We start from the raw sequence: 144,179 nt of genomic DNA, 5'->3' as shown, positions 1-144,179 counted from the left end.
TCACTGCAACCTCCGCCTCCCGGGTTCAAGCGATTCTCCCGCCTCAGCCTCGTAAGCAGCTGGAATTACAGGCTCGTACCACCACACCCAGCTAATTTTTGTATTTTTAGTAGAGACGGAGTTTCACCATGTTGGCCAGGCAGGCCTGGAACTCCAGACCTTGTGATCCGCCTGCCTCAGCCTCCCGAAGTGCTGGGATTACAGGCATGAGCCACTACACCCGGCCTAATTTTTAAAAGAAAAAAAGCTTATACAATTAATATATAAAGAAAGAAATACTTTTGTAGAGCTATACAATATCTTTGTGTCTTAAACTTTTTACAAAAGTCAAAAAATTTTTTAAAGTAAAAAGTTTATAAAATAAAAATTACAGTAAGCTAAGGTTATCTTATTTAAAAATATATTTATTTAGTATAGCCTAAGTGTACAGTGTTCATAAAGTTTACAGTTGTATATAGTAATGTCTTAGACCTTCATACTCACTCACAACTCCCTCACTGACTCACCCAGAGAAACTTCCAATCTTGCAAGCTCCATTCATGGTAAGTGCCCTATACAGGTGTACCATTTTTTTTAAATCTTTTATAGCATATTTTTACTATGCCTTTTCTATGTTCAGATATGTTTAGATACACGAATACATATCATTGTGTTCCAGTTGCCTACATTATTCAGTACAGTAACATGCTATCCAGGTTTTTAGTCTAGGAGCACTAGGCTATACTGTATAGTCTAGGGGTATAGTAGGGTCTACCATCTGGGTTTGTAAAACTACACTCTATGATGTTTGCACAAGGACAAAATTGCCCAACGCCACATTTCTCAGAACAAATCCGTGTCATGAAATGACACATAACTGTACATTCATCTTCTTAGCTTTACATTCACTTCACTCATGTACTTCTTCATAAAAACTGCTCTATGAAAGCTGACCAATTCTCTTTTATTCCCCTACCACTAATCCATATAAAATTGTAAAATCCTTCAAAGCACATCAAGAATTCTTCTTCTACGGGTCAAAACATTCAAACAATTACACATCAAAAGATTTGGGGGTAAATTTGAGAATATTTACTCTTCCTCCTTTCACTATTACTATCGTTTCTGGAAAAAAGAAATGGAAAGTTGTCCCATCCTTTACTCAAATACAAATGACAGTATCATTGAAAACTACACTAGTGATTTTTTTGTTTAATTTTGCGTTTTTTTACAGAAAGCAAATTGTAATCTATTACTTACACAATTGCTGGTGAGAAGCAAATTTTCTATTCAAAGTAATTATTGCCAATATTGCTAAATTATTGTAAATATTGTAAACTATTGTAAATATTGCTAAAATATTGACATCTGGCATCCCAAATATTATATGTTATAAGCTACTAAAAACGAAGATTAAAAATATTCAATTGTTGAATTAATTCAGGACCATACTATAAAGCATTAACAAAAAATTGGGAGTAATGTCCATTTTTGTAACTTTTCTATGCAGTATTTTTTACTAGAATGGACTAATTTGATTTCAGAGGTCATGTCTTATTTTTTTTCACCTATTTCTACCAAATATCTAGAATAATGTATTCTATTCAAGGATTAGGTAAATATTGAATGAGTGAGTGAATAAAAATCATGAATAAATAAATGAATGGATGTTCAAAACTACGAAGCACTCATTCTCAAATATTCAGAGTTGCCTCTAAGTAAATCTATTACTGAGGAAAAGATAAATGTATCATTGAGGAACTAGGCTGATTTAAAATTACAAGAACTTTAAAAAATTCAATTACGTTACAGAATTATGATCACTTTCATATTTGTTCTTGAAAAAAAAAGAATCACATGTATAACCAGCATTACTTTTAATATTTCTTACTTTACCATGAACATAGATGTTACTATGTTTAATGATGTATCTGCTCAGTGTTCCTTAAGTGGTCTAAATGCTTAATGTGTTTGTGGTTCCAACACCTGTTGTATTTCTTATATTTCCCTTTGATGATGATCCTCAGAGGAAATTACAAGAAGTAGCATAATACTGTTTGAAAGAAGAAATTTTTTGAGATAAAATGAAAAGTGAAGGTATTTTCAAATGGAAGAAGTACTGGATGAGTAATGGTTAATGGAACATGTAGAATGCATTTGAAATTGTGTTAATATATTAACGTCGATTTGACTACCACTTTTCCTTGCTTTAGAAACTTCTACTTGCTAAGCAGTTGATGGGAATTAATTAGCTACATAAAAAAGCATTGACAGTGTGCTGCTTTGTAAGGTAATGAGAAAATTAGAATTTTTTGAATTTAGAAAAATCATTGACACAAATTTTGGCTGAATATGTTTATTACTACACAGAATATCCTGAACAAAATATTTGAATCAGTATCTCATGTAGACACATTCTACAAGTTTAATTATGTAATAATTTTTAATAACTCCAATAAAGATACAAACATTTTACTCCATTTATTTCTGGAAACTACAGTATTTTTTTCTATATTTAAACAATACCTGAAATGCCTTAGGAAGATAAAGAGAAATTATATGAACAATGCATATTCATCTTTTTTTTCACTAAAGGGCGTATACCTTCTGAATTAATTATGAGCACAGTTGTTTTATTTTTATTGTAATTATGTAAATCATCTCAAAATTACAGATCACACATGAATAAATTGGTAAATCCAAAGGTTTTTGTTGCACTATTATCAGCACACATGTAATATTTCTTTAGTCATTTTAGGTGTTATCAATTCTAAAATGCATCCTTTAGAAAGTAAAATAGAATATTGGGAGAAAAAAGTCATTTAGAAATAATGCGTAATGTGATTTTATACTCTGCTTTACTTTTTCAAAAATGATCTTTTTTTTCTGTACTTTAAATGACTCTGTGTGCTATTGAAGAATGCTCCAAATTTTGGTAGATCTTAATGGCTGACTATCTGCCCTGGCTACAGTAATGTTTCTCTTGTGGGTAGAAGTAAACCTTACATCCCTCATATTATACATATGAATGTATTTTGATTCTTGTGTAATAATTTATGAATCTGTTCTACAATTCATTTTTATAATGTTTTAAGTGAATTGTATACAACACCAATACCTGAAATATTCTACAACATTCACCCTATTGTCATTTATATATTGAAGCTTAGAAAATATTCATTGAATGAATGATTGAGTAAATATGAGTGGTTTTGCCATGTTTCCTTGATTGGTCGTTCCATTTTTTTTCATTCATTCACATATGTTTATACATATTTATTTATTTATTTTGCAAATCAAGAGAAGAAATGCTGCAAACCCAAAAACAAAAAACTTTTTCTCTCTTTGGTCACACATTTCATGCCTCAATCATCTTGGAGGATTTATGCTTTGAAACACATAAGATTATTATTTCTCCAGCATACTGTGTGAATTTATGTCCTAAACTCTATTATCTATTCCTCGTAAAGCATGACATTAAATAAATAAGAGTCTGTAATCCCTTCAACACTATTGATGCATACCATCTTCCATGGCAAAAAAAGAGACTACATTGAGAAATGCAAAAACTAGAAATGATAAGGATTAGAAGTCCTGGCAAAGACTCTAAAGTACCTTTAAGTTCAAAGAATGAAAGAGTATAAAATACAGAAATCTTCAAAATAAGGAATAATGATTAGTCTCCATTAAGACAATATTTAGCATCTAATCAAGTGAAAATGAATTTTGTGCAGAAATGTAGACAAGGAAAAAACTGAATTTAACTGAGGTAGCTCTCAAGAGTCAAATAGATATGCAGGTCTCACTTTTCAAGCTTTTCAGCTTTTTTACGAAGGACAATTTATTTAAGCTCCTTGAAACATAAGTTATTTCTCTGTAAAATGGTATAAATGACTGTAGTTGTCTCTTAAGGTTTGTTTTTTGTTACCTGATTTTATGATCTTTATAGGATTATGAAAGTAATGCACTGTTACCTAGTATTGATTATTATAACACAGCATTCATTAAATGAAAGTTTTACTATTATGCAATAGTAGGTCTTACTGGCCAAATTTTAAATCGAGTACAAACATAAACCTGTGAATATTGGTTGAAGATTTGTATCATCAGGCGAAAGTGGCTGAATCTATGCAATGGTGAAGAAAACATGGACAGTGAAATAATAATTGAAATGGGAATCCAGAAACATACATTGTTGTTCTGTGCTTCAGTCTAACTAGATTTGTGATCTTGAATTAGTTATTAAATATTTCTGGACCTCATGTTTCTCAATCAAAAAATTAGATGATTGGCTTAAATGATTTCTGATGACATAAACACTTGCCAGAAACCAGGCTTTATAAAAATTGTTCTTGGAACATTTTCCATGATGTCATTTGATATAGTAGAAGCTGTTCCCATTAATTCTGGAAGTTTGTGCATAAGCCATAAGCCTTTGGCTAGGTTATAGCACAATTAAGGTGGTAGGTCTCTAAGAATTTCTCAGAATGTTAACTTTTTTTTTTTATTGGGCCAGTTAACCCTGATAAGGTTAACTATGATCTTTGCTTTTGGCTTCTCTCACCCAAGAACTATTCTTCCTTGCCATGAAGGAGAAATGGAATTCAATAATATTCCCTGGTAGTAGGAATATTCCTTGATAATTGCAGTGATGTCCATATTGTTTCTTTCTCCAAAGTGGACAGCCCGGGAATTTCAGCAAACATAGCAAGTTCTAGGAGATGTAAAAAAAGAATGGTGGATCTAATGTTCTACATTTTTCCATGACTATGACGACCTGGTGATAAGAAACATAATTATCCAAACTTTTATTTCTAAATTTTTTAAAAACTGGGATCTCTATGGCTCTTCAAAAGAGCCTTTGAATCTCTTTCCAGAAACAGAAGAACTAACGTATGTGCTCTAGAATAATTTTAGAATGTAAATTCCTTAATACACATTTACAGATACATATGCATATATATGTATTAAGTATCTACATTCATATTGTGTTGATTTGACTCAGATATCAAGCAACAGCAATGTGTTTACGTCTACTACTGTAGGCTTTTTATTGTAAAATTATGCGGAAAAGAAGGGAAATGCAAGAAAATGTCCCAACAAATAAAGTGAAAACATTAAGGTCATATAAAGTGTTATTTATAATACTATATCTAGACTAAAGTCACCAAAATAATTCACAACTCAAACTCATACAATTTGGTTTCTATGGTGTCTACTTTTTGTTTGTTTGTTTGTTTGTTTGTTTTTTGTCTTAGCCTTACCTCTACCCTTCCACTTCTGGTTATTCTCGGTTTCTTCTGAAAAATGTTTTTTTTTTTTCCTTCAGAATGCTTGCTCTGCATATCATGTGAGTTTTACTCCATACAACTGCCTGCGAAAATTGCCTTTATGTCTGATGTTAATCAACTAACAAAAAGAGAGATTTGATTGGGTAGGCTTAAAGATTTTAAAGCCAGTCTTCCTCATAAAGCTACTGCCTTCCCTTATATTCAATGAAACTTTTGGTCAGGCAACAATCTGTGGTCTGAAGAAATTCTTCTGGTCATCAGACCCTAAGGCACGAAACTCACATGCAAGGAACCATGTCTGAGTGCTTGGCTTGTAAGGGAGCTGTGGGTGCAACAAGAGCTCAGAGTTGTTCATTATACAGTACTCACACAAAATTTATTTTTAATAAGAAAAGTACTGAAAGTTATGTTCAAAATAAATGTGTGAACATATGTGTGACTGTCTACATTATACAATATGGATATTTATGTATTTAATATGATGACAATTTTCATTGACACGTATTTGCAATTAAGCAATTGATAGCACTATAAATACAAAGAATTAGGAAGAGAGAAAAATGGGATAGTAGTGTTCTCTTTTTTAAAACCTATAATTGTTCTTTAATTTTCAGCACTCAACAATATCTAGTTATTGTCAGAAGTGTTCTTGGGAAGGTTAACTTGTAATATTTTTCCTTAGGATGTGATTTTCATTTAATTTATTTACTAGCATGTCTGAAAGTCATTCTCCACATTTATCAGTCACCACAATGAAATGGTGTTGCTGCTTTATGTGCCCACAGATAATATATTGCTTTTTAAATTAAGATTTACATTTCTATAAGTGCCTGAAAATATGTTCACTAATACGCTATCAAGGGAAAATTAATTCCTAGCAATTCCTTATTAGATAAGTATTATCTGTCTTACTTTTATAAAGTATAGCTCCCCTCTCCTACTAGTCCCCGAACATAATTTTCAAACAAGATTAATCACCAAAATGTATACAATAATGCAAATCAGCAATGATATTGATCCAGCTTTTCAAGAACATTGCCTAAACCACAGAATGAACCAGAATTTATTTAGGTTACCAAGTTAACATGTCCCAGACATTGGTTACTAAATACCATACTAACTCTTTACCAGTCCTAACTTTGGTGTTTCCTCTTTGGTTCCCATAATAGCAGATGTAGGAATGCTATGTATTTTTTTAATATGTGTATTTTATTCTATTTTTGATATTTTATTTATCACATTTTTATTGACTAATAAAAATTGCATATATTTGTCATGTGTAACATGTTTTGAAATATGTGGAATGCTACTTATTCTTTTTGCCTTTTTATTTGCAAATACTTAGAAGCACAATTGATCACTACTTTTGCTATTTTTTTTCAAACCATATGTTAAGGCAGCTGCAATACGCTAACAGCAGTTTCTATTTAGAACGTAACCACAGAAATCAGTGCTATTGTTAATTATGCCGTATACTTTTTTCATTTTATCTTGCTGATTAAGACCTGTGTAAATGATACATTTGATTAAAGTAATTAATACATGAAATTGGTAAGCTTCTAAATTGATATAACTAACTTAATCTGGCTTCCACTGCTCACAAGAACTGAAGGTTTTTGGGGTAATTTGGTCAAATCATTTTAGTGCATCTAATTTCTAGATAATAGCTAGCATTCGTTAAGATCATGCATGCGAGGTTATCTTGTGCAAGCTTGATAGTTGCTTAATTAGTGTAGGCTTTTGCAGTGTCAGAGATAATCAGACAAGAGAACTATCATTTTTGTTTCATGCCCATTCCACAAGCCACATCTCTAGCTGGTTATTCCTCTGTGCCATGGGCTATAGGTGCTCTCCTCTACTCTAAAATATAGATAGAGAAGATATAAAGTTAAAGTTACAGTAATTATATGTTATCTTGAAATAAGAAGAAAATACATTAAAACATGAATTTTTGACAACAATTTTAGTGTTCTGACAAAACTCCCTTCTAGGTCATCCCTATTCTAGAGAAAAAAACTGTGGGACTCAGTTATTTAAGAGAATTCAAAAACTGCCTTTAGCATGGCTTTACACCTTGTTAGTTTTCCAACACAAGCGGCCAACTGAGAGAAGAAAAAAATGTGTATGTTCCATTTGAGGTGACTGTGGGTCACATAATCATTGAATCTAATGATGGGAGCCATTAGTTTGCTCAAGATAGCTTTTAATCGTTTGCAAAAGTCAATTTTTAAATATTCAGAAAATGTGTGAGGCAGTTTTTGGACACAGTTATGTTTAAAAATTAATGTATGTAGTTAAATTAAATGAATAATATTTTGAAGTGCATTAACTACTCACAACTCATTGCTTCCCAATGATTAGACTTCCTTTTCCTCTTATCTTGTGTTTATATTTCTTGCATCTCTGGACACATGTGCTACTGCACATTTCTTGTCAATGTTATATTAGAAATTTAAAATTGGCTTTGGTAGGAATATATATGCCACTAAAATCTGCAAACACTGTAGTTCAGGGCTTCGTATTTTTTTTAATTGTCCAGACTTTATAATGGAGAATCTTAATAATGGGAAATAAACTTTAAAAAATGTTGTGTCTTTAGCCATTACATTATTAATACAGCTCTTTTACAATAACTGACCAATGGATATATTCTGAAATCTTCTTGCCTTTATTTGCATCAAATCTGAAAGGTCATCCTTGCTCCAGGGCTACCTGTGAGGTTGAATAAGTTCTCTGTTACCACAGAATTACAATTCACCTTCTGCTAATACTTGTCTCCCTCGTTTATTAGAGATGTTATTTACAAGAGCACTTCCAAATAATTTTTTTCCATACAAATCTCTATCTAAGAGTCTGTTTTCTGAGAAACTCCAACTATGACAGTTAAAGTCGGGAGTGATTTGGGGAAACATTATAACATGGTATTTTGTTGCTGGCTGGCAATGAGGACCCTGTCTTTGACGGTAGTTGGACTATGGATAACTCCAGGTGTGATGTAATGGTGTAAATGTAAAAATTGTCAATAGGGACGAACTGGGACAACATACCAGTGTAAGTGTACGCATTGTCAGAGGTGGTAGTTTAGGATGTCAAGAGATACAAGAGAAATATTGTTTATAAAGACTATGTAATAATATAGCTGTTGTTTATAGATTCATTAGAGAAAGGCAATAAAGGGCTGAAAGTAAATAATCACTAATAATGGCAAAATGTGAAAATCAGAGGGAGAAACTGGAAGCATCTAAAGAGATAATCCTCTCTTTCAGCAAGAGGGCAGAATGAAAATGAGGATAAGTTTTAGGTTTTACCTAAAAGGGTAACAGAGTTCTGAAGTACTTTAAAGTCTCAAATCCAGCAAATCTGTTATGTCAAGATTAGGTGTTTTACAGGAAAAAAATGAAACTGTAAGAGTTGGTATATGGGGCAAAAGGACTGACATACTGAGATATCGTGAAACCTTAGATATCCCTGAGTACTCTGGGTCTACCAAAGGGGTCAACTCTTCTGCTTTAATGGCTAGTTCTCCCCTTATTTAAGACAATACACAATCTCTGTTTTGCAAACAAACAAACAAAACATAAAAGAAAATATGAACTGTTTTATTTCTCCTGCCCTTCTGGCTTCCAGGGAAATAACTGGTGTCAATACATAACAGAATCTGGATGAGCAAGTACTCAGCTTGATAGAGGAAAAAAGGGGCTATATGCTGAAGAAGTTACGGGGCCAAGCCAAAGTGTTCTGGCAAGAGCTGGGGAGCCATAACTGTGATTGGATCCTGAGAATACTAGGAAGTTATATAAAGTTGGATAAGTTATTTGATATGGTAGCACTCTGCCAGAACACAGGATTTTGCACCCTGACAAAGATTCTGGGAGCCGTGCTAACATGCTGCTAAGATAATTCTTGGAAGCTTGGAGAAAGCAATGTTTCACAGTAAAATTGACATGCTAGAAATGGATGGCAGATGGTAGACAAAAAGATCAAAAGGCTAGGAGAAGTGGGGATATTAGAATGAAAATTCTAATAAAACCAATCTTTGTACTCTTCAGTGGGAGGACTCAGAGGACATTCTGTTCACTAAAGCAATAATGAATGCTGCATTGAGAAGGAACTAGTAACTTTTGTACGTTTGTTACCCTTTTTGAAATTGCCCCATAGTTTTGGGGTTTCTAAGTATTTTTGTCTCTCTCTCGTTGCATTTCAGTTTGGGGAGTTTCTGTTGACCTATCTTCAGGTTCATTGATTCTTATATTGGTAATGTCCATTCCATTAAAAAAACCACAGTTACTTTTGCACCAGCCTAATACTGAGATGCACATTCCAGGCTCTCTTTATTTCTGTTCAGGTGTTTTTTTAAATTATTTTTTCTCATTTCCTTTTGATTTCTTTTCTTAGAATCTCCATCTCTTTGCTTACATTACATGTCTGTTTTTGAATGTGGTCTACTTTTTCTATTAGAGGTCTTAACATATTGATCATTTTAAGATTCCTGTATAATAATTTGAAAATTTGTCATGCCTGAGCCAAGATCTGATGCTTACTTTGGCTCTTCAGACTGTGATTTTTTCCCCCATATTTTAGCATTCCTAATATTTGTTTGTTGTTGAAAGTCAGTTGGGATGTATTAGATGAGAGTAACAGAGGTAAATAGACATGTACTATGAGGTTTTAGGTTAACATGAACAGGAGTTCCACTGTGTTAATTGTTTGCTATGCTGTATGTGCCAGCTTGATTTGCCACTAGGGTTCTCATTTATGTTGACTTTGGCCTTCTCCAAGTACAAGACTTCTGAGAGGTTGAGTCTTGCAATTTACTGTTATTATACTGGTTTTATTTCTATTGCAATTCACTGTTATTATACTGAAGCTCTATGGGTCTTATGTGAAAATGTCAGTATTTTAGTGGGCTTGGATCCCTGAATTGTGACCTTCATAACTGTTTCTTTGCATACATCCAGTCACTGCCACCGCTCAGGTGAAGAAGGAAGTCTAGATGTTGCTGAAGTATTAGGAATGCCCTTCCCTGAGGTGGGATAAGGTGTAATAAAGTCTTTCTCTGGAGGCTAAATCTTTGTGTTGAAAAATGCTCTGGACTTATTTCACAATCATTACCCTTCCTCTCCTTCTGCAAGAGCCAAGAGGGAGCATTTCTGGCTTTTCACTGTGAGAACCTGGTGGGGATCCTGGAGGTAAAAATGCATAAAAGAAATGCCCCCTAAGACTTCAGCCTCAAGAATTTCTCACCCTTATGCCAGTCCACACTCAGCTTCCATCAATTTGTCAAAATTACTGTTTAATAGTTTCTATTAACTTATGGCTTCAGCAGCTTCCCCTCTAGATAAACAGCTCTCATCTTTGACTGTCTAGATTCATTCCCTTCAGATTTGGGGATGGTACTTTGCTGTAGGACCTGTTTTCTGATAGCTTAAAAAAAGTCAGTATTTTTAGTGTTCAGCTTTTAATGTTGTAAGGATGGGAATAATGACTACCAAAGATAAGTACACTTATCATCTTTGTACTTAACAGCATCTCATTATCTAATATTTTAATATACTCTCTAGGCATCTCTTTTTTAGATTTAGTGATCTTCCAAGACCAAATTTTTCTTTTATTTTTATTTAGTTATTTATTTATTTATATTGAGACGGAGTCTCCCTCTGTTGCCCAGGCTGGAGTGCAGTGGCATGATCTTGGCCCACTGCAAGCTCCGTCTCCCGGGTTCATGCCATTCTCCTGCCTCAGCATCCCGAGTAGCTGGGACTACAGGTACCTGCCACCACGCCCGGCTAATTTTTTGAATTTTTAGTAGAAATGGGGTTTCACCATGGTAGCCAGGATGGTCTCGATCTCCTGACCTCGAGATCTGCCCGCCTCGGCCTCCCAAAGTGCTGGGATTACAGGCGTGAGCCACCACCCCCAGCCCAAGACCAAATTTTTCAAATGGAAGATGGTAGGTATTTCTTCTATCTAGTTGGCCTTGTCACAGGCACATGTCCTAGGCTTGACCAATAAGATGCTCCTGTTAGGTACCGTAAATTTGGAGACCATGGTTTGAATACCAAGGAAAATAGAGAAATCACACGACCTTTGTAGAATGATGCAGTTTGTAATGAAATGGAGATGAGCTAATGGTAGCTATGCTATCTGCAGAGCCTTTACCATTTATTTTGACTTGGTTTCCTATTTGTTTTATGTTAGTAAACTTTCCCTCAGTCCCTGAATATTTTTCAAGCCTAGTCCTCTATCTACTCTATGAATTTTTTAACTATTCAGTATTCTTCAATATTCAATATTCATTCTCCTCTTAAACTAACTAGACTTAGATTTCCTTGCATACAACCGTGAAGACTGACTGATAATGGAGATTTATATTTAAAAGTTAACACTGTTTGTGTTTGCCTATTGCAAACATAAAATCCATATTAATAATATCTTCATTGTGATATCATAAGTTATTTTACTGTTTCGTTTATTTTTTCTTGATAGGAATATGTATAGTCTGTTCTCACTCTATAAAGAACTACCAGAGACTGAGTAATTTATGAAGAAAAAAGTTTAATTGACTCACGGTGTCACAGGTTGTACAGGAAACATAGCTTGGAAGCCTCAGAAAACTTACAGTCTTAGCAGAAGGTGAATGGTAAGCAAGCGCATGTTCACATGTTGGAGCAGGAGACAGAATAAAGAAAGAAGTGCTTACAAACTTTTAAAACAACCAGATCTTGTGAGAACTCACTCCTTATCATGAGAACAGCAAGGAGAAAGTCTGCATCCATGATCCAGTCATCTCCCACCAGGCCCCTCTTCCAACACGTGGCAATTACAATTTAACATGAGATTTGGGTGGGGACACAGAGCCAAACCATATCAGAATAATACAAGTAAAAATACTAAAAATCTAATATTTATGGAGTATTTTACAAAGCACTGTGACCTAATAGAAGTTAAGTTACAGTTTAGGTTATTTATGATTCACCCTGTCTCTTCTAAGAAAGTTTATCATGCCAAAAGTAGGTATTATACTGGCAGTTAACAAGAATTACTTATTAAAATGCATGATTAAAATAGTCACTGACAGAATAGGTCTGTTAGTGAGATATGAACTTCGAAAACATAGTAAGTTGATATTCATTTCACACTAAAGCTAGTTCTTGTGAGATTAATTTCATATATACACACAGGCATACATAAACTGACTTGTACTATATATAATATACAAACACAAAATACCTAATTGATAAGTTTGCAGAAAGTAGAAATTAATGAAGAAAGAGAATATTTTGATTAAAAGTCCCTGTATCCAGTTGCAATATATTTATTCAATTGCAATTTTAGATGATTTTTGTTGGTTTTTCAATCTGAGTGAACAGGAGTATGCACTACTTAGTGACTTTTTAACATAAAATAAATAATTCTCACAAAGTAATGTCAATGGGCAACAGTTTAAAAATAAAATATCCGTGAGCACTGTTTTTCACATTACCATTTGTTAATTATTAGGTTTATACATACAGTTTAAAAGTGTCTGGAAGCTGAATTAATTCACAAGAACTGAGATGACTTAAAAATAATACACGGAGATAATGAGGGAGTAACTAGGGCTACAATGAAAAAAAAAGGTATTTCCTTATAGATATTCTGATAAACTGAAACATTCATATGTCTGCCAAGTGATCAGTGCTTTCTTCACTTTCTTCAGGCATTTCTTCCTGTGCCATCCCACTTTGATTTTAAGTGCACCTACACCCACACATACAAGTGATACAGTTGCATGCCTAAATCCATATGTATGTATATTTCATTTGGCATCCACGTATTCATTTTTAAAAGGATAATCCTTATATAGTTTGACTGCAATAAAAATATCAAATTAAATTAGAAATAATGATTAAGAAATAGACATTCACTAGATTGTGGAATATGAAGCCATATATCACAAATGTATGAATTAGAAATGAATAAGATGCAGAGTCACATGGAAATTGGAATATAACACAGAACTCATTCAAGAAGATTAGGTGGCATTTTGAAACTGAAATTTTGGTATAAATTAAAATTTACAAACATTTTGAGCATTTCTGCAAAGTTAGTTTAGCTGGCTTCAGTGTCAAGAAACGCTGTTTAGAATTCATAAATCTTCATGCAGTCTTGATATCCATGTTCTTAGGGGTAGCTCTTAAGTTGTTATTGTTGGTGATGCTGGTGTAGGGAAATGAATAGGGGAACTTGACAGAGAAATAAGCTAGGTTTTATAGAAAAAACAGTTTCTGTCATCAGAGTAAACAGTCAACCTACAGAATGAGAGAAAATTTTTGCAATCTATCTATCTGACAAAGGGTTAATATCCAGAATCTACAAGAAACAAACAAATTTACAAGAAAAAAAAACAACCTCATCAAAAAGTGGGCGAAGCATATGAACAGACACTTCTTAGAAGAAGACATTTATGCGGCCAACAAACACAAGAAAAAAAGCTCATCGTCACTGGTCATTAGAGAAGTGCAAATCAAAACCATAATGAGACACCATCTCACACCAGTTAGAATGGCAATAACTAAAGTCAGAAAACAACAGGTGCTGGAGAGGATGTGGAGAAATAGGAACGGTATTACACTGTTGGTGGAGGTTTAAATTAGTTCAACCTTTGTGGAAGACAGTGTAGCAATTCCTCAAGGATCTAGAACCAGAAATACCATTTGATCCAGCAATCTCATTACTGGGTATATAATCAAAGGATTATGTCATTCTACTATACAGACACATGCACATGCATGTTTTTTGCAGCATTGTTCACAATAGCAAAGACTTGGAACCAACCCAAATGCCCATCAATGATAGACTGGATAAAGAAAATGTGGCATGTATTTACCATGGAATACTATGCAGCCATAAAAAGGATGAGTTCATGTCCATTGCAGGGACATGGATAAAGCTGGAAACCATCATTCTCAGCCAACTAACAGGAACAGAAAACCAAACACCACATGTTCTCACTCATAAGTGGGAGGCGAGCAGTGAGAACACATGGACACAGGGAGGGAAACGTCACACACCGGGGCCTATTGGGCAGTGGGGAGCTAGGGGAGGGACAGCATTAGAAGAAATATCTAATGTAGATGACAGGTTAATGGGTGCAGCAAACCATCAAGGCACGTGTATACCTATGTAACAAAACTGCACGTTCTGCACATGTATCCCAGAACTTAAAGTATAATAAAAAAAAAGAAAAAGAAAAAAACAGTGTCTATTTTTTGCATCTCCAAAGTCATAACTTGTGAAAAATCACATTTGTACAATTTTTAATGTTTTTGCCTTTTAATATATAATATTTGGTCAAGACAATTTATCACAAGAAAAATAAGATGGCTTTGGATTTTCAAATTCAAGGTGATGTCATGCATAATATAATTTAATTTGCATTGTTTTCCAACCCATCAACACATCTTTCCAGTTCATTATTTCTTTACACACTTTCCAATTTTATCCCTTATCCTGAAGTCTCACAGTCAACACCTACAGATCCATTAACTATTGCAGTCAACACCTACATCAGCCATTAAGTAACTCTGAATTTTAGAAAAATTCCTCCCAAGTGCCTTTCCTGTTCCCGTTTTCCAACTCCTATAATATATATAGATACTACAACTCAATTACTTTCCTAAGAATTTTTTTAAAAAAGCGTTCTTGTTAAATCTTCTCAGTGACTTTCATTGCTGAGAGCATAGTCTTTCATAATTATACACTGACCTACCATTTGCAATCAACAGTGAGTCTAAAAGCTGTTACTTAAAATCCTGAAATTCAATTGCTATTTCCCTTTTTCCTTTGTGGCTTTATGCTATTCTCTCAATTCTAGGATAAGCCACCTCCCCCCTACTTCATGTCTGTTCAAAAAGATAAGAAATTTCACTTAGAGTGAGCTAATATAATTTTTCTCTATCTAATTGAGATATTTTGTGTACTTTGTCTTGTCTGGGTATTTTTGATCTTCTCACCTTACATTGGCGGCCTCCTGCACTCTTGTAAGTAACTTTGTATAGATTGACACTTAGCAAAAGTGATAAAACCTTTTCATGTAACTGCCAATTACATATTTAGTGAGTGATTATTGAGTAAATAAAGGGGCAAAGGAGAAGCAACAGAGAAATAGCAATTAGCTTAGGAAGGAAAGCCAATTAAACTGCAAGTTGATTTGTTTTTTCTGGGTTCCATTAACATTATTCTCTCATCCGTTTAAAGAATGCTATCTTTGATTTATCTCAAGAAACAGATTTCCTTTGGTCTTTTTAAATTTAAGTACATCTGGATCAACTTTCCTCCCATTCAGGCTTTGTAGTAAAACAATTATTATAGGATACAAACACTGAACTTCAAATGGCAAACTTCTCTAAAAGCTGGAACTTTGTAGAACTTTGAAAATACAATGCATTATTGACCTGATTGTCTAATACCCAACAGATTTCTTTTTCTAGGGCTTTGTTCCCATATTATCTTTTGATGTTCCCGCGGAAGAGGTGAATACTTGCAACACCAGCAGCTTAATTAGGAATACTCTTTTCACTGGGGGATATCTCAGACTTCCTTCATGCTCAATCATCATGTCCTAAAATATACAGGGTGGGGTAATGCATCTTATAAATGCCAATTTATTTAAGTTCTAATCACAGATACTTCATCAACTGACAAAAGAAAAACCTCAGTAGGTACACCACTTCAAAATCTGGGACAACTTACATGTAATTTCAGGAATCAGCAGGGACACACAGCTGGAGAAAAATAAAAAGCTTGCTGTAATTGAAAATTGCCTTGCAGCTTGTTTGTGATTAAAATGAACTTCAGTTCCTTGAAATCTTGTTTAGCAATTAAATCTGTTTTACTTAGGCATTGAAATATTGTCTATTGTCCTGGAATGATCAAACTGGTACAGACATGTCTTAGCATTGGATGTTACATGAAAATGTGAATTTAAGAAAATTCTAGTTGCATTGATCCCCAAAAGCAGAAGGTTGTCTTTTAGAGCAGTGAGAGAGAGCAGCTCAGTTAAATTATCCATCTAACTTGGAAATTCAAAATTAAATTAGGTCATTATATTAACAGAAGTGTTAATAATGACAAAGCTGAGAGCCATACCTAGAGCTGAACCTTCTCGGGGCTGTCTAGTCTAGCAAATGCTGCTTTTCTTCAATCTTTCCTAGTCCACTAATTTCCCTTATGGGCCTATTATGCTAGTATAGGTAAATAAATTTGTGATTAATACAAATCTGGTATCTTCAAGTAGGCTCGAAGTTTCATTGTTTCCCAACAGTTGCTTCAAATAAATAAAGTGAAGGTAACATTTACAAAAGAAAGGAAATATTTCCTGCTCTTCTAGAAAGGCTTGGCTCACAGCAACTAAATAACAAAATAAAATTTATGTGATTCACTTTGCAGCTCTGGGAACCTGTAATCATCCTCCACCTTCTTGGGAATATGGTTTTTGACAGCTTTGTTTTTTAGTTAATGTTTTTCACTATTGAAAGGCTTATGTACATTTTCCTCTACTTTAATCTGTTTTCGCATAGAGAATGTAATACCCCTGCAAATATTTGCATGTCTGTGTATCTCTCTTGGTTGGCTGTTTACATTAAGGCTCTCATGTAAGTTAGATGAGTTCACCTCAGTAGCCATAACTTTATCGTTAACATAGCCTGCATGGCATAGTTCAAAATCCTTCAAATAGAAATTCTGTATAATTGCTGTTACTCTAAGTGCACACCAACTGAATGAACATTGTTAATGCATTTCAGAAAGAATACAAAAGTTCATTTAGAGTGGCTGCCTTAATAGTTAGATTGGTCTGGTCTTCTTTAACAAAAACTTTTTGAACCACTCTCCCTTTCCCCAAAGGAAGATTTCTGTCAGATGTTTGACTATTCTCCTTGATGCACTTAATTATAAATCACAAGTGGCTGTCTCCGCCTTTTTTTTTTTTTTTTTTTTTTGAGACGGAGTCTCACTCTTTCGCCCAGGCTGGACTGCAGTGGCGCTATCTCTGCTCACTGCAAGCTCCGCCTCCCGGGTTCACACCATTCTCCTGCCTCAGTCTCCCAAATAGCTGGGACTACAGGCGCCCGCCACCGCACCCGGATAATTTTTTGTATTTTTAGTAGAGACAGGATATCCCCATATTAGCCAGGAGGGTCTCGATCTCCTGACTTTGTGATCCTTCCGCCTTGGCCTCCCAAAGTGTCTCTGCCTTCTTAACCATAACTGTTCTTCTTTTGAGCTCTGAGATGTTCACCTTGAAAGCTAGAAAGCTAGTTTTAATCTGCTGTGAAGGAAAAATATAAAGAAAAATATAAAATATAAATATATAAAAATAAAGGTGGCCAGGAGATGGACATTGCACTGTTATTTCTAAACTCATTTGCTTCAAAAGCAGAGTAGTAACAACACATAATATGGTGCTCTCAAAGCCTAAAATATATAGTATTTGACCCTTTGCAGATAAAAGCTTGCTGACTTTTGGAATAAATTATGCTATTCTGTGTGGTTGTGCTCAGATCTATGAAACTCCAAATATATTGGTACAGAAATTCAGTACTGCAGCTCTTAATTCCACAACCAGTATTCTGATGCAATTACTATTTGCCATAATTTACACCCTTAACATTTATTTGTTATTCCTTTGTGGCTTTGTCTGCAGAGTACTCAACAAATATTACCTTGATTTGAAGAACATGCTTCTTCTTGGATTTACTTTTATCTACAGAACAAACTGGACAATGATTTCCATGTCATAAAGCTTTCAATGATTTGGCTCCAAACTTTCTTTTCAATATCATCATCTATAGCTTCTTTCATCTATGTACCCTCTGATTCCATAACAGTGAACATGGCATAAACTTTCAAGAAAATCTCGTGCCTTTGTCTACATAATCTCTTAACATGGAATTTCCATTTTTTTCTGATTATTTTTCATCTTTCAAGACTAAGCTGAAATGCTCTACATCTTGAATGTTTTACATTTTCTTCAGTGTGAGCTATTTACTACTACTTTCACATTTTTGCAACTCTAATATGTCAACAAAATTCATTCTGGTATTTTGCAGTAATATTGTAGATGCTTAAATGATGAATGAATGCATAACAGTCGAAGATTTTCTAAAAGATATGGAAATATATAAGTGTCATATCCTTTGACTTAAAATTTTAATAGAGGATTAAAATTTATTTTTCTCAACACTGAATTTCAGTAATATGTATTATCTCCTGTTTTTCAGCTTTTATTTTGGATACAGAGGGTACACATGCAGGTTTGTTACATGGGCATACTGTGTAACACAGGCTTGGAGTACAGATGATCCTGTCACAGGCGGTTTTTCAGCCAACACCGCCTCCTCCCTCTATCCTATAAGGGTCCCATATTTACATCAGTGTGTACCCAATATTTATTTCCCACTTATAAATGAGGACATGTGGTATTTAGTTTTCTGTTCCTGTGTTAATTCACTTAGGACAATGGCCTCCTGCTGCATTCATGTTGCTGCATTCTTTTATGGCTGTTTAGTATCCCATGATGCATATATGTACCACATACTTTATCCAATATGCCATAAATGGATATTAGGTTGATTCCATGTCTTTGCTATTGTGAATATCACTGCAATGAACATATGAGTTCATGTGACTTTTTGGTAGAATGATTTATTTTCCTTTGGGTATATACCCACTAATTGGATTGCTGGGTCTAATGGTAATTCTGTTTTATTTAGAGTTCTTTGAAAAATCTCCAAACTACTTTCCATGGTTGCTGAACTAATTTACATTCCCACTAACAGTGTATAAATATTCCTTTTTTTTCAAAGCCTTGCTAGCATATGTTATTTATTTTATTTTATTTATTTTATTTTTTGACTTTTTAATGATGTACATTCTGACTGCTGAGTTGGCATCTCATCATGGTTTTGATTTGCATTTCTCTGACGATTAGTGATGATTAACATTTTTTCATTTGCTTGTTGATCCCTTAAATATCTTCTTTTGAGAAGTATCTTTTTATGCTCTTTGCTCATTTTTTACTTGGATTATTTGTTTTCTTCTTTTTGATTTGTGTAAGTTCCTCATAGATTCTGAATGTTAGACCATGAAGTTATCATCATCCTGATACCAAAATCTGGCAGAGACAAAAAAAAAAAAAAAAAAAAAAAAAAAAAAAGAAAGAAAGAAAGAAAAGAAAACTACAGGCCAATAGATAAACCTAGACACAAAACCCTCAACAAAATAATAACAAGTTGAATCCAGTAGCACATCAAAAAGTAAGTTCACCACAATCAAGTAAGCTTATTCCTGGGATGCAAGGTTGGTTCAATATATGCAAATCAATACATGTGATTCACCACATAAACAGAATCAAAACCAAAAACTGTATGATCATCTCAACAGACACAGATTAAGCTTTTGGTAAAACCCAGCTTACTTTCATGATCAAAATCCTCAACAGACTAGGCAGCAAAGGAACAGATCTAAAAATGTTAAGGGGCAACCAGGACAAATGCACAGCAAATATCATATTGGTCAGGCAAAAGCTAGAAGCATTCTCCCTGAGAACTGGCACAAGACAAGGACACCCATTTTCACTGCTCCTATTCAACATAGTCCTAGACAGAGCAATCAGGTAAGAGAAAAATAAAAGACTTGGGAGGCTGAGGCAGGCGGATCACGAGGTCAGGAGATCGAGACCATCCTGGCTAACATGGTGAAACATGGTCTCTACCAAAACTACCAAAAATTAGCTGAGCATGGTGGTGGGCGCCTGTAGTCCCAGCTATTTCGGAGGCTGAGGCAGGAGAATGGCTTGAACCCGGGAGGTAGAGCTTGCAGTGAGTGGAGACCACACCACTGCACTTCAGCCTGGGCGAAAAAGCGAGACTCCATCTCAAAAAAAAAAAAAAAAAAAAAAAGAAAAAGGTATCCTCAACAAACTAACAGGAACAGAAAACCAAACACCACATGTTATCACTCATAAGTGGGAGTTGAACAATGAGAACACATGGACACAGGCAGGGGAACAACACTCACCTGGTCCAGTTGGGGTTAGGGGACAAGGCAAAGGAGAGCATTAGGACAAATAGCTAATGCATGATGGGCTTAAAACTTAGATGACAGGTTAATAGGTGCAGTAAACCACCATGACACACGTATACCTGTGTAACAAACCTGTGCGTTCTGTATTTGTATCCCAGAACATAAAGTAAAATAAATAAATATAATTTTTATGAAAAAATAAGAAATTAAACTATCTCTCTTTGCTGATTATATGATTATTTGCCTAGGAAACCTTAAGGACTCCACCAAAAGGCTTGTATACCCAGGAAACAACTTCAGTAAACTTTCATGATACAAAATCACTGTACAAAAATCAGTAGCATTTCTACACACCAAATAATGACTTAACTGAAAGCCAAATCAAGAGCACAATGGCATTTACAATAGCCACATCAAAAAAAATGAACTATCTGGGAATACATCTAACCAAGGAGGTGGAAGATCTCTAAAAAGAACTACAAAACACTGCTGAAAGAAATAAGAAATATCAAAAATAAATGGAAAAAATATTCCATGCTCATGGATTGGAAGAATCTGTATCATTAAAATGGCCATCCATTCAAAGCAATCTACAGATTCAATGCTATTCCTATCAAAATACCAAAATTATTTTTCACAGAAGTAGAAAAAATTTTTTTACAATTTGTACAGAACCAGAAAAGAACTAATGCAATCCTAAGGAAAAAAAAAAAAGGAAACCAAAGCTGAAGGCATCATGTTATCTGAATTCAAACTATACTATAAGACTACAGTAACAAAAACAGCATGGTACTGATACAAAAGCAGACACATACACCAGTGGAAAATAATAGAGAATCCAGAAATGGAGGTACATACCTGAAACCATGTGTTCTTCAACAAAATTGACAAAAGTAAGCACTGGGAAAAGGACTCCCTATCCAATAAATGGCGCTGGGACAACTAGATAGCCATATAAAGAATATAGCTGAACCCCTATCTTTCACCATGTACAAAAATTAACTCAAGATGGACTAAAGATTTAAATGTAAGACCTCTAATTATAAAAATCCCAGAAGAAAACTTAGGAAATACTCTTCTTGACATCGACTTTGGCAAAGAATTTATGTTTATGTCCTGAAAAGCAATTGCAACAAAAACAAAAATTGACAAGTGAGACATAATTAAACTAAAGAGCTTCCACACAGCAAAAGACATTTCAACACAGTAAACAAAGAGAGCCTACAAAATGGGAGAAAATATTCACAAACTATGCATTCGACGAAGGTCTATTATTTCTCTTCTAATGGGAACGCTTCATGATCACTGTGATCAGGTCTTATTTTTGTGTATGTCACAAGCCTTATTACAATATTGAATATACAGTAGTTGTTTAAAATCATGATGAATAAATGAATAATCATCATGATAACTTAGCATACATGTATCGTGCCCTCTTTTGTTTGTGTTGAAGTTGATGATGTATACTCATGACTATGGGCCTTTATCCTAATGCGTCAACCTTCATTTCCTCTCTATTTACTTAGACCAATTACCAGTTTCACTGTAAAACCCCAGGTGCTATAATTATTATTATTTTTTGCCTGTACTGTAGCATACCTAGCACAGAGATAGAGTTGACTTTTTTATGACTGCCCAACAAGTATTCTTTAAGTTGAAGAAGGCAGTAAAATTGCATGCAGTGAATAGATCTCAAATATTTGGTACTTGTAATAGTAGAGGCTTTAAAAAGTTTGGTATTTTTATTCTTTTATTACTTCCCAGTCCCAATCTCTGATGCACCTGGGATAAATTTTCCAATAGCCTAAAGCAGCCCACCTCTTCTTTCTCACCCCACCATACATATATGCACACACACAGGCTGAGTCACATGTTTGGTGAAAATATTTAGGTCAAAATAAATTAATATCTTCATCTGACTACTATACAAGCTATTAGTCATTAAAAGTCGGGTACATACATGAAGTTAATGTTATAATTTTACAAATTAGAAAACAAATTTTTCTGTAGGGATGTAGACCAAGAGCAATCCACTCAAATACTTGTATCTCTATATTCTGAGAGCTGTCCTGAAAAGAGAAGGCTTACTAAAATTATGTGTGTGTATGCCTATAAAAGAAATATACATACATACACTCACATACACACAAATATAATGTATGCATATGTTAATGTTTATATATGCATGTATATACATTTTAAATTAAATTCTATTAATTTGCACAGGTCTGATAATATTAGGATTCAATGGTAGTAGATGGTAGAGTATATATGCTTAGCCATGCTTCTACAGTTGTGTCAGACACTGTTTTAATATCAGATGGTAACTTACTGTTCACCATAAAATGAAAAAGAAACTGAAGAGATTCATGCAAGCATAGAGTTCCTCCCCCATAAGTGATAAGGTAGGAATTGTCTCAAGAAACAAATCAACATTTTATCAAAAATACATACAGCCAAACAGCTATAATTCTCTACTGTGTTTTTCTTCCATAAAAGTCTGTCATGGGAATGTGATGCACCTATGTTACAAATCAATCCAAGGCCATTTCAAGGTTATACTCACTCTCTGGGGCATTGAGCTAATGAATTTGAGTGACTTTATTCATTATATAAAATTTATTACATACTCATTTAGTATTGCACATACGTTTCTCTTAAAGATAATACAAAACACAATAAATAACATATAAGATATTCATGATAAAGACAAAACTCAATTAGTGTTAATCATAGTTCTTCCACAGAAAGTAGAAATCTACCACAGTAACACATATAGAAAAGGTACTAAATAATATCCATTTGATAAATAAATAGCATACCCTATGCAATGTATAAAAGACTGAATAAACAAATAGAAGAAGAAATGCAGAAGAAGGATAAATTAATTATGTTTTTAGAAGGCAGTGCAAAAGAAACTTCCTAAAAGAGCTGGCTCTTGATTTGAGCCTTAAAAGATGCCTTAAAGTTCTTGATGATGAATATGGTTTTGGAAAGGTAGAAAAATATTCCATTACTTGAGGTATGAAAGTAACCCATGTATGGAATTATAAATGTGACTACCTCTCTAATAGAACATTTGAAGGGTAGTATGAATTGTGGTTAAAGGGTTGACCTGTTAAAATCCTGCCATATTTATATACTTAATACCTAGTGAATTTGAATAAGTTAGCTAACTCCTGACTTTGGGCTTCCGTTTCCTCATTTGTAAAATTTAGATAATCATTTTGAGGATTACATAAGCTGATACAGGAAAATAATGCATAGAATATAGCTCAGTGCTAGTGCTCAATTATATGGAAGCTATTATTAACAAATTTTCTTGCCATGAATTGTCTACATAGCACAATCACATACTGAAAATCTTTAGAATGGGTGCTATCATTCAGGTACTGTTAAAATGGCTCTGTTGTTTTATTATGTTTTTCTAAAAGGAAAACATGGTGTCTCAAAATTTATCCTTGAGAAAAAGAATAAATGCTAATGTAATACCTATTATTGTGCCAGCTGTGTAAGTGTTGTACTGTCTCATGTGTTGTACTCATTTTAGGTAACTTTCTCGTTACCCTTTGAATAACCAAGAAAAGGTACACTTTTTCCATATTCTCTGCTGATTAAAACATGCTAACAACTCCTGTTTTCCCAAAGTAAGAATTTTAAATTCCTGAATTATATCCATGTTCTTGTCCAAGCTTACCTCTCTAGTTTCACCTGTAATTGCTTCTCTAACACACTATGATCTAACAATAGCCACCTAATAACTGTGTTTTCTCTTTTAGCCTGAGCTACTCATTCCACCTGAAAAGCCCCACTCACCCTGCCTACCTGAAAAATTCATTATCTTTTGCAACAGTGCCAAAGTATTGCCATTTTTCAAAGCCTTCTGTCCCCCCTATTTCTACCCTATTTTCAGAGTGGAGTTTACATGTCTCTGCATGTTTATATAGTTTTATTATGGCATGTCAGTTGTCATTTTAAATTTGGGTTGTCTGTTCTGTCTCCCCCACACTGACCTGAACTGCTGTGCTCAGTCAAGTCCAGGTAAACTTAACTGTCTAATAGATAGTCGTTCATCAACGGGGCCAGGGTCTTAAAAAACAAAAAAAAAAAAGAAGAAAAATACCACTAGCTATATTTTATTTTTCTTTAGATAAAATGTGTGTGCTATGCCCATCTTTTAAATATGGCTAAAATATATTTTAGAATTAATACATAGGTAAATTTAACTGAGTTGCCTGGGATTCCTTCAAGACAGGGGTTGCTCTTCAGTTAGCCCTTCAATATAGTTAAATGAAGTGACTTTAGATCCAATGAGGAGTTAGAAACTGAAAATTGCAAATGGTGTATGGATGCATAACCAGGACCAGATAGTTCAAGAGATGACAGCAGTGATCTTCAGAAGTAGGTTTTATACCAGTGGGAGCATCATAGCTTTTCTTTCACCACTGCATAAAAGGCTAACTCTTGCCAGAAGAGTGCAGCTCTTGGCCGGGCGCAGTAGCTCATGCCTGTAATCCCAGAATTTTGGGAGGCTGAGGTGGGTGGATCATGAAGTCAGGAGTTCGAGACCAGCCTGGCCAACATAGTGAAACCCCATCTCTACTAAAAATTCAAAAAATTAGCTGAGTGTAGTGACAGGTGCCTGTAATCCCAGCTACTCGGGAGGCTGAGGCAGGAAAATAGCTTGAACCCGGGAGGCAGAGGTTGCAGTGAGCTGAGATCATGCCATTGCACTCCAGCCTGGGCGATAGAACAAGACCCCGTCTCAAAAAAATAAAAAAAAAACCAGTAGAGCTCTCTTGGCCACATACGTCTCTCAAAGAGAACTTAACAGTGGATCAGAAAATAGTGTATCACTAATCTCATAAAGTTCTTCCTGTCAGTTCAACTTTCCCAACACCAGTCCCTAAGAACTATGACTTTGTAATGATTTAAAAAGTAAGTCCATATCAGAGACTCTCCTTTTATATATTATATACTGGTTTGTGAAAGGCTTGTGAAAATAGAGAAAAGTTCGCAAATGAGAAAGGTAATTTAGAGTAGTATTTTTTCCCCACAGTGTATGGGAAAAACAACAGTGATTGCCCATGTTGATTACCTTCAAATATTCTCAATAAGCAAAAATGTGTAATAGCTCCTTTTTATACATTTATGTCTAATGAATATGTCTAGGAGGTTTTAACAATTTTTAAATAATTGTGGATATATGTGACTTGAAAATTGAAAAGATAAATGTTTTCTGGTAGAAAAACATTATCATTTACAAAGCCTCAAAGATACGTCACACCATTGTCAGAATCCTAAGATTAAAATTTTGTCTCTAAATTAACTTCAGGAGTATATTCAGTTCAATAGGGTGCTATGTGGTCTACGAGAGCTTATCACTGGAAAGGAAGATGGCAAATCTGTCTATCAATGTTGATGATTGATTGAAAAACACTCTGATTGATCCCACAATTGAACTCTGCACGATTCACTAAAAAAAAAAAAAAAGAAAAGTCGATCAGCATTTTCACAATTTTTTTTCAACTTTCGACAACCTAATGAATACTTCAAATAAGGCAGAAAATAAACCCGTTTAAATTTCAGAGGTCATTATTAGTAGTTTCTGTTGAATGTGTAATTAACATATATGCATTTTGTTGCACTTTTCACCTTAATTGTTAACCATGACTGACAATATGACTATGGCACTTTTTGAAAACCTTAAGTCAACAATATCTAACCCTGTATTAAAAGAAAAATAAGGACACTTTTGTCCAAAGTCAATGAAAAATCAGGACACTTTTGTTGAAGGTAAATGAAGTGGTGAAGGAGAAATCATTATTCACTCAGTTAATAATTATTCACATGTTTAAGTTACATTAATAAATAAATATGCCTAGTATATGAAATTATTTTTACTGAAAATCTTTCCAAAGTACTTATCGTATTTTCCATCATATGAACAAGGGGAAGGTTTTGCTGCAATTAAGTATGAAAAATAATACATTGAACCAAATTTGTGAAAAGACTTCTCAGAGCATTAATATTTCAATGATTATTCTCAGTCTTCCAGAGAGAGCTATATCATGCAGGAAGTTGACTTGTATATTTTGTACATCTAATTCTCCTTAACTAATATGCTGAAAAGGATGAGATAAGGAATATACATTTGGAAATTTCAAACTGCCTGAGCCTGCTCTATTTGCTTTTTCTGATAGAAAGAGCCATCCATTGTAGGAAAACATGCCTAGTTTAAAATACAAGTACCCACATGCACACACTGTACATTTTTTAAAAATTATTTTTAACAATTTAATTCAACCAGGTATTTAATGTTAACTGTTAGGAACTGTGCTAACCCTTACTGGGAAATTTTTAAAAATTAAGATGTGGTTTTGTCTATCAAGGAATGCCCTATTAATTTAAGGAGTAAGTTGCATAGATAAATACTTGTTTCTGTATACAATATTAACATAATAAAAACACTTAAGCCTAAGATCACATAGTGAGTGTCCTCCTGTACCCAAAGGGACTAAATCATGTTCATAAGTATAATTGTTATTTATAGAAGGTCAAGTTTCTATAGAAATATCTCTTCCAGTCATGATCTTGCAACATATAATAAACATTTCATTATTTAGATTTCATATGAGATATGTTAATTAGACTATATATTTTAAAAAACTTTAAAATATGTAGCTTTGGCCAGGCACAGTGGCTCACGCCTGTAATCCCAGCACTTTGAGAGACCGAGGCGGGCAGATCACAAGGTCAGGAGATGGAGACCATCTGGGCTAACATGGTAAAACCCCGTCTCTACTAAAAATACAAAAATTAGCTGGACGTGGTGGCAGGCGCCTGTAGTCCCAGCTACTTGGGAGGCTGAGGCAGGAGAATGGCGTGAACCCAGGAGGCGGAGCTTGCAATGAACCGAGATTGCGCTGCTGCCCTCCAGCTTGGGCAACAGAGCGAAACTCCGTCTCAAAAAATAAATAAATAAATAAATTTAAAAATAAAATAAAATATGTAGCTTTGAGAGTTATTGCAGCATGTGTAGAAGTACAGAATTCCTTATACTGAAATGGGATTTGAATTTGTAACTTTGGAAAAATTATCTCTTCACCCACAAGTTGGGATGGTTAATAGCATTTTCCTCATAATAGTGCTGAGGAGATCAGTTACAATAGCGGGTGTATAAAAGCTGCTCAACAACTACTAGTAGTTACCTCATTGACTTAACAGAATAATAATGAACTTATTTTACCTATATTATATATTGGTAATAATACAAGTTATTTATATTGTGATTATTTTATGCCATGCAATATTGCTTTTTCCTCAAATGTTAATATAAATTATTATAAATATCTGAAAATAATATTAATATGTACCATCATTATAATATAAAAACCTATTATATTAGGGCAAGGGGAACTTCCAACTTTCTAATGTTATAGGCATTTGCAAATAAATTTATCAAAGTGCCTTATTTTGTTAAACAGAGTTCTGTTTATGAGATACCTACAAAACATATGGCTATTATTAATATAGATATCATTCAGACTTTATTTATGAAAAGTAATTACAAACTTTGGAGCATTATTTTACACAAGGTTGATTCATCTCGGCCATTATCAAGCCTAATCTTAGGGCACATTGCCATTTCTAATGATTGATTTTTTTTTTTTTTTTTAAGTTACGTAGGACACTTGCAGTGTAAGTTATCCCTAAATGTAAAAAAGTGGGCCTGGACCTCCAATTACAGTTACTGATAATCGATTTTTGCTGCATTTTCATACCATAATGCACTCCTTGAATGCATCCAAGATTCCATGAAGTGCCTGGAAAGGTCCTATTAATCATTTTCATGTGTTGTTTTCCTATTTATTAAAGTGCTAAACAGGCACTTTAATCTCTTCAAAAAATCCATTTACTTATGTTATCAGAAAAATAATGAATTAGACATGACCATAGGCAAATTTTATTTTTTAATCACTGTGCCATATCAATTTGAGTATTTCATCAAGAAAAAATGTAATTATATTAATGTAGAAGATTTTACAATGTTATGTGTAGCTTATTTCTATACTGCCTTTTTGATACTTCTTAGGAAAGTCTTCTGTCACAGCTTCATTAATATTGTCAGCACCCCAGGGCAATAAAAATACTGAGACAATTTATGGAAATGCAATTAAGCTACTGATTTAATAATCCAGTACTCAGGGGCTTGTTCTCTCTCCTTCGTTTTTTTTTTTAATTTAATTCTCTTGTTCCTGGGACAACTCAGTAAAGATATGGCTATATCCAAGCAGACTTTTTTTGTTTGTTTTAAATCGTTTTAACCAATGATTTTCCCGTTAGGAATTGAGTTACAACTTCAAACTTGTTCAAATATCCTTTAATACTACATTTTCAATTAAGTTTTAAAATTAAAAACAATTATCGTGATAAAGTCTTTATTACAGTGTTTGACGTCTATAAATAGTAGTCATTATCGATATGCCTACAAGGAAACAGAAGCAACAAGAAACTTGTCTCATTTTTAGAACTATCTATTGCAATGACCTTAAGTTTTGTCTATTTATGTATCCAGTTATTAATCACAAAAATTGACATTTCACTAATGAGAATAGATTTTTTTCAGATAACATAAGTAAATGCATTTTTTGGAGACTTTTAAAAATATGTGAATAATATCCTGAAGAAAATAGAAGTACCCTAAAACCCCATTTCAACAGTAAAAAACAGTAATTTCCATGGCTGTTTTTCATGTATCTTCTTATGCATACACACACACAGAGCTTTATTCCAATGAAGTCAGATCATACATTGTTTTTCTCACCTCATTCTCATTCATACATCCATCAAACAACCTTAAAAACCCAGTTTTTATTCCTTCAGTTTATCCATAACATTCTTCCTACTCTTAATCATATAAAAACATGTCTGGGCACGCAAATACAGAATTGGAGAACTGTTATTGCTTACTTTAGGAGAAATTGAGTAATATCACATACTCTTTCTAAATCTTGTAATATATAACTGCCCTCAAGTCAATTTATACTTCGTGGTTGCCTGACAGTTAATGCTGTAGTATATCAACAGGTGATTCAACCATTCTTGTACTGATGAACTTTCATTTTCCTTTTCCTTTCTCCCCAAATCATACTGAAATAATCATGTTCTACAAAATATCCTTATACTGTTGTATTCTTGTATCTATGGGGATAATTTGTACAGATGAGATTAAAGAGTAAAAGGCACATATTTTTAATTTTGGTAGATAGTGCCAGATCACCTTCGAAATGCTATAATTGTTCTTTTCACCAAATGTAGAAGTATACCCTATCCTCATCATTCCTGGCCAGCAGTAGGGGTAATCTTTTTTACCGAACTTTTGCCAACTTAAAAGTAGTGTCAATAGTTATTTTTATTTGCATTTATCTGGCTATTAGAAATGTTAAGCTTTTGGCTGGGCATGGTGGCTCACGCCTGTAATCCCAGCACTTTGGGAGGCCCAAGCAGGCAGATCATGAGGTCAGGAGATTGAGACCATCCTGGCTAACAGGGTGAAACCCTGACTCTACTAAAAATACAAAGAAATAGCCAGGCATGGTGGCGGGCGCCTGTAGTCCCAGCTGCTTAGGAGGCTGAAGTGAAAGGATCACTTGAGCCTGGGAGATGGAGGCTGCAGTGAGCTGACATTGCACCACTGCAATCCAGCCTGGACAACAGAGCAAGACCCTGTCCCCTCAATCCCGCAAAAACATTACTACACTCTATTGAATGCCATTTGTCATGGGTAATTGTGTAGCATATACATTTTGCAAATTCATTACCTGGTAATTGTGTCATATACACATTTTGCAAGTTCATTTCCGAGTAAAAACCAGTTCCCCTTCTCTGTAAAATAACTCCATAGCAGTGGTTTCCCAGTAGCTATAATGTTACTCTATGACCCTTCTCACAAGCTATTGCTAATTATATCATAAATATATGTTAATTAATTTCAGTATCTTCTAGAAAAGAAGTTAAGTGAAAGCTGATGTTAGGATTGCTTGTCACACTTGCAATAAAATAACAATATACACATGACATAAAAATTCCAGATTAAAATAAAATAAATGCACCAGGTCAACAAAACACTGGTGCTTCATCAAGTAGCATATGACCCTTCAGAATCTTACTAAAAAGAACAAGAAAATTTGAAGTTACAAAAACAAAGAGACACATACTTCAGACAGACAGGCTTGAGTTAGTACTGCCGAAGAGAAAGGGATTATACTTGGCTGTATGTTGAATTCACATTTATATAACCCAACCTAGGTGGTATAATATCAAGAAGATAAAAAGAGTAAGAAATATAGCCATACTCTGAATTGACTAATGAAACCTTTATAATCACGACCAAGTCAGTCTTCAATAGCAAAGATTATATGGAATCTAACTTTAAAGTCAGAGTTAAAAACAAGTCCACTTGAATTAATGCTTAAAACATAACACGGCAAATACTTATTGACAGTAGTTTCTCTTTTCATTTTTGGATTGAGAAGAATGGACAAAAAGACCTCTGGAAACATAACTTTCTTTTCTTTTCTTTTTCTTTTTTTTTTTTTTTGAGACGGAGTCTCACTTTGTTGCCCAGGCTGGAATGCAGTGGCGCGATCTCAGCTCACTGCAAGCTCCGCCTGCCGGGTCCATGCCATTCTCCTGCCTCAGCCTCCCGAGTAGCTGGGACTACAGGCACCCGCCACTACGCCCAGCTTACAATTTTTTTTTGTATTTTTAGTAGAGACGGGGTTTCACCCTGTTAGCCAGGAAGGTCTCGATCTCCTGACCTCGTGATCCGCCCACCTCGGCCTCCCATAGTGCTGGGATTACAGGTGTGAGCCATGGCGCCCGGCCTGGAAACATAACTTTATTTTCTAGTGTTGTATTTGTATATATACTTTAATAGCCCTGAGTTTTAATAAAGTTGCTTTTAAAATATATATCTTATTTTTCAGAAATATACCCTAAGACATGTGATTAGTTGGGCGGCATGTTCTTTAGTTTTTACAATTGAAGGATTGTCATTCCTTTATACAAAAAAATAAAAGGTGAAGTTTTATCATATACTAGAGGAAAGAAGGCGGATACTAAATAATAAATACTGTATGCCTCCATGTAGATAAAATTTGAAATTATATAAAGACAGAATGCCTTAAACTTTTCTGGGGTTGAAGTGGGGAATTTCACTGGCAAAGGTCATGCAATAAATGTGTAGGTGAAGGGAATATTCTATATTTGATTGTGTAGGTGATTATCTAGCTTTATAAATTTGTAAAACTGAACTGGACTAAAATGTGTGCCCTATATGCAAATTATAATTCTATAAAATTGATTAAAACTAGTTAGATAGGAGAAAATCAGTCAAGGCGAAAAGAAAGAAAAAGCATGTGAAAAAATAATGCCAAAGCACTAGAATTATCTTTGATGACATTAGATATAGCCTGGGCTTCTCTTAATTCTTTTTAAAATTAATGTAGATTTCTCAATCCTTTGATACTTTTTCCTCAACACATTTTATATTCTCATATATGTTAATGTATGGCTACATAAGAGAGGACTCTCTTACAGTTGGACTGGAACAGCTTGATATTTATATCTAGAGATGCATTGGAAGCATAACACTGACCCGTGAGCAAGATGAAAATGGCATGTGCTAGTTAGTGATTCATAATATGTTGCTTTAAGTTTAGTGCCAACTGGTCTATATCATTGAGAATGTTTAGTTTGATGGTTTACACAACTTGGCTTGAGATGTATATTACCAACAATGTATGAGAGAGCCTGCTATAAAGACTTTTCTGCACTTCCCTTAAATTATTATAGTAAGCTCAAATCTTGAAGGTTCGTAATATACAGATAAAATGTGTCTGTGAGACTGAGAAAGGATCTTTAGGGAGAAAGGCTCTGTTCCTGAAAGACAGACTTTCAAGGATTTCCTGCATTTTATTTCTGTTGTACTTTACCTTTACCTTTATTAAACACTAATAAGATTCTTCTTATAGGGCCTCATAGGCCTTTTTAGTTTTCCAACCTATTCATACTTGGTGCAAATCTAGTAATTTTTTGCATGATAGTATTGGGATTTTACTCTGAGGCTAGGCTTCAAACTGTAAAACAGCTTTTTGGAATTGTATCATTTTCAGTCTTTCCATCATGTTCCACTGTCCCAGCCACACACACACCAGATATCAAGACTAAAAGCAATCTCAAAAAGTAACACATCTATAGTAGATGTTTTTACCTCTTGTAAAATCTAAGGAAAATATACTAAAAATGAAGGCATGAGTAAAATAGTATCATTTTAGGTTGACCTCAAGTATTTCAATATCAGTCTAGCTTCAGAACGATACATTTGCAAGGGGAAATGGGGTACTTTTGTGGTTTTTTACACCTGCTATTTCAATTGAAATTGAAAAAAAAAGAACTAATTTGAACTAACCATAAAAAGAAGGTTTTATCAGTATTGAAACAAAATAACAGAAAATGCATTTGTGGGTCTGACCTCAGGACGGATTTTAAATAGTCAATACTACCTCTAACTCTCATTCCCCCTTCTCTGAGCATCAGCTTTATTCTTATTCCATCTTATTTAATTTGGCACTGACATACACACTGATTCTTACAACATATACCATCAGAAGCGAAACCTTCACACTCTCCAACTCTTGAAAAATCTAGATGCACTTTGACTATTCTCAGATCATGGATCTGTTACTTGGATCAAAAAGTACTGCACAGGGAAGTAGATACTGTAATCTCTGACATTACAGTTTCAAGGTTGAAGTGAGAAAGGGATAGCTCCCTTATAGGGGAGTATCATAGAAATGATATTTTATTTTCATGGTCATACTTTTGTGAACTAGGCAGACATCCATTCATGTCAACTACATCTCTACTCTACTTTAAACAGATAAATACCCATGCATATACAAAATTATACAGTAGTATAAGCATGACTTTTCATTAAAATTTTAACCAAAACAGTCTATTTAGGTGAATAAATACTGATACAGGAGATAGTTCTGCTTGAATGATCTTTGCCCTTGGGGAGACATAAATAAAATAATGTCATACTTTATTATGAAATGACTCTCCAGCATATTTATGAGTAAACTTTCATAATAAATTTCTTTATTGTCTAAAGTAAGCACAAAAACCCTTTTAGTTAATTAATATCCCTTTTTAATATACAGAATAAATATAAGAAAATACCACAAATAGTATTATGCCAGCACACAGAAATAGTTCCAGTTAAAAGTCAATCCTGTATTTTGAGAACTTGAGAAAATCATAATTGAAAATAGTATATTATCTTACATGCAGATGTTGTATAATCAGGGACATCCAAATCAACTTACATCCAAATATTTCACAATTAGTCTTTGACATATTCTATGAAGTATTGTAAAACCATGCCCTCAGGAATATAAAAGCACAAAGGGAGCCAGGACTCCAAATAGTCATTTATTCATTTCCTAAGGTTAGGTACAATGAGGACTGAATTTTCAACATTATCAGGCCCACACAGACATTGGAGCTTAAGGATAAGATCCAATTTCACAGCAGTCTGTTAAACTATAAGTCAGTCTAATGACCCAAATGTTCACCATAATAATTACCATCTTGAGTGATGATGCTATGAATACAAAGGAACACTGCATCTCTAAAATAAACTACGTTTATATGACATGAGACCAATTTGATGAAAAGAAGGCAAACTGTGAATGGTAATTTTGTTTTTTTAATTGTTTTCATTGTGTGTGCTCATATCTGAAAATATAATACCATGTAATTAGAAAAGTTATCATAACAGAAAATAAAATAAGACTGGAAGCCTTAACTTTTTATATCAAATATTATGCACACAAATATAGCCTTTTACTGATGATCTATGGCTCCAAAATATTGGTAGCTATAATTATGCTTTGTAAAACAGAAGCTATGACTGCCTTACTACAGAAAGACACAAAGAATCATTTCCTTACTCATTCACTGCTAGTAGACCCTGAGGCACAGCATTTCCTGCCCAGATACTTGATTATTAATCCAGTTTTTGTTAGGGGTATACTAACATTAACTAACGGAGATTGGTGTTTAAACCAGTTAATATAAAGAAATGCTGTAGGAACTGAAATATTCCTTTTAAGTTAACAAAAGTGTTCTTTCTAGATAGACAAAGTTATATGAGGACCCAAATGTATACCAGAAAATCATTTGATAAATATGGAATTAATAAAAGAATGTTTTGTTATATGGTTTTAGTACTTTGTTGGTGCCAGGTTAAAGACATGTGGCCCTAGGTAGGATAACTCTACCGAAGATAATTTAATTTGTTTACCTGCTTCACTAGAAATCCAACAATTAAGTCAGTGACTCTATTTTCCAATATTCATTTCCTCCATTTTCTCATCTCTTTTTGATTGATGGTATCATTTCGTTATTTTATTTTCATTGACATGGAATTCATTTTGGCTAAAATGACTTTTTGACTATTTGTGTGTGTATATATATATGATATATATAATCATATATATCATATATAATCATATATATGATCATATACATATGATTTTAAAATCAATGAACAATGTTGTTTCTCTATTTCCTAGATTATCCCTCTATATTCTCTAAAGTCGATACTGTGAAACAGTCCAGATATGAGTCTAGGAATGGCAGTATGAAATACTGTAAAACTGGAAGCAATTTAACTCCATAGGTAATCAATAGGGAAAATGAAACTCAATATAATTGACTCTATTTAGTTAATGTAATGATGCATTCATTTTATATTTTTCATAGAAGTATTTTTTCATATTTTAAAATTTCAAAGTTAAGTATACATGTGACTACAGTTCCTCCCAACTTCTTTAAGGTACTTTATCTGGCAGTCACTAGCAGATGTGTTTGTCTAATTATTTCTTATGTTTTTTTTTCTGCCTCATAATTTTGTTCACATTTGCTGTGGAGATTTTAGAAATCATCTAGATTGTTTGGTACAGGAAGGAAATCAACCCTGGGCTGCCTAATTACTGACAATCTTCCTGTTTTTCCTTGGATACATTTTCATCCTTACATACATTGATGATTTTGGTTAACCCTTTCCACAAACAACTCAACCGTACGTCCCATGATAGCTTGCTGCATATTAAATCAGACTATTTTTTTATTGAAAGTGGATAAAGTAAGCCAAGGTATTCCAGAATAAAATACATTTGGTTCAATATTTTTAAAAATAAGCTACAGCTTGAAAGTTTCACATGCAGTCGTAACAAGAAAATAATTGGGAGAAATAGTCCAAATACATGAAACACATAAAAAAAATGAATCTATATCAAGTATAATAAATTGTTTACACCTCAGGTTTTTTCTGCTTTGAAATTTGTCTTGACATTTGACCACATTCATTTCTGTTGTATTCACTTCTCAAAATAGAACAGGAAAGATGTGGACAACAAAAATAGGATATGAATTGAGAGAAGACATGAACTTTCAGAAGAGGAGAAGCATGAAATAAGGATAATTAGCATCGAGATATTAAATCTCAACAAAATAAGACATGGTGGTATAGATAATGATGCAAGCATGCTTGATGTGTAGACTGGCAATTTGGTCAAGCGAGAAATTTTGACATTCGAATTGAATACAAATAATTGAATAAAATTAGACCACAAACTGCATAGTGTGCTCACGTAATTGTTTTTATTTTTTCAAATTTTTTCCTTGCTCTGAATTCAGATCTGACAGAGGAACAGATGATACAAATAACAGTTGATCCCCTTACATTATCTAGCTAGACAAAACTATGCATATATACTACTACCAATGGAAGTTTTCTTCTTTTCCTTGTATCACTAATCTTACTTATTTTTAAATTTTATCTATTTCAATTTATACCTTCTATTTTTCTTTTACTACCTAAAAGGTTCTATGTGAATAACTTTCAGGGAAGCTTGGATTAATGCTGCACCTGTTTAATACGTGACATTTTCCAGTTCCTCCATAATATTCCAGTTAAGTGTGTATGGCCCATTAACCTCCTTCTTTGTGTTTCAGTGCACAGTCTTCTCTCATTAATCATCTGTACAACTAAAAATTCAGTTCTTTTTTAAAACTCACATCAGACTAAAGCTTTAGAGATTTGACAGGCACTGGATACTTTTTTATTTTCAAAAGAATAGTCAAAATGTCTCATAACTATCAAAATGAGGCTTAGATGGGGAATATGTTTAAGACAGACTTTGACTAAGGGGAAAAAAAAGAGAAATAACGAATCCTTGGGTCCAAGTACTCCAGCAACAGGCTTCAAGTATAAATGCAAATCCTTTTAGTTGAATGAGTTACTTATTTTAGTTTAAATAGATAATGTTGATATCAGACATTTTGGTATTTTATATATAATTGGTAGGATTAATAATTGATTTTATAGAAAATTGGCTCATTTATATTTGGGATAGCATGAGATACTGAAATTAACTCTAGAAAACAACATACTTTTATTTTACTTGAATATTTACAGTACATCTTTTGGGGCATTTCATTTTTTAAAGTACTTTTTTTTATAAGTACATATAAGCATGTGATAACAATATCAGCACAGTAGCAAACACGCTGTTACATTTTGTGAAAAGGCTCATTGGCTTATGGATTCAAACATTTACAAGGTTACTGTATCACTTACTAAGAAAGCATAATTCATTTATCACTGACTAGAATAGTATGCCTTTTTTTGAAAGCCCAGAGAGTATATTAACTTAGACAGGGAATATAAAATTGCTTTGCATTTTATTGGTATAGGAATAATTTTATTTAAATTGCTTAGTGACTTTTTGCTATTTTGATATTGTTTTGGTGGTGGTGGTTGTTAAATTCCTTCATTCTAGCCATATTTTTTCCTCCCAATTTTTTCATTCATTTATTGATAATACATTTATTAATTCATTTATTCATTATCTAATTCATTTATTATTATGTGAGTAAACATTGAGTTGGACCACCTGATGTAGATATAAAAATGAATTAAATTTTTCTTGCCATCAAGCGTAATTGAGGCAGACATAAAAATATTTGACAAATATTATAATTGTTATAGTTGAAGTCACTGTTAAATAACAAAGTAGCACAATTTGAGCTTAAACGCCACTTAGAGAATAGAGGAAGTCTTCATAGAAGTACAGCATGAACTGGACTTTGAAGGTTGAGAAGGCTCACTTGAGAAGGCTCACTTAAGAAGGCTGGGGGGTTGGCAGTCATATACAAAGCTTCAGAAAAGTATAACTACATGGAGTAATTGCAGAAATTGACATAATTAATTTAATATTGCTTTGAAATTGCATAGAAGTGGTTAAATATAAAACTGGGTATGTCAGACCAGGGTCAGGTCCATATGTTCAGCTAAAGAGGTTTAACACTGTTTCTTGAGAAATGGGGAGTCATTTCAAAAAAGAGGAATTATATAAATAGATTTCTGTATTACTGAAATTATCCAAGAAACGGTGAAGATGACTGAGTTCATAGTCAAAACTGAAGTCAGAGAGATAACAGAATAATTCAGTAATGTATATATGGGAGGAGGAGAGTCGATATAACACAGGCATTGTGTAAATGATGAGCAAAGAATAAATATAAGAAATCATAATAAATTTCAGAGATTATAAACCTGGAGTCAGTATACATAAAGGACAAATAGAAGTGGTGGATAAATGAGAAGAAGTAGTTTTGACAAAGATCAATTTTCTATGAAAGAAGAAGTACAGTGCACATTTTGCCTTAAGGTAGCTGAGGGTCCTTCAGGTAGAGATGTTTAGCGTTCACTAAAGTATACAGCAAAATTCTAGAATAAAGATATAGAATTAACCCGATTCTAAGCTACAGGTATAGCATTAGCAATTTTCAATGCACAGTTAGTAGTCAAACTACCCACTTTACAGTAACTATATTGTATTTAACTAGAAATGATTTTTTTGAGAAATAGATTTTCAATAAAAGTTATCCTTAGCTAAGAAAAAGTGAAGAAAAGAGTGGGTATCTAGAATCTAAAGAAAAAAGTATTACTCCTCTATGGAATAATTTTTCTTTCTGTCAAGCAACAGTTGAGTAATGGGAGTTATATTGTCCCTCAGGGACCAAAACTGGCTATGTAAAATAATAATAATAATAAGATTATACTCTTTTATGTATAAAGTATGGATATAAACGTAGTAAATAAATACACAGTATAATTGTGGTATTAAAATATAATGGAAGGCAATGACTTGGAAAAAGAAATGTTCATGAATGCTCCTAGGAAAAGGTAAATGTATTTTTAAAAATGAAGTTGAGAAACATTAATCTGATAGAGGGATGTGTCTTCCTTTTTTTAGTGAATGTATTTCTGAGTGTCGTATGTAATTTGTGAAATCAGCTCTCATACTAAATGTGACTTAATGGCCACAAAATCACAAAGACTGGTGATCTCCCTCTCTTAACATTCTTACATCAAGTTCACAGTCTGACATTCTGACATATTCTGCCCGCTCAGCTGCTGTGGAGTTGAACTCCTCTGTCGAGTCCATATCCCTAAGGGATCATAAGCTTTTATTTCTGAGTAAGCCAGAAACTTAATGCCAAGATAATTAGTGTTAGTTATTGGAAGATCATTAATGGTATCAGCATCAAAAATCACTCCAAGTGGGAGAGCTTCCTTTCTCTTATGGAGTTTTCATTTAATAAGCCATGTTTCCACTTTACATGACCAAAGAAATCGGTTGTATTTTATAAATTTTTTTTTTCAGAATTTATGTATTCAAAATGAGTATAGATCTTATATACAGGATATTTTTAATCGTATATTAAAAGTTTTCTTCTTAGCACATATAGTCTTCTGCATAAAGAAGCCAAAAAGAAACTATAATGATAAGACTTCTCTGGTACTATCACATAAATAATGAGTTGTAAACAAGCTTTAAAAAATAATATACACTATATAGAATATATAGGCATGCACTACTTAACTAAGGGGATACATTCTAAAAATTGTGCCATTCGACATGGTGAAACCCTGTCTCTACTAAAAATACAAAAATTAGCTGGGTGTGGTGGCGTACGCCTGTAGTCCCAGCTACTCAGGAGGCTGAGGCAGGGAAATCTCTTGAACCCAGGAGGCAGAGGTTGCAGTGAGCGGAGATCGTGCCACTGCACTCCAACCTGGCTACAGAGCGAGACTCCGTCTCAAAAAATAAATAAATAAGGGCCGGGCGTGGTGGCTCACGCCTGTAATCCCAACACTTTGGGAGGCCGAGGCAGGCGGATGAAGAGGTCAGGAGATCGAGACCATCCTGGCTAACATGGTAAAACCCCGTCTCTACTGAAATACAAAAAAAATTAGCCAGGCATGGTGGCATGTGCCTGTAGTCCCAGCTACTGGGGAGGCTGAGGCAGGAGAATGGCGTGAACCCAGGAGGTGGAGCTTGCAGTGAGCCGAGATCGCACCACTGCACTCCAGCCTGGGCGACGGAGCGAGACTCCATCTCAAAAATAAATAAATAAATAAATAATAAATAAAATAAAATAAAATAAAATAAATAAATACATAAATAAATAAAAAAATTGTTCCATTAGGTGATTTTGTCATTGTGCAACCATCATTGGGTATACTTATACAAACCTAAATGGTATAGCCTACTAACATACCTAGGCTGTATGGCATAGCCTATTCCCCTAGACTACAAACCTGTGCAACATGTTACTGAACTGAATACTGTAGGCAATTTTAGCACAGTGGTATTTGTGTATCTAAACATATTTAAACATAGAAAAGGTACCTAAAAATACACTAATATAATCTTATCAGACCACTGTTGTATATGCAGTCTGTCATTTAGACTGAAAAGTCATTATGGGGTGCATGTCTCTTGTTTAATATAAGCAAGTGGCTTCTCTGCCTAACGTATGCATGATGCAAGCACATGAGATGCGTAATCTAATTCCTCTCATGCAGAAAGTCAGTTTGGATAGATAAGAGCAGCCTAAACCCTAGCTGAGGTTAAGTGCAAATGGGTTTGCACCTTTAATTTCTAAATTCTAGCAAGCAAAATTGTTTAAAGTATGTGAAATTAACAATCTGACTTTTATACTTTTTCTGAATTATTTTATTAACATGAATTTAAGGATTTTTAAAAAGTGTCAATTGACTGTGACTCAGTAAAATTCCATCCAAGATGAAATGAAAGAAAGTCAATTTCTTTCTTTCAGTCTTTTCTTATGCTTTCACTAGAGATCTAGACCTGGGGTAGAAAACGTAAGGTTTTCCTTTCTAACATTTTATTTTCTTATATGAAAAAAGTTTTAACTTGGGGTCCATAAATTGCTGCTGCAAGCAAGGGTCTGTTCAGCTGCAAAAATGGTAGAAAAAATGTGAATGTGTATTCTTTTGTTTACTTTTCCCCCTTTAGGAGAGATTTTTCAAAGGAGTTCTTGACTTGAAAGCATTAACATTTGTCTGGTGCTTTTTCGGCTTCACTCTTCCTTTTGTGTTTGGAGGGAGCTAGTATCATTTTTATTTGGCAGGAGACAGAGAAAAGTCACCTCCATCACATAATTGTATGGTTCCCCTTTAGCCAGGCTTATGCTTACTGCAGTGACAGCCAATTTCTCTTGCTTAGCACAGGAAGAGGCAAGCTGACTTGTCTTGGCTTGCTGTCTCTCCAAATCCACTTCTCTCCTCATTGCGCCTGGCCAATACTAAAGTCTCTGACGAGGCCAGGAAATCTCACATAACCTAACAAATGACATATAATTTTTAAGTAAATTTGATATTAATCATAAATGTTTCATGCTGCAGGCATTACAATGAATTTCACTAGACTATTAGTAATGGAAGAGCTGGAATCATATCTATTGTGCCAGTTTGTTTTTTTCTTAAGTGTAAATTAAAAGAATTATTAAATGATGTTATTGGAAGTGATTAAGAAAAAAAAAACACAAGAAATAAACCATGAGACAAGAACATTATTCCTTTGCATATTTTAATATGGACTGAAATGCAGTAATAGGTTAAAAAACTGATAATAAATAAAACCAGAAAACATTTGCAGCAATCTTCTTTGGGGAAGAAGAAAGCATTTACTTTTGCCATAGGGTATAATACATTTACATCATAATAACACAGTACCTGTGTCTTTTATAACCTAGAGAATTGAACTCTTACATGATGTCACTTTTTAATAATAAATGCAGGAAGTTCACCTTGAGAGCAAATAGTAGCTAGAGCTCAGTAAATTAACTGAAGGAAAAGACAAAAACATATGAATAGACAACAGAATGTTTTCCCTTGAGGAGAAGAGCAATAGAATATTCACAGAAAAGCAATTACTGTGAAACATAGTAACGTATGCAGAAAAAAGTGAAAGGAAAGTTAATGAGTTTAATAGATGGCAATAAGAAAAATAGGTTATTAAAATGTTAAACATCAATAAATACATATCTATATGTAATATCTGTAGATCATCTGCTTCTTGAGTGCATTTATATGCACAACTTATCACTTTTGCTAGATTGTAAACTACATGAGAACAGAATCTGTAATATATTCATTTTAAAATAACTGGCATCTCTTATTAGAATGCCTTTCCTGGAGTTCAGATCTCAGAAACACATTCTGTAACTAGGATCTATCCGAACATCCAGATCCAACACCTATAAATTGTCTGAGAATATTTCCTGATCTAGGTCTAGGTTGTCACTTAGAGGTTCTCTTGAACTTAAAAATCCAGCTCAGAAAAGACTTCCGTATGTCTTTTCCCATGTTTCTCTGTGTTCAAACATCTGAGTCCCAAAGGCTAATGATCATTCAAATAGAAACACAAAACAAGAGCCTTAGCAAAAAGTATAATTTCTAAACCATGCTGCAGCAAAGATTCCCTCATAAATGTGATATTAAAGGAAGTAAGTCTAAACCTTTACCTAATCTAAATTTCAATGACATGTCATAAAGGCAAATGCTTTGCTAGTTTGGCTTAATTTCTTAAAGTATTACCACACTTACCCAAAGGTGGCCGTTGGGTCAGGGTTTTTGCATTATAGTCCCTTCTGTGGTCTCCAGAAATATGTTACAGGAATAGGGTCCCAATCCAGACCCTACGAGAGGGTTCTTGGATCTCATGCAAGAAAGAATTCAGGGCAAGTCCAAAGTGAAAAGTGAAAGCAAGTTTATTAAGTAAGTAAAGGAATAAAAGAATGGCTAATCTATAGGCAGAGCAGCCCTGAGGGCTGCTGGTTGCCCATTTTTACTGTTATTTCTTGATGATATGCTAAACAAGGGGTGGATTATTCATGCCTCCCCTTTTTAGACCATATAGGGTAACTTCCTGACATTGCAATGGAATTTGTAAACTGTCATGGTGCTGGTGGGAGTGTAGCAGTGAGGACGACCAGAGGTCGCTCTCATCGCCATTTTGGTTTTGGTGGGTTTTGTCTGGCTCCTTTATTGCAACCTGTATTATCAGCAAGGATTTATGACCTGTACTTTGTGCCAAGCTCTTATGTCATCCTGTGACTTAGAATGCCTTAATTGTCTGGGAATGCAGCCCAGTAGGTTTCAGCCTCATTTTACACAGCTCCTATTCAAGATGGAGTTGTCCTGGTTCATGTGCCTCTGACATTAATGCTGTACCTTAAACTATTATTGCAAGAAATCAAGAGGATGTTAATATTCCCCTCAGCTTGACTAATCTTTAGACAGGATTCTTCTTATTCTAGGCCTCTGACCTCTCTTTTCTTAGAACATTTACATTAGAACACTTATCATTCCATATTATCTCTTCGCCCCTTTGAGATGTAAATCTTGTTAAAAGCATCTTGCCAGTTTAGAATTTAGGAATGTCTTCCTAAAGGATCTGGGAACCATCTCTTTGAAATGTAAATGTTTGAGGAGATATCACCCCACTTTCCAATCTCCTTGGGAGGGCAGACTCCTAACATCAATGGGTACCAATTAGCAAACACAGATGACATAATCTCAAAGAAAAACATTTGAAAACTCAGGAATAACTAAATGTGATCCATACATCCCACAGATCAGACTCCCTTCTAACATCTTGCAAGACGTTTTCACTGGCTTACCCTAGTATATAAAAACTCTCCCACTTCTTGTTTCATCTGAGTTGAGTTCAGAGTGAGTTCTGGCCTCTATCACCTACTGCAGTGGCTTTGAATAAAGTATTCCTTGTCTATTTAACTTTATCCAGTGCAATTTTTGATTTGACAAGTTATCAAAAAAGTAGTCATATCAAATTGATTTTTCATTTACCCTGTAGTTGTTATAAAATCTATTACCTGTGGATTTTGTTTTTGTTGTTTTGAGATACAGTTTCACTCTGTCACCCAGGCTGGAGTGCAGTGGAGTGATCTTGGCTCACTGCAACCTCTACCTCCTGGGCTCAAGCCATGCTCCCACCTCAGCCTTCCAAGTGTCTTGGACTACAGGTGTGTGCCACCATGCTTGCTAGTTTTTATATTTTTTGTAGAGATGGGGTCTCTCCATGTTGCCCAGACTGGTCTCGAACTCCTGAACTCCAGCAGTCCACCAGCACTGGCCTCCCAAAGTGCTGGGATTATAGGCATGAGTCACTGACTTGTCCTATTATCTGTTTTGTGATTAAGGGTCTCTGTGTTACAGGATTCTCTCCTCAGTTCAGTTAAAGATGGGATCCTTGTCATATGGCCATGAAAAATTTGTCTTGCAGACAATTTGAAGGGTGAGGAAAATGGGATTTATTGGGAAAAAAGGGGAAAAGGGACCCTCCACAAATCCAGAGTCCCTGCTGTTCACTTCCTGCCTTGCAGATTGAATACCAGGTTCTGCCCAGGAAGAGGAGGAGCCAGGCTCCTCCCTGCTGCAAATGGCACAAACTTCCTGAGGCTCCACCGCAGTGCACACCAATCCCAGTGTGCAGGCTGGTTGGGGGTTTGCCAATAACCCCTTTATATGGGCTGTTTCACAGGAAATGTCTTTCATAGGATGATCACAATAAATGTTATTTTTTATTGTTTTTTCAATGGGTAAACTTTATGTTGTTGAGTTATTGATGACATATTGAAATGGACTTTTCATTATCATTGAGGAAAAAGTGGCTTCCCTTTACCTTCCTAGATTATTTCATTAGACTACAAATTAAATGATCATAAAACAGATTACCAACAAAAAAACTGTAGTTAACTATGTACATGCACAGGAGTCCAACAGAAATATGAGATTCAGTGAAAAGCCAGATGATTGACGCTTATATAGCATTCTGAGCTATAGAAAAATATTGAGGTTTGGGATTTCTGAAGGGTGGTGAAGACAAGTTATAAGGGTAAGGGGTGGAGATGTATGGTAAATAAATGTTGTCTTGTTCTGCAGATCAAAAATCTCTCAGGTAATAAAATTGTCTCAGAGGAGCTATCTTCCTGTATTGGACATCTGTATTAAGTACTTTTACTAAAGCAGTGAAGAGGCAAGGAGAAAACTTCCCCTTCACCCTTGGAAGCTTCACTGAAAATTCAACTCACAAAAGAAAGATTAATAAGAGAAAAGCCATCTTATTTATTAAGGTGCACATGGAGAGATCCGGAGTGATTACCCAAACCCCTAGTGGAGTATAGAAGCTTATATACCACCTTGAGGTTACAGATAGAATGGGGACTCAGAGCCCAGGCAAAAACAGGTCATGGTGGTAAATCAAGTTATAGTAGCAAGGCAGGTTATGGATGGAAGAGAAGTGGAAGCTTGGCTAGCAAAGGTGACCTTGTAATGTAAATGAAACCTTGCATGTAGCTGCCCTCAGATAAAATAGATGGTATATATTTCTTTCAGGCCTTTAAAGCTGTCAGACTCTCAGTTACTCTTTGCTAGATCCAGGAAAGGGAAGTCTAGGCTACATCAATGCAGATTGTCCACAGATGCAAATCCCTGCCACAAAAGACAGCTTTGTAAGGCTACATCTGTTTGCTGGCTCTCTGAACAGCCATCTCCATGTATGCCAAATAACCATATTTTGGGGTGTGATATCCTTCAGGTCTGTGTCCCAACTCAAATCTCATCTTGAATTGTAATCCCTGTGTGTTGAGGGAGGGACCTGGCTGGAGATGATCGAATCATGGTGAGGTTTCCCCCATGCAGTTCTCGTGATACTGAGGGAGTTCTCATGAGATCTGATGGTTTAAAAATATGTGGCAGTTTCCCCCTTGCTGTCTCTTTTTCTGCCCCCTTGTGAAGAAGAAGGTGCTTGTTTCTCCTTCACCTTCCACCGTGATTGTAAATTTCCTGAGGCCTCCCCAGGCATGTGGAACTGTGAGTCAATTAAAACTCTCTTCTTTATAAATAACCCAATCTCAGGCAGTTGTTTATAGCACTGTAAAAACAAACTAGTACAGCATAAAATATTTTTATTTTCTTCAGTAGATTTTCTTTATAGATTACAAAAGGACAGTTTTCAGAGCTACTCCTTTGTCTGCAGTTTCTCAGGATAACCAGCTGAAAATATACCAAACGAATCTACTTTGCAGTGGCACATTCTGCTCTCCAACAGTCATATGAGAGTTAGGCTCAGATGTACCCTGAGCCCTGAGAGTCCCAAATCACTGGTATAAACCAAAAGTAAAATTCTGAAGCCCCTTAGCCATCTGAATAGACCCCGTCCTCTCAGGCAAGAGCATTCCAAAGTTAACCTGAAAAACTAGTTGAGGCCATGATGGGAATGGGAAGCCAGCCATGTCTCATTATACTCTCCTCTGTTTTGGAATTGCTGATAGAACAGACTCTGAGTCTGATAGGAAACATTTACAATCTTCTCTGAAGCCTGCTACCTGGAGGCTTTGTCTGCATAATAAAACCTTGGTCTCTACAACCCTTTAACTTAACCCAGACAATTCCTTTCTATTGATTCTAAGTCTTTATATAATAACTTAATTCTTCCTACAAATTGCCAATCAGAAAATCTTTGAATGTAACTGTGACTTGGAAGCCAGTTGTCATGCCTTTCTGGAGTGAACCAATGTACATCCTACATGTATTGATTGATGTCTTTTGTCCTCCCTAAAATGTATAAAACCAATTTGTGTCCCAACAACCATAGGCACATTTTCTTAGGATCTCTTGAGGGCTGTGCTATAGGCCATTGCTCACTCATACTTGGCTAACAATCAATCTCTTCAACTATTTTACAGATTTTGGCTCTTTTTGTCAACACTGGTAAGAATATAAATATAAATATAAATCTTGTAGAGAGCAACTTAATATGTTTCAAGAATTTTATCACATTCACACTTTTTGACCAAGTAATTTCAGAACTAAGAATATGCACTAAGAGTAATCAGAGATTTACATAATTATTTACAAAAATGTTCCTAAATGTGAAACAATGAAATAATGTATAAAGTGTATCATATTTAGAAGAAAATTTATTGTAAAATATCAAATATTATTGGTAAAATATTTAATAGGATATATGTATTGTTGTTGTTTTTAGTGCCAATTGGGAATAGAAAGAGTTTTGTTATGGCCATATGCTAACCATATCAAAAGAAACTATCTAAGCAGTGGGTGATTTGAAGGCTCAAGAAGAGTTGTAAGGGTGAAAACTTGTGATACCTTTCCTCACCCATCATAGGTGTCACGGCCAACACTCCTATAACAAAAGACATATTAACAAGAGAAAAGCATAACAAATTTATTTAATCAAATATTTATGTGACATGTGAGATTTCAGAAATGAAGGCCCAAGGACACAGGGAAAAGTGTTGTTTTATGCTTAGGTTAGATGAAAAATGGGTAGCCATGTAAAAAATTTAATTGGACAAAAGGGTATTATCTAGTGGTAATAGAACATTAGATTTATTAATTTAGTAAAAATTGAACTGTACCTACAAGGTTTATTTGTTCGGATACTTCTTGGTCTCTCTGTGTAGCATTCATTATTTCCAAATACGAGGCAAGACACCTCTTGCTCCATACCTGGGGCAACAAACCTGGAGGAAATAAGGGTGGTCAAGGGAGAAGGATGAGTGTGGCTTGTCCAGGTTTTATGGCTTTTTGTGGGGAAAGGTAGTTCTAGCTTATGTAACCTGCTTTGAGGATAGGACAAACCTTGGTTTGTATGAATCACTTCAGGGAGAGAAAGGCAGCAGGAGATAGGAGTACAGGAGACGGTCAGACAGACTTTGCTTCTGAGGCTTCCATTTCCTTTATTTCAAAGTACTCAACATGCCCAAGTACCATACTTTGGGGTATGGTTTTCTGAGCCGTAACAGAGTAAAATCTGTATATGAGGTAACAGTGTGCTAGAGACACAGTGACAAATAGCTTTGTTAATGGGGTAGCTATTTGAATAAGGCATCTTTTCCTAGAATCTGTCAATTCTCAAGGACAGCTTTAGGAAATATGTGCCTCCTCCCAAACTAACATGGAGATTTTGTGATGTTTATGTTTTTTCCGGGCAAGAAGTGTTTCGATTTAAGTCAGTTCTCAATGGATTAAATCTTCAAAATCTTAAGAACAAAACCATTTAAATTAATAGAAGAGCATCTCTTTTGTTGGACCAGAGTAATTTTTCAGCTATTCCAATAATAATATAGAGGTAGTATGTTTAGACATTCCTCTGGGCGTGGACAGCTTCCTGGTAAATTCAGGCTCATCATCTAAATATCATAGTTAAAAACATAAATGGAACAAAATGATTTTATTACACAGGTGTCTTCCATTTACATTAGCCAATGTTGCTTTCCTCAAATTGTACACAATACCCACAATGTTGCCAAGAGTGACAGAGATTAATGGAATCAAAAGTTATCTCTCACTCATGCAGGTGCAAGTTAGATTTCAAATTGTATAGCCATTTGCTTTGTTCTAGGGAAAACTGTTTCTTCAGTAATAGCATTTTACTTTCTATGGTAATTGAGCTTTCCAAAAGCAAACTGCTTCTTCGATTATGTTTCATTGAATGAAATTTTTGCAGAGTATATGAAGAGTTCTGTTTCTTTAAACACTTTAAAACATTAGTTTACCTTTTTATATACTGCACAAGTGCAGTGAACTGAACTCATTAACTAATTATTATTTAATTGTGATGCTGAAAGCTAAAATATTACATTGCAAGAGCTTTTAGTGATCATTATTTAGCATATTAAAGGTACTAAAAGCACTATTCACCCATCAAATTGTTCATTTGTTTAAAACACATGCAACAAAAACTGAGTGTACCTAAAAGCACAAAATAAATCAGCTCCCTTGCACTTTAGTTAGATGAAGCAGAATGTGCACAGGTAAGGTCAGTAGAAACACATACACACACACACGCACACACACACACACAAACACAATATGTTTGATGTACTCCAAGAAGTGCAATAACACTTGAACGTACATTCATAACACATCTTTGGAAAACACATGAAAATAATTTTAAATCCGGAAACAGTAAAAAAGAGAATTGTCTCAAGATTGGTTTGGATTTTAGTATCATTATATTAGAAGTAAACTTCATAATCATTTTAAGAACAGCAATCATCTGTCTTATTTTGCATTTCTTTCCTTTCCTTGTTTCCCTCTCTGCTTCTGGGCTATTAGAGTTTCTCAAATTGTTTGTATCACATAGATACCCATGTAAATGCTGCAGGGTTGACTCCAAGACTATATTAGACACAAGTGTGCTTGTATTTCAATTCTTGTAATTATAAGTGGCCCCACTTCAGACTATTCGGTTTTCTATGAAACACAACGGAAAGCATCAAATTAGGGGAAAAGAGTGGCTCAGGCTGCCCCAAGCAATTAAGTGAATTAAAGAAAATTACTACTGGATGCTTTATGTACAGCAGGGGCTCTGTGCATGAAGAAATATAACTGCTAGTCACACCTGTGCTGATTCTCGCTGTGGAATTGAAATTATCATGAGTAAATATAATTACTTAGCAAATTTAATAAATGTTGTTTGGGATTCTGAAAACAGCACTTGGATCTACAAATTACACAGTGATAAATGTGGCAGCACAAGTTCAGTGGTATCTAATAGCACTAAAATATGTAGAGCATCCTGGAATGTACCAGGAAAGCTTATGAGTAAGTAAAAGTAATAAATTGCTACAAAAAAAAATGGGTACTCAGCGTATGTCATAGTTACCCATGCTTTCATGTTTTTCTTTGATTATGTAATTTTCACAAAATTATTTTTTTCAAAATCCCCAGTAGTTTAGATATCCAAGCTGTCCTACTGAATTACAAATAAGTTTATTCCTAACAAGAAATTAATAAGTATTTGGTAACACTTGAAATGAAGTGCACTAAATAAGTATTTAATTAAGAAATAAAACAGTTATTGCTCTTGGGTTGTGATGATTGGCAATAATTGCTTTACATGATTTAATGGTTATAAAATTAACAGAGATAAGTAATAAAAAGAAGAAATTAAGCTACACTTTCTATCATAACTTTAATTTGTATGCTCTTAAGAATCATAATAATGATTGGTCTTTTATTAAATGAATATTAAGATAAACCTTCATATAACCTATCTTACCTTTGAGGAATATGTTGAATAATTAAGTCATAATTTATAATTAAAATGCAATACAATTTATTTTGTCAAAAGGAAATAAAGTATTTATGTATTTTGTAACATTGCCATATGGTAAAAGCCTATTTAGAGTATAAGGCTTCTGCTATAATACTAATAACCATAAGTCTTCTACTTTAAATCAAGAAAATGTTAGAAAATGTTTAATAGCTTTAATATATTTAAACAATTCATCAACATTATTTAAAATACTGTTCTTTTGCTGGGGCTGTCATAACAACGTGCCACAATTGGGTGACCAAAAGTCACAGAAACATACTCTTTCACAGTTATGGAGGCTACAAGTCCAAAATCAAGCTTTCTGTGGGACCATGATCTCCACAAAGGCTCTGGGAATGAATGCCTCCTTGATCTTCTACCTTCATTCCTCATTTTGTAGACCTGGCACTGAAATCTCTACTTTCTTTATCAAGTAGTCTTCTCCCTTGTGTCTTCATGTCTTCATCTCATCACATCATCTTCCTTCTCTGTATATTCACATCATCTTTCATCTGTGTGTGTGCCTATGTCCAGATTTCTCCCTTATTAGGGAAAGGAAATTATCTAGTATCCAATGTCTTAAGTTCAATAATGGATTTTGTGGCTGCACTAGTTTAATATGACTATGTATGAACTTGATTACATCTATAATAATCCTATTTCCAAATAAGGTTACATTCACAGGTTCCGGGTGGGCATGAGTTTTCAGGGGCCACTAATTAACTCAGTAAAAATATAAAGTGTTAATGTTTTGTAGGTCGTATGGCTGACTTCTCCTTGTTTTGTCAGTGTCCTGCAATAAATAAAATTCCCACCTAGTATTCACCTATACACAAAAAAGAATATTTATTATGCTCTAATGGAGGAATCAGGGTCAGAACACTTATTCTGTGACCAGATAATACGTATTTTAGGCTTTGCAGACCACATGGTCTTTGTTACAACTACTCACTCCTGCTGTAAACAATAGGTAAATGGATTGGCATAGTTGGATTTGGCCCCAAGTCATGATTTTGCCCACCTTTCCTATGGTGGAAAGGAATTGTTTATTTTATTTTGTTTAACAGAGTAAATTTAAATATATATATCAAGGAAAATCTGTTCTTTGAAAGCATTGTCCACAATTTTTCAAAACCCAGATTTTATTTTTCAAGCTATTTCAAGACCTAGGAAACATAATATATTTTAAAAATCAAACCCATATGAAGAAGTAAAGAAACCTAGAGAAAAATATATGTATATATTTGGGGTGAATTGTAAGTTCAGACACAAAGCCCTTCTGAGTGTGGGACCCCATGTGACTGCACAGATCATATGCCCTTGAAATTGCTTCTGTCTGAAAGTATTTTCGAAATCTTGTTCTTTCAACATACTAGGTATTACTAAGTGGGATTTTTATAAAGTCACTAATAATAACTCACAAATGGATCAAATGAATAATATATTACTTAAAGTGCCTCCTATAATGTTTTGGACATTGAGTGATGTCCCAGTACAGAGGTTTTTAGATGAATTTATTTACACCTTTAATAATATAAATATCAAGTGGTGATATTGCCCCAATATAAGGTTATTTTAAATGCGATTTAGTATATAATTAACAATATTATTCTTATAATCATAGTAATATTTTAGTCAAATATCAACAAATAACGTGCTATTGATTTATGATTGTTTTGTAGAAATAGTCAAAGTTCCAGCTATGAATCCTGAAAAGTCAACATTTAGTGAAAACTTTGGATCACTAAAAAAGTATACAACAACCAATTTTGTGGAATTATTGTTGCAAGTCTCATTAAGTGTGATTAACAAAGGAGGTTAAATTTCACATAGCATAACCTTTTTCTGTTTTTTGTTTTGTTTTGTTTTGTTTTTAGTGTGAGAACTTTCTCTAGAAATAAAAAAAAAATAACCTCATGTAATTTTCATTTTAAATATATAAACCTTGGCACAAAACTGAGAAAATGGCTGCTTCAATAGATATGAAACTTGCTTTCTCTTGCAAGGGTTAATTACTAAAGAAGAAATTCAAACTTAAATCAAACAATAAGCACTGCAATCTTAATTAAAAATAAACTATCAACTGGTGACTCCCGGTAGTTTAGAGATGACAAATATCAAATATGTGGTAAAGTGAAATGTAAAAAGTGGAAGAGGGTGATTATAAGGCAGGCCAGCTTTTAGATTTGCCATAGCAGAGATAAAAATACTATGACTGGTTTTAAAATCTGTATGTTTAACTTTACCTAATGAGTTTTATGTGGAGGCAGATGAATAGAGTACAGAAAACAAAAAGTACATTTGTATAATGGAATATGGTTCTGCTTAACTGGCAAGAGAAAATTATTTTTTAACCATGAACGCAAATATATACTGTTTCATTTTCTATTATCTGATTATTTTAAATAATGTGTCTGAATACCAAATAGAAGGCTTTTTTCCTACAAAAGATCATTATATCATTTCATTTTTCCAATTCTGTATAAATGTCCAAGTTAGTTTTTTTTGAGGTCTTGCAAACAAAATAGACATCTAAATATCCAGATTTTTATTTTTCTTAAATTAATTTTGGTATTTAAACAATGTAAAATCTTCTACCACTTGATATATATTGATAATCCAGAATTCTGTTTGATGGCACAATAAAAATCACATTTGTGTTTTAAATTTTAAAAATGCAAGAGTTATTTATAAACTAAAAATTTAGACTCTCTTAGAATAAATTACACAATCTCAAAATACCATTGCACTCTCCTGCAAGTGAAAAGCATAATTTTTTTTTATTAAAGAAGTTAAATCTTAGTGAAATAATTTACAGTAACCTAGTAGGGATGGTGTTTAAGAGATTGAGCAACACAATTCACTTGATTAAGATACATACATACAAAATTTTCTAACAGTTACTTTGAAATATGTAGGCTCTCAAAGTTCATTTTAATTCTTTATTCTGAGTATAATATTTTTATTACAATTTTGAACTTAATTTTATAAAGACTTTTCTGAAGTATAATTATAACCCCTCATATATTTTCTAGACAATTGAAAATAATATTTATAGATTGAAATTTTAGGCTTAAAACAGACCCTCTTAATATTTCATTCTTTTCTGAGTCTAAGCCCACGTTCCCTGATCTAACAGATAACCTTAAGAAAATGATATTAGTTCATGTCAAACAGGATTTCTGTCTCTTAGAGAATCACTTACCTTCCTCAAAGTCATTTTTGACCATGTATTGTGTTTAATACGAGATGGTTATTGAGTTACTTGATAAACTTCTAGTTTCCATACACAAAAGTATAACCATTCTGAATATCAAATACTTTGTGATAATAAAATTATAATTTACATCTATATTTTACTTTGTCTATTCAAAAAATGTTTGAAAAAATACATGGAGACTGTAGTCAGCATATTATTTCAAAATTAATACTAATGTTAATGTATGTTGAATACCTGTGATGATAGTAACTGTACATTCTGAAAAAAATGTTACTATCCTGTGTCTAATTGCTAAGTAAATCACTCACCATTTTTAAGCACTTATTGTATGCCATGCGGTGTGATATGCTGTGAAAGGATGTGTAAGGTGACACAAGGTTCTATCATTAAAGACATGGGGAATAAACTTATCACAACAAATGATATCTAATGGCTTAAAAAAGAAAGAAAATATTCTGACAGTGTTAGAGTTTCAGGCTGGGGAAATAGTCACAATGATGATGACTAATAGATCATTTAGGCCTTAAACATAAATAGAACTTTATTAAGCATATACAGGAAGGGGAAACAAATCTACATAAAGGAAACAGTATGAAGAGAAGCATAGAAGATAAACATTTAAAAATACAAGAAATTTTAGGAAATTTTTAATAAGCAACCTAGAAAACAACTTGAGATTCTTCCTTATTTTTAATTTCCTATATACACCATTAACCTTACTGAGTCTTCCTCCAAAATGCCTCTTAATTTTATTACTTCATCTCTATTTGTGTTACTTTCTGAATAAAGTTCTATGTCATCATGATCAGGGATTCCCGCCTAAGGGTGATTTTCGTGCATGAAGGATATTTGGCAGTGTCTGGAGACATTTTTGATTATCACAAGTGGGGGAAGAGCGCTAGTAGAATGTAGCAGGTAGAGGCCAAGTATATTGGCTAAATTGTGGCCAATACTAATACACTGAAGAATATACTAAATATTCTACAATGCCTAGGTCAGGTTCCCATAACAAAGAATTATCTGTCCAAAATGTCAAAGTACCAAAGTAGAGATAACTTCCTAACTTTATCTCTGCCTTAGAATTCCTTTTCTTGATTAGAAATCATCTAGTCATGTAATGAATTTGATCTACTATAAAATATCCAAGAAGAAATATCTATGAGACAGTTAAAAATCTAATGTTAGGCATCAACAGGGAAATCATTTTTGGAGATACAAATTAGTGAGAAATAAATTATAAAGGTTCAAAATACGGAGATGGTTAACATTTTCTAGAGAAAATCTTTAAAAGGAAAGAATAAATAATAAGATAATAAAATATATATATTTAAAAGGAGGATGGGCCGGGCGCGGTGGCTCACGCCTGTAATCCCAGCACTTTGGGAAGGAGGCCAAGGCAGGCAAATCCCCTGAGGTCAGAAGTTCAAAACCAGCCTGGGCAACATGGTGCAACCCCATCTCTACTAAAAATACAAAAATTAGCTGGGTGTGGTGGCGCGTGCCTATAGTCCCAGCTACTTGGGAGCCTGAGGCAGGAGAATTGCTTTAACCCAGGAGGCAGAGTTTGCAGGGAGCTGAGATACAAACACTGCACTCCAGCCTGGGCAAGAAAGTGAGATTCCATCTCAAAAAGGAAAAAAAAAAAAATAGAGAAGAATGAAGTTGAATCTGCCAACAAAATATTGAATAAACAACTGAAACAGAAACATTAAGAAAGGGGAAAGAAGAGAACATCTCTTAATAAAGCACATGGGTTCAGCTACTGACCACTTCCATGAATTTGGCTGTCTTTAACATGCCCTTCTTATAGTTCCACTTCTTCCAAATATATGTTATCTACACATATATTAGATATTGTTTCTTATATTGTTAACCCTTGTGTTTATTCTCATTTGGTAAAGCAGTAGAACCAAGAGAGAACAAACCAAGTTATTTCGAAATGTGAAAATTTGGGGGGTCACAGGATAGAAGGCAGGAGCACATCAGTGGGCACAAAATCCCAGATGAATACCAACCATTTCTCAGCTTTTGACCCTTTCAATCCACTGCATGATGCACCAAGGATGTTCAGGAAAGTAAAATGGCACTATTTCATCAATCATTTCCAAGGCGTCTATAAAATGCTGCCCTGTTCAGGGAAGAAGGGCATTTTCCCTTACCTAAAATGAAAATCAGCTTAACAGAAATTGAGCTTAAACATTTTACCCAACTCAGTAATTTTGGCATTTGTAAATTACCTGATGGATACATACTTGTTTCTTATCTAGAAATTTAAAAATCTTACAGCAGTTTTGTAGGGTGAAAAATCTATTTCTGTCGTTGACCCAAGTATTCCCAGTAAGGAAAGAAAAGCTTTTATTGTATTAGATCCTGGCTGCATTAAAATTATCTTTAAATATTTTGACTTCATCTATTTGTTAAAACTATCAAATAGTTTACTTAGCAAAATAAATATTTAATTCAGAAAAGAAAATAAAGCAATTACTGTGTGTAGATTCAGCCATATACTTAGAAGGTACCAACTTAATTGCTCAAACAGAGGTGAAGGCTTTCTTTTTCATTCTATGGTCACATTCCCTTTTAGAGTCATATGTGTATGTGTGTGTATGTGTCTGTGTATGTATAATTTATATATAATTAATGTATAAATATATGTTATATATAACATAACAATATGTTATACATATGACATATATAAATATTTATATTCATTTACTTATTTGTTATACATTTAGTGACTATCAACAATATGCAAGGTGCTAAGCATGTCACTATGTTAACAACTATGAAAAAGCCAAAGAAGCTTTGAGCTTGGAATCTAAAAGGAGAGACAGAAATCAAAGTTTATTTCTGTCTACAGAATTAGTTTATTAAAATATTAATAAATGATGTTTGAGAAAATTATAAGTTGTTATGAAAGCATAAACCACAGGATATGACAAGTCTAGAGATTTTGATAAAGCTTTTGTAGGGAGAATTTGAATGAATCAAACTAAGAATTTATGAAAATTGGGCTGGTAAGGAAAAGGGATAAATTTATTCTAGGAAGAAAAGGAATGGCAGAATGTCCTTAGGAAGAAGTGAGCATGAATTATTTGCTAACAGTGGAAAATGCTAGGAAATTACGTGGAGTGCAAATTACACACCCAAGTAGAGATGTGAAAGTGCATAGGAAAACATGCAGCATTTAATATGCATTTAAAGTATATTATTAATAGCTTGAAAATAAATACATGAATGAATGAATGAAGAAAAGATTCAGCAGATTTTTTGCTATCAAGAGGAGCAGAAAATACTTATTAGACAAAAGTGAAAAATGCACAGAAAATTGAGTTACTTGCCAAAGGGCATCTGGAAACATCAAGGAAAGAATTAAAATGAAGTGGAAAAGAAACACAAGCTTAGAGAAATTATGTTGAGACCAGAGGCTATTTATTTTTAAAATTGGAACACTTTTCTCTGAACTTATAATACATTGAAATTCATTGGAAATATTATTCGTACACATATCTAAGTCAAATATATAATCTACCAAATGGTTTCTGGCATATATTTTCCTTTCAGTCTTTTCTTCAGAGCATACCATGAAAATACATGAGATAGATGGGATTTATAAAAGGAGACATAGAGATTGTGGGGCTACATTATTTTGAATAAATAAGAGAAATGAAATCTAATTTAAAAACATATCACAAGATCTAACTTATTGTTATATACACAAAGTACATTTTAGTAGACAATATACAGATAAGAATGTTTCTTTTAAATCAACATTTGTTGACAATGTTCTCCATCATCCTCTATTATTCTTATTAGTTGTGTCTTATTTTTATTCAATTTTTTTCTATTGGATTTTTTATGAGAGATTAGTTTGGTTATAAGATTTTAAATATAACAATATTATATCAGAATACATATTTCAATTCAAATGAAATCTTTTTCCAAGTTTACAATCAACTATGTCCTTCCATAATTTAATTTGTTGAAAATAGGAAGCATACTGGTAGTACATTTTAGTAATTTTAAAATCCTTTAATAAAGGGAAAATTATATTTTGGCTTTGAGAAATATCATCTTCAATAATAAAAACATTCTTTCATATTTGTATTTATATTCATAGAGCATAAGGTATTCACTCTATAGTACGTTTTTAGATTTGCAAATATTTTTGAGTAGAACTTAAAATAAATATCTAACTTCCCAATATCAAGGATGGTGTGAACATCAGAAAGCTACCTTTGTTATCCTAAAGCAACTTAGGTTTTGTTGAGAAAATATAATTAAAAACAGTCTTATTCCAACCCTGAAAACCTCTCTACAGGGGTAAAAGAGAAAAAAAGCAATTTTATTATTGAATAAGCATGAAACCAGGATGTGATGCACATCACAGGCAATCCACTAAAGAGAATGCAGACAGAAAGGAATCTCACCCTTTTATATAGCCAAACAGATACAACCTATTACATACACCTTTTCATTGTTGTGAGATCATCATAGGATGTAATGTACTTACATAAACTTGGATGTTCTTACAGCACATAGGCTATATGGTATAGCCTATTGCTCCTAGGCTACAAAGCTGTACATGTTACCAGATACTGTAGGCAACTATAACACAATGGTATTTGTGTATCTAACAATATCTAAATATAGAAAAAGTACATGAAAAATACATTATAATCTTATGAGACCACCATTGTAATATGATCCATTGTTGAACAAAATGTTGTGATGCAGCACATGACTACATAGGCCTTTTAGTAATTATTCAATCTTCCTAAATAGCTTTTCTCAGTTTTGCAATTCAGTAACATCCATGGTCATCATCTAATATAAAAGTCTTGGCCAGGCGCAGTGGCTCACGCCTGTAATCCCAGCACTTTTGGAGGCCAAGGCGGGTGGATGATGAGGTCAGGAGTTCGAGACCAGCCTGGCCAACACGGTGAAACTCCGTCTCTACTAAAAATACAAAAATTAGCTGAGCATGGTGGCAGGGGCCTGTAATCCCAGCTACCTGGGAGGCTGAGGCAGGAGTATCACTGGAACCTGGGAGGCAGAGGTTGCAGTGAACTGAGATCATGCCATTGCACTCCAACCTGGGCGACAAGAGCAAGACTCTGTCTCAAAAACAAAAACAAACAAACAAAAAGTCTTATTATAAGGTACAAACTGAAAGGCACAGATTAAACTTTGAGGGTTTAATGTATATAACTATTATTATTTTAAGTCTTGAAGACAAACCTAGCCTATGCGTATTTTTTTTTTCCAGAATGGGATCTAAACCAATAGCTCTATGTTATAATAGTCAACAAAATATTCATGAATGATAGAAATTCAGTTTCATGTATCAATTTATACTTAGATGGGAGAGAAGTTACATCACAAAGTTAACTAAGTAACAGTAGACCTGTTTTTTGTAGTCTCTATCTTTCTATTTTTCTATTAGCTGGAATGTTTATGTTTCCGATTAAGCCAAGTAATTGTTTTTGTTTGTTTGTTTTACAAGTAGGGCTTGTCTTAGTCCATTGTGTGTTGAGATAGCAGAATACTAAGATGGGGTAATTTATGAAGAAAACTATTTCTTACATTTCTGGAGACTGGGAAGTCTAAGGTTGAGGAGCTACATCTAGTGAGGTCATCGTGCTGGTGAGGTCATCATAACATGGCAGAAAGCACCATATGGCTCATATTTCTCCTCCCTTTCTTATAAGGCCACTAATCTCATCACGGGGGCCCTACTGTTATGACATCATCTGTCACTACATCCCAAAGGCCCTACCTCCAAATAGCAACAACACATAAATTTGGGAATTAAATTTCTGACACATGGAATTTGGGGACACATTCAAACCACAGCCAGGCTTGAGTACTTGGATGCATATTAGTTTTATTTTGTTATCAACAATTATAATGAAGACGGTCTCACCTTTACTCTTTCAATAATGAAACTGTTGGTTATACAATTCCAGGTCCTGTTTCTGCTGGGAGGACAATTTGAGCTAACTGGAAAGGGGATTGTGAGAACCATTACTGGGAGTACAGAAAGAAAAGGTCATGTAGCAAATAACTTTTGATTCCTAGTAAAATATAATTCTTAAAGTAGTAAAAATAAACCTACTGGAAATAAGACAGCAAGACCATCTAAAATGTAATATGTTCTCTAGATTACCTCTTTATCTGAATTCAATACGAAGATCAGTTACTCTTGAAAACTTAAATTTCAAGGCCTTGTGAGAACCACAGTCAAGTCTTCCCCGGGTGCTGTCTCCACGTGGGAAGCATGACTCCAGCTGAGCTGTTTCTCTTTTGTTTTGGTTTTGGTTTTTGTTTTATTTTGTTTTAATCTCTGATAGCCAAACGAGTGATCAGTAGCACTTGAAGGCCTTCTTCCCAACATGGTGACTGCATTTTTTTTCTGGAATACCTTTTTGTAGATGAAATTTCCTGGTCCACAGAGATAGCCAATTTCCACTGGCGTGTCCTTCCAGATCCTATTGTCTTTAAGTTTCAGGGTTTCTAGGAAAGAGATAAACCCTTTTAGGCATTGGAAATGGTTAGAAGAGGATTTGCTTATATCAGGCACAGGACGTGCTCTTAGACCCAAATTCATGGGCCTGCCAAATGTAGGTTCAAAGAAAAGATTCTGTGCTTGAATGCAGAGGCAGGAGGAAAAAGACTAATGATAAAACTCTGGAGATTTTAACCCAGTACATAGCTGAGTCTTAGCTAATTATTTTTTAAAATTTAATTTATCTACTTCATTTATCTGGAGGACTAAGGAATATAAGGTGTATGATACTTTATGGAAATCAGCACACGTTTGCATAAATCCTAGGTACAAATAAAATAGCTTTCTCTGTCTGATTCAAATATTGTGGTATCCCAAAAGTTAGAACTAAGGTTTTTAAGAGAGTCTTTACCATTGCCTGAAAATCTGTTTTTATGTTTTGTTTCATTTTTTTGAAGAGGTTAAGGTCTCAGGTCATCCAGACATCACACACACAGTAAACAGACAAAGCTCTTACCTTTTACATGTAGTTCTATGAAACTCAACTACCAAAAGGTTCCTGGTAGTTATTCAGAGAGCATTTCCTGTGTTTTATTAGGAGTAGCATGTAAATAATTCTGCTGATGAATATCACATCTCTCTAATATGTTCGTATTAAAAAAATCTTTTTTGGTATGCAGGCTCAGAGTCCAGTGACTTTAAAATTCATCTTTTTTTGAGATGATTTGTTGATGACATAATAACCCTAACCAGGCCGGGCACGGTGGCTCACGCCTGTAATCCCAGCACTTTGGGAAGCCGAGACGGGCAGATCACGAGGTGAGGAGATGGAGACCATCCTGGCTAACACGGTGAAACCCCGTCTCTACTAAAAATACAAAAAATTAGCCAGGCGTGGTGGTGGGCGCCTGTAGTCCCAGCTCCTCGGGAGGCTGAGGCAGGAGAATGGTGTGAACCCGGGAGGCAGAGCTTGCAGTGAGCAGAGATGGCACCACTGCACTCCGGCCTGGGTGACAGAGTGAGACTCCATATCAAAAAAAAAAAAAAAACCCTAACCAAAGCAAATAAAGGTTTTGATATAGGAATTATTATTGTGTTAGGGCATTCCCATAGTCCAGTTAAATTTCCTTTTTCTTTCTTTTGAATTTATTCTTCCTGTCTGACTAAAGTTTTGTATCCTTTGAACAATGTATCCCCAATATCTACTGCACCTCTAGTATCTGGTAGCCAGCATTCTACTGTTTGCTTATAATAGTTCAACTTCTTTAGATTTCACTTACAAGGGAGAGCAATAGCATAATGTTCTCCAGCCTCATACATGTCGCCACAAATAACAAAATTTCCTTAATATTTAAGGCGGAATAGTACTACATTGCACACACACACACACACACACACACACAAACACACACACATGTTTTCTTTTTCCATTCACCTGTTGATGAACATATTGGTTGATTCCATGTCTTGGCTATTGTGAATTATGCTGCAGTGAAAATGTGGGAGTACAGATATCTGCTAGACATGCTGATTTCAATTCTTTGGATGTATACCCAGAAGTGGAAATTTTTGTATCACATGGTAGTTCTATTTTTAATTTTTTTTTGAGAAACCTTTATACTGTTTTCCATAATGGACGTACTAATTTGTATTCTCACTGACAGTGTGCAGAGATTCCATTTTTCTCTTCACAAACTTATATTTTCTTTTGATAATACCCATTCTAACAGGTGTAAGGTGATATCTCCTAGAGCAAAGGAAAAACTTTTCTTTCCCCCTCTGAAAGTTCACTGAAAATCAACTAAACTAAAGGAAGATTAAAGGAGAAAAGGCATGCAAATTTTATTTTGATGTGTATAGGATGAGGAACTCTCACTAGAATAATTACTGAAAAACCCAATGGGGTACAGATGAGTATTTTTTTTAATACGGGAAAAGGAGTTGGCGAAATGTGGATGATTTTAAGGAGGATAATGAATGACTTGTAGGGGACTCAATGGGTTTGGAAAACATACAGTGGCCTAGGACAAAGTCTGTTTGGGCTGCAGAGCAGACAATGGTTTGCCACCAAAGTCTGTCCAAGTGTGTTGACAGACTTCAGGTTTTCTTCCTGAGATACCAGTTCAGTTAATGAAAACTCAGGGAAAGTACCAGAAATAATTGTTTTCTTCTTTGGTGGGTCTGATCTTTAGGCACATAACAGAGTATCAGAGTAGAGCTTCTTCCAGCCTCTGCTGGTCTCCAAGGGTCATTCATTTAAAATAATCAGCAAACTATGGTGCTATATTTGGGGGTAAAATTCCCTGGTCTCCTTGGCTCCTTATGGTTTTAATTTGCATTTCTTTAGTGATATTGAACATTTTAAATAAACCTGTTGACCAATTTGAATGTCTTCTTTTGAGGAATGCTTATTCAGATCTTTTGACCATTATTTAATGAGATCATTTGTTTTCTTATTACTGAGTTGTTTGAATTACAAATATATTTACAAATATACCTTTTCAGACATATAGTTTGTAAAGCTTTGCTCCCATCCATAGATTGTCTCTTCACTCTTTTGATTGTTTCCTTTGCTGTTCAGAAGCTCCTTAATTTGATTCAATCTCATTTGTCTGTTTTTGCTTTTGTTGTCTATAACTTTGAGATAGATCAAGTTTCTTTGAATCTCTTATATAATTTATTTATTTCCTTTTGTGAAACATGTTTTTGAACATTAAAAAATGTTTCTTAATGCAGTATAAGTGGAGCTTCTAAATTTGGAGTCTTCTATGTTTTATCAACAGCTCTTGAAGCTCTGTCAGCAAAATGAATTATTGATATTTTAGCAGGCAATGGTAAAGTTCATAACAAATCAGCCATCAATTTTCCAAGAGTTTTTTAGTTCTCATGGAAGTGAAAAATCCTTTTCTTTTTAATTTATGCTGTTGCATGACAGACTCAAAACATATATATGTTTTGTACTATCAAAAGTACTATGAATACTTTTGAAAATGTACACAAATGCATTTTAATTCCAGAACCAAAGAAAGGCATCTCTAGTATCTGTTATTATCTCCTCTCCTTGTGGAGACTTAATTCCAGGCAAAACAGAAGCTTCTATCGTTTTATGAAAAGTTGCTATAGCATGGGAAGCCTTAACTAGGACACTTGTTTTCCACGTGCATGACCCATAAGTAAACATTATTAAATATGCAATATGAGCATAAACGTCACATAAATCAGGTCAGACTTCTCAAAATTTTGATTCTCCAAAGGTGGGAAAGAAGTTATATTCAATTTCAGCTTTTTGTAAGCTCTTCATTTTATAGGGACCAGACCCAAGGATCTGGAGAATTATGCAAATGAGATGTATTGTTCATGCTGCAAAAAGTGGAATCCATTCTCTACAATACTGTGCTAAACCCTAAAACTATTTTTTTTTTTTAGTAGTAGTGGTAGTCCACTTATATCTGCAAAATGGACTAACACTTAGATGTAACACTTTGCGGCCTACAGCTATAAACCAATGACCTCAATACTTTGCCTCAGTTGAGCAATGCTGCAATTTGTCTACTGAGGCCTTATGCAATTGTACCAAGGCCAAGACATCAATTTTTCATTGCTCTCTAGTTTCTGAGGCTACCAGAAATTCATCTGTATTTGAATAACTATAGATGTTTCTGGTGGGAAAGGTTTGTGTGAGTGTTTTTTCTTTTTTTGAGAGGGGTTGTTATTGCTGTTTATTTGTTCGTTTTATAAACAATTAGCCTGGTGCAGCTGTGAGAAGAGGTCCACCATCCTCCAGACCCCAGAACTGTATATCCACCAACAGCTTGCACCATGCTCCTGGAAGAGCTGCAGGCACTCAACACCAACCTGTGAAAGCAGCTGGGAGAGGGCCCATGCCCTGCAAAGCCACAGGGTTGGTGTTTCCCAAGGCTGTGGGAGCCCACTTCTTGCATCAGCATGACCTGGCTGTGAGACATGGATTCAAAGGAGATAATTTGGAACTTTAAGGTTTAGTGACTGCTCTATTGGATTTTGGACTTCTATGGGGCCTGTAGCCACTTTGTTTTGGCCGATTTCTCCCATTTGGAACGAGTGTATTTACCCAACGCCTGTACCCACATTGTACCTAGGAAGTAACTAACTTGCTTGTGATTTTACAGGCTCATAGGCCGAAGTGACTTGCCTTGTTTCAGATGAGATTTTGGACTTGGACTTTTGAGTTAATACTGGAATGAGTTAAGACTGTGGGGGATTGTTGGAAGGGCATTCTTAGGCTTTTAATTGTGAGAACATGAGAGTTGGGAGGGTCTTGGATGGAATGATATGGTTTGGCTGTGTCCCCACCCAAATCTGATCTTGAATTGTAGTTCTTATAATCCCCATGTGTCATGGGAGGGACCAGGTGAGATAAGTGATTGGTTGCGGTGGTTTTCCCCATTCTGTTCTCACAATAGTAAGTTAGTTCCCACAAAATCTGATCGTTATATAAGGGGATTTCTTATACAACCGCCCTTTGCTGGGCACTCATTCTTCTTCTTGCCACCATGTGAAGAAGGATGTGTTTGCTTCCCCTTCCGCCATGATTGTAAGTTTCTTCATGTCTCCCCAGACATGCTGAACTGTCAGTCCATTAAGCCTCTTTCCTTTATAAATTACCCAGTCTCGGGTATGTCTTTTATTTTTTATTTTTTATTTTTTTTGAGACGGAGTCTTGCTCTCTCACCCAGGCTGGAGTGCAGTGGCACGATCTCGGCTCACAGCAAGCTCTGCCTCCTGGGTTCATGCCATTCTCCTGCCTCATCCTCCCGAGTAGCTGGGACTACAGGCGCTCGCCACCGCACCCAGCTAATTTTTTTGTATTTTTAGTAGAGGCGGGGTTTCCCTGTGTTAACCAGGATGGTGTCCATCTCCTGACCTTGTGATCCACCCGCCTCGGCCTCCCAAAGTGCTGGGATTACAGGCGTGAGCCACTGTGCCTGGCCAGTCTTTGGTATGTCTGTATTAGCAGTGTGAGAATGGACTAATGCAACCATCTCTATCAAATTTGCTTTTCTTCTTTACTGTAAGTATGTGAGTATAACAAAGTAAGTGCCCTCTTAAAATTTATTCCTTGCTTTTCTTATATTTGTAATAACTGATTTTATTCCTTTTTAATGGAGCTCTCAGTAAAAGATACCCTTTTGCATGTGGTCATGGCTTACCTTTTTGATAAACAATTTTTATTGGTTCTATAGCAAGTACAACAAGTATCACTAGAGCCAAAAGTGAAACTTTGTTTTCATTTTCAGTTTGGAGTGTTTTTCTGGCACAGTGTGAGACTGCTGTCTTCTTACATAGCCCTTTTCTTTCAAAAGGCACATAGTAGCTAAATTAGATAACTTTTTTCCCAAGGAGCTCCAGAGACATTCACAGTACAAAATAAGGTAGCCTTTAAGTTGCACAGTTCTCTCCCAAGAAGATGTATAGGAGAATCAGGACAAGGTAAGAACACATGTTCCTCAGATCCTCAGAGGAGTTATCTGTATGGGAACTGGGGGAAAAAAAGAACAAGTAGGAAAAAAAATGGACATAAAATACCAGCAACTTGTATTAATCTATTACCAAAAGAATGTGAGAAATTATTGAGAAAACTACAGAAAAAGTAGCACCACTTGTAGCAATTCTCGCATCTGAGAGTCCCTAAAATTAAATCATTTTCCATTTATTCCATAGCTTTCTGGACTTCCCTGATTCCCTTGTCCCTGTGCCTCCTGTATCCTCCTCAGTCTACTTCTATGCTTCCTTTTCCAACGTCATGGATTCTTCTTTTTCAACCCTTATAGACTGGCCAGAGTAGAGATTATTCCCTTTAGTAAAGAATGCTCATTGATCAGTAAACACAGTAGGCTTTAATATTTTTTTCTTCTTTGTCTTTCTTTTGATGATACCCAAACCTAGTAGCTACTGATAAAACTCAAGTGATATTCTACATTCGCCATCCTATTACATTTTCTGTAATTCTGTTTTGTAGCCTGCAAAAGAGACAAGGCAAAGGTATTCAAGGTCAGAAGGCTATTTCATCTGCCATTGGATCTATGCCAATAAACTTTACAAATGTCTCAGTGAACAATTAATGATCATGAATTGGGGGACTCACCCCCCTTCTGGGCACACCATTATATCTTCCAACTCACATTTCTCAGCAAGCGTTCAACTCGAGCTATTAGCAACTGTTGTCAATGTGTCTCTTAAACTATTAGGTCCTTTCATAGTTGTGTGTGGGTATTGGAGGGGAAGATGTGTGTCAGATAATCAGCTTCCCTTGTCCACCAGAACTCCCCGATGAAGTCTTTGGAATCCTATTGTTCTTGTTCCATCAAAGGAACAAAGCTGACTAGTTAGAAAATCTCATAGAGGAGTCAGTACACATCCCCGTGTGTGAAGCTGTAAAGCAGTTTGCTTTGCACTACTTCAACTTCTGAAGCACGGGAAAAAGAAAAAGTTTATAAATGAATAATATTAGCTTGCAAGGAAGGCATATAGATGAACAAGGAACCCTCAGTAGCTTCTTGATGGCATCAGCTTTTCTTGCAATACAAATAAAAGCAGGTTTTTCTCTCACTGAGACAAGAGAAATGTAAATTATATAGCGTTTTGGTTTCCTTTTCTGTGTCTACATTTATCAATTTAATATCTTTTCTGTTTGCCTTTTTTTTACATGTGACAAGTGCAGCTACTCTCCATCCTGTTGTCTTCATAAAAGACAGCCTTTTTTTCAAGTTCTCATATTTTCCTGATTAGGTCTCCTTATATCTTCTGCTTTTCTAGCTACATGGTACATGGATAATAAGGGACTTTTGGAGGGGGAATCAGGGCTAAGACATAGAGTGAAATCACATGAGGCACTCAAACCTGTGTCCTCAAAATAGAGTAGATAATAATGTTTTTCCCTTATCCCTCTTTTCAGGAAAATCTCCTGACAAAGATATCTTAGTTAATTTATGCTGCTGTAACAAAATTCCTGACACAGGATAATTTATAAGAACAGCATGTTATTTCTCATAGTTCTGGAGGTTAGGAAGTCCAAAATCAAGGCATCAACAGCTTTGTTTGCCTGGCAAGAGCTCTTTCTGTTTCCAATATGGCATCTTGTTACTGCATCCTCCGGAGGGGAGGAACACTGTTCTCACATGACAGAAGGCAGAAGGGCAAGGGAGCCAAAGTTTGAGTGAAATTTCCTTTATAAAAGCCTTAATCCCATTCAGAAAGAAGAAAACCTCATGGCCTAATCACCTGTGAAGGCTTCACCTCTTAATACTATCATATTGGCCATTGAATTTTAACACAAATTTTGGAAGGGAGACTTTCAAACCATAGCAGGAAGAAACCATTCATCCAAGAGATCATTAACTTCCCTTCCCCAGACTCATTCTGAGGTAGTGAGTGATACAGACAAGATGTCTAGGGGAAGCAGGGGGAGTAGCCACTGCAGAAAAAGGGTCAGAAGGGTTCTGTGAAAGAAAAAGTACCTTTAATTCTCACATTTCCTGTTCTATTTTGCTTTTTTTCCTTTTGCCTATCCAAATTAATTTTTTTCTGAGAATAATATTGATTACATAAATACTAGTGATTCATTTGTTTTAGATGGTGTCTGTATTAGTTTGCTAGGGATTGCATAACAAAATTCTATAGACTGAGTGACTTAAAGAGCAGAAATTTATTTTCTTCACAGTTCTGGAGGCTGGACATCCAAAATCAAGTTGCCAGCAGGGTTGGTTCTCAAGATACATCTCTCCTTGACCTGCAGATGATCATCTTCCTACTGCATCCTCACATGACCATGGCCTTTTTTTCTCTGTGGTTTCCATCCCTGGTGTTTCTTCCTCTTATTATAAGAACATGAGTCATATTAGGTAAGGGCTGTGTTCTTAAGACCTCATTTGGCCTTAATTATCTCTTTATGCTGTATCTGTAAGTACAGTCCCATTGGAGGTTAGGTCCTCAACCTATGAATTTGGGGGATAGGAGAACATATTCTTATGTAACAAGGCCTGTCTATGAACCTCAACACATTCATTTAGTTTATTCAAATCAGAAGAACTGTCCTCAGTCTACTGCTAGACTGCATTATCATACACTTATTCAAATATAATAGGAAGTTATTAACTCTTTAAGAGACACGCTTTTCAGGCAACATTTCTGGTGTCATTGATTTTCCAACTATGGTAATCCTGATGAGAATTAGAGCCTGTATTATTGATGTTTATTTAATAGTAAAATCTTGAATTTTAAGATGGTAGTTCATTTGGCTGGTATTCCAAAATTGTTCAGAGTGAAAATAGAGGCATAATAATTCACGGTATCTTACCTGAGTGTTGTGTGCCCACAAGACCTTCAGCTGGACCACTCAATTCAGAAAATGGAAAACTCATGCTATCTCTGCTGCCAAAATTGTTAGTAAAAATAAAAACAAAATCTCCTCCCAACTCTGAAAACCTCTCTGCAAAGGTAAAAAAGAAAGTAAAAATATTACCAACTAGCATTAAACCAGAATGTGATGCACATAGGCAATTTGCTAAAGAGATTGCAAACAAAGAAATTTCACCCTTTTATATATTCAAGCAAGTACAATCCATTACATATATGTTTTCCTAATAAATAATAACTAGTCCTCTAGTAAGAGGACTTGATAGTACCATTTGTCACACATAGTTGATCCTAAATTCACTTGGTAATTGAGATGACCATCTGTGTTAGCTAATTGGATTTATTCAAAGGAAAAAACAAATTACCTTATTTTTACAGCAAGAGGCAGTTTTGCAATTTGGAGTGAGAACCAGCCCCCTACACCCAAGGCTAAACTCCTACCATTTCAGAAATTGAGAGATGGGGGTGCTATCTTCCTCAATGATTGCACTTCAGAGAGATGGTTCCAGGTCATTGAAAAAGATATTCCTTGACCTTAAAGCTGGTGAGAGACTTATTAACTTTTATTTTGGTTTATGTTTTTTATCTCTATTAATGTTTAATGGATTACCTTTAAAATTGTATTTGTGGTATTTTTGATATCTGTGTATACATTGTATAATAATGAAATCAAGTTAATTAACATATCCTGTAATGCACTTATTTATTATTTCTGTGTGTGTATAGGGTAAGAATATTTGAGATATATTCTCTTAGCAATTTTTGTGTATATAGTGTATTATTATTAACTATACTCACTATGCTGTACAACAGAGCCCCAGAACCTATTCTTCCTGTCTGACCAAAAGTTATTTGTAAGCCTGATTTATTTCACTTAGCATAATATCCTCCAGGTTCATCCATGTTGTCATGGATGACAGATTCCTTTTTTACTAACGGGTAAATAGTATTCCATTGTGTATGTATATACACCCCACATTTTAAAAATCCAGTTGTCGTTTCCTAGATACTTAGATCAGTTTCATATCCTAGCTATAGTGAATAAAGCTGCAGTGAACATGGGAGAGCAGATATCTCTTTGACATATTTATTTCAATTCATTTGAAGCAGAATTGGGACTGGTGGATCACATGGGTAGTTCCGTTTTTAATCTTATGAGAAACCTCTACACTATTTTTCATAACAACTGTACTAATTCATGTCTCATCAACAGTGAAAAAGTGTTACCTTCTCAACATCCTTGCCAATATTTGTAATCTTTCATTTGAGTTCCTTAACCCCTTATCAGACATATCGTTTGCAAATATTTTCTCCAATTTCACAGACTGTCTTTTCACTCTGTTGGTTGTTTTCTTTGCTGAGCAGAGGCCTTTTAGGTGTATGAAATATCATTTTTCCTATTTTTATTTTGGTTGCCTATGCTTTTGGGGGTCATATCCTAAAAATCTTTTTAAGACTTATGTCAAAAAGCTTTTATCCTATGTTTTCCTCTATAACTTTTAGTGTCCAGTTTTACATGCAATCTTTAATCCATTTTGATTTGATTTTTGTATATGGTTTGAGGTAAGGATCCAATTTCATTCTTCTGAATGTGGATTTCTTGTGTTTTTATCACCACTTATTGAAGAGACCATCTTTTCCCAATATTTGTTCTTGGCATCTTTGTAGAAGGCTAGTTCACCATAAATGCCCAGATTTACTTCTTGTGTCTCTGTTCTATTCCATTGAGCTATGTGTCTGCTTCATGCCAGTGCCATGCTGTTTTGATTACTAGAACTTTGCCATGTATTTTTGAAATCAGGTAGTATGATCTAGTGTGACTAGCTAGTCACACTAATTATATGAGATAACTAGTGAAAACAACCTTTTCTAATGATTTATTTGACTATTCAGTGTCTTCTCACATTCCCTTCAAATTTTGCAAATTTTTTTCTATTTCTGTGAAAAATGTCATTGGAATTTTAAAAGGGACTGCATTAAATCTGTTGATCACTTTACATAGTATGAACTTTTTAACAGTATTAATACTTTCAATCCATTAAAATGAGGTTTTTAAAAATTTATTTGTGTCTTCTTCAATTTCTTTCATCAGTGTTTTATAAGTTTTAGTATACAGATCTTTCACCTCCTTGGTAAAACTTATTCCTAAGTATTTTTTGTACTATTATAAATGAGGCCATTTCTTAATTTTTTTTTCAGTTTATTGTTAGTGTATAGCAACACTATTGATTGTGTGTATGTTAATTTTGTATCGTGCAACTTTGTTGGATTAGTTTATTATTTCTAACAGCTTTTCTGGTGTAGTCTTGAGGGTTTTCTCTATATAAAGACTATACCATCTACAAATATAGACTATTTAACTTCTTTCATATTTGAATGTCTTTTATTTATTTTTCTTGCCTAATTGCTCTGATTTGACTTCCAGCACTATGTTGAATGAAGTGGTGAAACTGAGTAGCCTTATCTTGTTACTGACTTTATAAGAATCGGATTATCACCACTGAGGAGGATGTTAGCTATGAGCTTGTCATATATGACCTTTATTGTGTTGAACTACATTGCTTCTATACCTAATTTGTTGAGAGTTTTTATCATAAAAGAATGTTGAATTTTGTCAAATGCCTTTTCTTTATCTATTGAGATGATTATATGGTTTTTGTTCTTCATTTGGTTAACATGATATATTATGTTTGTTGATTTACATACAGTGAAACATCCTTGCCTGCCAGAAATAAATCCAACTTGATCATGGTGAATGTCTTTTATTTTATTTTATTTTGCAGTTTTATAACTTCATTTGATGTATTTGACGATCAGCGATTAGTTCTCATCCACATTGACTGTGTGTAGATTTCTGAAAGTGGTAACAGGTACATAGGTAACCAAAGTATATAGCTTACGTTTTCTGGACAGCCACACACGGATTCAGTATGGGACATTCCTTATTCCTTTGGCCCAGACAGCTTTGTTGAGGCTGGTATCAATGCACACATCTGGAGTTCCCATCTCCTTCATGGCAAATTCCCGAATCTCTTTGAGTCCCCAGGGGCACGCTTCTTGAAGCCCACTCCATGGATGTGCTTGTGAATATTGATGGTGTATTCTCGGGTCACCACTTCATTGATGGCAGAACGGCCCTTTTTCTTCTTGCCACCTTTCTTTGTGGGAGCCATTCTGCTGGGTCCAAATTGGAAAGGAAGGTGAATAAGTCTTTTAAAGTACTGTTGAATTCAGTTTGCTAATATTTTTTGTTAAGGATATTTGCACCAGTGCTCATCAGGGATATTGGCCAGTAATTTCTTTTCTTGTAATGTTCTTAGCTGGCTTTGGTATCAGGATAATGCTAGCCTTATACAATGAATTTAAAAGTATTGTCTCCTCTTCAAGTTTTTGGAAGAGTCTGAGAAGAATTGGCATTAGTTCTTTAAATGTTTGGTAGAATTCAGCCATGAAGCTATCAGATGCTGGGCTTTTTGTTGGTGTTATTTATTTTTTGTTTTGTTTGCCTTGATCTACTCTCCTTAGTCATTAATGGTGTGTTCAGATTTTTTTATTTCTTCATAATTCAGTCTTTGTACATTGCATGTGTTTAGAAATGTATCCATTTCTTTTGGTTATACAATTTGTTGGCTTACAATTGTTCATTGCAGTCTGTTATGATCCTTCATATTTCTGGGGTATGAGTTATAATGTCTTTTTATGATTTTATTTATTGATGTATTCTTTCTTTTGATCTTTTTTGTTGTCTTTCAAGTCTTTATTTCGTTTATTTCACTTCTGATTTTTGTAATCTTCTTCCTTCTACTGACTTTAGGCTTTGCTTTTCTTTTACTCCTTCATGTAACATTAGGCTTTCTATTTGAGATTTTTTGTTTGTTTGTTTAATATAGATATTTATTTCTATAAACTTTCCTTTTAGAACATTCTTTTCTGCATATCATATGTGTATTAGTTTGTTTTCATGCTGCTGATAAAGACGTACCCAAAGCTGGGAACAAAAAGAGGTTTAATTGGACTTACAATTCCACATGCTGGGGAGGCCTCAGAATCATGGCGGGAGGTGAAGGGCACTTCTTGTTCATGGTGGCAAGGGAAAAAATGAATGAGAAGAAGCAAAAGCAGAAACCCCTGATAAACCCATCAGATCTCATGGGACTTATTCACTATTATGAGAATAGCATGGGAAAGATCAGACCCCTGATTCAATTAACTCCCCCCAGGGCCCTCCCACAACACTTTGGAATTCTGGGTGATACAATTCAAGTTGAGATTTGGGTGGGGACACAGCCAAACCACATCAATATGTTATGTTACTATTTTCATTAGTCTCAATTATTTCTTGTTTGACCCAGTGGTTGTTCAGGAGTATGACATCATTTTATATTTTTTATAGCAGTGTGTATTTTTGGTGGCTTTGATTTGTGTACAATGCTATGATTATGATAATAGACTATTACTCTTCTTATAAAGATGAAGAAACAGAAACTCTAAATTATTTGCCTGATATCAAAAATGGTTATTGGTAGAGATTATAATTTTTCGAGGTGTAAGATGTACAGAAATCATCAGGATATAAATTGTTTACTCGCAAATATTCATGTGTATATATTTTATGTACATAAATGCAGATATTCATGGATGACCATAAGTATAATTATGAAGATATTTTTAAAAGAATTTTGGCTGGGTGTGGTGGTTCACACCTGTAATCCCAGCACTTTGGGAGGCCAAGGCAGGTGGATCACTTGAGGTTAGCAGTTCGAGACCAGCTTTGTCAAAATGGTGAAACCCTGTCTCTACTAAAAAATCAAAGAACAAAAATTAGCTGAGCATGGTGGTGCGTGCCTATAATCCCAGCTACTCAGGAGGCCGAGACGGGAGAATCGCTTGAACCTGGGAGTTGGAGGTTGCAGTGAGCTGAGATTGTGCCATTGCACTCAAGCCTGGGTAATAGAGTGAGACTGTGTCTCAAAACAATATATTAATAATCCTATTACTCATTTTTCTTTAAACTTTATGACTTTTTCTCTCAAATTGAAATCAAAATAGCAAATAATGTATACTTATTTTTAGTGGTATCGAACTAATTAATACTTTAAAATGTAACTTTCCCATATTTTTTTCTTAACATAACCTTTATTTTTTTACCTTAGCTCCAAGGGTGAGATAAAGATAGATTTTGTCTTACTAAGAGAATTTTGCAAGGAAAAACCAAAACCATCAGAAAATATTTGTAATAAATAGACACTATTCCTTGTGACTGCTCTAAAACCTGAGACAGATGAGCCTCTCCTTGGGTTTGTTCTTTAGAAGTCTTCACCGATTACAATCCCCAAATACTTCACAGTGCATTACGAACTTTTCTTTGGGATTCAGTGTTCAGTGCTGACATAGCATCGCTCCAGTGACTAACATGGTTTATGCTCCAGGGAAGCACTTCACAAGTTTTGCCTTAAGTTCTCAAAACAATTGCATCTCAAGGTCATAAGGGTTGTGGATTTCTTCACTCCTAATATTAATGGAGAGACTGAAGCATTTGGGAAAAATATGCACAGACTTTGAACTTGTCAGGTCCTACTCTCTTTTACCTGGAATGAAATAGTTTCCTGTATAGCAAAATGTAATTTTTCAGTAGCTTCAATTGTCCATTTGCTTGTTTTGTTTATCTTCTAATTTGAGATTTTGGATAAACCCATGATTGGTTGTGAGTTTCACAATAGTTGTACATGGTAATGAATGAATTCTTTTGGTATTAAATAATTCCTGTAACTACTAAATTTATATATCTACATGACCAGCAGACATGAATAATATATATTTTTTTACATTGAACATTAGAACTGTGAGTGGTTTTATTCTTATATATAAAGAAATGTAATTTTAAAAATAATTATGTCAATTCTATCATTTTACTTAATTTTAAATATTTATTGATTATGATATGTATATTTTGGTTTTAACTTAGTTTTAACATTTAAGAAAAAATGTACAAATAATGTATATTTTTACATTTAATTTATTATGTTTTTAAAAATATTTTTAAACTTTGTTCACTTTTGAATAAGATTGTACAAAATTTTAAAATTCTATGGATAATTGGGATGAAATATGAGAGTAATTATGATATATTTAGAAAATAAAAACAGAAGAACAAGAAAGTATAGACATAAAGGTGAAAAAGTAAATAAGAAAATCTTCTAAAAACGTCCTAATTACATCTTTAAAAACTGAAAACAATGAAAGAGTGAATTGTATCATATTTGGTATTTACAAAATTATTGAACAGAGCGTTAAAAATTTCATAATGTGATTAAAAATGAAAGCTATAAAAGTGAGAAAGAAAGTTATTCTCGTCAAATCCCCAACATGAAGTCATTGGATATACTCCATGAAATGTCATATTCTTTTGTTAAGGAGATTTGATTGGTGCCAAAATAATTACAGCGACAAATAATATTTTATTCATACCTCAGAAGTAGTGGATGAATTTGTGGCCTGTGCATTAGAAGATAATATTATATTGATTAACTTGACATGTTTGTTGAGAAAGTCGGAAACTCTGAAGTGTTGCTGTATTCCTTGTTCATAATGACACATGCTTTTACACAAAAACCGATTAAAATCAGAAGACTTTAATGCAAGTCTCCATTGGTATTGTTATATTAGTTGTGGGTTATTCCAATAGAAAGGAAAATGTTTTAAAACATGGAAATCAATATGGTTGATTAAGTCCTACGAGAAAGGCATGGTTATTGGAAAACCTAATTTACATAGAAGAAAAAATAAAACCATAATAATTAGTCATACTGTCATTCTCTGGGACAGTCTTGGATGTCACATCTAAGTTCAAAGTGCTTTTGTTCTTGAGTCACTTTCATTAATAGGCTGTGTGTAATGGCAATTATTTAACCAATTAACCTCACCCATACCCAAGTTCTATTTCAGTGTTAAGATCAAGTAATCTAAGCTGCTCTATAATTACCCTTTATAGTGAATGAAGAAATTTACCATCCCAAGATTTAAAAACAAACAAAAAACAATACTTACTTATTTTGAAGTATACAAGATAATTAACAAACATTTTAAAATCATTGATTTTATGTGCATTCTGATAGTTTTTTAAGATGTTTGAACATTTTAAATACTATTTTTTTTTTCTTCTTGAGATGGAGTTTCACTTTTGTTGCCCAGGCTGCAGTGCAATGGTGCAATCTCAGCTCACTACAACCTCCGCCTCCCGGGTTCCAGCAATTCACCTGCCTCAGCCTCTCAAGTAGCTGGGATTACAGATGTACACCACTATGCCCAGCTAATTTTTTTTGTATTTAGTAGAGAAGAAGTTTCACTACGTTGGTCAGGCTGATCTGGAACTCCTGACATCAGGTGATCCACCTGCCTCAGCCTCCCAAAGTGTTGGGTTTACAGGCATGAGCCACGGTGCCCAGCCTAAATACTAAATTTATGTTTGAGTTAGCATATTTGTTCTCATGGGCTTAGTAAGACCTTAGTTTTTTCAATAACTAACTACTTTCTTAAGTGCTTGCAATGTTTGAGAAAATTAACTCTATTTAATTGTATATGTAGTTCAAAAAGCTTAAAATAATTTCATAAATTGTAAATAGGGTTAGATATAATTTTTAAAAAATTTACATATATTAGATATATTACTTAATTTAATATTTATCCAAATGCATGTTAAAAAATGATTGAATTTGTATATACAAATTACTTAAATGTATGATTCATATACAGAAGTGATATTTGAAATTAGGGAATTAAGAAAGAGTTTCTAAGCTTGGCATGGTGATGTGCTAGTAATTCCAGCTACTACTCGGGAGGCTGGTGCAGGATGATCCTTTGAACCCAGGAGTTTGAATCCAGCCTGGGCAACATAGCAAAACCCTTTCGCTAAAAAAAAAAAAGAAAAAGAAAAAGAAAAAAAAGAAAATAGTTCCCCAATTTATAAACTTCTCATGTGTAGAATTGATAGATAAGAATGTGCCCCCTCAGAATGCAAATTAGTTCAGCCATTGTGGAAGATTGTGTGGCGAAGATCTAGAATCAGAAATACCATTTCACCCAGCAATCCCATTACTGGGAATATACCCAAAGGAAAATAAATCATTCTATTACAAAGATAACGTGAATTTGTACGTTCATTGTGGCACTATTTACAATAGCAAAGACATGGAATCAACCTGAATGCTTATCAATGACAGACTGGATAAAAAAGTATGGCACATATACACCATGGTATACTATGCAGCCATAAAAGGAACAAAAATCATATCTTTGCAAGGACATAGGTGGACCTGGAAGCCATTATCAAACTAATGCAAAACCAGAAAACCAAGCATTATATGTTCTCATTTATAAGTGGGAGCTGAACAATGAGAACACATGGATGAGACTCTGTCTCAAAAAAATTTTTAAAAAAAGGCTCATGCCTGTAATCCCAGCACTTTGGAAGGCCGAGGCAGGCAGATCGCCTGAGGTCAGGAGTTCGAGACTAGCCTGACCATCATGGTGAAACCCAGTCTCTACTAGAAATACAGAAATTAGGCAGGCACCTATAATCCCAGGTACTTGGGAGGCTAAGGCAGGAGAATTGCTTCAACCCAAGAGGAGGAGATTGCAGTGAGCTGAGACTGCACCACTGCACTCCAGCCTGGGTGACAGAGCAAGACTCGGTCTCAGGAAAAAAAAAAAAAAAAAAGAAAAGAAAAGAAGGAAGGAAGAAGAAAAGAAAAGATTAGGACATGCTTATCAGATAACCTTTGATGGGTTTTGAGAGAGTGCTCCACAGAAGCATCTGTGGAATATGATAAAAGTTGATTTTTTTAAGATAAAGAATTTTGAAAGTTTTGGGTATATTTCTTTTAGTACCTTTGGCAAACACATGTATAAGAAGTTATGGACAGGCGCGGTGGCTCACGCCTGTAATCCCAGCCCTTTGGGAGGCTGAGGCGGGTGGATCACAAGGTCAGGGGTTCAAGACCAGCCTGACCAACATGGTAAAACCCCGTCTCCACTAAAAAAATACAAAAATTAGCTGGGTGTGGTGGCGGGCGCCTGTAATCTCAGCTACTCAGGAGGCTGAGGCAGGAGAATTGCTTGAACCCAGGAGGCGGAGGTTGCAGTGAGCCAAGATCGCGCCACTGCACTCCAGCCTGGGTACAGAGCGAGACTGTCTCAAAAAAAAAAAAAAAAAAATTAGTTACATTAAAATTACACTGCTTCCTGGAGTATTTTTTAGCCACATAATTGCTGTGGTCCTAATCCTGTGGATCATATTTTGAATAGATTACTATAAAATCTTTAAGGATGAATCAGAACATCAATCTGGTTTTGTATATCTGGGGATCTGGGAGCAGTAGAAAGATTACACCACAAGGAAAAGTTTACTGCCTCAGGCGCAAGTTGCCTCCCTCATCTCTCAGTTATGCTGGAGACTTGGGGGTTTCTGTATTTTGTCCCAACACTCAGAAACTGATTATTTCAGTTTCTGTCTATATGTAAGAATATTGATCCGCCGTTGATATCCTGGGCTCCACTATTTTCATTGCATTCTATTTTCTTGCCTTTTCTTAATTAGCTTCTATATAAAGAGTAAAATTTAAGTGCATGTTTATTCCATAAATAGGCCTGAAGAAATGTGGCTATTACAGAAGTAAATCCTAAAGCAATTCTTAGGTAGTTTCTGAAGCTGCCAAAAGAAAAAGTAATTAGCTGTTAGTTTATATGACACTATGCAAACTTTTTGCTACATGAGAACTACAACATGATATGAAGAAGATATATAGACATCTATATAGACATCAAAGACAGAAACACATGAAGACACATATTCAAGACCATATCACAAAGACTTTTTGAGAATTTCAACACTGAGATTAGAAAGTATATAAATCTTAAATGATTTAAACATTGCCTGTAACTTGCAATTTGTCTGTTTCCTTGGAAATAAGTTGTCTCCTGTCACTATATTGCTGCTCATTGGAAAAAAAAATATTGTTCTGCAAACACCCACATAATCAGTATAGATAGATAGATAGATAGATAGATAGATAGATAGATAGATAGATAGTTACAATTGAGGGACAGCACTTAGGTCGTTTGTCATTATTTAATATGTTTAGTGTGGACTGTGTGTGTTTGTTCTGTTTTTATTTAATATTATATTATAAAAAAATCCAACAGAAACAGAGTGTAAATTATTTGCTCTAAATCTGAGAGATAAATGTTAACGGAAGCCAGATGCAAAAACAAGCAATTCAAAATGAAAATTTCAAGTAAAAAAAATGCATTTGGAAAATCAGTAGTAATCAGATGAATAAAGAGGTGCCATACTGATACATTACAAAAAGGTGATTGTAAGCAAGCCCATCAGTATACTGCGTGTGTGTGTGTGTGTGTGTGTGTGTGTATGAAACAATATAGGCTAAATCACTACAACAAAAGTTTGAGAAATATAGTGACCAACAGAACACACACATACACAGCACACATATGCTGTGTATCAGTTTGGTTTAGGGCTATTTGCTGCGTTGAAGCTTTTAGGAACCCAAGCTCTTTCTACTCATTGTTACATTATCTATAGGGCTCACCTTTGCTCTATAATCAGTGATGACTCACTGTTACTTTATCATTCCAACTTTCGACTGAGGAAAGAAGAAATGTATGCTTTTTTCTTTTTTCAAAAGCTTGGACCCCAGATTGCAAGTATTACCTGTGCCTGTAACTCATTAGCCAGATTCTTGCCATATGGTCACTCCTGCCTTCAAGAGAAGCTGGGAAATTAACATGTTAGCTGGTCAACAATGTGCCATGTAAATCTTTAATCACTATTGAAGAAGGCAGTGAGGACTTCTGGAGAACAACTAGCAGTTTATCTCTATGAAATGGTTCCTCATGAATGTTGTGACTTAGAGTGTTATTTGGATGCTACTTTCCAGAAAGTATGTTAGAAATCTAAATGCAAGAACCATACAAATTCAGTATAATTTACTTTAATTCTAATTCTATGCATTTATTATACGGAAAATAATAAAAATAGAAAATTTTAGAAAGAGATTGGTAACATCTTTCTTTTCTCTTTTATTTCTTCTTTTGTTATTTTTTCTCTTATACTTTTGTTTTATTTTATTTTTTTCTTCAGCTTTTAAGTTCTGGGGTACATGTTCAGAATATGCAGGTTTGTTACATTCATGGGTAAATGTGTGCTATGGTGGTTTGCTGCACAGATCAATCCATCACTTAGGTATTAAGCCCAACATCCATTAACTATTCTTCCTGATGTTCTCCCTCCCCTTCTTGGGCCCCATCCCCTCAACAGGCCCCAGTGTGTATTGTTCCCCCATGTGTTCTCATCATTCAGCTCCCACTTATAAAGAACATGTGGTGTTTGGTTTTCTATTCCTGCATTAGTTTGCTGAGGATAACAGCTTCCAGCTCCATCCATGTCACTGCAAAGGACTATCTAATTCCTTTTATAGCTGCATAATATTCCATGGTGTGTATGTATCACATTTTCTTTATCCAGTCTATCATTGATGTGCATTTGGGTTGGTTCCATGTTTTTGCTATTGTGAATAGTGTTGCAATGAACATACATGTGCATGTTTATTTATAATATAATGATTTATATTCCTTTCAGTATATACCCAGTAATGGGATTGCTGGGTGAAATCGTATTTCTGCCTCTAGATCTTTGAAGAATTGACTCCCTGTCTTCCACAATGGTTGAATTGGTTTACACTCCCACCAAAAGTATAAAAGCATTCCTTTCTCGCCACAGCCGTGACAGCATCTGTTGTTTTTGGACTGTTTAATATTTGCCATCCTTTCTGGGGTGACACGTTATCTCATTGTGGTTTTGATTTGCATTTCTCTAATGATCAGTAATGTTGAGCTTCTTTTGAGAAGTGTCTCTTCATCTCCTTTGCCAACATTTTAATGGGGTTGTTTTCTTGTAAATTTGTTTAAGTTCCCTGTAGACCAGATATTAGGCCTTTGTCAGATAGATAGATTACAAAAATGTTCTCGTTCTGTAGGTAGTCTGTTCACTCTGATGATAGTTTTCTTTTGCTGTGCAGAAACTCTTTAGTTAATTAGATCCCATTTGTCAAATCTGCTTTTGTTGCAGTTGCTTTCATAACATCTTTAGTGAAGGATTGGAAGCAATCAGATATCTAACAATAGAGCATTCATGTATCACCTAGTATATATGATAAGAAGTCAGTATACTGACTCATTGGAAGTATACTGGAAGATTTTAAGCATTTTAGATTATAAGGACCATAATGGAAGTATTGGTCATTATATCCTGTGACTTCAGCCAATTAAGTATTTTCCTTGAACCTCAGTTTTCTGAGTTTTAAAAAATAATAGTTTTTGTAATCCCAGCACTTTGGGAGGCCGAGGCGGGCGGATCACGAGGTCAGGAGATCGAGACCATCCTGGCTAACACGGTGAAACCCCGTCTGTACTAAAAATACTAAAAATTAGCCGGGCATGGTGGCGGGTGCCTTTAGTCCCAGCTACTCGGGAGGCTGAGGCAGGAGAATGGCGTGAACCCAGGAGGCGGAGCTTGCAGTGAGCCGAGATCGCGCCACTGCACTCCAGCCTGGGCGACAGAGCGAGACTCCGTCTCAAAAAAAAAAAAAGAACATGAAATGCTTTTATTACAGTGCTTTAAAAAAATAGAGGGTTAAAACATTTTATAAACCATATAAATACAATTATAAAGAGAGAAAAAAACTACATAAAAATATACCAGTTTTTTAATAAAAGAAATAATCTTGAGGAAACCAGGCAAGATGGTCAACCAGACATAGCCAGAAAACACCTCTTCCACCAAGAGGAACCAAAATACCAAATAAACCATCACACCTCCAACAGACCTTTTGAGAGAAAACACTGAAAGCCGATAGAGGCGACACAGATGCTGGGGTTGAAGAGAGAATAAGCTGGGAAGCCTGCTTGGAGTCACAGGGCCACTAGGATTGCCCCCCAGTTCCTGAGCCCAATGAAGGAGTGAGTGAGAAAACCTGGGGTAATAGTACCACCACGGACCTCTGGTATCCTAGCTATAGGATAAGCTCCCACAACCCCCATAGACCTTTGAACTTGGAGGGGGGCGCTGCCTGGAAAGCAGGTAGATGTGCAGCTTGAACCTTCATGGAGCCCAGAAGGTTTTGCTGTGCAGTACAGCTGTGGCAAAACACAAGCATAGATGCCCATTCCCCAAGCTTCTCCATTTTGGACTGAGTGGTTGAAGCTCCTTTTGTCTGCTGGGCTTGGAGGGAACGGGGCTGCCATTGCTATGGGACTCAAGCATATCTGATCCACATGCCCCCTTGCCTGCTGGTCCCTCCCAAGACAACCTGCCTTTTGACTCCTACAGGATGGTGCCCACAGCACAGCCTTCACTGCCCCATGTGTGTCTTCTTAGCAGTGTGGGAGTAGTTTGTCCCTCAGCACAGCCAGTGCTCGACCTTGAAGGGCCAGAGAACAAATCCATAGGCCTGGTCTCAACTCCCTAAGATTCAAGTACATGGCCCAGAGATATCCAGTTGAGATCTGTAGCTTGAACATGACCAGGAGATGAGTCCCACTCTCAGAACAGTGAAGAGTACAGCGCGAGTTTGTGTGCCAACAGGGGAGCTGGGCATTCCTCCCTTTCCAAGACAAGTCTGGGAAGGGTGTGGCCTGATAGCCAGCCTCAGCTTCTTTCCCAGGGAGCCCCATGACCCAGAACGCCTCGACTGGCCCAGTGATCTGAATGCAGAAGGCTTGGGACCAGCCTAGCCAGTCGGGCCTGCTCCTAGGGTGCATGCCAAAGGAGACCCACTGGACTGTGGGAGCACAAGCTGGGCAGGCCCACAGCTGTCTGCCTGGATGAAAACCCAGGGCTGTGGGTGCCATACCTGTTGCACATCCACAGTCCCACTGCGCTGCCCTGGGATCCTCCATCCTTGACCCACTGCCTCACCAAACCACCTGCAAACATATCTCACAGTTCGCTCTTACTCTAACAAGCACAGGAGACCAGCAGGCCCCAGGGAGTTGTGGGTCTCCTATGACCTAACCCTCAGCTCCAAGTGCTCCGAGGGGAGGAGGGAGTGCAAGCTGCCAAAGCCTCCCTTGGGGCAAAGAAAATGCTGGCACAGAGCTAGTAGTTGAAGGGGACTCCACGAAGGACAGGTAATGAACTTGGAGAGAGAGTCATCTTTTGCCCAACTGCCTCCCCTCCGCAAAGCCCTGCTGTGTCTGTACTGAAATACAAAAGGGGTGCACGACTAGGAGCCTATTTGCTTTCTCTTACTGTTAATCACCACCTACTGGAATGCAGCCGGAATTACACCAAAAATTGCTTCCGCAAGCAAAGCCTATGAAACCCATGGCAGAAACCTATCTCTCTTCACTGGCTATAAACTTAAATGTAAAACCTTAATCTATAAAAATCCTCAATCCCAGCACTTTGGGAGGCCAAGGCGGGCAGATCACCTGAAGTCAGGAGTTCGAGACCAGCCTGGCCAACATGGTGAAAGCCCACCTCTCTAAAAATACAAAAATTAGCTGGGTATGGTGGCGAGCACATGTAATCCCAGCTACTCGGGAGGCTGAGGCAGGAGAATCGCTAGAACCCGGCAGGCAGAGGTTGCAGTGAGCTGAGTTCGTGCCACTGCACTCCAGCCTGGGTGACAGAGAAAGACTCCATCTCAAATAAATAAATAAATTAATTAATTAATTAATTAAATAAAAAATAAAAATCCTCAAAGAAAACCTAGGAAAATTCCTTCTGGACATTGGCCTTGGGAAATAATTTATAACTAGTTTCTCAAAAGCAATTGCAACAAAAACAAAAATTGACACATGGCACCTAACTAAACTAAAGAGCTTCTGCACAGCAAAATAATCTATCAACAGAGTGAACAAACAGAGAGAAAATCTTTACAAACTATGCATCTGACAGAGATCTAATATCCAGAATCTACAAGAATCTATAAGGAACTTAAACAAATCAATAAGAATATAAAAGATAACCAAATTAAAAAATGGACAAAAGAGAGGGACAGATGGACAGACTTCTCAGAAGAGGACGTACAAGCAGCTAACAAATATAAGAAAAAAAGATGCAGTATCACTAATCATCAGAAAAATGCTAATCAAAACCACAATGATATAGCATCTCACAGCAGTCAGAATGGCCATTATTAAAAAGTAAAAAATAAAAAATTTGAGCAGTTGTTGGCGAGGCTGCAGAGAAAGAGGATGCTTATGCCCTGTTGATGGGAATGTAAATCAGTACAGCCACTGTGGAAAGCAGTTTGGAGATTTCACAAATAACTCAAAATAGAACTATCATTCAACCCAGCAATCCTGTCACTGGGTATATACCTAAAGGAAACTAAATCATTCTGTCAAAAAGACACATGCCCTCGTATGGTCTTCACAGCACTATTCATAATTGCAAAGACAAAGAATTAATGTATTTGCCCATCATTGGTGGATTGGGTAAAGAAAATGTGATACATATATACCATGGAATACTATACAGACATGCAAAAAGAAAGAAATCATATTCTCTGAAGCAAAGTAGATTCAGCTGGAGTCAATCATCCTAAGCGAATTAATGGAGAAACATAAAATATCACGTTCTTGCTTATAAGTGGGAGCTAAATCTTGGGTACCTATGGACATGAAGAGGGAAACAGTAGACACTAAGGATTCAAAAAGGAGAGAGGGAGAGAAGGGGTTAAAGCCTGAAAAACTTCCTATTGTGTACTATGTTCACTATTTGATAGGATCAATAGAAATACCAATCTCAGCATCACACACTATACCATTGCAACAAAATTGCACATGTAGCACCTGAATCTAAAATACAAATTGAAATTAGAAAAAAAATCACTAAAGTTGATTCTGAAAATCAAAATCTTGTTTGGATTGTGAATATGTTCTCTACATGCTACTATTTATTCTACAGATTCTGAATACTCTATAATTAACGTGTACTACTGTATAATTTAAAAGTAGTCACAATACATTTTTTAAAGTAAGAAAGAAAAAATATTTTAAAGTGATTAGTGCCAATAGAGTAACATTTCTCCATTTCTAGTAGTGTTTACATTACTTTTTTCACTATAATTCATAGTAAAAATTCAAAATTCAAAATTTTAAATTATCCAAAAATGAGTAAAGCTTTACATTTAAGGTCATGACACCGAAAAAATCCTTGTAATAAAACTTCATATTATAGAAATGAAGGTCCAACATTGATAATTTTCTGTAGTGTGTGGAGAAAGTTTAGTTGTTTTGCTTTTGTTTGTGTTGAGAAGAAGGTTGATAGGAAGAAAGTAGCAAAGGCTTCACTGAACCTCAGGATTTAAACATACTCTCTTATTTTACCAGAACAAAGTACCTAAGGTAGAAGACATGGTCATATGAAACATTTTTAGCTATTGAAATGGAGCTTACTCTCCTCTAATCAAACTTTAATTTCAAAACAGAAAAAATTATTAAATCAGGTGTAAATACATGTTTCTCAGAAAATGCATAAAAAATGCAGAAAAATTTTCCTCAAGTTTTAGTCCACCTTCAAGAGTCATCCTTTTGCTCAATTGCTGTAATCCTAAAGCTCTTTTAAGTTTTATTTGACTGAATTCTTAATATGCTGAAACCTGAAATTTCTAAGCACTCAAAGCATGGTTGCTTCTGATTTTTTCATTAGTGCCAATATAAAGTGCTTCCCATCAGAGCCCATGAGATTTTATCAGTACTAATCTGCTATTTCTTCCCTGATGTTTCTGAACTATTGAAAGCTCCTAATTTGTGATAATTAACCTCCTGAGAATAGGGTTTCTCATTTAACCCAGGGAGCAGCCACATCTCTCTGTGCTCAGCTTTGCAACCTCCCAGACAGGTCTTTTTTGGTCTGTATTTCAGGCATCAGGTAAATTATCCACTAATAAACACTGAGGGTTTTTGTAGTGAAAGCCAAAATCATATGGACAGCACCTGTCATGTGGAGCACCAGTTTTCTGTGGTGGTCAAGAACAAATGGCCCAGTTTTTGTTCTTGATTCTTCTTAATGAATATGTGATGTTAAGACAGTTATATAATCTTACTAGCCTCAGTTTCTCTACATGTAACACTTTCAGGTTACTGTGAGAACTAAGGGACTTAATATATATAAAATGTGTAAAATGCTTAGCACCTAAAACACCACCATAATAAGCTCTAGATAGTGGTGCTATCATTATGATAACAAAATTTCATTTTGAAACTGCAGATACGGATAAAATTGGTTTGAAAAAGAAAAGAGGGAAATAATTAATGTAAGAACTGAATAAATTATTTCTCAATATGAAAAAATGTTTTTGAAGATGAAAATCAAAAGTGGGTTAAGAGAATCAGGGACAAGAAGAGAAAAAAATTTCTTATTCACAATCTTAAAGAAAGCATAGAATATCTAGCATGCTTTAATATAAATATTAAGCTGCTTAATAAGTTCATTAATATTGTCACTCCCTCCAGTTAGAACAAATTTTAGACTACTTATAATTGGCATACAAATATCAAATGGTAACATACATATATGGCTATATATATATAATATTCACATTATTGTCAAATTATATCTTATAATTAATGAAATATTATAGTTACCGTTTCTGTGAGTTGTATCAACTAAGTGATTTCACTAAATTTCAGGGGGATCCATGTTGAGTCAAATGACAAGTTGGTAACTTTTTTTTTTTAAGATTCACAGCAAAACCTTAGTGAAAGGTAGCAAGATTTCCCATATACCCCTGCCCCACATACATTTGTTATAATTGATTAACCTGCGCTGACACATCATTATCACCTGAAGTTCATGGTTTAAATTAAGGTTCACTGTTGGTGTTTTAAATTCTATGGGATTTTTAAAAATATAGAACTCCTGCATGTACAACACGTAAAAGAAAAGCATATTTTGCTGAGACCAAAGGTCAAGGATTGAGCCACCTCTGCTATCTCTGATCCCAGAAGTGACTCCTGGTGCTTCAGGAAATCTTCCAACTATGGCATCAGTTTTAAAAACACTCTTGTAAGACAAAGTACTGTATTTTGAATGAGACGTGTCTGGATATGGCATATCTATATCTCTAGCTCTGTGACTTTGAGTAACTTTAAATTTTCATATTTCATCTTTTGTATTTCCAAAATAGAAATCATACTTAAACCTCACAGGTTTCTGGGAAGGATTTAAATAAGGGACCATATAGGTGACATTTACCGTAACACCTGGCACAAGCAGTAATTCAGTAAATCCTAGATGTCTCTAAGCTTTCTAAATCTTACTTTGAGACTAATGTGATTAATGCCATCTCTATTTTCTCCATAGAACAATGGTGAAATATATCACAAAGCTGGATTAAGAAGTTTTAAAAAACATATAAATTAGCAATATTTATTATTATTACTACTATCGACAGAGATCATGAAGCACCCCAAAGCGCAGTCTCAAAAACAGGTTAATTTTGGCATGACGTAGATCTGCTAATAAATCTCACGTAATTTTCTGAAAAATTATTGATATTAACAGTTACTATTAACTAGTTAGTAGCCATTAATATCAATGTATCCTCTAAAAATCTTATCAAATATCTTAAAATCATAGGACAAATTTATTCATATATTAAAATTAATGGCTTTTAAAAAATGGTCAACACAGGCCAGGCGCGGTGGCTCACGCCTGTAATCCCAACACTTTGGGAGGCTAAGGCGGGCGGATGATGAGGTCAGGAGATCAAGACCTTCCTGGCTAACACGGTGAAACCCCATCTCTACTAAAAATACAAAAAATTAGGCGGGTATGGTAGCAGGTGCCTGTAGTCGCAGCTACTCGGGAGGCTGAGGCAAGAGAATGGCGTGAACCCGGGAGGCAGAGCTTGCAGTGAGCCCAGATCGCACCACTGCACTCCAGCCTGGGCGACAGAGAGAGACTCCGTCTCAAAACAAAAACAACAAACAAACAAAAAAAAACTGGTCAACACGTTTAATACATCCTGAGACAGATCACCATAGAATTAATTTAATAAAAATATTTAGGAAAAGCGTGTAGAATAGAAAGGAGCCTAGGATGTGTTCTTGAGAAGCTCCAGCACCTGGAGGACACTCAGGAGAAGAGTCAATAAAAAGACACCGGAATGACTGAGTGGAAGGCATGGTCATATAAGAGAGATTCTAGGGAAACGGGATTTACAAAGAATGGAATGATAGTTGTAGTTTCATCCTTTCATCCGTTATATATTAAGAAGCTATTATATCTCATGTGCTTAAGATTCAACAGTGAGCAAGATAAGATCTTTGTGCTAAGGAAACTTACAATTTAGTGAATCAAGTGAAGATTGTTAACACGGAAATGAATAGAAGAAATGTCCACTGAAATAGGCAATTAGGCACACATATCTGAATTTTGTTTAACAAATGTGCAAAATCATTAATTAAACACATTTTTTAAACTGAATGCCTGTTATTTTCCAGGCACTGTTCTAAGTGGGAAACCACAATAAACAAAACAAAATTTCAACAAAGGCCCAAAGCAGGTGGTGCTAGACATGTTGAAAGCATCTGAATTGCTGGGATGTAAAAAGTGAGGAAAGAAATCACAGAAGCTGAGGTCACAGAGATAAAGGGTCAGGGTACAGATTGTGAAAGATCGTACTGTTACTTAAAATTTCTTAATATTTACCCATTACCTAGTAAATGCACTAATCCAGTTCCTAAGTTTAGCTTGCAAGACCATGCTGGACTGGCCCAATATAATTTTTAATTGATGTCCCACTGTATTACACAGGACACTGTATATTCCAGTGATAGCAATGTTTATATTTTTGCCTCTGTTCTTGGTTTTGCTTATTTTTCAGATTGTTTTTCCTTTTGAAATAATCTCCGTTTCTGTCCTCAAATCATTTTCCTTAGGAAACTATCTTAGAATTCACACAGGGTAATAAGATTTAAAATACCATCCAGACATTCTTCTTTCCTACTAAACAATAAGTTCTTTTAGATATATGATAATTTTTTTTCATCTTTACATTCACAATATACTATGGGTTGTTAATTTTATGTTTCAACATGTCTAGGCCATAGGAATAACTGGTTGATCTGTGAGGGATAACTGGTGTATCTGTGGGGGTGTTTCTGGAAGAGATTAGCATCTGAATCAGTAGACTAAATAAAGAATATCTGCCTTCACCAAGGTGGGCAGGCATTATCTAATCCATTGAAGACACGAATAAAACAGAAAGGTAGAGGAAGATTGAATTACGTCAGCCTGACAGAATGAACTGGAACATCAATCTTCTCCTGCCCTTGGCACTGCTGGTTCTCTGGCCAGATTGGAATCTATGCCATCTATATCATTAGCTCTCCAGCTCTCAGGCCTTTGAACCACACAACTAGCTTTCTTGAGTCTCCAGCTTGCAGACAGCATAATATGGGAAATCTCAGCCTCAAATACCATGTGTGTAAATATCTTATAATAAAATTATCTCTATATATTTATATAATATATATAAGGTTATGTATGGTTTTATATCTATATGAGGTTATATATAAATTTTACTCTCCTATTGGTTCTGTTTTATCTTGGATATACATGGCATCTGACCCACAGTAGGTATTTAACATAACTCTGACCAAAACTGCATGCCAAAATTAGTTATCGAGAAACACATTTTTTAATTAATGAACTTTATTTTTAGAACAATTTTAGGTTCACAGCAAAATTGAACAGAAAGTGCACAGTGTTGTCATACACCCCCTTTCTCTACAGACTCACAACATGCCCCTCCATCAATATTCCACACCAGAGTGGTACATTTGTTACAAATTATGAATATACATTGACATACAATCATCATCCAGAGTTCATAGTTTACATTAGGGCTCACTCTTGCTGTTGTACATCTTTTGGGTATTGACAAATGTATAATGGTGTATATCCACTCCAGTATCATACAGAATAGTATCACTCTCTGAAAATTATCTATGTCTGTCCATTCATCTGTCTCTCTCTCCTAACCCCTGGCAAACAACCATTTTATTGCCTCCATAGTTTTACCTGTTTTAGAATGTTGTATTGCTGGATCATATAGTATGTAGTCTTTTATGATTACCTTCTTCCACTTAGTAATATGCATTTATATCTACTTCATGTCCTGTCGTGGCTTAATAGCTTTTTTTTTTTTTAGTGCCGAATAATATTTCATTTTCTGGATATACCTCACTTTATCTACTTGCTACAGAAGGGCATCCTAGTTACTTTAAAGTTTTGGCAATTAGGAATAAAGCTGCTATAAGCATCCAGGTAAAGGTATTTATGTGAACATAAGTTTTTAATTCACTTGAGTAAATATCAAGAACCATTATTGTTCTATCATATCGTAAGAGTATTTTTAGTTTTGTAAGAAACGCCAAAGTGTCTTTCAAAGTGGCTGTATCATTTTGTAGTCCCTCCAGCAGTGAATGAAAGTTCCTCTTGCTCCACACCCTCACCAGCATTTGATGTTGTCAGTGTTTTGAATTTTGATTATTCTAATTGCTGTATAGTAGAATCTCGATGTTGTTTTAATTTAAAATTCCCTAAAGACATAAGGTGTTGAACATCTTTTCAGATGCTTACTTTTAACTGTATGTCTTTTCTGGCAAGCTGTCTGCTTGTCTTTTGCCCCCTTTTAATGGGATTGTTTGTTATCTTGTTGTTGAGTTTTAAGAGTTCTTCGTATATTTTGTATAACAGCTTTTTATCCTATGTGTCTTTTGCAAATATTTTCTTCAAGTCAGTGGGTTTCCTTCTCATTTTGTTGAAAAAAAGCATATATTTTTAAATGAAGAAGATAGAAACACTTTGATGATTAATGAAATCCTTGATAATCATATCTGAGTTATTAAATACTTATTAATTTTAATGACATTTTATATTGTTTACATGTATTAACTTTCTTAAACTTCAAAAATAAAATAATTGGAAAAGGGAGCAATATACATGTTCATCTTTAGCACCATAAGAAAGAAATTCAAAAGGAAGATAGAGAGCAAAGCTAAAGCTAAAACTTTAAGCAACGAAACTTCTGTCTTTAATTTAACTGCATACAATTTTCAATCAGGAACTTATCTTAGTACTTCATAAACATACTAAATTAGGAAAGAGATGAATGTATATCTGAAAACAAAATAATGCATCATTTTACTGAGAGAGTTTACACAGCTTCAAAGAGCAGATGTTTTGGTTCTATCAAACTGTAGTTGACAAATTTGCTAGCAGTGGGAGTGGAAAATTAGTTTTCATTTTTAGAAATTATTTGATACCATTTACAGACCTTTGCTATTTATCACACTGATTAAAAGCTGTCATTTGCAGCATTTATAGTCTTCAAGTGCATGTCAAAACTGTTTCTATCCAACTCAAATATTCTTCTGAAGGGATATATTAAACCAAACCAGGGTATATATCTTTTCGTTTCTTAAGCAATACATCAAAACTATGCAGTAAGGTACATTCTAATATTGTATTTAGAATTTCATTGATTAAATCTGGAGAGATGCTTATCTAATACTTACAAACTTGGAAACAACTTTAGACCCAAAGATAAATATAAATAGGTAAGAAATACTGCCTTGGAATGTCATGATAAAATGGCTACAATTTCCATAAAAGCAACAATATCTCAAATCCATTTATCCCATGAGAAAAAAAACTTCATATCAGAAAAAGCAAGATAATTCATTGAAGCTTAAAAACTGGTAGGTGAAATTTTGTAAGGATTTCTCATGATCATTCAGGGGTTTCTTATATGGATACTGGAAAAATCCATGGAAGGAAAGTCCCCACTCCCCCTCAGGTATTTAATCTCACAGGATTTGCCATCAGCTGAACCATGCATGCACATTTATTTTAGATAGAAACTTTTGAAAAAGTGTATATTTTAAATATGGTTTTTTTCCCCAAATTAACTAAATAACTCTCATTTCGAGGAACGGGTCTGTACCCAGATACTTTTGAATACGTTATAAGGTCAGGTACAGTGGCTCATGCACTTTGGGAGGCTAAGGCACACAGATTACTTGGGGCCAAGAGTTCAAGACCAACCTGGCCAACATGACAAAACCCAGTCTCTACTAAAAATACAAAAATTAGCTGGGCATAGTGGTGCGTGTTGGTAATCCCAGCTAGTTGGGAGGCTGAGGCATAAGAATCGCTTGAACCCGGGAGGCAGAATTTGCAGTGACCAGAGATGGTGCCACTGCACTGCAGCCTGGGGGACAGAGCAAGACTCCATCTCAAAATAATAATTATGAAGTGAGAGGATCATTTGAGCCAGTAAGACAGAGGTTGGGTTGCAGTGAGCCAAGATCGTGATACTGCATTCCAGCCCGGGTGACAGAGTAAACTCCTGTCTGGAAAATACCTCTGTATATCTCAGAATTAATAGTTCAAGGGTGTTCAAATAAATTTAAAACACATCTTCCTTAAACTTTGATTAATAAGACTCAAGTGTTCACCCCAGTCTTGCCCTGGCATTGTCCTTCATTATAGAACATGTAGCTTTCAAAATATGCTATGAGAAAGATGACTAATATGGATATCAGTAAACTTAAATCAGGGAATATTAAGGACTATAATTTTAATATAAAATTATGAATTACAGTAAAGTCTTGCTGACATATACAAATGTATACATAGCTTTTATGCATGATATATGTAAGTATGTATATATTTGTATGTTTATACATCCACATTTAATCTTGTTACAAGATTTGGGCTTGTGTTAGATGAATTTGGGAGAGTTCAAACAATAGTAGTTTTTGAGGGAAAGGGAAATTTTATATATTTTGATGTAAATTTTATTTAGAATATAATATAATGAATAGGATATTACTACTTGCTGTTATCCTTCAGGAAATATTTATACTCAAGTCATTTTAAAAATATCAACCGGTTTCAGGATCTGCATCACAATATTCAAAACTACTTTCATTCAAAGACAGTATGGTAGATAACTTGGTACAGGCTAACTGAAAACAGCTTCTTGCTTATTTATTCAAGAATTAGCCTATGAGTTTGACCGAGCAAATAAGTGAATGCAAAGAGCCAAATGCTACATGTCAATAAAGCTTTGACTCTTAGGAAATTTATATCCCTGAGTAATGCTGGGTTCAGGGACACAGTTGTATCTCTAGATATTTTTAGGATAGATGCATATAGGCTAACTACATAGATGTGCTCATGTGAGCTCTTTGCCTTTTCTCTATAATTTTTCTACTTATTCATTCTTTCTGGGGTATAGGCAGGGCAATGCTCTCTTCTGCTTTAACTTGATTTTTAATGTTTTTATAAATAAACTTATTTGTTCATAAGCCCTTATTTGTTCATAACCACTAGCCTGCAGAATAGGAAAAGTACATATGTGTGTGTATATGTATGTATAAGTGAATTGGTGAGTATATATACACACACACATATTCGCACACAAATACATATGTAAATGTATGCTTATTACAGAGACACATAGGAAGACACACAAACACAAACACTCATATATATACAAATATATAAATATATTGCTTTGAGTAACCATCGTTATGCAGTCAATTTCTCCCATCTCTTCTTCTCATCAAACACCCTTGTTCTCTTTAACTCTGTTTCTTGGTATCTTTCCTGCATTTAGAGAAAATCATATGACAATTACAAAGAAATACACAGAAAAACCAAGACTTTTCAGCATATAATGAAAAGTATTGTTATGTAAAAGCAAGAGAAACTTGTTTATATGGATAATAATAAACTGAATCAGAAAGTTATCTTTATGACACATGACTGATATAGCTCCCAGACTATAAACCACTGCACAGGCCTATCTGGTATGCAAAATCATGTTCAGTCACCAAATTGAAAAATTTTCTTGAATGTATTCTTGCCCTCCAGACCAGCAAAGCTACTCTAATGAAACGAAAATTATTATTATTATTATTAAAGAGACAGGGTCTTGCTCTGTCACCCAGGCTGCAGTTAGCTGTATGATCATAGCTCACTGCAGCCTTGAACTTGTGGGCTCAAACTACCCTCCAACCTCAGTGTGCTGAGTGGGTGAGACTACAGGCGTGTACCACCTGGCCTGGCCCTGAAACCAAAATTATTCTTTCTATTTTTTTTTTAAAGGGGAGCTATACAATAGATAGATTGATAGATTAATACTAGATAGATATGCATATATACATATCTCTTGTGGTATGTAAGATTTACTAATTCATTTATTTAACAAATATTAATTACCTAGTTTTTGTAAAGAATGCTTCTCAACACTGAGTATGCAGCAGCAGACAAGACAAATTCCCTACTCTCATGAGAAAATATTCTAGTGGGACAGTAGATGATAATAAAGTCAACATGAGGCGATGGGAAGATCATTTTATTTAGGGTGACCAAGGACTACATTTCAAGGCAGGTAATGTTTGCACATAGACCTGAAAAACATCACGGCTTAATTCTTGAGTTAGTAAATGGGCAGCATGACAGCTGCTCTCCTAGATATGACCCCTAATAAGCCACGTCTCCCAGTGTACATGTCCTTGATCCAATTTAGGGTGACTTATGACTGCATTAACCTACTGAACATAGTGACTATGACAAGTCTGGTACTAGCTTTCCAGAAACCGAGTAATGTTCCTTTCTCTCCCTTTGTATGTTTATTATTGAAAGCCCTGAGCTGCCATCTAATAAGTCTTTTTACTTTGCTGGAAAGACCACATGGAAAGACCATGTGTAGAGGTCATATGAAAGGAGATGCCCTAAGACTACTCTTAGCCAGAATGAGTGAAGTCCAGCTTTACCATCATCCAAGTCAACCGAACAAGGACTCCCACTCTTGCCAACACCCAGGGCCTGCTCTAGGGGCACATGAGTGTGCAGTCATACAAAGGCCTCATGCTTAGAAGGGTCCTGAACTTAGATCAGTCTTGTACCTGGTTCAATGTTCTGCTGTTGCTGCCAAGACATTTTCAATGATTTTTAATCCAGCTAGCCTGCATTTTTACTACACCAGCCATGCAAATTCTGTAGCTGGCTTTACCAACAACTGGCTGTCAACAAGATACTACAAGTGAAGTGTCCATAGCAGAAGGACCATGGAGCTGAATCCAGTCTGAGTAAACAGAACCTGAGAGACGAGATGCTTTTTCTTTTAAACAACTAGGTTTAATACAACTGTTGGGTTTATATATAGAAAAAACTCTGAAAGTTTTGTTTGAAAAAAATGAAGTTTTGGAAGTAGTTCCTGATTCTCAGCATCGTGTAGGCCATGCTGCATCCCATTAGACTAGACATGATAAGGAGTGAAAGGATCTTATCAAATTCATGGTTTATTAAGAATTTAAATACACATTGTATTTCAAAGTGAAGAAATGGAGCTACAAGGATATAAAGCCTTAGTTATATAGTGTCAAAGTAAAAACATCATGATATTTAATATCAGATAAAGAATTTACTGTCCAAGGTCTATGCAAGGTTATAAATTTACTAAAACATCTGTGGGCAATTTTTCCTAATGTAAAGATTGGCATAGAGCCAGAAGCATAGAGTCGTTAGTGCTGACTGAAGGAATTGCATCTTGTTAACTAATCTGGATTGTTTCAGTTTCTTCCATAAAGGCGGAAAGGTTGATCATATTATTTACCAGAATTTAATCTATCTGTAAATTTTATAGTCTTTCATAGGAGGTAGAATGTTCCATGGCCACCTTTTCTTCCCAATTATAATAATTTATTTTTTGCCACTTATGCCTCTACCTCTTTATTATCACATGAAGTTGGATTATTTAAAACATTCTCTCCGTCTCAAAGAAAAGAAAATATCAGATTTGCAAGTCTTTCAAAAGAATTTATGTTTCCTTTGCCTCCACTGTCAAATCACTTAATCTTTGTCACTATCTTTAGAGAACACCTAGTTTATATTTCTGCCGGGGAAACCTGTCCACATATAAAAATTCTGAAAGTATCTTGTATGTCTTGTCAACTGCAGTGTAATACACAGTGAACTCTTTATGTTCAGTCCATTTTGATTAAACAAACACTGAATTCATGAGTTGTAGTGTTTTGACTCCCAGATATATGGTCCTATATATTATTGTAAAAATTTTATCTAACCTGTATTCAATCCAATAATAGTATTCTTTATGGATCATTAAATATATTTTAGTTACTATTTTAAAACTTATGTCTGGCATTTTCAACATAATCACATTAGTTATTAATCCAAGATAGACAGTGAGAACTGTACTAATAAAGTAATTATTGTAACATATTTCTGCCTCAGTCTTCTCGTATGTAAAATGAAGTTTTCTCCTATGTAAAATATATGATATATATATATATATGGAGAGAAATAAATTCTGTGCAGTCCTAGAGTTATAAAAATTTAAATTAGGCAATGAATTTGGCTTACTTTCAATGTTCAAATGACTTCTTAACTCACGTCAGATAAGTTCATACTCTTCACCCAGGGGTCAAGCACCTGGATGATGTGACCTCCACAGTCCTCTGGCCTCCTCTCCTCCCACTGCCTTCCTCACTTATTGCACTATAGGCAGGCTGACATGCTAAGACTGGAAAATACTAACATGTTTGTCCCTACCCCAGAGGCTTCACACAGTTCTTCCCTCTGACTGGAAGACACTTTCCCTAAACCTTTATATTGCCTTACTCTACTTACTCCTTTACCATAGAGTGCCTTCATATGTCTCTCCCTGAAAAATCTTGTCCTCACCAGCTCCTCCCTTTGCTATTCCATTACCCTAGTCAGATTTATATATATATATATATACACACACACATACATATATACACATATATATGTGTATATATGACATATATATGACACGTATATGACATATTATATATGACTTATATATAACATATATATGTACATACATACACATATATATACATATATATGACCAATTTAGAGTCAATTGCTTCACAAGTAAATAAATGTTTGTCAGTTATATAGATCAACCAAAGAAGTGACAATGTAGAACATAGTTAAATATTACAAGTTAGTTTATCTCTCTTTTCTGCATTGGCTCACTTTGCCATGGAACTTTGCAACTCTGAATGAGAAGTTCTGCCCCATTCCTTGACTCTGGCTCAGTCTTCTTACTTCACTGGCCAATAAGATGTTAGGAAATATGAATAAGCAGAGGCAAGAAAAATGACTTGTCTTTTTCTGCTTGCAATCTTACTCCTCAGACTTTGTTAGGAGAGCAGACTAATTTGGACTATTCTGCTGAAATGCAAGACATGGATCAGAGATGAGCCCTTTTTATCATCTCAGCTGAGTCGATCCTGAATTAGCCAACCCATGGCTGATTCCAAAACATGTGAGGTAGCCCGGGCAAGACAAGAATAACTCCCTCGACTTGCTCATTCACTGGGTTAAAGTCTCACGAGCTCAATAACAGTTCATTATTATAGTGTTACTGAGGTTTAGTGGTTGTTTGTAGCATTATTAAGGCAATAGGTAACTCAGAATAGTCAAGAGGTTTAACAAAGTTATTTTAATACCTTTATAATTTCATTACAAAAGTAATGCATTCCCCTTGTAACAAGTGAAACAATGCAAAAAAAAAAAAAACACTAATTATCTTGGCCTACTTTCACTTCTTTCATTTACTTCCATGTGAGGAAACTGATATTAACAGTCTTCTGTGCAAATTTTAATGATTTTCCAAATGAAGAATATTTCTAAAAATTAACAAGAATAAGGCATGTAGAATAGTCTGTGTATACTATTCTACTATTTAAAATATCTTGCAGGTATCTATTTAAAATATTTTGCAGGAAAAAAGGGCGATCCATTGGCTCCTTTATAAAACTTAATCTGATTGCAGGAGCAGAGTGACAATCTATACAGAGACTGTAGATAAGCAGTGATTCTAATAGACCATGAAAGCTAATGAGGGTTGAGATTACAGTGAGAGGACTGGAAGTAACAAGAGTGGAAGATTAATAAATCCAAGACTCCATTTTTCAAGAATTTAAACATGAGTGGGTGAAATGAAGCACAGAGAGAAAGATATGACTTGTCAATATATGGTTAGTGCAACGGAAGTTTAAAATTAAATTGCACCTTAAATTTAAAATCCACAGCAGTGACAAACTCACAACACAATGAACAAGCATTATTTTAGCTGCACATACATAGTAGAAATGCAATCTTTCTAAAATTTTAATTTTGCTTTTCTTTTGACTTAATATTTCATGAATGTAATAAAATGCAAGCCTATATAGAATATGCAGTAATTCAAAAACATGATACTGATATATTACATGTAATTAAATTTATCAGAAATATGCTTCTCCTTGTTTATACATGACATTTTGTCTCATGAATAATAAAAGTAAAATACCAGAAAAAAGAAGCTTTCAATTGTTTTTAAAGCTCAAACTATTCTATTTCTGCTCATTTACTCAAACATTTATTCAACAAAAATGTGTTAAGTGTGTGCTACCGTGCTAGGCACTAAGCATAGTTGCTGATATGAAACAGATTTTATCCCTGCTTTTATGAAACTTTCAATTTACTAGAAAAGTGGGTAACAGTATAGGGTGACATGATAGCATATAAGAAGAGGACCCAGGCCATAATTTAAGGCCATGATGATCAAACTTTATAGGGTCTAAAAATCACCTGAATTTGAAATAAATGCAGCTTCTGTCACAGCATAAGTAGTACTCAAGATTTTAGATTTCTAACAAGTCTCTAGTTGATGCCAACACTACTTACCTGTGCAGTACACTTTGATTAAAGGAGATATAGGTATCAAGGGAGGCTTTTCAGAAGAAGCCAGGTATAGTGTAAATCCCATGAGTGAAGAATTATTATCTTGATAAAGGAAGAATAGGCCAATATAGGAAGTCCATGTTTAAATCAAGAAAATTCAAAAATGTATAAAAAGAGCATCTGGGTTATATATCCAGAAGAAGAAAATAGAGAAAGCTGGGGCTGAATGTTTCCTGAGAGCATACAGAAATGCAGAATCTCAGGTCTCACCTTGACCCACCAAATCTGAATCTTCATTTGGGCAAGCTCTCCACATTGTTTATATGTACATTAAATTTAAAGTATCACTTCTCTAGAGAATAGTCTCCAAAATAAGCACAAGTTTATATATTAAGTGCAATCTTTTCTATGGCAATTTTACAAATAATATTAGTTCTTAGACTGTAAGTTGAGTACTTCTTCTAAATAATGATTATAACGAGAAGTAAGTATATAATTATGTACCACAATGACAAAACTAGTAGTACGTTGCCTTTATTCTGAAAAACATTTAATTGGATTATTAGTGATATGGCTGTCATTGTAGCAATCACTCAAACCCCTGCTAAACCATATGTGAATATGCATATTCAAATGTGTTTTAGTTAATTATTAGCTGTCCTTTTCAATTCTTCTGACTAGAGAAAAACTCTGAAATTGTGCCTTCTCCTTTTGCCTTTAACAAATATTTAACAATATATATGGCATATTTCAAAAAATATCAAAACAAAACAAAAATGTTTTAAGAAAAAACAAAGGGTGAATTTTTGAACTGCAGCTACTGTCCAATTTACTATCAGCTATTAGTGGCCTCCTGCCACCTTGAGGGTTGATGCTTGAAATGTGGCCCATGAACTGGCAGGAGAGGCTTCTCCTAAGGATATGTTAAAAATGAAGAATGTTAGATGTCTCCACTGACCTACTGAGCCTACATCTCAACAAGATCCCTAGGTGATCTGTAGACATGGAGAAGTTTAAAAGAAATGAAGCTTCTAATTCAGTAGTAGTTCAGGAGTGGGGCCTCTGGTTCTACATCTTAGATGAGTTCTGAGGTGATGATGCTGATGCCAGTCCTTGAATCACTCTTCAAGTGACAAGAATGAAAAGCACCGTAGCATTTAACACCCTCAACCATTTTTCTAATGTGCACACTTTTCCCTTTTGTGGTCCTTAATATCACTCACATAGTTCTCTAATTTTCTAAGTTGTTCTTCACAGTTATTTTGGCTGAGTTTTTCTTCTGCATCTGCCCAATATAGATTCTTGGCATTTTTTTCTTCATTCTGTCTTGATTTGATTTTTGTTTGTTTGTTTGTTTGTTTTTGCTTTTCTGGTAGGCATTCTTGTTACTATCTTATCCATATACACGATCTTAACTTCGAAATAGTTGCTGATGACAGTCTACATTTCTCTTCTGATCTTCAAGTTCACGTTCAACTTCTTTTTTCTGTTGGGAATGCTCTACATATACACCTCAAAGCAGTCAAGCTCAACTTGTTTAAAGTGTAGTTAATTAAGCTCTTTCTAACTAGTCTCTTCCTTTGACATCCCTTCTGTATTTGTAATATTAGATAATGGTATAACATCCAACCTAACATATCAAGCCAGGCTGGGCACGGTGGCTCACGCCTGTAATCCCTGAACTTTGAGAGGCCGAGGCGGGTGCATCACCTGATGTCAGGAGCTAGAGACCAGCCTGGCCAATCTAATGAAACTCTGTCTGTACTAAAAATACAAAAAATTAGCCAGATGTGGTGGCAGGCACCTGTAATCCCAACTACTCGGGAGGCTGAGGCAGGAGAATCGCTTGAATGCGGGAGGCAGAGGTTTTAGTAAGCAGAGATTGTGCTGCTGCACTCCAGCCTGGGCGACAAGAGCAAAACTCCATCTATCTATCTATCTATCTATCTATCTATCTATCTATCTATCTATCTATCCATCTGTCTATATCTCTATATCTATATATAGATATATAAATATCAAGCCAAAAACATTGAAGACATCCTTAACTCTTCTCTCTCTCTCATTTTCCAACATTCATTCTTCTAGCCCTTCACACCAAATTCACATGAACACCTAATTCTTGATTTTTTGTAACCCCTAACTGTGTCTTAAACTCACCCTGTTTTATCTATTCTCACCACCATTCCCTGATATCTTTCCATATGATATTTTTTTTTCCTTTTACTACTTTGGTACATTTTCCACATTGCAATAAACCATATCATTCTAAAATGTAAACCTAACTATATTATAATACTAAGATATTTCAGAGATTCCCATCCACAAAGCACAAAATTCAAAATTCTTGCCTGAGCATATAAAGCTCTCATGATGAGGCTCTTGCTTATGCCTCCAGCCTCTTGAGCCCTGCTTTGTCGCCAGAACAGTCTAAAAGATCCCCTGGCACACAGTAGCATTTATTCCCTCAGTGTCTTTACAGATGCTTTGACACTATTTGAATATCATCCATGATATTAACTTTACAAAATCCTACTCTTCTTTGATACCACTGTTTAATAATGAGTTTTTAATAAAAGTAAAGTCTTGCTAAAATAGAGTGATCACATTCCACTCAGTTCCTGTTTTTCACAACTAAAAATCCCCAGACATACCAAACAAACCTAGAAAAACTTCAAAGAAGGAAAGAAGAAGGAAGACTACCTAGGGACAATGGAACTTGAGGAACAACATAGGGGTGAGTTCTCTGCATTTCATTATTTAATCCCATACATTTTAAACAGAGTGTAGTGACACTTTCAACCTACATTGGCAATAGACAGATAGGAAAACAAACAAAAAAAAAATCAAAAAACTTACATAATGCTTGTTCCCCCTGCCAAATAATAGGGAAAGATGTGGCCTTTTAAATAATACTCATCCTTCTGCATCCAAATGCCGACAGAAAAACTAGAATTTTTTCTTCCCTCCTATCACCCACACACAGTTTCTGCAGGACAGAATAGAGAGTTATCTTCAACCCTGTTTTCCAAGCCAGGCCTAAGTAGGCAGCAGTGCTCCAATTCCCCCACCTGGTGGTATTCCCTTTGCTGAGTAGAGCGTTAACCTTCCATCCCCTTCCTTGTGGAAATCGGTGGTAGCGATGCAATTTCCCTGCCAGGAGAGTGTTGGTAGGTCAGAAATGGAGCTGTTCTTCTTCCCCATCTGTCAAAAGCAGGCATCACTTTGACTGCCTCAACCAGAGTAGTTTTAATGGAATCCAATGTCAGGCTGAGCATCTACCATCTACATCAATGAGACTGAGCAAGGCAGTGGGCACTGGGGCTTGTAATCAACTCCACCTCCTTCCTACACTTGATATCATTGAGGCCCAGTGGCGGGCTGATCCTCTTTATCTATCTGACAGTAACAAGACAGTTTTTGCAATGCAAATCAGAGACAGTCCACAGACCAATTCTCCCTGTCCTCCAGCATCTGTAAGGCCCAGTGAGGAGCTGAGCCTCCACTCTTACCAGGTTTCAGTGAGGTAGGATGACGTGATGGAAGGAGGGGTAGTTGACAATCCATCTTGCTCCTCACCTGATGTCAGTGAGGCCCAGTGGAGAACTGAATTTCTATCTCCAATCAGAGGAAATAGGCAATAATAGTCAATGACCTGCCTTCAATGAGAGGGTCAGCAGGGCCTGGGAGGAGCTGTGTTTCGATTCTAATCTGAATTGAGACGTGCAACAATACTGCACGTTAGCCAGGGTGGTGGTAATGGAACACAGTGGAAAGCTAAACATACACACCTCTCCAGCCCTCATGGTACAACCATGCAGGGGAAAGATTCAATAGACTCTAAAGACTCATTATATAATATCTAAAAATGCTATACCAAGAGGGAAATCACAAATGAATAGGAAAAGACAACGCATGCCACCACGGAGACGAATCAAATGTTGAAATAATCTGACAAGTATTTCTAAAGCAGCTATTATAAAATGATTCAATAATCGCTAAGAAATTTTCTTAAACAAAAAATAGAAAGATCTCAGAACAGAAATAAAATTTATAGGAAAGAACTAAGTGGCTATTTCATAGGTGGAAACAGTGTTTCAGGGCCTTGCATGACAGTAACATAATAGTAACATTCAGGTTATTGAAATCCCAGAAGGAAAAGAGAGAATGGAGCCAAAAAAAAATTCAAAGAAATGCTGTTTAAGACTTCTAATGAGGAACAGGCCATAAATCTACAAATGAAATATACAACAAAAAATATCATAACAACTTCTGAAATTTGAAGACAAAAATCTGAAAGCATCCCCAGGGAAACAACACATTACTTACAGAGAAACATCAGTTTGAATAGCTGCAGTTTTCTCATCTGAAATCATTATAGGCCAGAGGGAAGTAGCACAGTAGTTTTCAAGAAGTAGAAGAAAATAATTGTCAACTGCAGGTTTTATAATATCCAGTGAAAATATTTTTCAAGATGAAGGTAGTTGGGCATGGTGGTGCACACTTGTAGTCCCAGCTACTGAGAAGTCTGATCATTTGAGCCCAGTAGTCTGAGTCCAGCCTGTGCAACATAGTGAGACCCAATCCTAAAAAAATAAAATAAAATGAAAGTAAAATATAGCCATTGTCAGATGAAGAAAAACAAAAATAATTTTATTATTAACAAATCAGCCTGTAAGAATGGCTAAAATAAAGGGAAAGGAAATGATAACAGAAGAATGCTTGGAATTTCGGGAAACAAAAAGACCGTCAGAATGACTAAATATAAAGGTACTTATAATAAACAATTTTTACTTCTCGTGAGTTTCCTAAGCCATATTAGAAGGTAAAGGCAAATATTACAACTTTATCTAATACAGTGCTAAATATATGTAGAAAAAATACTTAAGACAATTATATTTTGGAAGTGGAGAAGATAACGGGGCCTAAGTGGAAGTAAGGTTTCTACACTTATCTAAAGTGGCAAAATTTCAATACCAGCAGACAGTGATGAGTTACATATGAATATTTTAATACCCAAAGCAACTACTAAGAAAATTATCCAAATAATTATACTAAAAAACACTATAAAAATCAGGATGCAATCCTAAAGAAGTTCAAATAGCTACAGAAGGTAAGCAAAGAGAAACAAAGGAATGAGTAACAGAGAAAAAAAAATCAGAAAATATATTAAAAATACAGGCTTGCCTAGTAACCGAGGACCGTTTGACTTGGAGCTCTTATCCTTTGTACATTTTTGCACTTAGTAATTTTTGTAATTTTGAGATTTCTTACGTCACCCAAAGTTGCTCAGTTTCTAGAGGGTGGAAGCTACCATTTTAAAAAATCATCTCTTTACTGTAAATGCAGTCCACATAGTACCATCTGATTTATGTGTCTAGCAAAGTGCCACTGCCAAAGGGTAGCTCCAGGGGCAGAGATTTAGTCTTTTCACATCCCTATCATCCATCCACTCCCAAACTCAATTAAATTAATCTATGTAGAAATGTTGTGCATGATATTCAAATGCAGCTTCAAGAGAATTCCCCCAGCATTTTCTTACAACAAAGTGTTAGCTTCACAGCTCTTCACACATCAAAATTCACATATAGGAACTCTCAATATGTCCATGAGATTTTTTTTGTGTGTTTATAAAAATGTATGCTGCAATTAGGTATTTTTTAAAGAAATCCAGTGAAAGATTTTTATATGAGATTTATAATTCAAATGATAATCTTCATATCATACCACAGATGGGATAATTTATAAAGAAAAGTATTTTACTTTTTATGCTTCTGGAGGCTGGAAAATCCAAGTTGAGGGCCTTCTTGCTGCATCATCCCATGATGGAAGGTAGAAGAGAAGGAGAGCAAGAGGGGGCCAAACTCATAATGAACCTACTACCACCATAAGAAACCCAGTCCTGTGATAAAAATATTAATCCATTAATGAGAGCAGAGCCCTGGTGTCCCACTCATCTCATTTTAAGCCCCACCTCCCAAAATTTTATTTGGGATTTAGTCTCCAACACACAAACTTTGGGGAACACGTTCAAACCACAGCATTCATATATATAATACATGAGCATTCTCATTACATTGCCTAGTTTTGTTTTTTGCTTTGTTAATCTATCAATAAATTTTTGATTTGTTCCCATAAATTTGATAAAGTGGACTTGATTAACTTATGATGCTTTTTCAGAGCATTTCATATAAGTAATCAGCTGAAATAAAAATATATTTCAAAGAGAAAAAAAATGCCAAGGTAGCAAATGCCACTTACATTCAGGAGGATTGCTACTTTTTTTTTTAATTGTACCTTCAGTTCTGGGGTACATGTGCAGAACGTGCAGGTTTGTTAAATAGGAATACACATTCCATGGTGGTTTGCCACACCCATCAGCCGGTCATCTACATTAGTTATTTCTCCTAATGCTATCCCTCCCCTAGCCCCCAGCCCCCGACAGGCCCCGGTGTGATGGCTGGATCCTTCTAAAGGATTAGAAAATGTTTTCCACACCCAATATCAATATTATTTAACATGAATAGCATAATGTGCTATTCTTTGTGTTTATCTTTAAGATTTTTTTTTTCATAACTCCACTGTTTCTTTGATTTTTTCCTCCCTTGGCCCTCATTTCTATATTTTGCTGTGTCTGTTGTCCATTGTCAAGTGGCCTGTTTGGATTAGGTGCCTTTTAAAGCTAAATCTCTTATCATAGTTCAGTGTGTACAGAAATTATTTTGTCTCAGTATTTCAGATTTAAAAATGTATAACTTCTTAATCTATGTACAAATTACCTGTCCTCAAAGTCCACATCTCTATTGGAAGCTCAAATCTATTCCATTTTCATGAGCATGTTTGACAGTTTCTTCCATACATACACTTTAAATTTTTCAAAGTTCAATGAAAAAAATCATAAGAACTTTAATGTTATGTTAATAGATTATGTAGCAAAAACAAGGTTTGAGTTTAAAACAGTTTTGCAAAATAAATAGTTAAAATTGGAGACATTAAATGTTTTATAGCATTTCAAAACACATGCCAAATTTTATAAAGTGTAGGTCTGAGTGTTACATAGTTGTTCATAAAAAGTATCCAAAACTGGAATATAAGCCCTCTTCAGTGTTATTCTGGGGTTGTTTAATAGTTCAAGTAGGAGAATGTACTTTTATTTGCCTTTGCTATTTGCTAAGAACCCAGGTGCTCTGACAAAAGACACAACAAATCTAATTGTCACAGGACTCTACCCCACGTTACCTATCCTCTTTTCATTTATTGCTTATTCCTAGCATGCTCTCAACTCAGAGCCTTTATATTTAGTTTTATCTCTTTCTCCAGATATCCAAATTGCTCCATCCCTTATGTCTGTCAGTTGTTTGTTCCAATGTCATAACTTTACAGGTGCCTTCACTGATTACATTATTAAAAACATAATCACCGATATCCCTCTCTACTTGCTTTATTTTATTTCATAGTCGTATAGAAAATGCAGTGTATTTGTGTGTCATATATTTTCCTCTAGTAAAATACAAGCTCTCTGAGGTCAGAAACTCTGCTAGCTTCACCCCAGTACAGAGAGAGTGTGACAGGTGTTTTGATAAATAAATTGTTCTACTGACACTATGCCTTTTGCAGTTGCAAGAATGCAAATTATTTCCAATTTCTCCCTTTTGTCTTTCTTTGCTTAATCTCTATGGTTTCTGAGGCATAACTAATTGGCCCTTCTAAAAATTTCTCCTGGCTAAATTTGCTGCCATTTCCTACCCTTTCTAATTTTTCCCTTCAATGTAATAATTCCTACTGAGTAATATAAAGTTTACTACTCCAGCCACACAATCAAATAATTGAAGTTCATTAATCTGCCTGCTCAATCTTAAATAAATGTATGTGTTTATACATTAATCAACTCATATATACATTCATTCCTGAAATATATACTGGATGTATGCTATATGACAGGTCTTGTGCACAAGCAAATTTTAAAACTTAGATTTTTTTCCTGCTGTGTTGTTGGGAGACTAGCTATGAATATTTAAAGATATTGTTCACATTATATCATCTTTTAAATAGTGGCTGTTAGAATAGCCTTCTTGGTTGTGCTGTGCATAACCAACAGGAGCAGTTTTTTATCTATCTATAATGTGTACAATCATACGCAGCAGCTTTGCTGGTAAATGATTTTGGTTTCTCTAATTTTATTTTCACACCATTTTTCTATAATTCTATAACTTCTTCATCTAGCCTTCATCATAAATTTACTCACAGTATAAAAGTTATGTGTTTGGCTGGGTGCGGTGGCTCATGCCTGTAATCCCAGCACTTTGAGAGACTGAGTTGGGTGGATCACCTGAGGTCAGGAGTTAGAGGCCAGCCTGGCTAACATGGCAAAAACCCCATCTCTACTAAAAATACAAAAAGTAGCCGGGTGCTGTGCTGCATGTCTGTAGTTCCAGCTACTCGGGAGGCTGAGGCAGGAGAATTGCTTGAACCCAGGAGGGGGAGACTGCGGTGAGCTGAGATCGCATCACTGCACTCCAGCCTGGGTGACAGAGAGACTCCGTCTCAATTAAAAAAGAAAAAGTTATGTATTTATTTTTCCCTTTTCACCAATATGATATGAACACTATATGAATATAGATTTGGTCTTTCTATAGCTGATTCCCATTGTCTGGCAAAATGCACAGGAAGTACTTTAAAAATACTTGTGAGGTGAATGAATGATGCATATCATCAAATTATCTTGAAAAAAGAAATATATTTATTTTGAACTTACTTGAAAAAATATTATTCCATGAAACAGAATATTAGTCGATTTTTTCCCATACCCAGATTAAATGTAAGCATAAGTAAAAAGGAAATCTCATTGTTGTACTTGAAGCATTATAGCAATTTAAACCCACTTTCATTCTAACTCTGCCATTTTCTGAAAGTAGCCCTTCACATATTGTTATGAACCAAATGTTTGTGTCTCTCCAAAATTCATACATTGAAGCTCTAACCCCCAATGTGATGATATGAGAAGGTAGAGTCTTTGGAAGCTAATGAGGTTTAGATGAGATCATGAAGTCAGAGCCCCCTTGAAGGGATTAGAGTCCTCATAAGAGGAGGAGAAGATAGTAGAGGCTGCTCTCTCAACCATATGAGGATACACCAAGAATCCAGCCTTCTGTAAGCCAGGAAGAGGGTCCTCATCAGAACCTGATTATGCTGCCACTCTAATCTCACATTTTCAGCATACAGAACTGTGGGAAATAACTGTGTATTGTGTAAGTCACGTCTATTGTATGTTGTTATGGCAACCACAGCTAAGATGCATATCCACCATGACATTGATTTGTGTTTTCCTTTTCTCTTGTAGCAGTGTTCCAGGGGAACAATATATATCCCAGTAGTCTTGCATCTATATGTAGTCATGAGATTAGTTCTAGCTATTACAAGATGAATGAAAGTGGTATGCATGGCTTCTAGGCAAGGCATTTTAAGAAATAGGAGTATACCTTCCACACATTGTCTTTCTTCTCTTGTAATTTGGTTCTCCACTAGGCAGATGTGTTTGCATGCTGGCGGTTTATTTGGGAAAATTCTCAGGAATAATGGTTGTGAGGAACTGAAGATAGCAGGATGGACAGAGAGTGGAGCTGAACACTTCCCTGTGCAACCAATCCCACAGCAAGTTCTCCAGCAGAATGGCCTTTCAAAGATGGCGACACCTAGGGCAAAAGAATGGGCTTCGCACTTGTTATGACCAGTCGTCAGTTACATATATAGCCTCTGGAAAGAAGAGTAACTTTGGATAAGATAATTTTTTTTAAGACCATAGCAATGTCTGAGAGGCACTTAGCTTTGAGTCCTCAAAGGCCAACATTCCAGTTATCAGAACACCACAACATTCACTATCCATTATCCAACACTTGCAGAATGAATTGGGATCTAGTGAATAGTAGAATTATGAGACAGAGGAGTCTGGGTGATTAGACTACTTTGTGAAGAGAAGCTACCGAGTATCATCTACTTGACCGTAATGTATTTTAGCTAATGAAATCTGCAGTATAACTGCAGTGTAACTGATGCTCATGTTTCAGATAAATTTTGTCAGTTTTTTTTAGAGTAATCCGTTTCTAATATTGTCCTTTTTTAAAAAAAAATGCCTTTTAAGTTAAAGGAATGAAAACTATGTAGAGTAATTATACAGATGGCATAATGTTTACCAGTGTTGCTGGGAAACTCCTTCGAGAGGCTGTATTTCAGAAGCATAATATACAATGTCATTGATTTAAAATTATTCACCCCTCAGGGGTCTTAAACTACACAGCATTCTCTGCCACAACTGTTTTCATGTGAGGTATTAAAATCTGGTGATTCCACATATGTATTTGTTATTTGAGTAGTAATTCCATTTGCAGGAATAAATGTTTATTACTAAACACAAATTTTTAAGTTTAAAAGTTAAGATTTCATTTAAATTGCTATATGCCTCAAAGGGAGACAATATATACAGGTATGTATGAATGGTTGTTTTTGAGAAATATAATTCTAAATTCTTGTGATTTTGAGTTGGAGCTTTAAATCTATAACTAAAAGAATAATATGTTCTTCAGAACCACTGTTTACTACACAGCATAAATCAAGAATCTGGAATAAATAATTGTCTTGCCTATGTTGCCAGAGGTAATTCCAAATTCTGCATTCTAGGCCAAGTTTATCAAATGATTCGGAGCTGAGTCTTTATTAAGTACATTGAAATGTTTGGGGGATGAGGTGTGCTAATATTTATGCCACAGTAACCACCAGAGTGTTTTTTCCTGACATAAATCATATGGCTTTATTTGTTTAAGCTGAGAAGCCAAAAATATATCAATCCAGTTGGAAATTAGAAAAAATGTAGAGACTTGATTTTCCAAACTCAATTTAACCACTACTCTATAATATAATTGGAGGAAACAATAAATACTGATTAATATTGGAATTAAGCACATGGCTTTTGAAATAAGAGTGGTTCTGGAATCATTGTGTGTGACTGTGGATTTGTCACAGAAACTTAATTTTCTTACTAATAAAATGTGTTAAATTATGCATATCTCCTGTTGAATTTTTAAGTATCAAATAATATGCCTGAAATGCTTTTAAGACAGTGAATCATAGTAAGCTCTCAAAAGATAATCGGTATAGTTATTTTTTATTATAATACTTATTGAAGCACATGTAAAGGCAAACTTTCATTGGAGAGCTGTTCAAAAAATAGCATGCATTTCTTTGACTTCACTGGTTTTAATTGTTTTACTATGGATTAAGACACACCATTAAATATGAGGTGGCTAAAAATTCAATCATCAGGTACCAAGAAGTAAACAATTGTTGGCAGTAAAAAAAACTTACAAGTGATTAGAAATTGTTGCCTCATTTGCATAATTTCAAAAATAGCTTTTAATTTAAAATGCATTTTTCTAATATTGTAAGAGACAAATGATTAAAGCTACCTGATAATCTGACCAATTTCTTGTGTCTATCATGAAAGAATAGACAGAAATATTTGTTTCCTAAGACACAAATAACCTAAGACACCCCCACAAATGTAAAAATAGTTGTACCTAATAAAGGTGGGGAGTGAATAATTTAATTATTAATTCTGAAAAATGTATTTACTATTTGGAAGAAAGATTACTTTCAAATTCTACTTCACTGCTAGGGTATGGATATTTATATTCCCACAAAATTCATTGTTGCTATCCTAGCCCCTAAGGTGATGGTAGTAGGAGGTGAGGCTTTTGGGATTTACTAGGTCATGAAGTCAGAACCCTCATGAATGAGGTTAGTGCCCTTATAAAAAGGGCCTGAGGGAGCTCATATGCCCTTTCTGCCATGTGAGAGTACAACTAGAAAGCCTTCATTAGACACTGAAATCTGTAGGTGTGTTGATCTTGGACTTCTCAGCCTCTAGAAATGTGAGAAATAAATTTCTGTTATTAGCCCCCCAGTTTATAGTATAGTATTTTGTTATAGCAGCCAAACTGGACTAAGGCATTCTCTTCTTAAATAATTGAAATTTTTTCAGCTTCTTGAACACTGAATGTTCCTTTTTGATGGTAAATCTCTGAATAAATGTTTTTCCTGTTAGAATGTTCCTTGAAACTCCTATACCTGGTTTTCAGATGTTATCCTGAGACTTCCATAAAAATGCCTTTTCTGATCTCTCTTGAAAGCTCAGCTGTCTTTTATATCCAAGCAGAGAGCTTGATTCCTCTCCTTTGCAGCATCTTGGAATGTTGAATTTTCTATGTAATTTAGTGGTTATCTGATTTCTGTATTTCTCATGTGTAAATTCACAAAGAATGACACCATTTTTATTTTTGAAAACAATTTTCCCCATGACCCCTAGTACAGTGCCTGGCATTTATTTACCAATAAAAGTTCTAAAATAGTTAGATAAGTAAATAGGGGTTTAAGGGTTAAATAAATCACCAAAAAATTAAAAGAAAATATTGACCTAATGAGAGATAAATACATAATCACATTGAAGATAATGTACTTTAAACATATTTGTTCAATGGAGGTGTTTTTAAATATAAAAGTAAGAACCTGTTACAGGTAAATTCAATTGATTTTTCAAACAATAATTAATTTTTTTTTGTAACAGAAGGTGAATAAAAATCTAAATGTAAATGGAAACCTGAGAGAATGTTTACAACATACACTGCACAGGTTAATATAATGTGTATATAAAATGTCTCAGTCCATTTGCCTACCATAACAAAATACCATCAACTGGGTAGCTTATAAAGGATAAAAATGTATTTCTCCCATCTGTGGAGGCTGGAAGTCCAAGATTAAAGAACCAGCAGATTCAGTGTCTGGTGAGAACCTGTATCCTAGTTCATAGATGGCCCCTTCTGATTGTGTTCTCACATGGTAGAAAGGACAAATCAATTATCTGGGGTCTCTTTTATAGGTACTAATCCCATTCATGAGGTTGTGCTTTCATGACCTGATTAACTCCCAAAGTCCTCACATTCTAATACTGATCAACCATTGAGAAAAACAGAAACAAATGACATGAATATGCAATTCACTGAAGAAGGGATATTGACATCGTTTCAATCTATGACCCCATCATCTCATGTTGAATTGTAATCCCTAATATTTGAGGTGGGGAGTGGGAGAAGACTGAATCATAGGAATGGATTTCTCATAAGTGATTTAGCACCATATTTTGGTGCTGTCCTCACAATAGTGAGTGAGTTCTTGTGAGATCTGGTTACTTGAAAGTATGTGACACCCTACAAACCTCTTGCTCCTGCTTTCACCATGTGATGTGCCTGCTCCTTCTTTGCTTCTGCCGTGAGTAGAAGCTCCCAAAGGCCTCCCCAGAAGCTGAGCAGATGAACCCACCATGCTTACACAGCCTGCAGAACTGTGAGCCAATTAAACCTCTTTTCTTTATAAATTATCCACCTCTATCTCTATCATCTCTATCTCTGTCTCTATCTCTCTATCTCTATATTTATCTCTATCTCCATCTACCTTTCTCTATTTTTCTCATAAATCGTCCAAGCTTTGAGCAATGCCTATTAGCTCTACTTCAAATTATGCACTAAATCAAGCTTGTCCAGCTGGCAGCCTGTGGGGTACATTAAGCCCAGGATGGCTTTGAATGCAGCCCAACACAATTTCATAAACTTTCTTAAAACATTTTGAGATTTTTTTGGTGTTTTTTTTTTTCAGGACATCAGCTATAATTAGTGTTAGCGTATTTTACATGTGGCCCAAGACAATTATTTCATTGTGGCCCAGGGACACCCTAATTTGTGCTATTCTCTTCCTCCAGTATCACCCTAGTACAGGTCCCTCTTATATCTTGCATGTCTTGCAAATTCCTGACTGGTTCCCCAGATATACTTCTATGTGCTTTCTCTTTATTTTTCACATAGCAAGCAGAGTGCTCTTTCTCCAACTTAGATGTATTATTTCACTTTCTTAGGTGGCCTCTCATCCCACTTCAAGTTCAGCCTCCTAAACACAGCCTACATGTCTTTGTCTGCCCAAGCCCCTCTTCCCCTTATCTTGCTTCAGTCACTCTGGTTTAGTTATCTTTTCTGCATAATGCCAAGTATCGTCCTATATCAGAGTCTTTGCAATTGATGTTTTTGCATTTGAGAAATATGGTTCTCAGTTGAGAGAGAGAAGTTCACTCAGGCCTCTGTTCAAATGTAACCTCCTCAAAGATTCCTTCCTTGCCCATCCTATGACTGTAGCCATGCACCCTTGACAATAACTTTTTGTCTACATAGCTCTTACTTTTATTCATAACATTTATTACTTCTCAAAACATGTACACATTTATTCTTCATAGTAATAAGTCAGTTCAAAATATAATGTGAGGTAATTTATTTAGTTTGTTTCCAAGTCTACCTTCAGTGAGTTCCTAGTATACAGTAAAAATTCAAATATTCATTATATTAATGAATGTATGAATTAATAAAGGATTGGATACTTATATTCGGATAAATTTCTGTAATGAGATTCAATGCAATCTTTATACAATTGTTCCTGGAAATGGCTAGGGAAGAGAATCACTTCATAAAATATTATCATCATAATTATACACGATTTATATCTTCAATTTTTGTGCTTCTTTGACTTTCCAATTTTTGAGGAAACGTTACTTTTTAAAATAATATGTGTATACTTTAGATTATTATATTGTTCTTAAATGTTTGCCTAAACATTTGTAACAAGAGTCTGGTTGAAATAGCAGATGACTCCATACTTGGCAATTAGTCTGCTGCAAAGATATATTTTCTAATTGCTCTTTAGGTAAAATAAAGCAAAAATATAGTTTTTTCTTCATGCAGCATGTCTACTTAATTTATTTTTATTATGTTATATTCTAATATTTCTTAATGAGACGTGTGCTCTATCTAATTCTAAATTTGGATTAGTATCTCTACTTTAGCACATGGCATTTGTTGCCTTGATTGTATTTAAGTGAGAGAGACAAAGTAGACTACAGTCAGAGTTATAGTAAACCAAAAATTCAATGCTACCTGAGAATAATACAGTTATATAATTGGGGTTCTGTCATAGATGTGATTTTAAAAAAATTATTTGCATTATGTGTTCATCCTAATTAAAAAACCACAATTGCTTTTCCTTTTTTCTTTCTTTATATTATGCAATTTAATAAACTGAGCTTACAAAATCCACTCTTTAAGTGAAATGGATAGTGGAGTAATATTTTATTAATATCAGTCAGGGTTTCTCAACCTCAGATGAGTGATATAGTGAAATTTTGGGCTAAACAATTTTTTGTTGGGAGATAAGATGTTGCTGTCCTGTACATTGCTTGGCAGCATTCTTGGCCTCTCTCAAAGGATGCCAGTAGCAACCTCCTACCCCTACTCACCCAGCTGTGAAAAGCAAAAATATATCCAGATATTCCAAATATCCCCTGTTGAGGAATCACTTTGAGTTGTAAATGACAGATATACATAGAGGAAAAAACAACAATAACAGTAAATCCAGTCAAAGTTTCATTTTGGAAGAAGTAAAATAAGTGCTTATTTATAAATATCTTATGTGTAATTTGCAGTCATGAAAATGGAAAATATTAGCATTGAAGCACTTTACTGACCTTCCAACGTTTATGACTTATTCATTTATAATTCATATGCACATAGACATGCTCATTCCACTTAAAATTGGCTTCGATTCACAGAAAAGTGCACTTTGGTTCTATTATCAGCTTTTCTTCAATTAAAAGAGATGTCTGAAATTTACTAGTCCCCCATCGAGTCAATATAGTCCATTAAATAGGCATTTTATTTTCCATTTTCTCAAAATAAAGTGTCAATGAAATTAGAAGTTTATGCAGTACACTGATATTTGAGTATTTTATCATCTTGCTTGCTTGCTTTTTATTTAATTTAGTTTTACTGCAACACAGGCCACAACCTGTACTTTAGCATGGAACGAGTTCCAGTTCCTCAGAGACAGTTATTTTTTTTCTTATTGTAAGCCTGTCACATTCATTTGTACACCAAATGCTTATTTAGGATAGAGGATTTTGCTTCTTACATTTTGGGCTAAGATGATAAGAATTGAATATATTTTTTTGCCTGCTAGCTTGCTTTCAAGGAAGATTAAGAACATAGAAAACATGTTTAATGTATTTTAGCTGAACTCAGGAATCGCGTCAACTGAATCTCAGATATATCCTGTGTTTAAAGATTGCCTCACTCCATAACAAGTATTGATTCAGTCAGAGAAAGACCTCCCTCTGACCAAGTTAGAAAATCTTGTAGAGAATAGAAGAGAATTAAGATGAGGAAAAAAAATCAAATTGTATTACTGGGAGAGAATCCAAATGATTATTATATAGAATTCCATTTCACTTTTTAAATTCCAATTTGAAGCACAGAGAGATTGAACAGCATCCTAAATGACACACACAGCTAATTAATTGTAAAGCAGGAATTTGAAACATTTTTTAAAATCATAGGTCACCAATTCCCACAAACCCCAAAGGGAGGTTGGGGTAAGATTCATTGTAGTATAGTTTTAATTTCAATCATTAAAGGCATAGGCAAATACTTGGAAGGAAATTCCCCAGATAAATTTGCACAACCTTAAGTGATCAAGCTATTGACATGACTTAGTAAAATTACAGGAATACCGCTAATCGGACACAGTGGCAGGTCTAATAAATAAAGTGTGAGGACTATATGCTTATGTTAGTTTTTAATTTACCTAAAAGCTATCTTCCCTGTAACACTAAGAGAACTTTGCAAATGCTTTTAAAAGGAGTTAGCCAGCTTGCTTTTAGGCAGACAGTAAAGAAAGGGTCCCTAGAGAACCTCTGACCTGCCCCACAAGTGCTTACACCAGATGTTTTGTGCAGATAAGGGAACATACACAGGGGGCTTACCTAAACATGCTGGCAGTGGAAAATTCCGTTCCTTAGCACATGCGCAGTAGGGAAAATAAATCAATACGGAGCAATTCGGTCTAAGGGCCTGCATGCCCACTGGAAGGATGGGGTGGAGCTGCCAGGAATTCCCACCTTAAGCCCTGGTATTCAACTGTGAAGAGGGCAGCCAGCTTTCAGGACTCTTGTCTTTGCTGACTGCTTCCCTTTCACTTAGTACTACTTGACTCACTCTTTGATGTCAGCATGCCTAATTCTTCGTGGTCATAAGACAAGAAGCCAGACCTAGCTGAGCCAAGAAGCAAAAATCCTGCATCACGTTTAAACTCTTTTAAACTAATTAAACTATTGTGTAAATTAGATATATAAATGCATATATAAGTATGTACATATATACATATACAGACATGTACAAGTCTATATGTGTGTACATATACACTTTTATGAATGTAGCAGTACATGAATTCCATTATGGCTGAATTAAGTTAAATTATGTTATATGATTTCTTCCAGTTCTATAATATTTTGTATATCTAAAAGTAATTTCTTTCCACACTAAAACTCTATAGTTATTCCATTCAAGTTTTAGTCTAATGAATTTAATTTGGAAATTTTATTACCTCTCTTTAGAGTGAGAGGGAACTGTACAACTTTTAGAATACCTAGATGTCTTCTGTTTCCTTTGAGCTTCTAATTGCTTTTAGGTTTATCACTCTGCTTTGAAAAAACTAGGTTTCCATTGGATTTGGAATAAAACTGAAAATCCCCATTGTCACTTATGTTATTAATTTGCCATATTTTCCACTTCACTTAGGATCTTCATTTGCAATGGCTGTCTTTCTGTTTTACTGTGCCAAGCCTTTTCCTCCTTCTTTATGTGCACTTGCTCCTTTATCTCATTATCATCTTTGAGGTTTTAATGTAAATGTCACCTACTCAGAGAGCAGTTCCTCTATCAACCGAAAATAATTAGTGAGAAAATGGGAAGTTTATTTTGGTTTGCGAGCTACAAATTTCAAGATTACTCTTTGAATGGCTTTGTTTCTTGAACTGAATGTCAATGACTTTGATGTTTTTCATCCAAATAATTCCCAACAATTCTGGGTAATAAATTATAACACATAAGAGAATTTGATGTGATACCAAAAACTGAATCAAAGTGAAACTGTACATTTACTGACATGAAAGCTGTAACTTCTAATAATTATTATATAAATGCATGTTGCTTTTAAGTAATTCAGATAAAGTCATTATTATTTAAACAAATGCTATCAAATCTAGAGAATAAACAATTATTCTGAGATAAATGCCATGTGGATTTATGACAGGTGTTCCCAAATACAATTTTCCTTCTTGATATCAGAAATTATGAGCTCCAAAAATATTTATTGTGTGAGTAGAAAGCTTCCGATATGTATAGATGACTTTTATGACTCAGTTCCATTTATTATTTTGCTATTCAAGTAACACATTTATGTTTGCTTGATGTATTTTAAGTTTTTAATGAGATAATAGGACCCAAAATATTACTAGGTACTTAAAAATGCTAAAATATTGAACAGACATTTTTACTTTCAATAATAATTCTAGTAATATATAAATTAATTTTAGCCAAATATTTCTGTGAATTATATTAACTTACATCTATTGCTTTAAAATAATAAGAATGCGAATACTAGTTTGTTAACTGTGCGAAATATGTAAATAGAAGTACTTAGAGAGCTGCCTATTGATATTACTTAAGTACAATGATAGTATTCCCCTAATATTTTCTCTATTGCCAGGCACTTCACCTGAAATTTTGGCTATTGATGCTACTTTCAAATCATTCTATATGAAATGCATGTACGTGACCCCAAAATGTTTTATATTTAGAATTAAATAGTATCTTGAGAATATGCTATATGACAGCTATTATGATTGACCCTTTCAAATAAATTTTAACATTAATATTATCATACTTGAAACAACCCATTATGAGTTAGGTATTATTTTTTCCCATTTATAGAGATTATGAGATTATGCAGTGTAAAGATGGAGAATCAGAAACTAAAAACGGAACTTGTGATTACAAGATCATTATTCATTTATTAGTGCAATACTCAATATTGAGAAGTGAGGCATCAGGTAGAAACAACTATCATTTATCAGACTGAAAAAACTAAGATTATCTCTAACATGGAATGCTACAAAGGAGGGGAGGCACAAGTGAGGCACAGAACTGTAGAAATATAGGAAGGTGTTTTACTTGGATTAAAGTTCCCCAAACAAACTTGACATAGGTCAGAACTTTTTGGACCACGAATAAGTAAAAATGCAAGTTGTTCCCCCCATTGTCAGCGACCTTTACAGACCCTTCATCAAACAGAATTCCAGGCAATACAACTTGACTATGTGTTTCATTAAAGTCACAGAAGAAGGTAAGAAGCACTTTCCCCATATTAAATTATCAAAAGCAAAATCTGTTTGTAATCAAAGCATACAACTTAAATCTACAAACTTGAAATCATCATTGGACTATCACTAGTTAGGCTATTTATATCTATAAATTTAAACCTTTAATTCAAGCATTTCATGTCTTGAAAATAGATATAAAACTAATTTTTCTAGTGACCAACTTGATACCTATGTATTTTAAACTACTGACATGATTAAGAATTGTTGCTATTTATTCTAGAATGTACCTTTTTCACTACCAAATTAACACTTTGAACTGGAGTAATGGGGATATTCTGACAAGCACTGGAATTCTCAGGTTTATGCTCATTGATTTTGCAAAAGTAAAGCATACCACATAAAACTCGTCAAGTGATCTTTGACAATGGAACAAAAACAATACAGTGGAGCAAAATAGTATTTTCAACAAATGGTGTTGAAATAGCTAGACATCTACATACAAAAATAAATAAATCTTTACACAGACCTTATACCCTTCGGAGAAATCATCTCAAAATAAAAGACCTAAATGTAACATGCAAACCTATGAAACTCTTAGAAGATAATGTAAAAGAAAATCTAGATGACCTTGTGTTTGGCAATGACTTCTAGAAACAAAAACGAAGGCACAATCCATGAAATAAAAAATTAATGAGCTGGACTTAATTAGAAAAACATTTTTGTTCTTCAAAACAAGAACGAAAACAAAATACTTTCAAAAGAACAAAAAGAAAAGCCAGTGACTTGTAGAAAATATTTACAAAAGGCTTATCTCATAAATAATTATCTAAAATATACAAAAATCTTATACACTCAACAGTAAAAAGTAAACTGATTAACAGATACATCAAAGACCTTAATAGATACCTCGCCTAAGATATACAGATGACGAATAAACACATGAAAAACTGCTTGATGTATGTTATCAGAAAAATGTAAATTAAAACAATAGCAAGATACCCCTACACACCCATTAGAATGGTCAAAATCCAGAAAAGTGACAATACCAAATGCTGGAAAGAATGCATAACAACAGGAACTCTCATACATTGCTAGTAGGAATTCAAGCTCTACAGACACTTTGGAACAGTTTTGCTCCTTATTACAAAACTAAACATACTCTTATTGTATAATCCAGCCATTGCACTCTTTGGTATGAAGTCAGATTAGATAAAAGCTTAGTCCACACAAAAGACCTACACGCTGATGTTCATAGCAACTTTATTTACAACTGCCCAAACTTGGAAGCAACCAATATGTCCTTTAGAGGTGAATGAATAAATAAACCGTTGTACATCCAAACAATGAAAAAATTATTTAGTGCTGAAAAGAAATGAGCTACCAAGCCATGAAAATACATGGAGGAAACTTAAATATCTATCAGCAAATGAAATAAATTAGTCTGAAAATGCTACACACTATATGATTCTAGTTGTGTGGCATTCTAGAAAGGTAAAACTATCAAAACGGTAAAAATTCAGTGGTTGCCACGGGTTAGGGGTGAAATTGAGATGAGTCGGCAGGGAGCAGAATAATTTTGGGGCTGTGAAACTACTCTGTATCATACACTGGTGGATACATGCCATTATAAATATCCAAAATAGAGAATTTATGACACTGAGAGTGAACTCTAATGTAAACTATAGACCGTGAGTGATGATGATGTATCAGTGTAGGTTCATCGATTGTAACAAATGTATACTGTGGTGGGGGATGTTGATAATGGGGGAGGCTATCTATATGTGAGATATACAGGGCATCTCTGTACTTTCTGCTCGATTTTTCTGTGAACCTAAAAACTACTTTTTAAAAAGTGTTACCTATTGCAGTGCCTACATAACAGCTGGACACTCATCCTGTTTTGTGCCCAATGCAATGCCCATGTAACATACACTTCCTACTCAGCTTTAACTCTGCTTATTTTTAGGAAACAGGATGTCTGTGGTGGTCAGAGGTTCCTTCTTATACAGCTTACTGGACTGCTGAAGAATCTAGCTTCATTATAATCCAATTTTCATACTAAATGACACTCCCAGATGCACCATGACAGTTGAAAATCACCACATCAATGACCTGAAGGGAACAACAACAAAAAAAAGAGGCAGCTCTTTGATTCCAAAAAAAATGTTCACCCCTTCTCAAGAAAAAGCATGAATTTTCCTCCTCTTCCTCCTAATGCCCATACCCTGTACTAAGAATACCCTATATCTGTAATTTCCCGAAGTGCAAGAGCTAAGAAGTTAATTTATGAGCTACACTCTCACTTATCCAAATCGTTGGCCATTGAATAAAGCTTGCAGTGCTTGATACTCACTGTCCATTTCTGGTATTGATTTCATGACATCAAATGGAAAAGTTACCACAAAAAAAGGAGCTCTTTCCCATTTGGTGTCATGAAAAAAATTCATTGAAAAAAGTAAAGCATTTCTTTAGCATATGAAATTCAATGTCTTCATAAATATGCTTATTGTCTTAACTATGTTAAGCATTGCAAGACTAACAATTAATTTTTAAAAACCCCATTTGAACCAAATAATTTCTTCGTCTTTTCTTTAATGTTGTACAATCCGTTTAAACTGAAGAAAATTTTATATATCTCTTGCCTTAATTCTTTAATAATTAGATTTTTAGATAGTAAACCCATTAGTCACAGCAAGAAAATTGACCACAACAGGCTTGGTTCAACAAGTTTCATTATCTTTTCAGTCCATTCAGAAGCATTATGGAATGGTTTATCAAGATAACTTTGCATTTTCTTAAAGTAAAATGATAAGAGTATTATTATGATATTTTTCAGGCATGCACCAAGAATAATTTTGTAAACAATTCCCAGTAAGCTCTTGCTTTTTTACATGTTCTATTTTGTCTTAGGTTACTGTCACCAAGTAAGTTTTAGTGGCCAACATCAATACAGGTGTAATTGGCAGGTGACAAAAAGTTTATATAATTAAAACTAAAATGACATTTCTGAAGAAACACCAAACTGAAGTCAGAAAATAAAAATGAATATTAATATACTAAAATAAGAGAGAAAAAATTAGCATAGAGAAATAAAACAAAACATTTTTTTCAGAATATAAACAAAATGGGTAAAATACCAAGTGGTGTTTGGATGTATTGGAGCACTGTATCACTTGATTTTATTCATTCTTAGGTTCTTCTCAGGAACTCCTAGACATAACCTCAAATTATCTTTGAAATATTCTTAAGCTTAGAACACCCTCCACTCTTGCCTGTATGCTTCCATTTGCCTTATCCCATTTGTTTACCTTAAATATAACTGAAATTTGGCTTTCACTCCTCATTGATCTTCACCTTTTGACAGATCAGATGGCATTCCTCTGCCTGACTGAGTTCTCTACTTAAAAAGGAGACGACTTCTAACAATGGTTTTCCTGATATTGCCCTCCATCACTTTCTGTAATTTACAGCATAACCTTGAAATAAATATATATAGCATATATGTACCCTGACACAATTGTGTCACTTGTAATAGTATTTGTAATTGAATTTAAAATATTTTGTCAAGTATGATATCTTACCTGAAAAGCAATATATAGAACCACCAAATGTATTTTCCCCATATACATCTTTAAAATTCAGCATGAATTTTCAATGCCCGAATTCGTAGTTCAATTTCTAAGCAGTAAGTGAGATGAGATGGTCTAGTCATTTAGAAATCTTGGAGAATAATAGATGAATGATGTACTTTAGCATTTTTTCTAATTAATGCACTATATTATGTAAATTATTACAATCATGTTAGCTAAAATGGCATTGAAAGTAATGCTGAATTTATCACATGCTGTCCCCTTGTGTAATATTTTTTCACATTTTCTTAGTATGATCATTTGATAATGATTTTTTTATTGAGTCCAAGAAATTATTTATTGGTCTCATGTACATCCTTGGAAAGTATGTGAACCCACCACAGATTACAACTTTGCCCAGAATGTTTTTCTAAAATATTTAGCCCTCTTCTTTTTGACCTTTTGGAAGGAGTAATTCTCTGATAACCATATTTCTCTTTTTAAACATTTTTCTTCTTGAAAGCTTAAAAATTATCTTGCAATCAAAACAGATAATACTCTGGTTGAAGAACTATAAATAAGATCAAAACAAATTAACAATTAGGTAATTGTTTGGGTTCTAATGAGTATTTCCTTTTAAGAGAGGAAACACTGCATTGAAAATATGAGCTTAACCTTTATACAAAGAATGGTATTCAAAATGCTATTAAGTCATTAACTTTGGCAAATAGGCATTTAACCTTTGTCAAAATTCAACAGTGTTTAACCTTTGTGTTTAAAATAGTGCTTCCATTAGGTATGCTTCAATTGCTGCAGATCAAATAGGAAGCAAGCTGCCTCTTGACCTGAAATTTAAACTAATCCTCATGTGACCTTTGCAGGAATTGAAACTAAAGTTTATTGAACTTTATTTTAAAAGAGCAGGGTTTTTGTGTTGTTTTTGTTTTTGTTTTGTTTTTAAGATTTGCAGGCCTTTGCATATCTCACTACCTGCCAGGTGAGGACAATTCCAAAATGCTGCACGGAAAAGCTGTAGCTGTTGTATTTACGTTTTTTTGGAGGCTGCAAACAAAGACAATTCTCTTGAGAAAGTATGTTTTAACAGTATTTCTAGGCAAATTGTGCAAATTCAGGAGATTCAGATTAACATTTATATTTTGGCTTATGGAAAAGTACAATTCTAACATCTTCCCATTTACTCACTGTTAATTTACAGTCATGGAGGAGAAAAGACATAATTTGATTTACCTATTATGGGCACACCAGTTGTGTAGAAAGCATTATTTCAAATCAAAAAGAGCTATTTTCCTCTAACCATTTGCATCAGTCACTGTTAGTAATCCACTGGTACATTTCAAGTAATTTTCCTCTCTAATTAGAGCACACAGCTCTATCTTCTGTGTTTTCTACAACAGATGTGATATTTGCAAGCATCTCAAGGGAAGATATATTTTTCTGAAAGATGTTTACCTGCACAACCAAAAGATTTTTGAGGAGCCGCTGAAAATCTGGACTAAAAAGCACAACTTTCCATAAATAAGAACAAGTGGAAAATGAGCGAACTAAGTCCTGGTGTCTTTAATTGCCTTTTTCCTCTAGTGAGCAGATCTTCAAATAGACATTAGGAGCTATAAATTGGCCTTCCAATGTAAAATCACAAAGAATAAATTATAGGAGAATATGTTTCCATTTTAAAAGAAAATGTGTCTTCTTTTCACAATGTGTCTCTGTAGTCTAGTCTTTACCATTGTAGTGAGATCCATTATTTTACTTGCACTTACATATTCTAAAAGTTTTATATGCAAAAGTTTCCCAAACCTTCAATTTCCAGACAGAGAAAGTAATGCCTTAGAAGGAAATAATTCGTAGTGTAAAACTAGAAAGTGTGTACCAGTCAGCACCAGCTCTAAAGTTTTCAAGTAGGTGAAGTTAGTATTGAACATTTAGTGGCCTGCATCTTCTGGGTACCTGCTTCTCTCAATTTCTAGTTCTTTTAGGTTTAATTAATGTCCATTTGAACCTGCTTTTCTACTGTTAGTTACTTAAAAACTATAAATTCCAGAAAGGTTGGTACATGGGTATTTCCAATAACTAGAGCAATACCTGTGACTCAGAGAAAGAAAGCCCCCAAATTGGGGCTTAGCCTAGGAGAGTTATTTGCTACCCTCAGGAAAGAATTCATGTGTGAGATGATAGTGTTAAGCAGTAATAGTTTATTGAACCACAGCTGTTCCTTACAGAGCAGGGCTACCTCACAGGCAATGCTATCTACATCTGATAGCTGTTGTATTTATATTCCTTTGTACCCATGTTAAATTAGATACAAATTAAGGAGGGGATAATGCAAAATGAAGAGGTGGGTTCTTTAGAACTTTCTAGTTATGGGACAGTAACTTCAAGGGCACTGAAGGGGCTGGTAGCTTCCAGGTTGTTACCACAGCATTTGTAAACTATCATGGAACTGATGGGAGTATCATGCTAATGAGCAATGAGGGCAGTTAGGGATTGCTTTCATCACCATCTAATGGCTCCTGGCAGTTTCTTTACTTCATCCTATCAGGATTGAGAAATAAGTCCTGCCAGTCTTCTACCCCATGCCCTCCTCAGAGATGAGATACTCCTCTTTAATCTTAAAGGGGCTCCAGAAGATCAGAGGTCTGCTCTATAACTACTTCCTGCTGATATTATGGGTGTAGGCTCTGCCTAGCATTGGGGAGCAAAAATCTATGGATACCTGATCTAAGAGGCCGAAATGCAGGATATTTTTATTCTCCAGGTTAGAAGATGGGATGAGTTGGAAGCCTTATGCCAGAATAGTCTTCATATAAATTATTGTAGTCTAGAAGACACAAACTTTACTATGAGGTTAAGCAAACAAGGAACAAAAATTAGTAATAATAGCTATCAAAGATCTTAGGAAAGATAAAAATCAAGTGAGAATAATATAATAGGTGCGGTTTATTACTGCACACACTCATCCTTGCCATGTTGTTTATTTGTGTGTTTGCAAAGCAACAGCTTTAAGTTTCCTAGCATTTACAAGTGTGTGTTGTGTCCTGCTCTTAACACCTGTGGGGACTCATAAGAAACAGGTTTAACTCTGGACAGGTGTACCCAGCCTGTGATTCCCTGAAGTTTAACAGCAGTGAAGGTACTTAAAATACCTGATAGGGGCCTTTCTATTTTATTTATAGTTGATCCTTAGGGGATCCTTCTTTTTAATATTTAATAAGACTAAGTCTTCTGGTTGAATAGGGGAGCTATTCTTTTCCTTTGTGCAAAAGGGCAATATTTTATTTTGTAATTTTGAAACACATTTTGAACCTGGCCTAAATTTCAGGTGGGGCATAGTGAAGAATGTCAATCCACTCTTTCCTGTCATGGCCTTAGATTTTCGGAGTTTTTTTGGGATTCACATTGGCCAAGGGACTTCCATTAAACATTCTAGACTAGATGGGAATGGAGATAGGTAGGCACTCATTAGCCCTTAAAACTCTTTTAGGCAATATAAGAGCCAAAAACTAAAAGCCAAAAATGAGGTATACAGCAAGAAATATTAAGAGTATAAAATCAAGTTATACTGATACTGAAAGAAGATATTGCTTTCATAGACCTCTATGATAAAATATTTTAGCATCAGGTTATAGCAACATTTAAAACTGGAGAGAAAAGAGTTAAAGGAGCTGACACAAAAGGTCAAGGAAAGAGTTATCAACTCAGGCCTCCTCAAAAGAGCTGAAAGCAGTGACACAGAGCAACAGTTGAACTTCTGAGATACAAATAAGACAAGCTTTAAAAGATACCAATTATAATATTAAAAGCAAAATTTCTTATAATTTAGGAAATCAGTCCCATAAGCGAATTTTATTTTAGCATGTTGAGCATTCTTTAGAAAGTCTATTATAAACAATTTCCTTTTAATTAGAGCTAGCTTAATCACACACAACATTTCTTTCATAAATTCCCTTCCCCAGCGTTATCATGACTTATACCATCTATGACATGCTTGGACTTTCTGACTTGTCCTATAATACATTTATTTCTATTTTTATTTTTTTCTCTATTTACAGGTTGTTAACTGATTTTTAAAATTACTACTAATTTTACAATAGGACAAAAATTTGTAATACAACATCCTTTTTATAAATACAATTATTCTTTTTCTATATTTTTTCTTGAAAAAATACATCTTCTATCCATAACTTCCTTTACATCTCTCTTTCCTACTAACTTGTTCCTTTATATTTTGAATCTCCCCTTTAATAACTTCAGAATTAGATAAAAACTTTTCTTATTCCCAACAAAGAATACGTATTTTTGGCACATTTTATATAAACTTCAGAGACAAGAAATTCTGAACTGCCTATCAGATACTGGTATTTTATAGATGAGAATGATTCTACAGTTTCAAGATTTTAAACCACATGAAAGCTCACCATTTAAAGCCATTTTAATTATTCTGAAGCTCACAAACATCAGTGTTTTACCTAGGTAAAAATTAAAGTAAAATTTTAGAAGACACCACATTCCCTTCCAACTAACAAGTTTAAACTAGTCTTATTTGCTTAATTTATGAGCACTCCTTTATTTGTATGCCAATTTGATAGCATGCTAGACACAACACATATCACACAAATGAAGTGACCTATACAAGACAGCTGTATCCAAGTTATTTACAAAATTGAGACCTGTCTACCTGGCAAAATTTTGTTTTCCCTCGTAAGTATGAAAGTCAGGAAGAGGCAGAAAAGGAGATCCCATACTACCAAACAAATCAGGCCACTGAAGTTCATTCTGGGTGATAAAGTGAGACCCCTCCTTAAAAAATAAATGAATTAAAAAATGGTGACAAAAAAATCAGCATAGGCTGAAAGAAAATGAATCAGCATAAGAAAATTATTTTTATTTACCTAGAATGTCACAGAAATTGTCTCTATGTTTCCTTAGCTTGACTAGACATTAGACAGGCTTCTTCCTGACCCTAGGACCTGACTCCCTTTGCTTAGAGCATTTAATTTGGAAAGCTTGTCACTGTAAATTCTTTCCTGATCCTTTTTGAGATGTATGTAATGTCTTAAGGAGCTAAGAACCATCCTTTTGAAATGAATTATCAAGAGAGAACTCCTATCTCCTTGTCTCTGTAAGAGACTAGAAGTCTAACTTTGATGGATTCTAATTAGTAAACATAGATGACCTAATCACCGTGGACAATGTTTGCAAGCTCTGAATTAACAGGACATGTTGTACACATTCCATTAATCAGCCTCCAGGTGACATAATGACCTCTGTAACATACTTTTTCATCAGTTTACTCTGGCAATTTATAAACCAACTAAGCTTTGTTCTCATGAAGCTGAGTTCAGACTGAGTTCTGGCCGATCTCTTCTATTGCAATAACCTCAATTAACATCTTCCTTTCTTGTTTAAATTTATCTGGTACAACTTTTGTTTTGAATGTCTTTATATGTAATTAAGGGATACGATTTTCACTGAGATAAATGCCTTTGAGTTTGCAGTTGGTTTGATAATAAATTAAAGAATATGTTTAAACCATCTTAAATGGTGTTTATTGATTTTAGTAAAAACATTTTAGAATGTTGATCCAATTCCCAATAACTAAGGGGTTTTTGCTTTTTGTTTTTTGTTTAGCTTGTTTTCCTTAAGAGCAACTGTTTACCCAAACAGTGCACCTCCAGACATGGATGTATTAGAAGACTTCACCATATGGAAGTCATGGTTGCTTGGACTTGGAAGGATGCTTAACTTGAAATAGACTAAACAGATTCTCTCTTCCAAAATAATTTTTTAAAAATAGAAAAATATTTAGGTCTATTGGCACTAGAGTAAGATTCATAACTTGTAAAACAAACTTTTTGAAATATCAGCTAAATATAATACACCACAGACCAAATAGAAAAAATAAGAAGAAGTCATAGGGAGTTGGCATAAAATTTATTTGATGTATGGAACTCTTCAGCAATGGTTTCAGTTAGAGGAGTTAATCATTAAAGACCATACTAATAACCCAACGTAGGGACTAGAGTTAGAGATCAATATATATTCTAGAAAGAACTGATATTGCCCCACTTAGCTCCGTCATGGTGACCAGATTGGAGTTGAAGTAATGTAGTAATCCAGTTGTAGTTTCTTTATCTTGACTCCAGTTGGAGACTAAGAAGGGAAAAGTTCTTAAGCAAGACAACCTAACAACCATGTAATTGGACCTCCATAGCATAACTCTTTAACAACACGGGATTCTGATACAATATTTTAAATAGATTCAGAGAGAATATGTAATGAGAGAAAGTTTCCAAACAGCTGGCTGCTAAAGCAAGTCCCCAGCCCTTTTCTTCACTTCCCTTGGGGAAAGAAAGGCTGACTCATAAAATAAAGAATGTACATCCAATCCTGCCGCTTAGGTGCCAAGGAGATTTAAATAGTGCCCAAGCAAGCAGAGAAGAGTTTTTGGGACAAATGGTAAGCCCAGAACAAGATAGATGGGAAAAACATCATTATTATTTTTTTTTTTACAAAACACACAAATATATTTTCAATAGCAGCATATTCTTCCATGTTACAAATTTGCTATAATTTACTAACCCATTCTCCTACATAATATGTCATTTATATTTTAATGGCTTTTGTTTGTTTATTCTGTTATTAACATTGCTGTACTGAATGTACTTATACATACATCTTTGCACTATTCTGATTTTTTTCTGGGAGGGTATTGTTCCAAGAGATAAGTTGGCAAATAAAAAGTGCTACTGCTTTGAATTATTGATACATATGGACAAATTGCCTTTTAGAAACTGCTTTTCACCATCAATATAGCAGAATACCATTTTAAAAATTCAATATTTATAAGCACCATGTTTATTTCAAACATGACACTATGTTCTAGGTTTGGATGCAGAGATGATGAAGAACAAGATAGAAACAGTGTTCCCTGGGACCTTAACCAGCCATGAATAAGCAGGAGATTTTTTGTGTACAGAAAAATAATGAAAATAAAATGGAGAGTGTTGTTTAGGATAAAATAAAATTATTAAAGAGCCACCATATTTGATATATATCAGGACTATACACATTCTGCCAATTACCCCTCCTCACAATACCTGTCACCTATCACCACCAGCCTTATACAGAGATACAAGTCCTTGCTAAGCAATTCCAAGAGATACGTTACACATTCTTCTGTGTGGACTAATGGATAATTGCTGGTTCCATTTGTGAGAAAATGTCATTTCCACAGAGAAATTGACCAATGCAATGCAATCCATGGTGAACCAACAGGGAACTTGATGAAAATTACACTTTTCTTACTCTCACAGAAGAAAAGGGCTATCATTTATTTATGTGGACAGGGATTTTCCTTTGAGGGAATGTAAAGATCAAAAATATTATCCAAGATTATTATCTTATCCTGTCAAAAGAGGGCCCTCTATACATAAAATTTAGAATTAATTCATTCAAGTAACAATTTATTTTAACTATCAATAATGTAATACATTTGTAACTAGATATATGAGTAAAAATAAAAAAATTATATTTAAAACTATTAAAGTGGACACAGTCACCTTGTATACTCATACCAGAATAGGTCTTACATGATGTATTGGTATGGATTCTCATTCCCTGCTGGACATTTGCTGCAAGTATATGCATTTCAGCCATTAGACATCAGTGAAAACAGGCTTAAAATTAATGAGGAGCATTGGAAAGCCTTGCAGTCTGAATTGCTTTCATTGTTTCCCTTAGTAATCTAATAAGAATCAATATTTTTAAAAAACACATTACTAATGGACATGCTAAAAATGTATAAGAATGGCAAATGATAAGTAAAATTAATAGTGTGATATATTTAGAAACTGGGTAATTGCAATGTGGAAGTGATCAATCAACTTAGGATTTTTTGTCAGCTGAATTGTTATATAATTTTTTTAAAAACTGCATATATTTAAAGTGTATATGTTTTGACATTTGTATATGCCTGTGAATTCACTACCACAGTCAAATAAATGAAAATACCTATCATACACAAAATATTCTTTCTGCTCCTAAATATTACCTTCTTCCTAATCCTTCCTGCTCCCTTTCACCTGTCCCAGTACAAGTACCAATCTGCTTTCTGATGTTATAGACTAGTTTGTATTTCTTAGAGTTTTATATAAATGCAATCATATGCCACATTCTCTTTTATTAAGTGGGCTTTTTCACTCAGTGTAATTATTTTAAGATTTATCTATAAGTTTAAGTTATCAAAAGCTCATTATTTTTCATTTCTGAGTAGTATTTCATTGCAAATATATGTAATAATTTATCCAGTCAACTGTTAAAGGTTATCTGGGTTATTTTGAGTTTTTGGCTATTACATATGTCTTAAGTATGAACAATTGTGTAAAATTCTTTTTATGGACAGAGACTATTATTTCTCTTTGGGGAACAGCTAGATGTAAATTGCTTGGGCCATGTGGTAAACATATATGTTTATATACTGGTTTCCTGAAATGGTAAAACTGCTTTCCAGACTAGTTGTAGCACTATATATTCCCACCAACAACTCTAATTCTTGTATATCTCAAAGAAAACTTTTTATGGTCAGCCTGTTTAAGTTATTCTAATAGATTTATAAAATATCTCATTGTAGTTTAATATGCTTATACATAAATAGTGGTCTTTTAAAATTATTTTTCTTTTTTTCTTAACCTTTATTTTAGGTTTGGGGTAGATGTGCTTTGTTTTATAGGTAAACACATGTTACGAGGGATTGCTGTACATACTATTTTATCACCCAGGTTAAAATTATTTTTTATATACTTACTTGATGTCAGTATGTACCATCTTTAGTGGTATGTTTGCTTCCATCTTTTATCCATTTCTATGTTTTTTTACTCATTATTAGTTTTAGGAGATTTTCATATATTCTAGATTCAAGTCCTTTATGATATGATTTTAAAATATTTTCTTCTAGTCAGTAGCTGGGCTTTTCATTCTCTTAACAATGTCTTTTGCGGACTACTCTTTTTATTTTTACAAAGTCTATTTTATCAATTTGTTTTTTAAAGATTGCATTTGTGATGTTTAATATAATAATTCCTTGCTTAACCCATTGATATGGTTTAGCTGTGTCCCCACCCAAATCTCATCCTGAATTGTATTATAGTTCTCATAATCCCCATGTGATGTGTCAGGGACTAGGTGGAGACAATTGAATCATGGGGTGCTTTCCCCTACCCTATTCTCATGATAGTAAGTTCTTACAGATCTGATGGTTTTATAGGGGCATTCCCCCTTTGCTGGGCACTCACGTCTCTCTCCTGTTGCCATGTGAAGAAGGATGTGTTTGCTTTCCTTTCCACCATGATTGTAAGTTTCCTGAGGCCTCCCCACCCATGCAAAACTGAGTCAATTTTTTTTTATAAATTACCCAGTCTCAGGTATATGTTTATTAGCAATGTGAGAAATGACTAACATATCCATGATCACAAATGATTTTCTGTTATGTTTTCTTAGAGCTATTTAATGCTTTAAGGTTTTTATTTAGGTATATGATCAATTTGGGGGTTAATATTTGAATATGGTTCAAGATATGAGTCAAAATTTGTTTTGTTATTTTTATTTTTGTTTTATTGAATATGAATTTCCAATAATTCCACAACACCATTCGTTTTTATCCATTCACCACCAAACTGCCTTTTCATCTTTGTTGAAAATCAGTTATCTTATATATGTGTGTGGATTTATTTCTGACACTAAATAACCCTGTTTCATTTACCTATTTGTTTTTATGCCAGTATTGTAATGTATTCCTTACTGAAGGCTTACTAGTTCTTAAATTCAGGTAATGAAAGATCTCTATCTTTAAAAAATATTTTGGTAATTTTAGGTTATTTGCCTATGATATGGTTAGGCTTTGTGGCCCCACCCAAATCTCATCTTGAATTGTAATCCCCTAATTCCCATAATCCCCATGTATTAACCCAAAGACCAGGATAAAGTAATTGAATCATGGGGGTAATTTCCCCCATGCTGTTCTCATAATAGTGAGTGAGTGCTCATGAGATCTGATGGTTTTGTAAGGGCTCTTCCCCCTTTGCACAGTTCTTCTCCTTCCTGCCACCTTGTAAAGAAGATGCCTTTCCTCCCTTTCACCTTTCACCATGATTGTAAGCTTCCTACAGCCTCCCCAGTCATGCTAAACTGTGAGTCAATTAAACCTCTTTCTTTTAGAAGTCACCCAATTTTGGACAGTTCATTACAGCAGTATGAAAATGGACTAATACAGCATATTTATGTAAAATTTAGAATGAACTTTTCAATTTCTACCATAATATATGCTGCATTTTTTTACTGTAATTGCATGGTATCAATAGGTCAATTTGGAGTTATTTGATACCTTCATAATGTGTCTTCTGTCCCAAGAACGTGATAAGCCTCTTCATTAATCAAAATCTCTAATTTATCTCATCAATATTCTTTCAATTTTTTAGTGCACAGGTCTTGTACAACTTCTGTCAGATTTATTTAAAATTTTTTCATATTTTTTATATTTTCTAAGTGATATTAACATTTCAAGGTTTGAATTCACATTGCCAGTATATAGGAATACAACTGATTTTCAAACTCATATATTAGTGTAGTAGTTTTTTTGTATAGTTCACTCATTTTTCTATAGAGGCAATTATGTTATGTGAGAATTAAGACAGTTAAAATTTTTTCTTGCTAATTTGAATGTCTTTTTTTTTTTCCTTATCTTATTGAACTGATTAGACCTTCCAATACCATGTTGAATAGAGCTGCTGAGAGCAGACATCCTTGTCTTTTTTGTGGTCTTAGGGGAAAACATCAATGCTTTCATTACTAAACATGATGTTAGCTGTAGGGTCTTTTTTTTTTGTTTGTTTCTGTTTTTTAAGAGATGTCTTCAACCAATTTGTAAGGAGTTCTCCTCTTTTCTTAGTTTGTTCAGAATTTTTATCAGGTTTGATGTTTGATTTTTCCAAATAACTTTGCTGCCTCTATTGAGATGATTACATGATTTTTGTTCTTTGGTTTGTTATTGAAGTCAAATACATTGATTACATTTAAAATACTTAACAAACCTTGCATACCTAGGATAGATTCCACTTGGACATGATATTTTCTTTTAATGCCTTGCTGAATTTAATTTGCTAAAGTTATATTTACAATGTTGAATTGATTACATTAGGAATATTGACATGTGAATTGGTTTGGTATCAAGGTAATACTGGCTTGATAAACTAAATTGGGAATTAATCTGCAAATGTCTGGAAGAGTTTTGTACTATTAGTTTTGTTTCTCCCCTAAATGTTTACATGTTATCTGTACTTGATATTTCTTACTAGCAAAAAAGCTATTTTTTTGTTTAAAAAATTTCTGCTCCTGACCCCTCTTTCTCTTCAACTACTGCTTTGTTTTGCGGCTTTCTCAGACACTTGTCTCTATTTACCTGCTCCAGATTCTTTTACTAAACTGTCTTTAATGTGGTCCTTATTAAATTGTTATTGCTCCTTTTCAAAGAAAGTTGTGGCTGTAAATGTAAACAAAGATTTCCATGTTGCTAAAATTAATGATTATTAATTAGTCTTTTTATCAGTTGACTTTTTTAAGAACTTTGTTTTTTTTAAAGAAGTTATAGGTTCACAGAAATATTAAGAGGAGTTGACAGAGATTTTCCGTATCTCCCTTGCTTCCACACATGCATAACCTCCCTCATTATCAACATCCTCCACCAGAGTGGTACATTTGTTACAATTGATGAACCTACATTGACACATGATAATAACCCAAAGCCCATAGTTTACATTACGGTTCACTTTTTTTTTTTTTTTTTCTGAGACAGAGTCTCACTGTGTCACCTAAGCTGGAGGGCATTGGTGCAATCACAGCACACTGAACCCTCGACTTCTGAGGCATGAGCTGTCACACCTGGCCCCCAACATTAGAGTTCACTCTTATGTTGTACATTCTATGGGTTTGGACAGATAAATAATGGCTTGTGTTAATTGTAGTATCATACAGGAATCGTTCAGCATATAGTCTTTTGGTATTGTCTTCTTTTGCTTAGTCATATGCATTTAAAGTTAACTTGTGTCTTTTCATGACTTAATGGCTTATTTCTTTTTAGCACTGAATAATATTCCATTGCCTCAATATCCCACAGTTCTTTTTTTTTTCATTCGCCCACTGAAGGACATTTTGGTTGCTTCCAAGTTTTGACAATTATAAATAAAGCTGCTACAAAACTCTACATAGAGGTTTTTGTGAAGATAAAATTTTCAACTCCTTTGGTTAAATACCAAAGAGTGCAATTGTTATGTCATATAATGAGTATGTTTAGTTTTGTAAGAAACTATCCAACTGTCTTTCAAAGTAGCTGTAACATTTTACATTTCAGCAACAATGAATAAGATCCCTTTTTCCTCCACAGCTTCATGAGCATTTGATGTTGTCAGTTTTCCAGATTTGGGCCATTTTAACAGATGCACTGTAGTATCTCATGGTTTTAATTTACATTTTTCTGATGACATATGATGTGGACCATCTTGTCATTGCTTATTTCCCATCTGTATAATCTTCTTTAAGTAAAGTGTCTCTTAAGGTCTTCAGCCCATTTGTCAGTCAGATTGTTTGATTATTGTTGAACTTTAAGGGTGCATGATATATTTTAGATAACTGTCCTCTATCAGATGTGTCTTTTCCAAATATGCCTTCCCAGTCTGTGCCTTGTTTTCTTGTTATCTAGACATTGTCTTATGCAGAACAGAAATTTTAATTTCATTGAAGTCCAGCTTATCTATTTTTTCTTTCATGAATTATACCGATGATGCTGTATCTAAAAAGTCATCTTCATCCCCACGGTTATCTAGATTTTCTTCCATGTTATTTCTAGGATTTCTATTGTTTTGTGTTTTACATTTAGGTTTATTATTCATTTTCAGTTAATTTTTGTGAAGCATGTAAGTCTCCATCTAGATTCATTTTTTTTTGAATGTGGATGTTCATTTGTTTAGTGAAAAGGCTATTTTTGCTCTACTGTATTGCTTTTTCTTATTTGTCAAAGGTCAGTTGACAATATATTTATGTGAATCTATTTCTGGGTTCTCTATTCTGTTCCATTGATCTATATTTCTATTAGTTTGTCCATACCACACTGTCTTTATTACTGAAGCTTTATCATAAGCCTTGAAGTCAGGTAGTGTCAATCTTCCGACTTTGTTCTTATCTTTCAATATGTGCTGGCTCTTTTGCATTTTTTGGCTCTGCATATAAACTTTAGGGTTCGTTTTTCAATATTCACATAATAACTTGAGATTTTCATTGGAATTTCATTGAATCTACAACCAAGTTGGAAAGAAGTGACATTGTGTCAATATTGAGTCTTCATATGAATATAAAATGTTTCTATATTTATTTAGTTTTTTTATTTCTTTCATGGGAGTTTTTTATTATCCCTCATAATAATCTTGTACATATATTTCTAGATTCATATATAAATATTTCATTATTGGGAATGCTAGTGTAAGTGGTTTTGTGTTTTTTGGTTCAAATTTCACTTGTTCATTGCTAATACATAGAAAAGTGATTGACTTTTATATAATATATTAACCTTGTATCCTGCAACCATGCTGTAATTGCTTATTGGTTCCCAAAGCTTTTCTTAAATCAATTCTTTTGAATTTTCTGCATATGTGATCATGTCTGCTGTGAAAAAAGACAGTTTTATTTTGTCCTTTGCATTCTGCATACCTATTATTCCCTTTTCTTGTCTTACTGCATAAGCTAGTACCTCCAATATAATGTTGAAAATAAGTAGTGAGAGGAGACAGCCTTGCTTTTATCTTAGTGGGAAAGCTTCAAATTCCTCCCCATTAAGTATGATGTTAGCTGTAGATTTTTTGTAAATATTATTTATCAAGTTGAGAAAGTTACACTCTATTCCGAGTTTACTGAGAGTTTTTATCATAAATGGGTATTGGGTTTTGTAAAGTACTTATTCAGCATCGATTGATATGATTTTTATTTTTTAGCATATTGATATGATGGATTGCATTCATTTATTTTCAAATGTTGAACTAGCCTTGCATATCTGAAAAAAAATCCCACTTGGTTGTGGTGTATAATTATTTTGATGTATTATTGAATTTAGTTTGTTATTTTGTTTAGCACTTCTGTATCTATATTCATGAGACATGTTGGCTTATAGGTTTTTTTTTTCCTGGCAATGTATTTTTATAATTTTCATACTAGGGTAATGCTAACCTTATAAAGTGAATTAGAAAATCTTCTCTCTGCTTCCATCCTCTGAAAGGCATTGTGTAGAATTGGTATAATTTTTTCCTTAAACATTGGTAGAATTTACTAGTGAACTCATCTGGGGCTACTGCTTTCTGTTTTAGAAGTTTATTAGTTATTGATTCAACTTTTAAAAATAGATATAGGCTTATTTGAATTGTCTACTTTTTCAACTGTATGTTTTGGTATCTATCTTTTTTCGCCTAGGTTACCAAATTTGTATACGTAGACTTAATATCCTCTTGATGTCCATAAGATCTGAAATGATGTCCCCTCTTTAATTTCTGGTATTGTAAATTGTGTCTTCTCCCTTTTTTTCTTTATTAGCCTGGCTGAAGGCTTATTAAATTTATTGATCATTTTAGATAACCAGTTTTTGGTTTTCTTGATTTTCTCCATTGATTTCCTGTTTTCAATTTCATTGATTTCTGCTCTAATTCTTATTATGTATTTTCTTCTGCTTATTTTGGACTTAATTTGCTGCTCTTTTTTTGTTTCCTAAGTGTAAACTTAGAATATTCATTTTAGACACTTCTTTTTTTCTGATGTATATGTCCATGGTATAAATTTCATGTGTTGAATTGTCACTGCACTACCTTCACTCATCCCAATAATTTTAACAAATTGTGTTCTCATTTTCATTTAGTTTAAAACATTTTTTATCTCTCCTGTGATTTCTTCTTTGACCAATGTGTTATTTAGAAGTGTGTTTTTAAATCCACATTTATTTTTGGGTTTTCCAGTTGTCTTTCTGTTATTGATTTATAGGCTAAATCCATTGTTTTCTGAGGGCACGTTGTAAGACTTCTGTTCTTTAAATTTATTACAGTGTGTTTTATGGCCCAGAATTTGGTCAGTCTTGGTGAATAGTGGTTGAATTTTTAGGAAAGTTTGACCCCATTTATTAGTACCTCCAACTAGCAAAACTTTCTTATTCTTAAACTCATTCAGAAGCATTCAAAACTAAAATTGCACAAATAGAGACATTTTAATTAAAAAATAAATCCTAATTTAGTTGAATATTGTCAGAAGACATGTTCTGTTTTTTATGTTGTTATTTATTGTGACATGTTTATGGATTCTACTATCAGTTGTTAAAATGTTACATGTTTACCTTAGAGGAATATGTATTTTCTAATTGTTGGATATCAATTTTTATACATGCTCAGCTCTTCTACGACTTTACCAACATTAGGTCTTCTTGGTCTTTCATGTTTCCAAGAAGCATTGTATTAATTATAATGTATAATATATGTGGATACAATAAAATTATATATCATATAAGATTAATAATTAATCAATTTGTTTTTATAGATATCTTTATATATTTTGAGACTGTGTATGCAAAGGCATGTGAATTTTTACTTTTTAATGGTATCATTAATGATTTAAATTTTAATTGTTGCATAATTACCCACTGTATCCTAATAATGATTTTTAACTTTGTAGAACATTAGTTTAACTACACCAATTTCTTGGCGGCTACTCTTTACCTCATATATTATTTCTTCTTGTTTTACTATAAAACTATCTGACTATGCATGTGTTAAAACTCTTTTTGTAGACAGCATATATTTCTAATTTATTCTTCTTTCTCAAGTTAAAAATATTACTATATGATAGAACAAGTTGCATATATTTCCATGTATTGTGATTAAATTTGAAACCACATTTTCAAAATACTTACGCCTTCTTTTGAATATTGTTTTCGTTCCTTTGAATGATTATTTTTAAAAATAACTTTACTCATGTAGTATTTGGAAGGTTATGCCCTATTTTTTTATTTAAAAGGTACAATTTACTTTATGTAAGAAATAAATAAGAAATTTTACCCTCTTGAGGTGCAATGCAATTTCTTACACCACTTTAAATCAGAGCACCTCTATGTAGTTTTTCATAACTATTCATAACTTCGTGTTTAATGATAGCTTATGTTTATATCCCTATATCTAAAAAATACCATGATATGGAAGAGAAGATTAAAGACATGCAGTCGATATTTCATCACTTAGTATTTATTTATATTTACATACATGTTTTCTTTCCTTTGTTTATTGGTCTTTCTTTCACCTTAGAAATTCCTTCTGGAATTATGATTATTTTTTCTTTTTCTTGACATACATTCTCTATTAACTCATTTAGTGAAGATTCTAACTACTGTGCCTGTTACATCTTAATTACTTAACTAATGTCTGTTTCTTTAATAAATTATTAATTATAGCTCTCATCAGAATGATGCAATAGTTAAAGCAAATAGACAAGAGAAAGGAAGTGTCTCACTGTATGCATGTGTTAGCATTTATAAAACATTCAAGGGTAGTATCTTACTCAAACTCTCTATAAAGAAGAGATATAGTAAGAAACCCAGAATATTTACTAAATGTCATGCTGCTATATGTTTAAACTGTGAGGAATGTCATGCTGCTATATATTTAAACCATAAAGATATATAATACAAGGTGGGAGGGTGCTCTTAGAGCACCAGATAATATGATTTTATTTGAAATACCCAACCTCTGTTCCTCAGCTTCCTTTTCTCAAAAAATGAGGGTGGAACAATAGCACCTACCATATAAGATTGCAGCAACAATTCAATGAGTGCATACATTAAAGGAACTTGGAGAATGTGTGCATAGCATAAAGTCATTTTAAGAAAATTATTTCAAACTTGTAAGTAGATGAAAAAAAGACTGCATGCCCTTTCAGCGCTTATTGCAGCATTGTCTAACAGTCTCCAACAAAGGATTATTTTCTTCCCTTTAGTTTAGAGGCCACAGAATGAACGTTCGTTTGAATTTATACTTACCATTTATTAAGGTTCAAAATCTGTTAAGTTAGATGTTAGTTTTTGGTTTTTGTCCAGTAATGATGTAAGTGACTTATGCTTAATTAATAGTATAACCATCAAAGATCATGGTTTATTACCCTTTAAGATGTTAGCCAGTATTGTTTCTAATTTAGCAAACTTATTCAGCACGCCTTTTAAGACTGACTGTATAATCCTCTTTTCTTTGAATTGTACTTTTAAGAAGTTTTACTCTCCTAATGGTTTTCCCACTAATAAGTTGAATAAATATTTGGTTCATGTTCGTGCTATATTTGTATGTCATATTTTTAACTAAAATAAATTATTCTTTGACACATTCAGTAAATATTAGCTATTTTATTATCATTAATCTTTCTAGATTGATAAACTTAGCAGATTAGAATATGGTAATGAGAAAATCACAAACTCAATTTTACTTCATTTGATTTGTATTAATAAAAATATAATTAGTTTTTTAATTAACTTCCTTTTAAACATTTGTGTCATTTATCCTAAAGGAAATGGTTGTAGAGAGTACAGAACTTTCAGCATGACAATTTCTTGTTTTAGGAGAAATCCAAAATGTTAAGTCTCCTTGATGCTTAGATTATTATATAATAAGAAAAAAAGAAATTGTTAACATGTGATCAAAATAAATTACAAGTTAAACTTTTAAAAGTATGTAGAAATAAGTTCATGTGTATATATATGAATATGTTGAAATATTTATTTGTTGAAATTAAGCATTAAGCCATCACATAGAATTTGGAAATAAAAGCTGCAAAGTATATGAATTACTTTTGTATGCCCATATTAATGGTAGCATCAGATAGAGGGTTGGATTAGAGATACTTTTCAGCCAGAAAATAACCTGTTATTTCCGCAAGTGATAATAAAATATGGAAGCTTTTTTGTTGGTTTAAAAATTAATTGAAAATTCAGCCCATTGTTTCATGTAACTGGCAAAATTACCTAGTCTCCATTTTGAACTAAATGTGTTTAGTCTTTGATCACTTAAAGTGTTGGTCATACCATGTCACTCTAGCCTGGATGATAGAGTGAGACCCTCTCTCAAAAACAAAAATATAAATAAGAATAAAGAGTTGGTAGTAAAAAGCAGACAAACAAATAGAGTAATATTGATCTTTATAAAGGATGATAGTTAATGCCTTACTTCTGCCCCATAACCCAACACAATATTGTATTTAAACTGAGTATCTCAGGGTTGTTGTTTGCCTCTCTGCAAGGCTTCAGCATTCAATATTGTTGCTGTAGTATCAAGTAATAGAAGGTAAACCTGTAATATCTTTTTGCTACAATATAACAAAATATGCCTCATTACAGTTATGTTGATAATCAAATTTCCTCTGTGTTTGAGCGTTAAATACTACATATTTGGTCGATTAATGTATAAGAATGCATGATTACTAATTTATATACTTTTAGTGGAATTTTTCATTTAGGGGATTCCAATATCTTCTCATTACTCATCAGATAAAATTCATACTCCCAACATAGCCTATGAAGTTCTAGCAGACATGGTTTCTACTTTTGTTTTTTTCCTGCCACATCCATTATCTGTTGCTCTCTCATTTTCAGCAATACCAGTAGGTGTTTTAATCCTTTTGGTTCTCAGAGCATGTCAATCTTATTCCTACCCCCAAATTTGGCTCTTGTGTTTGCTCTGCTTACTACAGGCAACTCCTAAATCTGTGTACAGCTAGATCTCCCTTATTGTTGACACCTCAGCTCATCTGTCACTTTCTGAGAAGGTTTCTTGGATTATACCTTTTAAACTCACACTATTAAATATCGTATCAGCCTATGCACTTCTTTCGTGGTCCTCAGCACAAATCACTTTATTGTTTGCTCCTTTTATTCTTCTGCCAACTGAACTATAAACTCAGTGTGCTAAAAGATCTAGTCTGCATTTTTATTATTTTATCCTCAGTATCAAGGATATGTGAATTACCCAACTATTTAATGAATGTTGAATGAATTTAACAACAACTTATAAAAATTACACTTTTAATATATGCAGCAATAATTACTGAATGGTGACACTTCTGTAAAAATTTTAAAAATATATGTATTAATTCTGTTTTTAGTAATGTGAAGATTATTTTTGATAAAGTAAGATAAATGTACAAGGATAACAAAAAGTAATTTTAGCTTAATATTGAAACATGTTTAAGTTGTTTTGACTTGTGTGTTCCTTAAAATAGGTCATACATCTTTAATTTTTAGTAACCATGACTAGTGACGTGTTAAGGTTTTATGATTGATAGATTTGCAATTTTGGTATTTTAATCCACTTATGAAATAGCTTGATGTAAGCTAAGTTCAGAGGATAAGCAAATTCTGGCTTCAAGTTTTTTTAGAATTGTTTTCCTGACTAGCTATGAGTGTATAAGATTCTTGCTTCACTTTAGTGATAAATTTTTAAATGTTTAATATCCATCTCTCTCTTAACACTCAACTGCCTGAGGGCAACACTATCTTCATATCTTTATAATATGTTGTAATATTTGTTATATGTGACCCGGGTTCTATGTTTATCATACCCATTCCCTCATTTACTTTTCAGAGGTATTTCATAAGATAGGTGCTACTTTTACCATCCAGTTACCTACAGAAGGGGAAACTAAGACGTACACAACTATAAGCAAAGTATTCAAGTTCTCGTGTACGTTACCATGTGCATGTACCTTATGAGAACTTGAATACTTTGCTTATAGTAATCTATATGCAATTGTTCTAGAAAGTGTATTACCAACATATGTTTCTAGGATGTAACACTTATTTAATAATTGCATATTAAATTGAATTAGAAATATGACCAGGGTTGTGTGTGTGTGTGTGTGTGTGTGTGTGTGTGTGTGTGTGTGTCTGTCTGTCTGTCTGCATATCTCCAATTTCTTTGTTTTGTTTAGAGAATGGACAGTTAATTGAAGTTCTCATGCAGGCCCACACAGCTTCTGTCTTATTCTGTCTTATTCTTTTTTATGCAGCTGTAACAGAATACCTGAGCATGAGTAATGTATAAATAATAAAAATGTATGTCTCACAGTTCTGCAGGTTGAAAAATCCAAGATCATGGCACTGGCAGGTTTTGTGTCTGCTGAGGGCCTGATCTTCACTTCCAAGATGGTGGCTCGAGTGCTGCCTTCTCCAGGATACAGGAATACTGTTCCTCACATGGAAGAAGTGAAAGATCAATGAATCCACTCTTGCAAGCCCATTTTTGCTCTGTTTGTTTGTTTTTGAGACAAGGTCTCACTCTGTCACCCTAGAGGTTGGAGTGCAGTGGCACAATCTCTTCTCCCTGCGACCTCCACTTTCCTGCTCAAGTGATCCTCCCACCTCAGCCTCCCAAATAACTGCAACTACAAGCGATGACTACCAAAAAATGTCTAATTTGTTTGTTTGTTTGTTTTTGCTAGAGACTGGCTTTTGCTATGTCAGCCAGGCTGGTCTTGAACTCCCAGGCTCAGCCTATCCACCTGCCTGGGTCTCCCAAAGAGCTCGGATTATAGGCATGACCCACTGCATCCAGCCACAAGCCCATTTTATAATGGCATTATTCCATTTATGAGGTCAGAGCCCTTGTGACCTGAACTCTTATCCTTAGGCCACAAATTCTAATGCTGTTGCATTAGGAATTAACTTTCTGACACATGAATTTTAAGGAATACAAAAACATTCGAACTACAGCAGATTTTATTCTATATGTAATTGTTCAAGAAAGTGAATTACTGTATATGAATATAAGGAGTTTTTTCACTAAGAACTCTCAAAATAGTAAAAACAGAGGAATGAAAACAGAACAAGGGTAACTGAGACTAAACTAGCAAGACACCTTCAAAGAAGCCACGATAGTTCAGAGAACTAAAACATGGATTCAAGATTTATGGAAACTTAAAAAAAAGAGCTTGACAATTTTATAAAGACTGAATAAGAATATAATTAATCCAAGAATTTCCTTTATGGCCTGAAAGGTGATATAATAATAATAAGAACAAACACTTATGCAGCATTTATTATGAACAGTGCTTTTCAAGATCATTTAATTCTGTCAACAATTCTATGTAGCAAATAATATGTTTTTTTTATAGAAGAGAATAGGGGTGACAAGGGAAGCATGGTGGCTGATTATTAACATTACACTGGAATCTTCCACAGAGTAAAATATTGTGTGTAAACAAGCAAAGCTATTTGAGTTACAGATTTAATTCAATACATTAGTGTTGCATGATATCTTAATGAAGGAAACCCAAAATTCTGTAATCAAGAAAGATAAATTTTAAGGCTTCATAGATAGATTTATTATTCAAAAGATTAATACAACAGTATGTTGGCCAAATACAGCCCCCATTGCAAAGTAGTATTAACAAATACGTGCAGAAAACTAACACTTTACCCACATACATTGGTTTAGATTTTTTCCAGAAAGTTTAATTTCATATAAATATTTTACCACTTTATATTAGGTTGCTCCAAAAGGAATTCTGGTTTCTGCTAATAGGTATGAATTTTCAATCAAATATTTGCAAGAAATATTAGATTCTGCAACTAATGCTTTATAGGGAAAATAGTCACTAACATAGAAGAACAAAATCTCTATTTTAAAGTTAGCCCATATGTCTGACTCTTCAAAAAAATTTTTACTACTGCACTGACGGATGAAATTTCTTTCGTGCTGGGGGGATGTAGGGGAAAGAATCACAAAGTTTTTACAGATTTATTTCCTTTCCAGATTCTATTTGCAAAGCAAGGCTTACAAAAGTTTTTTAATATAGATTTAAGTTTTCCATGATAGTGGGAAAGTTTTCAAGATAGCTCTATAAACATAATCTCCTAAATCTGATGAGTCTCTGCTAGACATGAAAAAAAATACATTGTCTTTCACATCTTTCTGTGCTAAGAATTTAGGCTGCAAAGAAAATTTAAAGGCGAAATCCTTATGTGAACTTATTTATTCTATATAATTATTAGACTTCATTTTGTCTAATCATTATTGATCATTTAATAAAATCAGTTGGGGATAAAATAATTCTCTATGTATCATTGGTTTTCTGTGCTATTTTACTCTACATGCAATAAAAAGAAAAATATATAAATAACATTTATCACATACTCCATTAAGTCTAACATATGCTAGCAGAGCACACTGCAGTCAAATTGTGTATGTCTGTGTAAAATTGGTGCTGTTCCTTCACTAAAAAACATCTAGTAAATGAAACTATAGTCCAACAAGTAGACTTATTTTGGCTTTGCATTGAAAGGAAACAAGAGTACAGATTCTAAATTCACAGTCCTTTTTGGCTAAAAAGTCCACACTTTATAATTAATGCATTATTTTGGTTTATGTTGCTCTTTGTTCAGTTATTAAAGTCCTATTATCACAGCACACAAAGCAGACATTATGCATTTTAAAGCTAAGCAACAAGTATACTATTTTAGCAGTTTATAAGGAAAAAAAGGACTGTGTATTAAGCTTTGTAAAGTTGTGGCCATCTGGAATATCAGGATGAAATTTGGTCTTCATATTTGCATCATGCAAAGGTTAGCCATATTTTCTGTTTCTAAACTTCCTCTCACAGGGAATTAGATATACACATTTTATGCAGTCTTTTCACCTGTCATGATGTGCACAAAGTGTATTAACATACGGATGGGGGAACAACATGATAGTTAAAGCAATAGTTTGTGGTTTCTGTCTTCATTGGAAATCCAATGCGGATTGGGATGTTAAATACTGAGCCAGGTCTACACAGAGTACATTTCTTTAGCTTCCCGGCTATTACTGCTGGGGTCATCTTGCTAGTGTACTGTGTGGGCTAAGTACCTTATTTCAATTCCTTAGAACAAGGTTTCTGAAAATATCTGTGGTAAGGGAACCACTTAAAAAATTTCTAAACTCTCAGAAATTTATACTTTTCTGAATTATAATGAAAATAAATTATTAAATATAAGTGGAAAATACCCACAAAGACATGAAAGAAACAAGTTCTATTTTGTTAATATTAGATTCAGTCAACATAAAATTACTTTGTCAGTGTACAAGGTACTCTAAATTTTTAAATATACTTACTCTCAATTTGGACACCTAGATCAATCTGTTTGGTGTATACTGGTATCTCATTGTGGTTTTTATTTATATTTTCCTGATGGCATATATTACTAAGAATGTTTTCATATGCTTGTTGGACATTTGAAAATCTTCTATTGTGAAGTATTTATTCAAGTTGTTTGCACATTTACAAATGTTGCATTGTCTTCTTATTATTGAGTTGA

At 34.4% G+C, this 144,179-nt stretch overlaps 1 long non-coding RNA gene and 1 pseudogene across 1 annotated transcript; one reads left to right on the top strand and one right to left on the bottom strand.

The window, feature by feature from the left end:
• Nucleotides 1-59,125: 59,125 nt before the first annotated feature.
• Nucleotides 59,126-142,932, top strand: LOC109026523 (uncharacterized). The gene is made up of 4 exons (XR_002005521.3): nt 59,126-59,207; nt 68,437-68,602; nt 89,304-89,419; nt 140,953-142,932. It is a non-coding gene; the product is annotated as an uncharacterized lncRNA (long non-coding RNA).
• On the bottom strand, nt 70,872-71,252 carry LOC101149236 (large ribosomal subunit protein eL31-like; annotated as a pseudogene).
• Nucleotides 142,933-144,179: the final 1,247 nt, after the last annotated feature.

This window comes from Gorilla gorilla, chromosome 3 (genome assembly GCF_029281585.2).
Source record: "Gorilla gorilla gorilla isolate KB3781 chromosome 3, NHGRI_mGorGor1-v2.1_pri, whole genome shotgun sequence".
NCBI classification, from domain to species: Eukaryota; Metazoa; Chordata; class Mammalia; order Primates; family Hominidae; genus Gorilla; species Gorilla gorilla.
This window is presented reverse-complemented; position numbering and strand designations above follow the sequence as displayed.